Source organism: Equus przewalskii, chromosome X (assembly GCF_037783145.1).
Source record: "Equus przewalskii isolate Varuska chromosome X, EquPr2, whole genome shotgun sequence".
Taxonomy (NCBI): Eukaryota; Metazoa; Chordata; class Mammalia; order Perissodactyla; family Equidae; genus Equus; species Equus przewalskii.
In genome coordinates this window covers 70,474,571-70,618,749 of record NC_091863.1, presented here as the reverse complement: position 1 = coordinate 70,618,749, position 144,179 = coordinate 70,474,571, and the positions used below count along the sequence as shown (strand labels likewise).

The window sequence follows — 144,179 nt, the reverse complement described above, 5'->3', positions numbered from 1 at the left end:
GCTGTATCCTTTTGTTTTTTAGAACTTGTTTGAATTTTTATATTTCACAAGAAAAGAATGCTAAAAAAGACAATAAGTTCTATGTGTTGAGTGGCATTAATCAACAGCCCACAGACATGACACAGAATCAAAAGACAAAGTTCTTTACACAATCGCTTTGCAGTCCTCCACAGATGAGTCACAAGGACTATGAGAGGGTTAAAATAAGAAGATACAGAGATGAAAAAGAGGGTAATGTCATCTTGGTGAGATACTAGCTTAATCATCACCACCATCAGTCATGGATTGACTAGGATGACGTCTCTGATTCTTGCTGATCTCTCAACACATTGCATTTTTATACTGATTTGTCTTTGTACCCATACATATGTGCACACATACATGCATGCATGCACAAACACACACATGCATACACCTAACCATCTCATTCCAAAACAGGTTTTGTGGGTCAATAAGTTAGGAACATAACATCAGGATCAAAAGAGAGAATTCAAATATACTATTTCTAGGAGGGTGATATAATTCCTGTGATTAAGCTTTAAAGGTGATATTTTAGCTTCCTGGAAACCATACCAAAAGGAAAAATACTAGCTGGCATGGTTTTGTGTATTTCCTGTGCACAAAGGCCACTAAGTGATTTATTAATCTCACAAATATTAATTGTATGTCTACTGTGTGTCAAGTCTTAGACTAGGTGCTGGAGATCATACAAATACTAGAAGCTCAACAAACTTGAGGTGGGATAAACCCAAAGGGACTCTCACTGAGACACACTATAATCAAACTGTGGAAAGTCAAAGACAAAGAGAGAATCTTCAAAGCAGCAAGAGAAAACTAACATCATGTACAAGAGGTCCTGTGTAAGAATATAAGCAGATTTCTCACCAGAAACCTTGCACACAAGAAGGCACTGTGATGATATATTTAAAGTGTTGAAAGAAAAACCTGTTAAATAAGACTCCTATATCCAGAAAAGTATCCTTCAAAAATGAGGGAGAAATTAAGACATTTCCAGATAAACAAAAGCTGAGGGAAGGGGCAGTCCTGTAGGCTAGTGGTTAAGTTTGGTGCACTCCACTTTGGTGGCCTAGGTTCTGGCACAAATTCAAGGACAAAACTCAGAGTGTCTTAATGAAGGTTGGATAACCAAAAAAATGACTAATCAAGATTCTACTGTACATGTGATATTGATGACAGAATCCCACAAAGTTTAGTTCTCACCAAGAACCCTACAAGACTAGAAGAAAATCTCTGTGGTCTTATCAAAGGAGGAGCTGCCAAATTTCAGATACTAACAGACTTTTATATGATACTATGTAGATTTTCCTTAGGAAAAAGATGCTCAACATGACACAATATCATTGACAACTGTAAGCTGGTTACAAATGAATGTCAAAAAATGTTACTGAAGCTAAATAAAAAAACATTATGCTATTAAAATTGATCTTAATCTAACTTTAGAAGGGAAGTACCCTTGTATGATAGAAGGGTATACTAAATCACATGATTTTCTTTTTGAAAAGACTTTACCAAAATCTAAGCTTAAAGAAATGACAGCAGAATCTGACATTATGCTCAAAGAAAGATGTGAAATTTTCTTTGATAAGTTCTAAGAAAACAGTATCCCTATATTTATATTTTCAGCTGGTATTGGTGATATGTTATAGATGGTATCCATCAAGGTGGTATTTATCATCCAGATGTCAAAGTAGCCTCAACTTCATGGATTTTTATGAAAATGGGATTCTCAAAGGATTTAAAGAACTATTTCATATAATTAACAAAATGATGATGGTGCCATGAAAAAATAGGATATTTCAATCAAATAAAAGATAATACTAACATAATTCTGCTGGGAGACTCCCAAGGAAACTTAAGATTGGCAGATAGTGTTCCATCTAGACACTCCAGAATAAACACATACTGAAGTTTGGATATCTAAATGATAGAGTGGATGAGCTTTTAGAAGAGTACATGGATTGTTATGGTTTTAGTAAAACATGAGTCATTGGAGGTAGCCAACTCTATCTCACAGAATAGTATATAAACAAGCATTCTCCAAGAAGACCACTGTCCTGTGGGTCCAACTGATGCAAGAACTGCTCATTTATTTATCTTGCTGAAAGACTCTTATTTACAACATACTCTTGCTCTTTAAGTTTTTCCTTTACATTCTGGAAGTATTTTCAGACATGTCGTATCCATCAAATGCAAGCTCCTTTTTCTCCACCTCTCTCAACACACTTTTTATCATATTTTTAACAGATGAAAAAAAAGCTTAAAAGCAAAATTGGAGAAATAATTCCCTACTTTACAAAGTGAATTTTGTAATTTAATGTCATCAAGAAGTTTTTTAGGACTCTTTTTACATTGACAAATTTGTAGAAGTTTAAAAAAGAAGTGTTACGAAGCAGCAAAATAATGTGCATGATTTTAAGTATTGTCATTTTTGCAATTTGGATGAATCATGCTGATGGTATCACTATCTCCTGAAATTGTTTGCCTGTTTTGTTTTTGTTTAGGGAAAATCTATATTTACAAGAAGATATTGACACTGGATATTTTAAAAAGTTGTTGGTATTCACCTGTCACAAATCATTACAGAATGTTATATATTGAAGCATTGATAACAGACATGAAAATGAAAAGACTTAAAAAAGAACCAAGAAGATGAAGGCTGGCCCAGTGGTGTAGTGGTTAAGTTCACGTGCTCCACTTTGGTGACCTGGGGTTTGCAGGTTTGGATCCCAGATGCAGATCTGCACAACACTCATCAAGCCATGCTGTGGCAGCATCCTATATATAAAAAGTAGACGAAGACTGGCATAGATGTTAGCTCAGCAACAATCTTATTCAAGCAAAAAGGGGAAGATTGGCAACAGAAGTCAGCTCAGGGCCAATCTTCTTCACTTAAAAAAAAAAGTAATACTCAACTAAACTGAAATCTATGAAAGCTAGAAGAATTAAGAAAAAAAAAGATTAGAACAGAGATAAACAAAATAGATAATAGAATAACAGAGAAAATCAACAAATCTAAGACATGGTTATTTGGAAAGATCAAGAAAATTGATAAACCTTTAGCTAGAGTGACTAAGAAACAAAGAGAGAAAAACTCAAATAGCAACAACAAGAAAGTAGAAATACAAGATGGAACTTTACTACCAATTGTACAGATATAAAATTTTTACAAGAGAGTACTGTGATCAAATGTATGATAAATTTAATAACCTAGATGAAATGGACAACTTCCTAAAAACATATAACCTACCTAGACTTAATCATGAAGAATCAAAAATTGGTACAGAGATATAAAACTTATAAGGAGATTAAAATCAGTAATCAAAAATCTCCCAATAAAGGAAAACCCAGGAAAAGATGACATAACTGGTGAATTCTACCAAACATTTAAAGAAAAATTAACACCTCTCTTCCTCAAACTCTTCCAAAAATTTAAGAGAATGGAACACTTCCAAACTTATTCTATGTAGCCAGCATTATCTATATACCAAAGCCAGACAATAATAGTACAAGAAAAGGAAGCTACAGAAAAATATCCCTGATGAGTATTAGTGTAAAAGTCCTCAACAAAATACTAACAAACAGAATTCATCAGCAAATTAAAAGAATTAAAAAGCATGATCAAGTGGAACTAGTTTCTGAATGCTAGGATGGTTCAATATACAGAAATCAATCAATTGTAATACAACTGTAATACATGACATTAGCAGAATAAGGAAAACAAAACGTGTAATCATCCAATAGCTTCAGAAAAAGGATTTGGCAAAATTCAACATGCTTTCATGATGAAAAGCACTTAACAAACTAGGAAACTACATTGACATTAAAAAAGACCATATTAAAAGCCCACAGCTAACATCATAATCAACAGTGAAATACTAAAAGCTTTTCCTCTAAGATCAGAAACAAGCCAAGAATGGCCACTTTCACCATTTCTATTCAACATAGTACCAGAAATCCTAGGCAAAGAAATAAGGCAAGAAAAAGAAATAGAAGTCATCCATATTAAAAAGGAAGAAGCAAAATTATTTCTGTTCACAGATGATGATCTCATATGTATAACATCCTAGAGATTTCACCAAAATAAAAAAAAAAACCTGCCAGAATAAACAAATTCAGCAGAGTTACAGGATACAAAATCAACACGCAAAAACCATTTGCATTACTATACTCCAAAAGTGAATGATCAGAAAAAGGAAATTAAGAAAACAATTAAATTTACAATAAAATGAAAAAGAATAAAATATTTTGGAGACATTTAACCAAGGAGGTGAAAGACTATTGCACTGAAAACTATAAAACTTTGATGGAAGAAATTAAAGAAGACACCAATAAATTGAAAGACATTCTGTGTTCATGGATTGCAAGACTTAATATGATCTGCAGATTCAATGCAATTCCTATCAAAATCCCAACAACATTTCTGCAGAAGTCAAAAAATTCATCCTAAAATTCATATGGAAACTGAAGGGACCATAAATATCCAAAATGATCTTGTAAAAGAAAAACATAGAGATCTCACACTTCCTGGCTTCAAAGCTTACTACAAAGCTACAATAATCAAAGCAGTGTGGTACTGGCATAAAGACAGGCATATAGAACAATGAAATAGAATATAGAGCACAGCAATAAACCCTGTCACTTACGGTATTTTCAACTTAGGTGCCAAGACCATTCAAAGGGGAAATGAGGGTCTTTTCAACAAATGGGAAAACTAAATATCCACATGCAAAAGAATGAAGTTGGACCCTTTCTTATACTACATACAATTGTTAGCTCAAAGTGGATTAAAGACTTATTTAACATGGGATCTAAAACTATGAAACTCGGAAGGAAACATAGGGGAAAAACCTCATGACATTGGGTTAGGCAATGATTTCTTTGATATGACACCAAAAGCACAGGCAACAAAAGGAAAAAAAATAGGTAAATTGAACTATATCAAAATTTAAAAAAACAAAAAAAATTCTGTGCATGAAAGAAAATACTCAACAGAGTGAAAAGGCAATCCATCGAGTGGGAGAAAATTTTTTCAATTCATTTATCGGCTAAGAGAATAATAATTGGAAACCTTGTGCACTGTTGGTGGGAATGTAAAATGTGCAGCTGCTATGGAAAGCAGTTTGGCAGTTACTCAAAAAAATTAAGAATAGAATTACCATATGATCCAGCAATTTCCTTTCTTGGAATATACCCAAGAGAATTGAAAGCAAGGACTTAGAAATATTTGTACACCCATGTTCATAGCAGCACTATTCATAATGACCAAAAGGCAGAACCAATCCACGTGTCTATTGAGAGGTGAACTGCTAAACAAAATGTAGTATATACAAACAATGGAAGATTATTCAGCCTTGAAAATGAAGAGAATTCTGACTCCTACTACCTACTCCTACTACTTCAACACGGTTGAACTTTGAGAACAGTGTACTAAGTGAAGCAAGCCAGATAAAAGGAGAAATACTGTACGACTTGACTTATTTGAGGTACCTAGTATAGCTGAATGGGAAATTAATGGGTACGGAATTTCAGTTTTCAAAATGAAGAGAGTCTGGAGATGGATAGTGGTGATGATTGCTCATAAATGTGAAGGTACTTCATGCCACTGAACTGTATACTTAAAAACGGTTGACAGTAAAGTTTATGTTTATTTTGTCACAGCTGCAAAAGGGGGAAAAAGTAAAGATTAAGCAATATTGAAACTAAGTGAATTAAATGTTTAATTCCAAAAGCCAAAAAAAGAACACTTCTGCAAAACCAAGGAAAGTAGAAGGAAACAAATAATATAGATAAAAGGAGAAATTAATAAAAAGAGCTTTAGTCTTTCCACAGAGGTCACTGAGGCTGATTGTCACTGAGTACTCTTGTGTGTACACACATACATAAAAATAAAGTTTTTCTTTTTTCTGTTAATATTATTGTCAGTTAATTCACAGGCCCCCAACCATTTTGGACTTAAGTTGTTAGAGGAAAACTTCTTCTTTCCAACGATTTCATTATCCCATGTTGTTAACATTATAGCATGGTCTCAGCAGGATAATAGGAAATTAGAGCTGTTAAGAAAATATTGCCCCAAATCAGATCTGGAACAGAACATTTTTGTGTGATGTAACTAATAACCTCTCTCACGAAAAAAAAAGTTTCCTAATGAGATGCTTAAGTAATTTATTGATAGACTGTTGTGCTAGACATCGCTGATACCAGAGAGCTGACTGTTATCACCTCGTCTCAGTTCCGTATTCGGTGACTTTATGTTGGTAGCTTGAAATCAGCCATGGTGGGAGAATTTACATAACCAAAATCAGCAAACTCCACAAACCAGGGCTTCCCAGTAGCCACATCCCTTCTTTTTCAAAGATGGTTGTTAAAATTTACCAGTGTAGCACTGAAACTACATAATATTAAAAATTTCAGATAAGTTAGTTCTCTGTTCACCCGACTAATTGCCATCTTACTCTCCATGAAAAGTCTAACAGTGTTTTATCAGTTATTTTGTTCTTCCACTCTTTTTTTTCATCAAGGTCTCTAACAAAATAACAATCTTTGCATTGGGCTGGATTTGGCCTCTTCCTTTGCAGCAAGTTTGAAATAAAACCTTAATACGTGCTCATAACTAAATTTCATGACTTAAAAGAAAATTTAAATAAGTAGGCTTGTTTTACATTTTGGGAGAAATAGCCCAGTGATGAGTATTACTTCATACCTGAGAATAGATTGAGGTTATAGAGTAGAGATTATCAGCTCAAGACAGATGTACTCAGCCAAGCACCGAAACTCTGAGAGTCATTGACAGGGAACAAGTAGAATGGCAAGAAAGGAGAGACTGGAGGAGAATCATGAATCTATAATCTGAAAAAGTTTCAAAAATAACTGGGATCCCCAGTAAAAGATGGTGGTGGTGACTCATGACATTTCCTTTACATAAAAAAGTGTAATCTTATTCTGTAGTCATGGACTGATATAGGTAGCAAGAGTTAAGATACCTGGATATTTACCTCTTTTGAATTTGGTGCACTCATTGACTTTTTTTAAGTTAGTTTTATACAAATAATTAGGTTTAATTTTCAATTGTTTGATTTTAACTATCTGTTTATAACATTCTCAACTATACACTCAAATACATATGTGGACACATGCACATGTGTGTACACATGCATACACACAACATTTGTTTGTGTATATAAGCAATTTTTATGTGACTATCTCCATGACATCAAAACATTCTGAGGAAATTTTGAGAAATCAAGCTGAACAATGGCAATGCCATTCTGTTACAAAGGGTTGACAGAATTCTAGTACTAGCTTTAGTCAAATTGAATGTATATTTCATTTATTAATTTATACTCCATCTGAAACACAAAACTAAATCTGAGACAAAACTAACAATGGCTGTTTATTCATAAAGTTGTTGCAAGGGAACTTATCTGCCTTTACTTTTATTTAAGCAGAAGTTCAAGGATATTAGAAAGGGGGATACACTTTAAACAATAAAAAGAGAAAATACTGGGATCATCTCTGATTTATAAGCATTCTATTAAGGTGGAAATTTTTTAAGTGGGGAAGACTTTCTCAATGGTCTTCAGATACTTTTGACATTCCTTGATTGGCTGCAAGGGGGAAAGTGAGCAACGTGGGGACATTTCAAAAGAGGATGGATTGTTCAATTTTAGAGGTGTACGTTTTTGTGTGGCCAGCCATTCCCCAGAAAAAGCGGGGGTTGTTGAGGTGCCTTTTTGTCATCTAACTGTTCTCATGGTCTTTATAGGAGGAGGCATGTTTGCCGTGGGGGATTCTTTCCTCGTCTCTCTCCCTGTCTCCTTCCATGTGTACGCATTTATGTAGAAACAAACAAGGCAGCTACTTTTTATGTATATGGAGTTATCATTGACAGATTTATTTTTCCTATTTATGTCATTTATTTCTCCTTTCACAAGGAATGCTAAACATTCAGGTTTATTTTCTGTGAATCTTTACTATGGCTTTGCCTTCCAGGCAGAGGGAAAAGCACGTGTAAATGTCCTCAAGAGAAAAAAATAGAACAGAATTCACTGTGGGAAGAGTAGACTAAGGAAGGGAAAGGCAATATAAGAAGTAGGTTCCTTAGGCTAGATTATGTAGAGCCCTGTAGATCATGGTAAGAGTTTGTGTTTTCTTCTGAAGATAATATGAACCTTTTGGATAGGTTAGAACAGGAGATTTATGTTTTCAAATGATTAGCTTTTTTAGAAAATAAATGTAGAGAGGCAAATGTAGAAGTAAGGAGATCCATGAAACAAACATATATATATATATATATATATATATAAAATGTCATTTATTACATCAGATATATGATTTATTTAGAATTTAAGAAATATACATAAAATTGAAATAGAAATTTATTTTAAATGATTTTTATTGTGACCTGAAACAGTATTTTCAAAGGACCTACTCAACTATTTCTTTCCTGAGAAGATAAAATTGAAGTTCCTTGACTGAAGAATCAGATAGTCCCACTCCATCCATCCTCCCCTAAGAACTCCCCTTACACACACAAACCAACCAGAATCAAAAGTAGGGCTTGTTAAAATGCATATGGCTGGATCCCACACCCAGAATTTCTGAGATCTGGGTTGGAGCTCTATAATCAGCATTTCTGACAAGGTCCCAGATGATGTTGTGGCTACTAAAATTTGAGTTTTAAGCCACATCAGAGAGCATTACCCAACCCTTGGATACATCTGAATGGGAAGTGGCTATATGTTTGTGGTTTGAAAATGTTACCTCCTCTGATTCAATACCACTTGTCCAAGAGAATTACTGCTCCTGCCCTTAAATCATACCACTGAACTAAATTTACACAACTTCCTGACCTAGTAAAGAACAATTTGATCACCTTTTTTTTTCTGCTTTATCTCCCCAAACCCCCCCACACATAGTTGTGTATCTTAGTTGCAGGTCCTTGTAGTTGTGGCATGCTGGACGCCGCCTCCATGTGGTTTGATGAGCGGTGCCATGTCCGCACCCAGGATCCGAACCCGAGAAACCCTGGACTGTTGCAGCGGAGCGCGGGAACTTAACCACTTGGCCACAGGGCTGGCATCTGATCACCTTTTTTATGTCATGTCTTTCACAGAAAGAAAAATGGGAAATCTCATTTGTAGCTTGTCTTGGGTTTAACTGCTCAACATAAATTGACAACATGTTTGAAACAAACTCATCAAATTTTATGAAGTTCAAGTTTGAAACGAGAATTGTGTTAGTCCTTTTTTCAACAGACCATAAATATTTACAACTCCCCTGTTTTATTATTTACCCAAGTATTTGTTGGTTTACCTTTAGTCACTTTCCTTCTTTCACATATATCCTTTCTTTCTTTTTATTAGTATATGTATATATATAATGTTAGAATATTGGTTTCTCTGCTTTAACAGAGTCCAAATAATATCTTAACCATGTGCTTCTCAAACTTTACTGTGCATCTTAATATGCATATGAGTCACCTGGTGATCTGCAATAAATTGCAGATTTTAATTCAGTAGCTGTGTGAGGAGGCATCAGATTCTATGTTTCTAACTAGCTCTCATGTGATTCCTGTACTGCTACTGGTCCGTGGGCCAACAAGGGTATATATAACCTGGTTTATTTCTTTCTCATGTAAAAATCTAAGCTAGTAGAAGGTTTAGGGGATAGAACAACTCTGTCTCACAATGACGCAGAGATTCAGGTTCCAAATGCTCCATCTTTTTCCATGGGATAGCTCTCATCACCAAGGTTGTAACTGACTCATCACTATAAGAGCCAGGAAAATGTGAAAAGTACAATGGAGGAAACACTGCTTCTTTTTTAAAGGATATAACTAAAAACTCCAGTGTAACACTTGAGTTTACATTCCAATGGCCAAAATTTAGTTCTGGACAATCTCTAACTGCAAATCTAGGATATGTAGTCTCTACTTTGGGAAAATTGTGCCCAATTAAAATGTGAGAGATTCTACTACTAAAAATAAGAATGGGAGAACAGATGGTAGACAACATGCCACTGTAAATAAACACCACATTTTTTTCTCATATGGCTTTCCTTTCTACATGGATTTGCAAAAGTGAATATTTGGGACATTTTTGAAAAGACAAATTTATACTGATAGAGAATACATCAGTGGTTGCCAGGGGCTAGAGGTAGGGGGAGAGTGTTACTACAAATGGGGCGAAACAAGGGAGTTTCTGGGCCAATGGAGATCTTTTGGATCCTAACAGTGGTGATAGTTACGTGAATACAGTAGTCCTCCCTTATCCTGGTTTTGCTTTCCACAGTTTCAGTTCAATCATAGTCTGAAAATATTAAATGGAAAATTACAGAAATAAACAATTCATAAGTTTTAAATTGCATGTCCTTCCTATTAGTGTGTTGAAATCTCACACCATATCACCCTGTCCTGCCTGGGACATGAATCATCCCTTTGTCCAGGGGATCAGTACTGTATATGCTACCTGCCCATTAATCACTCAGTAGCCATCCCAGTTATCAGATCAACTGTCACAGTGCCACAGTGCTTGTGTTCCAGTAACTCTTATTTTACTTAATAATGGCTGCAAAGCCTAAGAGTAGTGATGCTGGGAATTTCAATATGCCAAAGAGAAGCTGTAAAGTGCTTCCTCTAGGTGAAAATGTGAGAGTTCTCAACTTAGTAAGAAAAAAATAAATCTTATGCTGAGGTTGCTAAGATCTGTGGTAACTTTTATTACAGTATGTTGTTATAATTGTTCTATTTTATTATTGGTTATTGTTGTTAACCTCTTACTATGCCTAATTTATAAATTAAACTTTATCGTATGCACATATGTATAGAAAAAAACACAATATATAGAGAGTTGGGTACTATCCATCATTCAGGCATCCACTGAAGGTCTTGGAATGTATCTCTAACAGATAAGAGAGGACTATTGTATATGCATGTGTTAAAATTAATAGGCCTGTACACACAAACGGTTAAGTTTACTCTTTAAATTTAAAAATTAAAAACTTTAATTGCAAAAAGGTAAAAAAGTTACTATTTAATTATCCAAAAATATAGTTGAGATTGAGATTCATAATGACTTATTTTGTTTCAGTTGTATTGCTAGGCTCTACATGCATCATCTCTCATAATCCCTCTAACAATCATAATGTAAAAAAAAACTGAGGCTTAGAGAACCTAAGTATCTTGCCGAAATCATGCATCATTAACCTGTTCTTCTCCTTGGTTTCCACAATTTAGTAAATGGCCTCACCATCCATTCAGCCAAACATTTTTGTTCTAGCCAAAAAGTCAGGAGTCATCCTTTATTCTCAAGTCCACCATTCAGTTCATCATTTAGTCTTATCAATTGAGTAAAATAGTGTTAGATAGGGAGAGGCAAGGAAGAGTGAGATAGGCTAAGCAAAGGAGGGAAGAAGTTGTAAGGTAGTTGTGACCAATAAAGAAAGCCATGTAGGAAAAGCATGGGAGGTCAGGACTGGGAACAGTGAGGATCTGATAGAAAAATGACTGACAGCAGGGTGGGAGCTGATTGGGGTCAGAATGGGCCTTGGTGAGATCAAGTGTATAAGCATAGAATGTGTATAAAATGTTGAGCTTTTCATGGGACAACAACACTTGGAAGCCTACAGAGTTGTTTCCTTAATGTGTATCATTTCAAAAGGATGCAAAGTTTCCTAATGCCACTATCATCACACCGAATAAAAAAGAAGAAAACAACATCCAAAGTCTTGGCTTTCTGCTCTCCTGTGCTTCCAAGATACTCACAAGTGTTCTCCATTGATAACTGCTCAGCAGCATCAACTCTTAACTCTCAAATTCACAAAGCCTTTAGATTTTCTTGTAATCTCTTTTTATATCAGATAAAAGTAGAAGGTGGAGAAAAAATAAGTATTAAAAGTGCTGCACTCTTTACATTGATTTCATGAACCTATTCATTAGTAAGCTTGGATTCTGTTCAGTAGTATATTCCATGTAGTCAACATTCACTCAACAAATATTTTTGAGTGCCTACTCTATACCTGCCACTGTCATTTTTCTAGGTATTAAAAATGATTTGGATATCATTTTGTGATTGACGAACAGCTATAAAAAACCTAATGAGATCACTGATGGTCTCGAGACAAAAAGTTATAAACAGACTCAGGTTTGTGAAGGGAAAAGGGGTGATATAAGCAAAGCTCTGGAATCCACCCATTTCCTCCTGCTGATATAGATGTGGAGGCCAGGGGGACGGAATGCCTTTCATTTAAAGAAAGGCTAGTAGAAAAGTGCCCAAATGGTCTTTATTAATGAGCTCAAGTACCCAGAAATAAAGGAATACGCAGGAAGTATTTGAAGGGTGAAATGAAGTTCTCCTTCCTAATTGAGAAACTTTTATAGAGCTCTCAAGATGTACCAGCTGCTGCAAAGGACACAAAAATAAACATATCATATTACCTGTCCTCAATAATCTCTCAGGCTAATGGGAGCAGACTCTTACATATATACCATATTCAATCTTCTGGTACAGTAGTTGAAGATAATTAGGAAAGAAGTCTGTGGCTGTCTATTGGGATTTGAGACTGTCAGAATTTTCTAGAAGTACTCCACTCATATTAGAAAGATACTTTGGTTCAGTAAAACCAAATTGTAGAAATTCAGAATTAATTATATCCAAAAAAAGGTACAAGATCCTGGAAAACTATGGTTTAGACACAAACCCTTAAGTTGTTCTTACTCAACCACCTAATTAACACAAATATAAAAGTATTATTTTAAAAAGTGCTTAATTCCTAGATATATTGAAGAGAGAGGATCTCACTGGAAAGTGAAATCTTTGGGTTTTTATGAACACTGTTCTGCTAAGAGACCAGTAGGGGCAGATCTGATCTGACCATATGCTCTATTGTCCATTACCTTTGCAGTGGAGGGAGATCAAGGCCCACGTGCTGGGAGGAGCACTAACTCTGTGGCATAACTTGGAGCAAAACCTGATGAAATAATGGCTGTTTAAGTAGCCAGGTGAGTCAACCGACTTAAAGTGCATCTCACAGGTCCAAGTTGGAAATGGTGCCAAACTTCCAAGTACTTGGTGAAACAGGGGAGCTGAGTACCCCTTACATCTACTCCTGAATAGAGAATTGCCAGTATTCTGGCCTATCATTTGCCTTATTATAAAGAGATTTATTCAAAAATACAGAAAAACCTTTTATAATCTCATTATCAAAAGCTGAGTAAAAGTCCATGAAAATTATCCTTTTAAGGAGAAAGAAAACCAAATTCTAGTTTTTGTACCAGCATTCTTTTGATATTAAAGCTCATGTACTTACATTGATTTCAATCTTAGCCAGCTTGACAATGCATAAAATTCTTTTCTAAAGGTTTCTTTTTCATAAACCTTATAGAATTTTGTTTTTACATTCAGAATTTGTCCCATGCCTTCTTTTTCTTCCCCTAGTAATTTAGGATAATTTTAACTTTATTATCAAAACAAAGAAAATTATTCCTGTTTTTTATATCTTCTTTACTAAAGACATACATCTTACTTTCCTTGAATACAAATATGTTTTCCTTATTAATTTTAGTAGCTTTAATCACATATATTAATGAGAACTCTTAACACTTACAACCTTATTTTTTAGAGGAAACTAAGAAGTAAGCAATTATAAACTGTCTTTTACATTAACATTCTGTGATTTTTATAAATTTCTAAAATTTATATATACTTTTTTATATATAAATACTTTCTTATAATTTCTAGAAATATGCTACTTCATAGTACAATCTTTTAATAAAACACAAGACATGATTCCTAATAGACCCAAATATCTTTTAGTTTCTCTATAATAATAAGCCAAAAGTAAATAAAGCTATATTTAATAATTGACATCTAATATTTTATCTTATTTAGAATTGATCTAAATATTCTATAAATGTTTATCATTTAACTTAATTTAACAAAACTCTAAGGTTTCAAGTCATCAAAATGTTTTGAAGTTATTCTTAGTACATATACCATAACATATAATTATTGTTCAAAAGTTCTCCTAAAAAATTTTATCTTACTGACATCTATTTAGTTTACTTCTTTCCAATAATTCGGTTCAAAAACTTCATGAGACATTAGATAAAATCAGCTATCATCCTAACCTATTCTTCTGCTGACAAATTTGTAATAGAGATAACACTAGCTTATTTGACTAGTAAATCCAGACTGCATGTCTGCATTATATCCAGCTGATGACTTTGAGGACATGCCTATTTCAATCAAAACAACAAACTCAAATAAGCTTTTATTTACCAAATATTATTTCATATCATGTTAACCTGAAAGACATTTGGGTTAATTTCTATTACATTTAGAAATATTTTATGTAAGCACTTATTTTAAGCCAATTAGAAGGTGCTCTTAATTTTGCCCATACCATATGGAAGTGGAAAAATATCTCACATTTATAACATACATATGGACACACACACACAGATGTATAGAAAAACACAAACGGAGATCTTTCGAATTTTAGTCATGACAGTCACAAAAGTCCAAAGAATGCTGGATCCAAATTGTTACCTGCTCAGGAGCTTAAAGATATTTTTTCTCATGCCAAAGATTCTTTTCTTTTTGCAGTAAGGATCCTTTTCATAGCTGTTTTTGAAGTAATTTCAGCCAATTTACCGTGTCCTTTACCATGCTTAATTAACATTGCCTGAATGGTGGACTTATATGTTCTCACAATATCAGGCAAGGGAAACATTTCCAAGTGAGACATGATATTTATTCCCACAATATAATTTAAAATACAATCAGTCACAAGAGATGTAATTACTTTGATACAAAACCCATCATTCCCAGCCAGTCCTCTTGGAAGAAGATTAGTGCAAAGACAAAAACAAAACAAAAATCCTGAACAGCTGTTCTTGCCTACTTCCATCACCACCTCAAAACTTCCTGCTGAGGCATGGTACCTGCAAGGGTCAGGCACCCAAAACTGTGACCTGGGATAATCAGGCATCCAAGATTCCTCATCCAGTCTGTCCCTCAAGGACTGGTACTGGTCCTTGGGAGAAGGGCTCCCTTAAGGGTCCTACAAAACCATTCCTGGGGAGAGATGGGACTGAGAGTCTCCCTCAGTCCATTCCTGGGAAAAGGCCTCTCCTTTTCCTCAGTCCCGCATGTTCACACATACTTGCTCTGATGATAAACTGAAGGTAGGCTTAATATTGACTCACAGGAGATCCTCCTTGACTTCAGCAGAGTGTTGGAAGACAAAAGTCTAAGTGTGGCCACAAGTGCTGGTTCAGTAAGAGTCAGTGGAGAGAGCCCAGTGGTCAAATGCTGGGCAAGACAGTCCTAGCTTCCCTCCCGTTTGCAAGCCTATGACAACATTGGTGAGTTAGCCTGGGATGTGCTGATGCAGCCCATTGTTTCACCTGTTGGGAGCTGAAAGGCAAGAATAAGGAGGAGAGCCAGTTACCATTCCATTCCCTTTGTGGTTGCCAAATTTTGTTATCAAGCCTTAAGGGACCAGTGACCTGCAAGTGGGTCCTTTTTCCCAGAGTTGCTCATGCCAATAAAACAAGACCAGGTTTGGAATAGCAGACCGGAAACTTCCTTCATTGACGAAGGAATGGAGAAGGGATATCTCATGTTCTAAAACACCTTCTCCCCAAAGAAAGGGAAACGGGGAAATTTTAAAGGGCAAGGGGTCATGGTGTCATCAAGGTTCTGGGAAAGAGGCAGAGATTTCAAGGAACAGGTGGTGCAGGCACAGTCCTCTGAATTCTTTTACACATGGCACCAAATGTGGTTAGCAAGGTATGCAGGGGAGTATATTTTTCTATGGTAATGAAGGAGAGGCAAATTAAGGTCACCTCTAAGTCCCTCTGCACAGATGCTGCCCCTGTGGTTGGGTTATAGCTAGTTTAGAACAGTTTGCAGTTGTGGTTTCTCTGAGGCAGAAGTCTAGCTCAGCTGAAAAACATCTCAAAGGAAGACAGACGTTGGCCAAAGCTAAGTTTTTCTGTTAGGAATACTCGTCGGTGCACCAGAGATGTATATGGGTGACAGTATAGACCCTTCCCGAGGACTCTAGTGGAACTAAACCTTTGACCTACAAAACTTAGAGTGGTGGAGATTAGAAGTACAAATTATACAATTAGGTCACTGGAAGTAATGGTTAGTCGAGTCACTCTTACTTCTATTCCTTTGTTCTCAGATTCCTATGTTCTACCTATTGTGGACAAGTACTACACAGTGGTCATTGCTTCAGTGTGTATTCTCCATCATGGAGGATGGTGCCCCATATTTTAAGGGTATTACTTTTTACTCTCACACTCTAGCTGTGCCTTCTAAAGATCATTCTGTTGTTCTATTAGGCCAGCATTTTCTGAGTGGTGCGATATATGATATGACCAGTGGATCCCATGATTGTGTGCCCTTTACCTCATATCCTTTCCTGAATAGGATCTCTGTTTCACATACAAGGCTATGTGGGATCCCATGCCAGCGGATAAGACTTTCTGTAAGCCCTCAAATAGTGGTGCTGCCTGAGACCCTGTGGGAGTGAAAAACAAACCTATACCTGAAATATGTGCTGATTTCAGTCAAGATTAATTTCAGTTCTTTGTAGAGTTCAATGTAAGAAATTTGCCATAAAGTGGCTGGTTGACAGAGCTGTATGGAAGCTCATCATTAGTCTTTAAGCATACAAGTGGGACTTTTGGCAGTGGCAATAACTAGATCAGTCTTGATAAGCGGTAGTCCATGCTCATGTCTATCCCTCTTTTCTGCCACCATGGCTACTCTGTTCATATGTCCACTGTATTGGCCCTGGAATTGATAATGACAGGGGCTGGCTTATATCAGTTGGCTGAGTCATTCTACCTACTTCGTTGTTTAGTGCCTTTTCCTTTGAGGATGCTCTCTGGCAGATGTTAATGTGTAATACAAAAATCATTATACTTTGTGCCAATTCCCATAGAAACATCCACATACCTCTTTCCTAGAATTCCTTGTTCGTGAACTTCTTCTGCTCTCTCCCCTTCAAGGCCATTGAGCAATGGTATACACTCCACAAACTATATATATAGTCATTCTTAACTAGGGACATTTACTCTCCACAAAAGTGGTGTGCTGCCAATTTCTCTTCACCAATGTCTTTCAGGCCTACCCTTGATTGGGGTTGTAGTGCATTGGCACTTCATTTTCCACTTGTGCCCACAAACTAGGCTGACCCATCTGTGAAGGAAACCTGGTCTTTTCCTCTTTGGTAAGATGGTCATAAAGGAAACTCATACATGATTGTAGACAGAAACTGAAGGAGAGTGACTGGTGCAACAGTGGTGGATGACTATGTTAGTCTGTGCCACCTGCTTTTACAGCTTACTTTTATCTTTATTCTGTTCATGCTGAGTCCTCATGTACCATTTCCATCTTAGGATGGTTTGCTGCCTGGCCTGCCTTATAGGAGTGAGTCTGATGGGACCCAGATCATGACGGGTTTTTCTGGTTGTGAGGTCACTTGATGTTCCAGGGTCAAGGATCCTGTTTGTAAACACAGCACAAAAAGAATTGTTTTTTTTAAATAAATTTTGTTTACCTATAATTTTCATACTATAAACTACACACATTGTTAGAATACAGTTTGATGAATTTTGACAAATGCATATACTTATCACCCAAAAAGTCAAGTTGTAAACATTTCTAGAACTTTAAAAATCTATTTGTGAATATTCCCAGTCAATCCCCACTTCCACTTCTATCTAGCTCAGGCAATCACTGATATGCTTCCTACCATTATAGTTTAGATTTGTCTTTTGAGTCTCATATAAATGCCTTTTGGGCTTGGCTTCTTTTGTTCAGCATTACATTCTTTAGGCAAATATACGTTATTGCATATATCAGTAGTTTTTTCTTCTCATTGCTAAGTAATATTTTATTATATGGCTATACCATCTGTGTAGTAAAGAATTAACCTTACCCAAAAAGATATGTGACCTTTGCCCTTAGCTACTGGGAGGTGATCTCTAAATCTGTGGAATGGCATTTCTGAATAGAAGCATCTTTGTTTGCTTGAGGGTCACGGCCACTGAAGAGTCTAACAATGTGATTTATGATGGAGGCTTTGGAGCACACAGTATTGATTCTACATCCATAGGGACTGGATAGTAAAGTTCAGCCATCTGGGGAGTATGTTATCTAGCCTCAAAAAAAACTCTGGGCACCAAGTTTCAGGTAAGCTTCTTTAGGTGGAAATACTATACACACATCTTCCTACATCAATGCTGGGAGTGTAACGCTGTCCATGATTCCACGGGGAGAGGAGAACAAGAAGCTCTATGTTTAGAACCTTCCTGGACTCTGCTCTATGAACTTACAATCGGTGTCAGGAGAGAGGGTGGATTTGTGTAGACTGTGTTCTCTATAACTTAACACTTGGCTAACTCTTTTACTAGCATTTTTTATCCATTTGTGTGTTGATGAACATTTGAGTTGTTTCTAGTTTAAAGTGATTATGAATGGAGCTACAATGAATCCTATTGTAAAAGATTTGTGTTCACATATATTTCCATTTCTCTTGGGAAAATTCCTAGTAGTAAAATTGTTGGATCATAGTGTAAGCACATGTTTAGCACCAGAAAAAAATATTTTCCAAATTAATTGTAGCATTTTACATTCCCATCAGCAATGAATGATAGTTCCAATTGTACGTCCTCACCAACATTTAGTAATATTAGTCTTGTTAAACTGTTTTAATAGGTGTATAGCAATATCCTTTCATCTTTAATTTGTATTTTCCTGATGACTAATGATGTCAATCACCTTTTCATGTCTTTGCTGGCCATTTGTATACCTTTTTATGGAGAAATGTCTGTTCAAATTCTTTGCCCATCATTGAGGTATAATTTATATACAGTAGGAATTAACCACTTTAAATACACAGTTCAATGAGTTTTCCAAATCTGTATAGTTATGTAGCCATGACTCCAAAACGCCCCTCATGCATCTTTGAAATGAATCCATTCCTGCTACCCCTGGTGCTAGGTACCTACTGATCTATTTCTGTCATTATGTAGCTTTGCCTTTTGTATGATTTCATATAATGAAAATCACACATAAATGAAATCACACAGATGGAAATTTTTGTGTCTGGCTTCTTTCATTTAGCATGATGTTTTTGAGATTCATTTTTGTTATTGCATGTATCAATAATGCATTCTTAATTTTTATTATGGACTAATACTCAATTGTATGGATGTAACATATTTTTTAAATCCATTCCTCAGTTAATGGAATCACTTAAAAAATATACTTAGTGTATTAGTTTCCTAGGGCTGCCATAAAAAATTACCACAAACTTGGTGGTTTAAATAAACAGAAATTTATTGCCTCACAGTTCTGGAGGCTAGAAGTATGAAATCAAGGTGTCAGCAAAATCAAGGGTTTAGTTGAGCTGAAGAGAACCAAGCTGCTAGATGCTGTCATAGCCAATTAAAACAACAAACCAAAATGAAAATAACAGTCAAGACATTAATCATTTATGTGACAGTACAAGCAAAAGGCTAAACTGGAGAAAACACCAACTCCCTCCATTCCAGTTTTTTCCTATAGAATAGTGCCAGTTGAAGATCAGAGGCATTAGCACTGACATAGTGGCTGTCTCACTACTGAGGTGACTTAGAACAAAAGGTTCCTACAGTTTTATGGACCCAAGAGCTAGAGGGAAGGAGAAAAGAATGTGCTAGGAGTGAAAAAGTACCGAGTACAGAATCAGAGTGAAGATACATGTCTTCAAGCTTCTCCTTTCTTCCTTCCAATATGGAAGTCTCTGCAGAGGCACCTGAGGAAGTCCTCAGCTGAGGCCCCAGATAAAGGTGCCTCTGAATGGAGATGCCAAGGCTGGGAATGCAGATATGTGTAAGGGCATAGCTGGAGAGAGGGACCTGAGTCCGTTATTGCATCCCCCTTTAGAGATGGCAATGTATTGACTTTGTGCCAACTCTGCTGTGGGAAGGGTAGCTTCCCCCTATGAGACCTTCCAGTTAAAGCCTTTGTAATTGCCCATGGTCAGGCCCTAAAAATCATACATAGGTTTTTAGCCAGGGGCTAGACTCCTCAGGCAGGGCCATGTTCTCTCTGAAGAATATAGGGGAAGATCCTTCCTTGCTTTTCTTAGCTTCTGGTGGTTGCTGGCATTCCTTGGCATGCTTTAGCTTGTAGATACATTACTCCGATCTTTGGCTCTGTAGTCATATTATGTTCTTACTTCTGTGTCCTGTGTCCAAATTTTCCTCTTCTTACAAGGACATCAGACATTGGATTAGAGCCCACTCTAATCTAGCGTGGCCTCATCTTAACTTGACTACATATGCAAAGAACTTATTTTTAAATAATGTCACATTCATAGTTTCTAGGTGAACATGAATTTTAGGATGACATTATTCAACCCAGTATGCTTAGTGGCCCCAGTCTGAAATTATTTTTGATTTATCATCTTGGTCTGGGGGCTAAGGGCAATTGCAGAGGTTTCCATTTACCTTTTTCCAGTAAAATAATGTTGCAATCACCTCTTATTCATCCCATTGCCCTAGGATAATGAGGTTGGCCATACACTCAACACTGGACGGATGAGATCAACAGCAGTTTGTTAGTCACATACAACTTCTCAACATTGTCTTTGTAGTCCAGAAGTAGTTATAGAAAATATGTAAACAAATGGAAATGGTTATGTTCAAATAAAATTCTATTTACAAAAGCAGACTATGAGACCACGGGCTGAATTTGGCCTATGTGTCCATTTTCTGACCCATGCTATGGAAAACGGTCGCCCCCTGAGCCTATGAAAAGTTCTAGTGTTTCACTTGCAAGCTTATTTCTTTATATTTTTGGTACACAGAGCATAATTCAAGCCCTCCCACAGAATATAGCCAGCCTTGAGTCAACTGTTCCAGTTGAGTTCTCAATCAACAGTCAGCTTTAAGAGAGCACCCATGTGAGCCATCTTGAAGTGAATTCTCTAGTCCCATTCAAGGCACCTCAGCTCATTCCATATCAACAGAGACAAGCCATCCCCTCCAAACTATAGTAAAATATTACATTAATTGGCAACATAAATGATTATGCTGTTTTAAACCAATTTGGAGTGGGTTTTTTGCTCAACAATTGATAACCAGAACTGAAAGTGAAAGTGAGGTTTCACCATAACAAATTCTAAAACATGTGGAATTAGTTTGTTTTGAGACCACATAGTGAGATGGAACAAGACCTTGAGAACACTCTTAGTGAAATCAGGAAAAGCTTCAAGTTGACTGTTGATGAAAGCTTAAAGAATACGATGAAATTATTATTTGATGCTTGTAAAAAGACAACCCTTATTATTTAGTGGCAGAAATTTTGGCCTTAGTGTTGCTTGTGTTTACATGGAAATCTAAACTATACCTAATGATTTGGTGAGTTGGGCTAAAAAAAAATTCCAGGCTGAATGTGGGAGGGAAGTATTAACTGGTTTCTCTTAGCTGCTTATGACAAATTATGGGTAGAAACAAATAAACTACAAAAAGAACAATTCTGTTTTTAGGTAAAGTTGAGAGAAAATATAAATAAGCCATGTTCTAAAATAACCCATTTCTCCCACCAGCAGTGAACAAGGGTTCCCATCTCTCCACATCCTCTTCAACATTTGTTGTTTCCTGTCTTGTTAATTATAGCCATTCTGACGGGAGTGAGGTGATACCTCATTGTAGTTTTGATTTGCATTTGCCTGATAGCTAATGATGTCATTATGGAAAGCAGTATGGAGTATCCTCAGAAAATTAAGAATAGATCTACCATATGATCCAGCTATCCCACTGCTGAGTATTTATCCAAAGAACTTGATAACACAAAGGCATAAAGATACCTGCACTCTTATGTTGATTGCAGCATTATACACAATAACCAAGACTTGGAAGCAACCTGGGTGCCCATCAAGGGATGAATGGATAAAGAAGATGTGGTATTTATAGAAGAGGGACTACTACTCAGCCATAAGAAATGACGAAATCTGGCCATTTGTGACAACATGGATGGACCTTGAGGGTATTATGCTGAGTGAAATAAGTCAGAGGGAGAAAGTCAAATACTGTATGATCTCACTCATAAGTAGAAGATAAAAACAACAACAAACAAACACATAGCAATGGAGATAGGATTGGTGGTTACCATGGAGGAAGGGGGGAGGGCAAGAGGGGTGATTAGGTTCACATGTGAGGGGATGGACTATAATTAGTTTTGGGTGGTGAACATGATGTAATCTACACAGAATTCGAAATATATTACGATGTACATCCAAAAACTATATAATGTTATAATCCAATGTTACTGCAATTAAAAAAATTAAATTAAATTTGAAAAAATATAATAAAATAAACCATTTCTCAACCCCATTCACTTTAGAAAGCAAAAGAACTCCAAGTAAACAGTGGCTTCATGACAAAGATCAAATCTAGAGTGTGACTATCAGATACTTTGTTATGACTGAAAAAGATTTATGGTAGAGACACATCGAATTGAGGGAAAGAGGCAGGTTCTTTGTATCAGTCATTGGAAGCTGACCTCCTCAGGGTAGGTACATAAATTGAAGTGAATCTGCTTTCCTCCACTGAGAGCAACGCCTATAGTGGAGTTCAGCTATGAGCAACCAGCATACAGTATACCTGGCACAGATTGAGGGTGAGGGTGGTTAAGTGCCTTATTTCTGAATGGGGGATCTGCATGAGACAAAACAGTATCTACAATACTGGGCTGTTAGAACAGGTCAGCAGGACATGATTAGCATAAGTAGGTTCTAAGCCACTCTAGAGAAGCAGTGATAAGGACTGACATGTTCCAGAATACTGGATTTGACACTCCTAAATAAATACAGAAGATAACTGTTACTTCTATCTGAGGGCAGTGTCGTAAAATGGAACTCACCCAGATCAATAGGTAGTTGATATTTCTGGTTGATTGGTTTATGCCTAACAAGGGGCAGTGCTGTCAATTGTGACAGTGGGCGATAGCAAGTGCTATGTTTCTGAAGCCAGAGGCTTTGGGCTCTCCTCAACCTTGGGTTGTAGCAGAGAAATTAACCAGCCAGGGGTGCAAGAAGAAACGTATTTGGAATAATATATTCAGATAATTTAAAATGTTTATACATTTCAGTATTCTGTGTACTGCATCTTGAATTGGTTTCCTTTTTCTGAGTAAAAATAAACATCCTAAAATAACATGTTTGTCTAAGAGAAAAATCTAGGAAACCAACCAAACTTCAGGGAAAGGATCATTATTATTGTTGTTGTTACTATAGCAATTACTATAGGGTACTTTTCTAAATACTATACACACATAAACTTATTTAATTGTGGCAACCACCCTCTGTAGCAAGTTAGTACTGAAAAGATAGAGTAATCATTATCTTACAGTAGCTCACATAGCCACGTAAAAGAGTGTGGACTGAATCATTCTGGATGCTGAAAACTAATATGCCAAAATAAAACAAAGTCATACAGTAATCCTTAACAATTGGAAGAAAAAGATAAAATGCAAAGCATGCTGTGGATTTTATACTCTTGACAGCACTTGTTTTCACAGACAGCAGATAAAGCACTGTGTGAACTCTGGCAAGCATGAAGATGGGCATAAATATGATGAGCAGAAAAAGTATAGATAGCTGCAGAGGTTCCTTTAAAATTTATGTGATTATACCAGAAAAACTTTCTATCTTTCTTTTCTGATCATTCATATATAAAATAATTATAATTGGATATCTAGCATCACAGAACGCCAAGATAGACACTTTTTCCCGTTCTCTAGTTCAACTAGTTCCCATTATTCAGGCTTCCTTTGAACTGTCCAAATATTGGAGACTCTTTCAAATGTTTCTATAAATTATATTATAACAGATTTTTTTTAGCCTCAAAGAAATTTTCTAACCAAAAAGAAGGATAATGTTGAGAAACATCACTAAAAATGCTTAACTGCTACAATAGACAGTGAAGAAAATTGGTCAAAACTAATGATTTAGGTAAATCCACAAAAGGAAAAATAAAAGAGAGATTACTTTTAGTCCATCATTGATTCATCTTGCCTTTTTCAATTCAAAATATGTTCGTATATGAATAGAGTGAGTACATATAACAGTAAACACACACATATCACTCTTCTCTAAAAGATTTTTGAAGTATTTGGCAATAATTATATGAGAGAAATGACATGAAAGCTGTAAGTTTTTATGAATCTAATTAGACATATCACAGTATTGAAAAGTGAGATTCACTTGTAAACAGCACTGTAAAATAATGAGTCTACACAAAAATAAATGTATTTTAAAATTGCTTTATATGCATGCCTACATTGTAAACTTAAGTTTTAATGTTTAGGGTGGAAATCAAAATATATTCTTAATAAATCTAACATAGCACACTAGTTTCCAAGAAGCTAAATGTCAACTAATTTGACATTTGACATTTGAAAAGGTAATTTTGAAATGGAAACAAATGTGAAATCTCAGAAAGCTTGATGAATTATATTCAATATAGGGCTATTGAATGATAAGCTGAGGGCTTGTCAGGAAAGAATCATTTATTTCAAAATTGCATTAGAACTCAAAAACGGATGTTGAAAATAAATATTAGAATGTATTTTAGTTTAGATTAGAAATAAAAGTAACATTCAATATTGAAAAATAATTATCTCTTGTCTACTGTCACAAAATAATATGTCTTTAAGATGAGATTTCCAGAATGTTGGAGTATGGAGCTCTGAAAATTCACTCTTCCATAAAGCAGTGAGAACACTGGCCAACATTGTCAAAATCAACTTTTACAGAACTCTGGAATTTGCCAAAAGTTGGCAGCAATCTGAGAAGAATTTATTCAAGAAAAATGGCAGAATCTTGTAAAGAACAACAAGCTATGTTGCAATGGAACTTGTCCTACTCTCATGTCCTTTTCCCCAGTTCTTCCACAGCCTGGCAAACCAGCAGCCTCAGTACTGCTGTTAAAACAACAAACTAGTTGCCAGTGGAGGGGAAAGAATGGGTTTGGAGCTCATCAGAAGGCCTTATCCTCAAAGAATTGTCACTATCTGATCTGTTTGGCAGAACCCTGAAAAAGTCCCATAAACAGAGATCATTGTATTTAACCTAACTCAGAGCTCACTCCGTGGGAAAAGCCTCATCTCCAGGATATTTTTCAGAAAAAACAATTAGTGGCATGTGTTTAACATTTCAGCTGCCTTACATGGTGAAGCCACTTGAAGCAAACAAGAGCTTGGCCAAAAATTAAAAGAAAGATCTGAGGAGTGATATGTATGGGGGACTTTGAAAAGCTCTGACATGTTTGTGGGCAAGCCTGTGCACATGCCCAGTAAAGATCTGAGAAGGCCCTAATCTCTTAATTATATATGACCTTGAGGCTTGGTGCAACCAGAAAGGGAGTGAAAAGGTAGAATTATAAACTACCTGAGCATTGAAGGCATGTCTCAACACATCTACAGAGCCCCCTGGCCAGAGGTGGGAGATACATCAGTCCATGGCACTTTAGCAAATCTCTGCCCAGTCACCAACAGACCACCAAGCTAACTGAACAGAGATTTTAGTGGCCACACATAATAGGGAATATAGACTTTATAGAAACAAGCCAGGTAAGTCACCATACAAACTAACAGGAACAACAAACTCTAGACAGGAGGAGAACCTAATTTCCCAAGTTTCTACATTTTATTAAGTAAAATGCCCCATTTTCAAAAAATATTAGAAGAGACACAGGGAAACAGGGAAGTATGGCTCACACATAGGCCAAACAAACAAAAAAGTCAATAGGAACTGTCCTTTAGGAAGTGTTTATATTGGATTTACTAGACAAAGACTTTAAATCTGCTGTTATAAATGTGTTCAAAATACTAAAAAAAAAACGGTCTAAAGAATTAAAGGAATAAGTATATGAAAAGATTCTCAACACCATTAGTCACTAGGGAAATACAAATCAAAACCACAATGAGATATCAGTTCACGACCAATAGGAAGCCTTTAAAAAGAAGACAGATAGTAAGAAGTATTGGTGAGGATGTGGAGAAATTGGAACCCTCATATACTGCTGGTGGGAATGTAAGATGTTGCAGACACTTTAGAAAACAGTTTGGTGGTTTCTAAAAATGTTAAATCTGGAATTTTCTTATGGCCAAGTAATTCTACTTCTTTTCATGTACTTGTAGGGGAGGAAGAACTATTCTTCTACTCTCTCGGCTCTTCTGGCTAGTGTAAGAATTAAATTGACATGAAACAGAATAAGAGGAGAAAATCAAACAAAGGTCAATAACATGTATACATAGGAGAAACCCAGGAAAACTGAGTAACTCCAAAAATGACTGAAGCCACCACCTTAAATACTATCTTCATCTACAGACAAAGGATCACGTTGGGGATAATGGTTTGGGACTTCAAAGTAGAGGAAAGCAATTTACACAGAGATGGAAAAGCAAATTTTTGGTAAAAAAAATTTTTGCTGGACCATCTGTAGTCAATGTGACCTGAGAGAAAACTTTGATAAGAATGGGCTTAGCAAGGGTCCTCCCAGTCTACCAAACCTAGAGTTGTCTATGGTGATAGCTCCTTCCTCAGACAGGTCTTCTATCTTAAGTTCTTTTAGGCAGTTAGGGGGAAGGTCAAAATTTCTTTCCAAGTATTTTGTTCTTAAAAATAATCATGCCAGAGAGATGCATTTCTAGGTGGCAAATTCTTATCCCTCATGTACTCAAAAGAAATAAAAGCTTGGTCCCCAGAAAAACTTTACATGAATGTTCATAGCAGCATTATTTATTTATTTATTTAGGTGAGGAAGATTGGCTCTGAGCTAACATCTATTGGCAATCTTCCCCCTTTTGCTTGAGGAAGATTGTTCCTGAGCCAACATCTCTGTCAATCTTCCTCTATTTGGTATGTGGGGTGCCACCCAGCATAGCTGGATGAGTGGTGTGTAGGTTCATGCCTGGAATCTGAACCCATGAACCTTGAGCCACCAAAGAGGAGCATGTGAACTACTTAACCACTAGACCGCTGGGCCAGCCCCTAGCAGCACTATTCTTGAGAGAATGGGGAGTGCCTGCTAATGAATATGAGCTTTCTCTTGGGGTGATGAAAATTATGGGGAATTAATGGTTTGCTGCCCAGTTTTGTGAATATATTAAAAACTAAAAGTGACTGGTACACATTAGAAGGGTGAATTTTATAAGTTATATTTCAAAAGAGCTGATAATAATAGTAATATGACGTTTAAGAGTATTTGCAATGCTAACAAATGATGGATTTCTACTTCTGGATCTATTTTACTTGGATCATCTAGGGCCATTTGTATGGCTAAGTGCAAAGGAAATGATAAAGGGAGAAAGAGTTGGTGAAAATAGTCGGTGAGGAAAAAAGCCGAGGGAATGACAACATATATTTTAGCAAATTATTGCAGACAAATGTTAAAATTATTCTACATTTTAATGCATGTAAGCCATACAAATATAACTATTTTTTCATAGACATTTGTAAACAAAGCACAAGGAATCTTACAATGTCAGGCCTTTAAAATGAAACATATTCATTCAAGTGTTTAACAATTTTTCCTGATTTCACAATTTTATTTTCTCTGGTAATGGAAGAGAATGAAGGGACATATAAAACCGTTTCAGGGACACATTAAAGTCCCCAATGACATTTGTTTATTTCTGAATAATGTTCACACTTGCCTCAATTTTATTGCCACTTCCAACTTGAAGACAACCAATACAGAAAAAAATATTTATGTCAAAAATGTGACATTTCTCTATTGAAGACCTAGTGCTAAGTGCTCTCTCTAACTATCTTTCAACATGCTGCATACTTTATGCAATTTATTTGGTTGTTTAAGTTAAAAAACACACGGGAATAATTAAAATGTGCGATCATTGGGAGGATTTAGATAGCATGGTTTGTTTTCCTTTGTTTTCTGTGTGAAGTTCTTCTTTTTTTTTTTTTTTTTTTTAAATCAAGTGACATTGTAGTGTGGTGAAAAGACCAGCCTTTGGTATCAGACAGTCCTAGGTTCAAATCTTAGCTCTACCACTCATAAACTATGTCACTTTGGGAAAACTGAGTAATCTTTCTGAGACTTAGTTTTCTCCTCTGTAAAATTTAGAGATTAATACATGATAATAATGCCATAGTAACCAAGATTTATTAAGTATCCACGATGTTCCTAGTTCTGCATTGGATTCTCTACATATATATACAGTTTAACATTCAAAATATTTATCAGTAGAGGATGAGCAAATATTAATCAGGAATGAGGCTGGCTACAGTGTTATAGCATGGTCCTGGGGGCTCTCTGCCCCGGCAGACATGACTCCATTTGATGCTTAATTGTGAGGAGGTAGAGGGAAGAGGAAAAGGGTACATTTGTGGAAGGATGAGGGGCCTAAAAGCACGTATTCATCAACCATTAAGTTTTTGTTTGTTTTTTTCTTTTGGTGCAAACCTATTGAATATTATCCCTGAATGTAATATTTCATTTAATCTTCACAAAAACCATAGAGAGAGGTTCTTATAGGCATTTGATATATAGCAAAACTAAAGTTCAGAGAAATAATTTGTTACACAGCCAATAAAATGTGAAAGCCAGGATTTGAATCTACTTGGGATGTATCAGTCCTTAAATAAACTTTTGGCTTTCAAAATAGTGCAAGTTTGGGGGCCAACCGCATGGCATAGTGGTTAAGTTTGTGCATTCCACTTAGGTGGCCCAGGGTTCGCAGGTTTGGATCCTGGGCACAGACCTAGCACCACTCATCAAGCTACACTGTGGTAACATCCCATATAAAATACAGGAAGATTGGCACAGATGTTAGCTCAGAGATAATCTTCCTCAAGCAAAAAGAGGAAGATTGGCAACAGATGTGAGCTCAGGGCCAAGCTTCCTCAAAAAAAAAAGCAAAACAAAAATAGTTCAATTTTCTGACATTCAACTTACTATTTCAACCACCTCTTTATGATTTTCTAAATATAGCTGCCAAGTGGGGTTTTTGAGGCAATGCATCAAACTGAGTTATGACAGGTTCTGTATCCAAACATTGGATTAGAATCTTGGTTCACTACTATGATCTGTACAATTTTGAAGCAGTTGCTCACCCTTTCTGATCCTCTGTTTTCCCATCAGTAAAATGCAGATAATTAACTTACCTGCCTCATATAATTGTTAGATTTAAATAAAATATATGCAAACCACTTAGCCTAGTGCTTGCCATTTAATTACAGTTCAATAACTGTAAACATTGTTATGCCTCTCTGTACCTGGGATCTTGTCTTTACTGCATAACCAAATAGACCTTTACAAGTTTTTGAAGTTTTGAAGTTTCATTATAATGGTTGACAAGTGAATGGGACCACGTACACTCCATATGACCTAAGCTACTTGATGTCAATTTATTTGTTTATTTAATTTATTTCTGAATTAAAAGATATAATGCAGGGTGTAGTATTTTAGATACTACAACTTGAATAATAAGTGAGTGAAAGAATAATGAAATAATAAGACCCAGTTGTTCAAGGATGCCACTTGCCAGCAGATAGCTTCGACAGCCTGTGTGAGTTTTTGAAAAAACAGAAAATAACATTTAAAAGTTCTGTGAGTAGCTCTCCAGCTTTGTCAAAAATCAAATCAAAACAAATCAGAATAAATAGGAAAATGAACCAGTCACAGGTGCCTAAAAATGATTATCTCCTTTGCTGTGATCATTGTAGCTTACCGTCTGCTTACATTTATTTTAAAAAAAAGAACAAACATTTACTGTTGAACCTAAAATTCAGGAAGTTTAAATGTTATCAAATCAAATGCCAATGTATGTTTGAAAATATATCACTTTTATTTTCTGTCTTCTTATTCATGAATGCTCAGCTTCTGGAGAGAGAATAGTCTAAGGTAGTATGATATGGCTTCTTTAAGGAGAAAACAACAAAACAGTCTCTATAGGGGTCTAAGGAAAAAAGTAAAAATTAGAATCTCCTCTGGGTAGAAACTATTTTATATTTATAACAGATGAAGTCTGGTTGTGGGGAGAAAGAACAAACAAATATATATATATATGTGTGTGTGTATCTATATAAAAAGTTTATCAGTCTTAATACAATGATAATAAGACTATTAAAACCATTGATAATGATTAGTTAATATTCTAAGCATAGTTTATTTTAATGAATCTCTGCTTTTTATTTTTTTTACTTCTGTGATGTCATTGCGATGCTTTCTAAAATTGCCTTTCTGTAGATGGGGAGCCTGATGGTTTCCGCATGTCATTACTCTTGTTCATGTTTTCTAAATTGGAAAAGCGATTTTTAACTTGGATTGCTTAAATTTGTTTTATTTAATTTTCATGGCTTCATTGATGACCTTTGGTCTTATTGTTTTGAAGGTAAAATTAATAATCCTGGTTATTTGTCTTTATTAACATTAACATAGGCTAGCTTTACATGCTATTTTCTAAACTTCAATCTGAATTCTAGGTGCCTCAATGTGTTGGCTCAATCAAAATGACAAAAGAACGTAAAAATATAACTCTGTTTATACTTATAGTGATTAAAAATGAAAGACACATTCTTGTAATTTTTAAACAGGAAAATTCAAACCATGCTCTTTAGGAATATACAGATAGGTGATAAAACTATAAAGAAAAGAAAAAAACATTATTCCGAAAATCAAGGTAGTGGTGATGGGAAGTTGGAGTTGTGATTGGTGAGAAGCACAAGGAATGGTTGTGAGGTGCTGACATTATTCAATTTTTTTTTTATCTAGATGGTAGCTACATAGGTGCTAATTTTTTAATTAATCATATAACTATATATAAAATTATTTAATAAATAATAAATTAATAAAATTTTCTGTGTGAGCTCTGTTTCATAATTCTTAAGTGAAACAAGATCGTATTAACAGTAAATCATCTAAATATTAAGTGCTCCAAATAGTCACTTTAGAAAAGCGCATATGTGATGCAATAATTGTGATATTTTGAAATCAGAAAGTAGCGAGAACAGTCTAATGGAACTCTATATACCCATTACTTAGCTTCAAAAATTTTCAACTCATGACTAGTCTTCCTTCATTTGTAAACTACTCACTTCACTCCTTTCCTTGTTATTTTGAAGCAAGTTCGAAATATTGTAAATATTAAGTATGTAGCTTTAAGAGATTAGGACTCTTTTATATAACATAGTCACAGTATTATTTTTACACCTTAAAAGTAAAATTAACAATTCCTTCATATTATCAAATATACAGTCGGGATAAAATTTCCAATTGCTTCATAAATATCATTTTTTCCTACTAATTATTGATTTGGTTGAATCTGTTTCCAACAAAGTTCCATACATTGCAGTTGGTCAATGTCGTTTAATTCTCTTTTAAAGTTTAGATTTCCCTCTTTGCAGTTTATTTCTAGAGACTTAGTTATTTGTCCAAAGACACATTTTTAAAAATTAGTTTTATTGAGACATAATTGACATATAAAAGAATTAATGAATTTTAGGTGGATAATTCAAAGAATTTCGACAAATGTGCTGTCATGTAACCAGGGCGATGATCACGACATATGGAATATTTCCACCACTCGCAGAAGCTCCCTTGTTCTCTTTTGTCATCAATCCCCTCCTCCTAATGCTGGCTCTTGGCATCTACTGATGCGCTTCCCATCAGTATAGTTTTGTCCTTTCTAGGATTTCATACAAGTGGAACTTTATAGTATGTTGCCTTTTGTGTCCAGCTTTTTCAACTTAGCAAGGCTTTTGCGATTCATCCACGTTACTGCATGTTTCAGTAGTCATTCTTATTCTTGAGAAGTATTCCACTGTACAGACCTACTAAAAAGGCACATTTTTTAAACGATAAAAGTGAGCTAAGCAAAAATAGTATTTTTTGCCAGTATTTTGTCCTTTTCCATGTTTACAGATTATAGTAACCACTAAGTTAAAGGAAAGAAATGTCACCACCTATTCATAGAATTATATTGATATTTCTTTCTAGTTTTCAAGAAGACTCTAATTCTTCTCAGTATGGCATTTTAATTACAGCTATAACTAAGGTGCACGGAAGTATTATTTCAAAGACACTCTCAAGCACAATTTTAAGATACTCTTTATGATTGTGGAAATCTGAGAATAAAAGTATTGTAATCAAATGGATAATTCTTCCCAAGCAACAATATTGAAGGAAGTAAATTGTGGAAAGAGATTCACAAACAGCCTGGGTCTGCTCAAAACAGCCTAACTTGCAAACTAGTTATCATTCCTTATTATAAGTATGTGCAAATACATTCTGAGCATAAGAAGCTGACTTTTCACTTACTGATGTCCTTTTATGAAATGTAGATTAAAAAATTATGATAGAATGGATTAATCTGCCAAAAGCTTCTTGGGATACTAAAGTTTAAAAAAATCCTATACAGAAGATCAAAGATTTATCTTTCAGGTAACTCACATTTAAAATACTGATTCAAATAGAACTTTTGTTCAATATTCACTATAAAATTAAATCATACATTTCTAACAAATATGTTGTATATATATGTTTTATACATAAATAATTTTATGTTCCTCAATATATAACTTTTTTGTGTGCACTATTTCACAAATTAAGATGCCCTATTTCCAGATTATAGTAATGTTCCAAGTTTAAGCTATTTAATGCAGCATTAAAGGAGGAGATAATTATAATGAATCAAATATAATATGAAGACAACTTAACTTCACATAATTCTTAGAGAAATGATTCAATTGGTGACCAAAAGGAGATTAATAAAAAAATAGGAAATAGTTTACTGATTTTCTGTTTTCTTTGTTTAGATTTCTAAACACAAATTTATTTATTTATTTTTTTTATTAATATATCTATATATTTTTTTTTGAGGAAGATCAGCCCTGAGCTAACATCTGCTGCCAATCCTCCTCTTTTTGCTGTGGAAGACCGGCCCTGAGCTAACATTCATGCCCATCTTCCTCTACTTTATATGTGAGACACCTACCACAGCGTGGCTTGCCAAGTGGTGCCATGTCTGCACCCAGGATCCGAACCGGCGAACCCCAGGCCCCGAAGCGGAATGTGTGCACTTAACCACTGCGTGACCGGGCCGGTCCCTGAACACAAAATTTATGAACTTAAAAGAAGTGCCCAATTTTTGAAGACAAAAAAAATAGTGATTTAAAAGGAAACACGAGGGAGGATAGGATAAAACCCTAGTGAATGAAGCGGAATATTAAGAATGCTTTCTTACTCTTTCAGGAGCTGGTGTTCAATGTCTTTCATTTCTTGAGGAAAGAAAACAAGAAACAGTCTTTTTTGGCCCAATACAGATAAAAACAAGTAACACTCCTAATACTTTACTTCTTTGTTTACTTCTCTGGGTGAATATAAGAATAGTTTGGTGAGGAAGGGATATAATAGTGAGAAACTGAAGCTACAGTAGGTTACCTAATTTTATCATAAGAGGTAGTTTAAAAGACAGATTCAGACTTTTTACTATTGTTATCATTATCCTTCACACTTTTGGTGAGTCAGAAATTTGTGAGCAGCTTAGCTGGTTTGGGGTCTCTTAGGAGGCTGTGGGATGTTGGCTGGAGTTGCAGTCATCTGAAGGCTGCAATGGGGCAAGAGGATCTGTTTCCAAGGGGTTCACCCCCATGACTGGCAAATTGCTGCTAGTTGTTGGCAGGAGGACTTAGTTCTTTTCCATATGGATGGTTTCGATGTCCTCAAAACATGGCGCTGGTTTTTCCCAGAGAAAACAATCCAAGATCTAGTTTTATCCTTTTACTTGTAGAAACTGCCAAAAATCTCCACTTAGATTTACAGTTGTGACTACCTAGCAATTAAAATCTATTTTGAATGAAATTTTCTATTTTTCATATTTCCTGAGAGTTTCCATTTTCACCTCTAAATTTGTAGCTAAAATGACAGTCTCCCTTTTTGAAGATTCCCAATGTTTAATGAACACTAAGATTATCATACATTTGATCCTACTTGTAAATTCCTAAGTTACTCATTTAGGTTTCCTTATGTCAATATCCAATAGTGGTGATACTAACATAGCGTGTAGCTGATATTTCCTGATTACAATTTTTTGCTTTTGTCCTCTGTTGTCTAGTTTTTCTTCTAAGCTTGTAATTCTTTCAAAGCTATCACTCTCCAAACCCTTAAATACTTTGAGCACGAATGCCTCTTATTTCATAGAGAAAGTATATGTAATAGAAAGTAGTGGAAATTCATTCAAAATATTGGACTTCTACAAGTAAAGATGTCTTTATACAAATCCATTCTTACATTTTCCCATGACCTTACAGTAAATTAAATATCCTTCCTCTAGACTAAGGCTAATCTTTTCATTTTTGCAGAATCTGATCTTCTCTCTCATTCTCATGGACCTGACTCCATCAACTACCCATTTTCTCTTTTATATTTTAAATTTCTCTCCCTCCAATAAAGTATTCAGCATCTTATATCTCAAAAAAAAGCCAAGTAGAAGAAAAATCAAAGGAAAAATAATGTAGTGAATCTGTTGTCTATACCATTACGTTAGGTATCTTTCCATTTATAGCCAAGTTTAAAGACAAAAATAGTCTACTTTTACAGTCTTTATATCACTCCCTCTTGTTTTCTATCCAATTTACCACAATCTGTATTCCACATCCATCATTCTAATTAATTATTTCAACCAATATTTACTGAGTGTTTCTATGTGCCAGGGAATGTTCTCCGTACTGGGGATGCATCAGGGGATAAAACAGGCGATGATCCCAACGTTGTAGAGTTTGCACTCCAGTGGGGTTTGGGGTGGGGGAAGACAGACATATAACTATATATAAATAAATAAAAAAATAAGTAAATAAGTAATGTAGCACATTAGAGGGTGGTTAAGTATTATGGAAATAAAAGTAGAATAGGAGAAGGGAGTTTGAGAGGCCCAAGACAAGGGGCAGTTTGCAGTATGAAATTGGGTGACCTGGGTGGGCCTCGCTGAGAAGATGAGACTTAAGCAATGACTGAAGATTAGAGAGTGAGGCAGATGGACAACTGCAGAGAACTCTAGGCATAGGGAACAAGTAGAGTATATCTCTAAGGGAAGCATGTGCCTGATATACTAGGAGAACAATGAGGCCATGGTAGTCGGAGCAAAGAGAATGAAGGATGATGAATGTAAAAGAATGTCAGAACGATAATGGGCAACACGATCATAGAGTCTTGCAAGCTTTAATAAAAATTTTATGTTTCGCTCTGAGTAAAATGGAGGGACACTGAAGGGTTTTGAGTAAAAGAGCAACATGATTTGACATGTTTTTTAGAAGGTACACCGATGGCTCTGTTGAGATTAGTCCTTTTGAAGAAAGGGAAGAAACAGGGAAATCTATTGGGAGACTAGTGCGGTAATCCAGGTAAGAGACGAAGTGGTGATAAGTTGTTAGATTGTGGATGCGTTTTAAAAATAGAGTCAGGGGTGCCGGCCTGGTGGCACAGCGGTTAAGTGCACACGTTCCACTTCAGCAGCCCGGGGTTCACCGGTTCAGATCCTGGGTGTGGACATGGCACCTCCTGGCAAGCCACGCTGTGCCAGGCATCCCACATATAAAATAGAGGATATGGGCACGGATGTTAGCTTAGGGCCAGTCTTCCTCAGCAAAAAGAGGAAGATTGGCAGCAGATGTTAGCTCAGGGATAATCTTCCTCAAAACAAAAACAAACAAACAAAAATATTTAAAAAGTAGAGTCAAAAGGATCTTCTGACAAATTGGATGTTGGATCTGAGAGGGAAAAAATGAGTTAAAAATGATTCAAAATTTTTTAGCTTGAGTAAACTTAAGAATGGAATTGACATCAATTGAAATGTAAAAGGCTTCCTGTGGATCAGTTTTTAGGGGAAAATCAGAAATTCAGTTTTAGATATGAGTACACTGGTCAGAGTTCTCCAGAGAAACAGGACCAGCTGAAAGTTGACCCTTAGAATCTACAATAAAGAGATCACTGGTGATCTTGACTATAGCAGTTTTGGTGGAGTGCTAAAGGCAAATGCCTGATAGGATCAGATTTAAGGCAGAATGGGAAGAGAGGAAAAAAGACTGCAATTGATTTTTCTATTTTGATCAATTTTGCTAGGCAATTTTCTATTTAATCATTATTTTTTTTTCTTTTCAAAGAACTGGCTTTTGGTTTTGTTGTCCTTATAATCTGCCATTATCTTCTTCAATTTATTACTTCTTTCTGTCTTCTTCTTTTGGTTCCACTCTATTTTTTTCTAACTCTTTCAATTAAGTGCTTACATTTCCATTAAAAAATAGATATATTTGAAGCAATAAATTTGTCTCTAAGTACCACTTTAGCTACATCCCATAAGTTTGATATATAGCTCTTTCATTGACATCCGTTTCTAAATGCTTTGTAATTTTCTGTGTGGTTTCTGATTTAATGCACACTTTACATTTTGGAATGTATTTTTAGTCCTTAATAATATGCACATACATGTGTGTCTGTGTGCACATGTTGGAACTTTCAAATTTGCATTGTGGTAAGAACATGTAATCTACATTGTATTGAATCTTTCAAATTTGCTCTAATTTTTAAAGGAAACTAGCTGAATATTGATTTCTATTTTGACAATTATCTACCTTCAGAACTTCTAAGATATTTATCCACTGTCATCTGGAACCTATTTTTATTGATTTAAAAGTATGCTGTCAAAAGTCTTGCAGGTAGACTTTTTGTGCAGGAGCAGTGAAAACTTTTTTCTCCTTGTTAAGGTTGCAGTTTCATGATGATATTTCTAGGTGTGGAACTTATTTATTTATTTTTCTTTATTATTTGTATTCTTTTTGCTCCACACTCTTTAAATTTGAGGATTTATAAAGTTCTTCAATTATAAAATTCTCAACTATTATCTCTTCACCCATTGCTCCTCCAATGTTCCTTCTAATGTCTTTTTTGCAATTTCTACTAGACATATGTTGGAACCTCCCAACTACTCTCTTTGTCAATTGCTCTTAGTTCCATCTTTTTGTGCAACATTCTTGCCAAATCCCTAAAAGATAAATTCTTATTTTCTAATTCTGTTCATGACTTTTCAGTCTACAGTCTATTTCTTCTTTTGAGTATATGTATATGTGTGTACATATATACATATATTTTTTAATGGCTTGCTGTTTTAAGATTTTTGATTTTTTAAAGAATAAATTTTAGGTGTGTCCATTTATTTTCATAAAATAATAAAATATTGAGATTGAACAATGTCTTAGACAGCATCTAGGCCAACAACATCATTGTACAGATGAGCTATCAGGGGCAAAATAACATTATCAAGATTGTAGTATTGGTGGCAGAACTGAGGCCAGAAGATCTAGGGATGTTTTTTTCCTCTCTACTGATTTAGTTCAGAACATTTAACACATATATACAGTAAAACTGAAGCCACAGAAACTAAAACACATACATATGAAAGATCCTTTACACAAAACCAAAAAATCGGTTGCTTTAAGTCTTTGGGATTACAGGCAATTTTTCTGGGAAAAATATCCTTTTAATTCATTATATTATATTTTCCAAAAAACTGTAGAGTATATGTTGAAAACTTTAATGTTTTTATCTTACAAACATTGTTTCTTGCTATTTTACTAGGTATAAAGAGATATATATTTAATATACCTATACATATGATTTCATAAAATGTATTTGAAAGCTCTGTTTTCAATATATTAGAATCTTCCTTTAAAGAAATTATCTTGTCCTTTCAGATTTTAATTATGGCTGCATAACTGCTTAAAAAGAAAGCTATTTACCAAGTCACTATTGACACCTATTTACTGAGCACCTCCTATGTTTTATATATATTATATATGGTGCTTTAAAAATTCAGAGCTATAAAGAAACAATAAGTGACAACTGAAATTAAATAGAATACTCTTCCCTCAAATGTAAAATACAGTAAATAAAAAAGGGCAATTATTTTCTGACTAGTGAGAAATTCTTACATGAAGCATACAACATGATAATTAAATTCTCTGTTTTAGATATACAAGTGTAAGTTTGACACTGATGTTACAAATTCAAGTTAACTACCATCAAGTTTTATGACATTATTTTTTGTTTCTTCTAAAAAGATTATGATTAAAATCGTGGAGTAGTAAAATTTTATCTTTGAAGACTTTTGTTTTTCCCCATCCAAGCTTAATTTATGTATTTTATTACACACACTTCCTAACAAAATTCAACATTACTTTTCCTAAAATTAAAGACATGCTGGCAGCCAAGCACTATAAAACAAAGCAGAGAACAGAGACAGAGAAGGGTGTGTTTATAAAAGCAAGTTAAATATTTTTAAAAGGATAGAACTATCTTAACTGCATCATTCTAAATAAGCGTAAGTTAGGGCCTGTGAATTTCAATGCTCTTGTCGGTCTTACTGACAACTGAAATTCTAAATATACAGTAACAAAGTGCAAGACCTAATGGAAATATTAGTTACATGGATATTTTAATTACATCTATGTCATAGTCTCATAAGAGTAAGACTGTATAACCTCCATAGATCTCTGGGGAAGCTATGAGAGCAGCTGCAGAAATACTCACCCAGGTAGTAGCCGGTTATCATATGGAACAACACAGACTGGGTACTTTACAAAGGAACTAACAACTGTCTAGCAAACCCCAATCCAAAATTAATCTTGTCAAGCTTGCATACATTTCTTTTTATAAAGCATCAGTTTATAAAGCACTGAGACAATTAATGGAAAGACTGCATTGAGCGTGACTGAAAGAAAAACATGATTTGCCTAACCTAGGCAATTCTTTCTTCTTTTCTCAATAGCAAGGGTTTTAATCTGTAAAATAAATTAATCTTTCAGAGTGACTCATTTAAAAGTCTTTATAGTTAGGGCCTCTCTCTATTCATTAAAGATCCTAGAAATACTGGATTTCATCTCTTATTTATTGTCAATATATAAAAGTTTATAATGCTGTTTTCTTACTTGAAAGGACTTTAATATTAAAACCCATTTATTGGCAAACATCCTTAGAAAATGGTTAATCAGTTTCCATTGGAAAATCTTGTCCCTGAGTGATAATTTAAGTCATCTTTCTCTTTGAAATGCTCTACCACGTGTCTGGAGATCCTTGGATTTGATAGGATGAGATTGTCTCTTCGCCACAGTCTATTTTTGTCCCAAGAAGGGTTGTCAGGTTTAGCAAGTGAACCGTAGTCTCAAGCTTCCCCTTTACTGTGATTTATCTGTCTGTTAGTGTTTCCCATATTTGTTTACATAGTGAGAAATTCCTGGCATCTCCACAGGGAGAAGTAACTATATGCAGATGAATCTGGACATTGTCCTTCAGTTTAAACTGTCCTCATCCTGATTTATGGAAGATGGATCCATTTTAATTATCTTTGCTATTTAAAATAAAGTTGTATATTCAGAAATCTAAGCAAGAATTTTTGAGATATTATTTCTCCATTCATTATACATTCATTTAATTCATGACCATCTATACATCCTCCATTAATGTATTTTTTTCTTCTATAAACATTTATCAGCTTGACAGCTTTAACATCTGTGCTTGGTGTCATGACAATTCTAGCAAGATCTTTTCTATGTGCATGAGAGAAAAGAAAATGTTAGTCAAATCATTGAATTTATCTAGAACCAAATGTGCAACAGCTTCCACTAAAATTCATATTTTCTTCATTTTCTATATCCATTGCAAAACTTTTAAGGGTTTCTTGACTGGAGGAAGTGGTTTCTGTGTGTTGAGTTCCTTATTTTTTTTTTTGATTTTGACACAAATCATAAGGAAAAATCTCATTTGCTGGGAGTACAGAAGTTAAATGATAGCACTTCTTCAAGTGTTTCTCTTCAGTAACTCCTTAGGCTCTCAATTCCAAGCCTGAAAGTCTCCGCTCTCATGGATCAGCTGTAGGATTAAATTAGATAATCCATGTAAATGACTTAATGCAGTTTGTGGCACAGTGTAATTACTCAAATCTTAGCTCTTAGTAAGATGATGTAAGTGATGATGACAGTAACATAATAATGATGATGATGATAGTGATGCCTTCAACTGTATCAATGATAACCAAATTGCTAAAGCTTTCGGTTTCCCAGACGTACTCCCTAGTTCTAGCCATGGAACAGAGATGATCCAGGATGCTTCTTCAGTTGTTTAGCCATTGATAGCATCTCCTGTTCCATCAATACCTTGTCAGCCTGCAGCTGGTTGCTGTGCTGTACCATGTGGTACAGCTGTGCCCTCATGCAGGCCCCAGTGACTCCTCACAACTGAGGCATAACGATTGCCTCCATTACCTGAATGGTTCTTTTTCATGGTTATCTGTGCTTGTTTTCTATTTGCTTTTTTGGGTCCTGTGAATGTTTGCCAGGATTGTTTGTCTCATGAAATATGCCAAATAAAATCAAATACATTTGAAAACAGAAGTGTCTTTCTGCTTATAAATGTAGTGGGAAAATAGATTGAAAGTTTCATTGATAAATTGCAAGAATTTTGTCATCAGTGAGTTAAGGTAGCAGATTTATTTGATTCAAGATGCAAAGTGCTAAATATGAATGATAAAATTGCTTCTGTATTTGTTTGTATTTCTCTATAAATAGCACACTGGAGAGTCATTGAAGAAAATGTGCACCATCTGTACGGCATCAGACAGAGGGAAGTTCAATCCTGGCTTTTGTACCTCTTGGGCAAGTGCTTCTTTAAGCCATAGCTGCTCATCTGTAAAATGTAGAGGAAAATATCTACCTCAAGAAGTTATATGAGAGGATTAAAGACAATGCAAAGTATTTTCTATCTTTTTAAATATTATAATTTTTTATTCTCATACTTATTACTTTGAGTGAATCCTAAAGATATTATTTTTAAATTTTCTTGATTTCATTATATTATTGTATTTGTCTGGTGCCACTTCATGTCCCCATAGTATACTTTGTTGTATACCTCTCCTAGTGTTAGATTTATTCACGCATTTTAAAATATTGGTGTGAAGGTTCAACTTGGCGAGAGAATTATTTACGTTTGTTTTGTTTTTTCTTTTTCTCTCTCACTCCACTCACTGTTCTAAGAGTTTTACGATTACATTCACCTGCCCCCAGAGAGGCTAGTCTAGAATTAGATGTGATATTAGTGTCCTGAGGCTCCCGCAGTTCAGTGGTATTAAGCTTTTCATATAACTGGTTGCTGTGTCATTGAGGAACTTGACTCAATCCTGGCCGTGATGATACATCTCTATGTTCCTGCCCTTTAAGCACCTAGTTCCAAATAAATTATAGTCTCAAAGAATTGTCAGTACCCTGTATCTTTCAACCTTAATTCATGAGTTTGGGAGGCTTAACCAGCCATTAGCTTTAGGCATTGAACACAGATCTAGTCTCATGCTTTCTCTGAAACACTTTTTAGTCCTCATTACTCAATAAAAACGTACTCCTTGCCTTCCTTTACTTTCTCCATATGTTAATCACAGAGGGCTTATTACTTCAAGATGGTACACATCACTTTATATTTCTGTTTGGCTTCTGATCCATAAATAAACTTGTCTATTTTATAAGCACTGATATAGCTGTTAAATTTTTTTCTATTAATATTTTATCTAAAAGTGCTCTACTTTTTAGAGCACAGTGGGGCTTAGAATAACTTATAAAGCATCTTAACTAGATTTCCTATTATGATTTTTTAATCATCTTTATAGTGAGTGTGAATAGGCCATCATTTTTACAATAAAGTCTTTGTTCTCAATGACAAATCCAGGCACTACTTAAGGTACTGACTCTGAGAATCTGACTTCAATTCTTTTCATTGAATTCTGCTCAATAGAAGTATGAACAGCTCATTTTTTTGTTTTATACCTTGTTTTCCCTAGTGGTAATCTCTGCAATTCAAGAATATTTTTTTAAACAAACAGCTTCCCTAATAGATACCATGGACTACAGTTTCTCAGCAGTTAATGTAGAAAATAATTGTAACACCATGAGGATGGAAGTATGTTTTATTCATTTCTGGTTCCCAAGCACTTAGCACTCTTAGCACTGGGCTCAGCAGATAGAAGGATTTCATAAATTGCTGTCATTCCAAGCAGGCAATTTCCTTCCAAATCCATTATAGATCACCACTGGGTCCAGTCTAACTGATCCAGAGACAGTGACTTGCACACTTTCTAGCTTAAATTACTAAGATTCTAGCAAGGGAACCAAAGTAGAACTGTTTTCACTGGTCTTATATGAGGAAGTAAAAAGAAGGATAGCAACGTTCCTGATTCTTCCTTCTTTGTATTCCCAACTTCTCGGTCAGGAAGTCACGTACTCAGAATGTCCAAAGAGGCTGCAATAGCACGGAAGTAAGGAGTTAGACTCAGTTTTGGAGGAAATAATATGGAGTAATGAAGACTATGGAAAACTAGTAGACAGCATACACTAAACCTAAAAAGTATAGTCATTCCTCAGGTCCAGTTGATTGTTGGTAATGAAATAATGCAGGTTCATAGTTTTCAGATATTCTGATTTTTGCCAGATAGTCAAGATTTTTATTTACAATAGACTACTTTTGAAATGTTGGCAGCTAATTTATCTTTAAAATACTAACCAGGCCAATACTGCAGGGGCCGGCCCGGTGGTGCAGCGGTTAAGTTCACACGTTCTGCTTCAGCGGCCCGGGGTTTGCTGGTTCAGATCCCGGGGGTGGACATGGCACCGCTTGGCATGCCATGCTGTGGTAGACAGCCCACATATAAAATAGAGGAAGATGGACTTGGATGTTAGCTCAGGGCCAGTCTTCCTTGGCAAAAAGAGGAGGATTGGCAACAGTTAGCTCAGGGCTAACCTTCCTTAAAAAAAAAAAAACCTGCATAGGCCAAACAAAATGAACTTGTTGGCAGTTATTTTTATAAAGAAATCTCAACCTTTATTCTTGAAAATACTCTGAAATAGAAAATTAAAATCAAAAGATCACTCCTTGATGATGTTTTAGGTGGAGTTTGTCCTTCATTTTCAAGGTTTAGATGTACTATGAAATAATCTGATAGAACAACATGCAAAACATATTTTTAAATAATGCATCTTTCAGATTAAAAATTAAAGCCTCTTTGTTCTCTTATATTGTATTCAAACTTTACACGTAGCCACCATTAGCCCATCAACAGCTATCTCTAATCATGGGCATGCCACTTATATTTGAAATCTGATTTTCCTCAAAAATGAGAGACTGGTTGAGCTCTCTACTCTATAGTGTTGTTATGGTGAAACAAGAGTAGAAAACTGAAAGTAGTCTTAAAGGATTCATGCTATATAAATGCTGTAGTATATAAGTTGGTGTCAATTTAAAAGATGATTATCCAGGAGCTGGCCCAGTGGCGCAGCAGTTAAGTTCACTGGTTTAGATCCCAGGCACGGACCTATGCATCACTTATCAAGCCATGCTGTGGCAGGCGTCCCACACATAAAATAGAGGAAGAAGGGCACGGATGTTAGCTCAGGGCTAATCTTCCTCAAAAACAAAAAAAGATGACTATCGAATTTAAGTTTTATTCCTCCTCTGTGTAGATAATAAGATAAATCTGGTTCTACCAATTACTGTGAGATCTAGTGCAAATTATATCAATGACACTGATGCTTTACTTTCCTTAGCTAAAGAAACGGTGCATTATACTAACTGGACAAAGTAATTGTGAACATAGCCAGAATGTGTGGAAAAAAAGAATTTGTAAACCAAAGGACTAATTAAGGAAGTCCAATTGTCCAAACTGATCAGCTCAGTGGAAAGGGTTGTCAGGTATTTGGAGATTTAGATAAAAACTTGGTCTTATTTCAAGGATATGGGTTCTCACCTCTGGTTGAAACATTCCCACTCACTTATGCAAAGACTTTGCTCATGAAGAATTTATTGCAACTAAAGAATATTGGAAAGTCAGCCACCAGTCAACAATAGCCAAGCACAGAATTCAATATGGCAGTGTAGATGAGCACGACCAGGATAAGCAGACATGCACACACTTCAGATAATGCAATCAGCAGACACATATTTTAAAACAACTATACCTACAACGTTTAAAGAGAGAATATTTACAGGAAATAGCAAAGTATTAAGAAATGAAAAAAAATCATACAATAAAAGAAGCAAATGAACTTTTTGAAATTAAAAACAACCTATCAATTTGGCAGCATTGAAGTATTTGACTAGAAATTGAACACAGCAGAAAAAAACTAGTGAACTGAATGGTAGATCTGAAACAATTTTATAGCATGCAGTATGGAAAAAGAAAAAGATAAAAAATACCAAAAAAGGGCACAAACTGTCAGAAACAAAAAAGAATAATGAGGCCGAAGTAATAAATGAAAAGATAATGACTGAGTTTTTTTTTCAGTTTTTAGAAATGATGAAGGAAAGAAGCTACATGCTAAAGATGCATAGAGAATACTAAGAATAAAAACAAAAATAAGTCTACACATAGCAAATCTTAGTGAAAATGGAAAAAAAAAAAAACACAAAGGCAAAGAGAAAATCTTAAAAGCAACCAGACAAAAAGGAAAGATTACTTTGAAAATAACAGCCCATACACCAACCAGTTTTTCAGCTGTGTCAATTATTGTCACAAATACCAGTGTATTAAAAGAAAATAAATGACAATCTATCTAAGATTCTAAGTAAATCCAATAAAAATACCCTTCATAATGAACATGAACTAAAGATATTTTCAGACAAACAGAAACTAGGAGAGTTTTCCATTAGCAGAAGGTCAATAAAGAAGTGTTAATGACATATATTAGACAGAAAGAAAATAGTCTCAGATGAAATGATTAAAGGGAAGAAATAAAGAGCAAATAAAGAGGTTGATATGTGGACAAATGTAAATGCATCTTGATTGTATAATTATGTCTATCAGGCTTAAAAGTCAAACAAAAAACATAGCTTAAACCACCAGACTAAAATTTAATTTAGGAAGAGTATAAAGCATTCTAAGGTCTTGCAATATCCAAGAAGATGTAAAAGCAAATTTTTATTAACTGTAAAGTTTGATAAGTTAATTATTGTAGTAGGCAGAATAATGGCATCCTTTAAGGGTGTTCATGTCCTAACCCCCAGACCCTGTAAATTTATTATCTTACTGGTAAAATTCTACAGGCAAGAAACAGGATGATAAAACTACTCAGCTGCAAACACATCCATGCCACCTTTCATGCAATGGAAAGAGTGACTCTGAGCCCAGAGAGTGGAGCTGTAAACCACAGAGGATTATTCCTAAGTCTTGAAACCTAATGGAGCTTAACAGGCTGGATTTTGAAATTGCTTGGGACCAGTGACTCCTTATTTCCTTTATTTTCTGTTTTTTGAACAGAAATGACTAAAACCGTTATTCTATGCCTGTCCCACTACTGTATTATGGGAGTAGACAACCTGTTTCTTTAGTTTCACAGTCCACAGATGGAGAAGAATTGTGCCCTAGAATAGATCATACACAGAGTCTCACCCACACCTAATCGAGATTATTTTAATGATATGACTCGGGACTTTTGAACTGATAACATTTTAGACTTTGAGTTGATGCTATTGGGGATTTGGGGGACCCCCCCTAAATTACGATGGAATGAGTATATTGTGCAAATGGAACAGGCATGAATCTTGGTGAGTCAGAGGACAGACTATGATAAACTGAATAACTCCCCTCCCCCCACAAAGATATCAACATTTGAGACCCCATAACCTATAAATGTTACCTTACATGGCAAAAGGGTCTTTGCAGATGTGATTAAGATTAAGAATCTTGAGATGGAGAGATTATCCTGGATTAGTCTATTGGACCCAACTTAATCACATGTATCTTTAAAATGGAGGGCATTTCCAGCTGTGATTAGAGGGAGAGATCTGAAGACTGAAGAAGTTCAGAGGAATGCAGCATGAAAACAACTCTGACTGCCCTTGCAGACTTTGAAGATGAAGGAAGGAAACCATGAGCTAAGGATCTCTATAAACTGGAAAAAATAACTAGATTCTCCCCTGGATCCTCCACAAAGGACTCCAGCCATTTTGACATCTTGGTTTCAGCCCTATGAGACCCAAGTTCAGTTTACGATCTACTGAATTGTAAGATGATAAGTTTGTGTTACTTTAAGCCACTAAATTTATGCTAGTTTGTTACAGAAGCAATAGAAAATTAAGGCAATTATGTATATTTTAATTTTGAGGGTAACATAAAATGATACGAACAATGTATAACAAAAAATAAAAGAAGGAAAACAATATTGGTAAAATAAATATAGCTAATAAATTTTTTAAAAAAAGATGAGTAAAAGAAATAGAATGTGTGAGACAAATACAAAGCAAAAATAATTTGTATTTCTTACTTTCAAATATTTTATCAATTGCATTAAATGAAAATGGACAAATTCTCAAATTAAATGATAAAGATTGTATGGCATGGTTAACAAATTACAGCATAAGAGTACAGAAAGATTGAAAGGATAAATAATAGAAAAGATATGCCACGAATATCTAGTGACATGAAAGTTGGTGTAGCTATACTAAGATCATACAAAATATTCTTTAGGACAAAAGTCATTGCTAGGATTAAGGAGAGTTTCTTAATAACATTGAAATGTTCAATTCACCAGGAACATATTAATTCAAAATTTGAATTCATCAATATAGTCTCAAAATAAAGAGAAAAATGGCAGAACTAATAGAGAAATTTTTCAAAATACAGGATATTTTAATGCACTTTTCTCAACAATTTATAGAACAAGTAGTAAAGATACAGAATACTTAAACAAGAGTTAGAGAACTTTACCTAAATAATGTACATCTAAGACTGAAATCAAGAATAATAGACTAATGGGGCTGGCCCCGTGGCCAAGTGGTTGGGTTCATGTGCTGTGCTTCAGTGGCCTAGGGTTTTGCCAGTTCGGATCCTGGATGTGGACATGGCACCGCTCATCAAGCCATACTGAGGTGGTGTCCCACATAGCACAACTAGAAGGATCGATGACCAGAATATACAACTATATACTGGGGAGGCTTTGGGGAGAAGAAAAAGAAAAAAAAAATATTGGTAACGAATGCTAGCTCAGGAGCCAATCTTTAAAAAAAAGCCAAAGAATGGTGGATTCACTATTTTTTAAAGGGCACAAAAATAGGTGAAGAGACTATAGATCTACCCATATATAGAACTTGATTTATGAGCAGATTTATATATCACTATAAAGTAGTGGGGAAAAGATTAGTCTCTTCAATGAATTGTGCTGAGAAATTTGGTTAAACATATGGAAGAAAATGAAATTGTATCTCAATATCACACCATACATAAATATTGATTCCAATTCAAATAAAAAGCAATAGTGAAAGTCAAAACAGTAAAGCTTTATGAGAGACTACAGGAGAATGTCAAAATGAAGAAAGAGTAGGGGAGATTTCCCAAACAAAACATGCAACACATTAACCATAAAAGAAAATATTGTTCACTCTGACTTCAGTAAAATGAAGAACTTCTGTTCATGAAAAGACATCAAAAAAGAGACTAAAGAAAAGCCACCGACTGAGAGAATATATTTGAAAAAGTTAGAACCAAAAAAAAGACTAGTATCAAAAATATATAAATAATTTTTCAAATATACCAGAGAGAGAGAACCTAATAAGAAAATGGACAAAAGATTTGATATAATTCACAAAAGAAGAAACCCAAATGATGAATAAAACAAAAATATAAAATGATTCTTAAACCCACTAGTACTCAGAGAAATGAAAATTAAAACAAAAATTCGATAGCTCTACACACCCATCAGATAAGTTAGCTAGCTAGATAAATAAAAGAAGAAGAAGAAAAATAAATAAAAGTAACACTGTGAAGTTTTGTTGAGGCTGTAGATCAACATAACTCCTTATAGACTGCTGGGAAAAATGGACATTTCTATGACCACTCTGGAAACCAATTGCATTTCCCAGTAAAGTTGAAATATGCATATCCTATTACCAATCAGTATCACTCCAAGTTACATACCTCAAAAAGCTCATGCACATTTATTTGAGGCTACATGTGCAAAGCTGGTTTATAAATATTATTCATAACTATCAGAAACTGTAAGTAAAATAAATGTTTATCATAGTGACACTCTAAATTTTGGTATATAATGAGTCAGAAGTATTATATAACAGTGAAAATGAATGCACTATGGCTTTGCAAACAACATGGATAATCTTACAAAAATAGTATCAAGTGAAAAATCAAGACACAAAAGAATGCATGCCATCTGATTCCATTTATTTAAAGTTAAACAACAGGAAAACCCAAAACTGCTATATAAGAACGCAAATATAGTTGGAAAAACTATAAAGAGAAATGAGGATAAACAGTATCATAAAAGCCAGGACTCTGGGAAAAAGCTGAGTTACCTCTGGGAAATTAACGGTATTGACAGATTTATATATATGTGCTATTCCAAAATTTATTTTTTCCACTTTTTTATGAAAGAGGAAGCAATGAACTGGGCCAAATGCTACTGAAAGAGTACAATGACAACGGAGAGCTGACAACCGGATTTGGTGATGTGGAAGTAACTCAATATATGTCAATTTAATCTGAATTACTTCAATTAGATTAAATATAATTTGAAGAAAGAGACCACCTTTTTTATTCCTTTTATAATATTTTTGCTACCTGCTCTGGAGCAAAAAAGAACTATTCCAAATTCCAATCTCTGCTTCTTACCCTCTGAATACTGTTGAATAAATTATTTTCCTCAGTGTCAGTTTATTTGCTTGTAAAGCGAAAGCATAATAGTTGTCTAACTGTGCTGTAAGAATTAAATAAACTGATGTAGTGAAATGATTAATAACTTCTGACATATAGTAGGCACTCGATGAATGTCTAACACTCTACAATCAGTTTAGTAAGTAGGTGATTAACAAATATATGTTGACTTTTCACCTCTACTTGGTTGAAACTAAAAATTAAACATAAAACTAATCTTGAAATTAAATTTCTACATGTGTTCTACAGACTGAGGTTAAGTGCAGCTTCAAAACCAGTCACTTTTAATCAGACATTTCAAAATCCTACCACTTATGTTAACAATATCTACAGGATGTAGATATTTTTCAGCTATTAAACATAAGCTATAAACACATGAAAGTAGATACAATGAGAACTGCTGAGCTCTCAGCACATAATGACTCAATCCAAACCTCTGCACTGAGAGAAAACCAAACTACAGCATGGCTTCTAGCAGCAGAAGGCTCTGTCCCTGTGATGACTTCAGCCCTCCCTTAAAATGCCTACCTAAGAAGCCAAATGCCACCAGGAGATCTTATTGTTTGCTCTAGCCAATGCGTCATGATAGGCCCCAATTTCCCCTTTCTTAGAGCATTTACTGCAAAGGGTTTACAATTATAAATGCTTTCTCCATCCCTTTAGATGTATACATATCTCCTACATGAAAATAACTAAAGGAAACCTCATTTAAAATAGTTAGCAAGACCTGAACGGGGAGCTCTCACACATTATTACTCATGGCCCTTTGGGGACCCCAGAGGAAGGAGGAAGGAAAATTTTCTCCTTGCCCAGCAACAGCCCAACCAATGAGAAACCATCACCCCAAACTCTTGCTTTCCTCCAATAAATTTTCATTTAAAGTTGCCCTTCCCAACTTCCTCCTTTCTTCTATAAAAGCAAGCCCCTATCCTTTGTTCTCCAGAGTTGCCTATGTTTTACCATAACTTGCTAATCCCATTTCTATTCTCCACTATTCTTGAATACACTCATTTTGCTAGTAAAATAACTGGCTATTATATTTTGAGGATGATATTACATGGTGATCAGAAGTGAGATCTGAAGGAGACAAACCTCTGAGGAACTAAGGACCCCCAGAATCTTGTGCAGTACCCACTTGGGACTTTTGTGCTCTCTACTTCAGTGAGTCATCTTTTTCCTCTCAGTTTAGTAAGTCTCCTCTTATGTTGCATTTGCTCCCTTTGGTTGAACTCTCTGATTTTCTTTGGGATGTGTTTAAAATCTTCATCTTTCTGTTTAAAGACGGTTCTTTCTGTTTAAAGGCTTTATCCATTTTATGAATACTTATTTGTTTTATTCCAAACCTCTGATTTTGTATAATGGGATTACAATATGCTAAATTCTCTTAGAATAGCAAGGAGGACCCTTGTGACAGTCCTTTCTCTGGGAATTCAGCTAGTTGTATATTTAAAAACTATGGTCCCTCTTTATGTATATTTTTAACCAAATAGAACAAATGAAATGTAGACTTTCAATGGCCACTATGAGGAACTTTTGATGTCCCCAAAATTGTTTTTCACAGAACCAAATTGAAAAAACACAGCTCTAAAGCTGAATAGACGTATGGGATGCCTATTTTGATTGGTACCTGGAAGCTTCCAAAGTTATTCAAAACCCTAAAATTGTCTCTTTGCAAAATATCATTCATAAATTAACTGAAGTGAACAAATAAGTTTTTAAAAATTCAAAATGGTTTCTGAGGCCTCTTCTTGCCTTCCCCCATTGTCTTTGTCTCTGGATACTCAACAGCCATCTTGTGCTCAGGCCTCACCCCCAATACTATCTTCCTCTCTCCCTTGTGCACCACCTCTTTTCTAGTGCTGAAACTTTACCAATTGAGCCTGTTAAAATTCTCCCTTTTAAAATTAGGTCTTTTGAGGGTACTCTGCCGTCTGGTATCAGATGAGTTCACTTTAAGAGACATCTTTAAAAAAGAGGATTCTAAACCTCTCAAAAACACCAGAATGCGTTCTTTTATTGGTATTCAGAAGCTTCTAAAAGACAAAATGACTCCAAAAGTAGCTCTAAAAGGATCCTTACAACATGCAAATAAAAACCTTGAGTAAAACACAAACAAACAAAAAACTTTGGCTGTCTGATCAGGTAACCCTAACTTAGTCCATCTGCCAGAAACACAATTTGGATCCAACTATTCTTTTCGTGTCATACCTGAGGCATGGCTAAAACTATTTCTTTTTAAATCTCTGTGTCTCTCTGTATGTACATGTATGTATGTTTATATACGTATGTGATATTTTTCTACCTCCAGATGGTATTGCCAAAATTAATTTGTAAAGAACTCTATTTAATTGGCTTAAAGAAAATTAAACATTTATATGAATTAAGTATTCCTAAAACTCTCAGAAATGTACAAACTAATCCAAATGTTTTTCAAGTTCACATGATCTGGGATAATCTTTGAGAAATAAAAGCTAATTTAAGTTTGTTGGTTTCATAAAATAGGCAATGTCATCAGAGTTATCAGTACTGAACGCAATGCAAGCATACAACTTTTTCTACCTATGTTTACTAGTCAAATAAGCTCATGCTTTTTCTGTTACAGAATTTGTCACCAAGAAATAAACAAGATGATGATTAGCTGTTTAATGTCTATTCCAAACATAATTGTTAAAAACAAGTGTTTTAAATAACTGTAAGTAAAAGTCTATACTAAGTTAACCTAAATGATTAATATTCATTGAATATCTAAATCATTTCCAAATAAGATAAACATTAAATACTAAACATAAATTTATCTACTGGCTACTTTTGGCTTTTTAGTTTTTATAGAGAGACAAAAGATATTTGAGTCTATTAATAAACATGTTTTGTGTCACATTAAAAAAGTTACAAACATTTAAGAAACAACTTCTAAAAATTATGAATTATATTTATAAATTGCTAATCTACTACAGGATGTTAATATGCAATAGGCAGTTCACAATTTCCTGCTTCCTAGTTTTCACTGGAAAGCAGAGATTACAACTATTTTTTAAAAACACTTGATAGAAGAGCTGAGAATAGAAAATGAACCAAAGAGAAAACATCAAAACACTTAGAGTAAAAAGCATAAATTAACACTGTGCAAACTGTGTGCATTGGGACTGAGAGAATTCCAGCAAAGCAGCAGATGCTCCTTTGGAAGGTAAGAAGCAATGAGCTCCCATGTGAGTTTTCTCCTTCTATGGAAGGATTTACTATTACTTCTTGTTTTTCAAACTATGGTCACAGACCATTGGTGAATTATGATTAACATTTATTTAAATAGAAATCATACATATTATCTATATGCATCTATATAGATAAATGGATAATATATATCTCCAATTTTATATATAATTTACTGATAGATTTATTTATTGTCTGTATATAAATAAAAAAGAATAGTTTCATAAAGTGCAAAATAGAGTGTATGCATGACATTTAGTGAAAAGAGGAAATACATGTGAGTTTATTAAACTTTTATTTCAGTTACTTATATGGTTATATGTATAGGTGTGTTCTGGGCTATAATATACACCACATTTCTTAGTGTAAAATGATCTAACATATTTGAAAGCCACTGCCCTTATACCACAGTAAATTGAGCTACAAAAGAGTCTGTGTGGCCAACTGGAAAGGCCAATGCAAGAACAACCACCCTTTTTGTCCTGTACTCACACAGTTAATTTCTCAAGGCCAGGCTGTAATTACTCTTTGATAGGCTCATATTTTGTTGCTTTGTCTTTTCAGATTTGCAGCCAGGCAAAAATCTTTACCAGAACTTCCCCCATTTCTAATCACTACTTCCAAGGTTAAGAATTCTTGTGGTGGCTTCCCAGATATTTATAACTCTGCCATAAATTTAAAAGTTGTTGTCCCATCTTTCAAATATTTATTTTACCTACTCAACTTAGAGTAACACTGTTCAGTAATGATGTGGAAATCCTGTCGTCCCTGGTTGTTCTATCATTCTGAGTCCAGAAGAGTAACATCAGGATGACCTACAGACATAGAGAGACTCTCATACTGTAATTTCCAAATATTTTAACAGTATTATGCAAAAGAAGTTTATATTCATTTAATGTAAGGCATAGGCGATTATACTATCATTTAAGAGTAAGTCTGTAATTATTCTATAACAAGTGCCTTGCATAATTTCTTTTCTACATAAGCTTTATAAGTTGTTGAAATTGAGAAAATAACATTTGAACTAATAAAGTTGAAATTGTTAGCAAAAAAAGAAGAAATATATACAAAAATAGGATGTATATTTTCAATAAGAAAGATATAAAAATGGATTTTTATGCATTTTTGTTGAAGAAAAAGAGAAAATAATTTTGCCCAAGAATAAAATGATTATTTCAACATAAGAAAGGAAAAGATAGGACAAAACCTAGTAGGGTATAAAAAATTTAGAAAAAAGTTATGGAAAAGGAATTTTGAGAAAAGAATTTTATGTGTGGTCAAGCTGACTAAGATTGGAGTGGGTTTATTTAACTTTTTAAAAATTTAAACAATAAAAAATTTTTAATATGAAAAGTACACTGATACAAAATTAGAATTTGGTTTCCCGTACATTAAAAGGACAAAACTTTCTTAGATTTTTAACCAACTCTTAATAAGAAATTGTAAAAAAAGGCTTTTCTTTACTTTGAATGTAACCTGCCTGAGAAAAAAAGATTCTGTGTTTTATGAGAATGTTTCTTGTCCTCCAGGTTGCTTTTATCAGGTCTTTGGTTACTTAGAAAAGTCTCTTCAATATTAAAGAACTAAAACATTTTAGAACTATGTAATTTTCTACATTTGCCTTTGAAGTCTTTTATTTGTCACTTTGGTTAAATGGATGGGTAAGTATTGCTTTACAATGGCCTGTGATTTTATTTAATCATATCTTTTAAAACCTTTTGATTTTTTTGACAAACTTCCCAAAATGAAATTCTAAATGAAGCCCTTTTGACCTCTGGCTAATTTTGGGGTTTTTTTCATAGGGCCCCTTAAACATCTCAATAGATTTGTTCTCCCTCCTTATAAAAACAGAAACATTACACTAATTAGGCTTATTGTTATATTAAATTACATGGAAAGCATTGCCAAATAAATGATGATAAACCTTCTTGTATGGATAAATGTTATTAATGTAAGTGTTCTAGAAATTATATAAATTCCTAAAATCTGATATCTCCTGATATAATGCTATCAATTGTCATTTTAGTTTCTGTTCTAAAATGTATGTCACAAAAATAACAAAATTTCCTTGTCAATTGCATTGTACTGAACTTTCATCAGACCTTTAACCATGGCTATTTTTAAGTCTTTTGTCATCCACAGACACTTATTGTTTTGTTCTGATGCTAGGGCAAGACTGTTCCTGCAGAGGATGGTGTCAAGATGGCAGCACAGATGGACTCTGAACTCAATCCTCCCATGGATACAATAAATTTACTCTTGGGACAATTACCGCTGAGACAGAACTGAAAACTGGATAAAAATAACCCCCACAACAAGGGACAGTGCTGACTGAGGTGAAAGAGGCAGAAATTCCTTTCTGGAGAGGAAAACACCACTTTCAAGCCACAGCGCTTCATGTCCAGCTGGGAGCAATTTTAAGGTATGAAACTTTCTCTGGAGGAGTGAGGGATCTGAGCATGGGAGTGTTACCACAATAAGCAGCTTTTGGAGTCAGCACAACCAAGACAAGTGTTATAACATCTGGCTTTTCTGGCTATTAACAACAATGGGGAATACCCCAAGAAAAGCTATCAGACATAAGGGCAAAAAAAGTCTGCTCTTAAAGGGGCCATGAACAAATTCACCTGTTTTGGAAAGTAACCTAAAATCACCAGAAAGAAAAGTGCACAGTCTTTTGGCAGAAAGAAACTCACTTGAGAGGCATTGGATGCATCTTAGTGAGAGGTGAGAACTCCCCAGGAACTGAGACATTGGTGGCAGCCATTATTGTGACCTAGTACAGGCTTACTGACAGTCACACTGGCAGATGCCATTGGGCTTCTTCTCCTGTTCTGTTAGTGCAAGAGTCTGCCCCACCAACTAGAGCACCAATTTAATCCAACTCAGTCAGGGCAGGGAGCCCACCCTAGGGACTTGCCCCACTCAACAACAAGCCCTCAGGCAACTTGTGGGGCTTTATAGCCTGGGTATCTGGAACCTCTGCAGCCAGGAAAGTGGGGACACCTCTGTAGGGCAGGGCATGGATGAGGAGCAGGCCTTCATTGGTGGAGTATGTGGGACCTCTGCAGTGGGGGGCCTTGGTCCACATCAGTGAGTCAGGGCACACACAAGGGCCAGGACTATGTTGACAAGGTGTGTGCCCCTGCAAGCAGGGGTACTTGTCAGCTGCAGCAGGCTTGTGCTTCTCAAACAGTCACAGAGGGGATCAGCCACACCTACCAAATCCTGAAACAAATAGGTGCTCCCATGCCTGCAGCAAGCCCCACTCAGCTGCACTCCTGACAAAAGCCTTGTAGAAAGGAGGCCCTCAGCCTAGCAACCAGCCATTCTGTGGGCTTATTCACTTAACAGAAAAACTGCAACAGGTATGTGCTATTAGACCTTTCAGCAAGCTGTGCTGGGGCTCCCCACACCTGACAAAGTGACTGAAGTGTGCATAGCTTACAGGAACCTGAGCATTACAATCAGTCAGCCAGGGAGACACAAAGGGGACAGCCTGGAACATTTGGAACCAGTGCTGAGAGGGAAGCACACTGCTGGGCCTCATAAGGCATCTCTTACATAAGCCTACCTCTCTAAGATCAGCAGATGTAGATGACCTACCTAAATATAAGCACAGAGAAAGAGGCAAAATGAGGAGAGAAAGGAATACATTCCAAGAATTGGAACAGGACAAAACCCCAGAAAAAGAACTAAACAAAACAGAGATAAACAATCTACCTGACAAAGAGTACAAACTAATAGTCATGAAGATGCTTACTGATCATGGGAGAAGAATGGATGAACTCAGTGAGAACTTCAACAAAGAATTGGAAAATATAAGAAATAACCAATCATAAAAGAGGAACACAATACTGGAAATGAAAAATTCACTAGAGGACTCAATAGCAGACTAGATTAAACAGAAGAATGGATCAGCTAAATGGGTGAAAGACTAAATGAAATCACCCAAGCTGAACAGAAAAAAGAAAAAAGAATTAAAAAGAGTGAGAACAATCTGAGACGTCTGGGACAATATCAAGCACACTAATGTCCATATTATAGGTGTTCCAGAAGGAGAAGAGGGTGACAAAGGGGCAGAGAATCTATTTGAAGAAATAATAGCTGGAAACTTTCCTAACCTAAGGAAGGAATCAGACATCTAGGTACAGAAAACACAGAGAGTACCAAACAAGATGAACCCAGAGAGGCCCACACCAAGGCACATTATAATTAAAATGTTGAGTTAAAGATAGAGAATCCTAAAAGGCGTAAGAGAAAGGCAACAAGTTACATACAAAGGAAACTCCATAAGGCTATCAGCTGGCTTCTCAGTAAAATCCTTACAGGCTAGAAGGGAATGGCATGATATATTTAAAGTGCTGAAAGGAAAAAACATACAGCTGAGAACCCTGTACCCAGCAAAGTTATCATTCAGAATGGAAAGTCAAAAGGCAAAAGTACTAAAATTATATATTTCCATGATAAGAGGGTAATGAATACACACACACAAAACACACAAAAAAAGAGATTAGATATGATATCAAAAGCATAAAATGTGAGAAGAAGGAAGTAAAAGAGTAGAGCTTTTAGTAAGAGGTCAAACTAAAGAGCTCATCAACTTAATATAGATTCCTATATTTATAGGTTGTTATCTATGAACCTCATGGTAATCATAAACCAGAAACCTATAATAAATACACAAAAAATTAAGAGAAAGGAACCCAAATATAATACCAAAGAAAGCCATGAAACCACAAGGGAAGAGAGCAAGAGAACAAAAAAGGAACCAAGGAACTACTAAAACACCCAGAATAAAAGTAACACAATGGAAATAAGTACATTCTTGTCAATATCTATTTTAAATATCAAAGGACTAAATGCTGCTATCAAAAGACATAGTGTAGCAAATTGGATTAAAAAAGAAGAGCTATATATGTGCTGCATACAAGAGACACACTTCAGACCTAAAGACACTCACAAACTGAAAGTGAAGGGATGGAAAAAGATACTCCATGCAAATGACAATGAAAAGAAAGCTGTGGTAGCAATACTTAGACAAAACAGACTTTAAAACAAAAACTGTAACAAGAGACAAACAAGGGCACTGCAAAATGCTAAAGAGAATAATCGAATAAGAGGATATAACACTTGTAAATACCTATGCAACAAACATGGGAGGACCTAAATATATGAAGCAATTGTAAATGGACATAAAAGGAGAAATAGACAGCAACACAATAATAGTAGGAGAATTTAACACTCCACTTACACCAATGGGTAGCTCATCAAAATAGAAGATCAATTGGGGGCTGGCCCCATGGCCGAGTGGTTAAGTTCGCGCACTCCGCAGCAGGCGGCCCAGTGTTTCGTTAGTTCGAATCCTGGGCGCGGGCATGGCACTGCTCATCAGACCACGCTGAGGCAGCGTCCCACATGCCACAACTAGAAGAACCCACAACGAAGAATACACAACTATGTACCGGGGGGCTTTGGGGAGAAAAAGGAACAAATAAAATCTTTAAAAAAAATTAAAAAAAATAAAATAAAATAAATAGAAGATCAATAAGGAAACATTGGCCTTAAATGAGACATTAGACCAGATGGACATAGAATTGTAGAGAACATTCCATCCAAAAACTGGAGAATACACATGTTCAACATATTTTTGGCATCCCTTATAACAGCCAAGGTCAAGCAATTGTTGAACACGCTAACAGAACTCTTCGTGAATATCTCCATAAGAAAGGGGAATATGAGTAGAGAGTACAGTGATAACCCCCGAAACCTTTTGCATCAGACTCTTTGAACTTTGAACTTTTTGAACATTTGGCCTACTAATAGTCAGCCTCCGGCAGTGACACATCTGGAATCTAGTGAATCCTGTGATATGACCCCCTCTCAGGGGTAACAAGCTTGGTACAAGGATCCAACACAAGGATGGATCCCGGTTAAATTGCGATATTTAGGACAAGGATTTGCTTTTATCTCTACAGAAAAGGATCTAACCCACTTAGAGTGGGAAAAGTGTCAGGATCATAAACCTGAACTTGTATATAATGTAACTGGTGCTTCCTCTTCAATTCCGAATATGGTAGTTGACTGGAGTCCAGATCATTCTCAATTTTTGGAGAAATGGTCTAAACATACCTTAAAGTGGCATCGCCACAATGGAACTTTGAATGGTTACAGAAATGAGACTGTGACTATGTAACATTTTGCTCTTGTTCCCCCACTTCTACAACATCCTCCTTATCCTCAAATTCAGGGGGATATATGGAAATTGTGGGCAGTTTCTGGACATTTGACTGTGTGGACTAGGAATTTTACCTTAAATATATCTCAAGATTCTGGACCTTTTCAGGTTCATCTGCATAGGAATAACACCTACACTGCAACTGCTTGTGTCAAATTTCCCTATTCCTTATTATCAGGGAAAATTATGTTAAATGTTACAAAGGGATATATAAATTGTACTGCTGATTGTGTCTTTACTCAATGTGTAAATAAGACTTGGTGGAAAGCAATTGAAGATTCCAACAAATATGTAATAATTGTAAAAGCTCGTTCCGAACTCTGGATGTCTGTTAATCTGACACACCCCCGGTCTGACTCAATTGCCACTTCACACATGTATGATGCCCTTCAAGTTGTCCTACATCAGTCCTGTCGGCTAGTAGGACTCATCATCACAACAACTGTCCTTGCGGTTGCGTCTGTTACGGCGACAGCCGCTGTGGCCAGCCTGGCGCTGCAACAAGAGATCCAAACTGCAGACTTCATCAGGGAATGGCATAAGGACTCCCATGCCTTATGGCAACAACAAAAGGACTTAGATGCTCAATTAGCTACTGATGTAATTAATTTACAACATACTGTATCTTGGCTGGGTGATCAATTGACGGTTCTTGCTACCCACAGCATATTGAAATGTGATTAAAATTAAAATTCAACCCAAATGTGTGTTACCCATTACGGTTCAACATGTCTGAGGGATGGAAAAAAATTAAACGTTCCTTGTGGGGTCATCAAAATCTAACTACAGAAATAATGCAGTTGGAACAATCTATTGCAGATACCTTCAGTAAAGAATTACCTAAATTGACAGGGGATGATATTCTAAGGGGGTTGCAGGAGGGGTTAAATCACTTAAACCCTTTAGGGCATGTAAATACGCTACTATCCGCCTCCTTGGGCAATTTGGTACCAATCTTGATTGTTTGTTTGATTCTCTATATAGTCCTCCGGAAATGGACTTCCGGAGACCTGAGCGTTAGTTAATTGGGTAATAATTTCTTGGGGCTCCAGGCCAGTTAGCTGGAGGATTCTTGTTCTTCCTTTAGCAATAAGAGCTATTTTGTCAATATATGTTTGTAGCTTCTTATTAGTTTGGTTAGAAAAGAAAAGCCATTCCAAGATGGCTGTATTTTGAGCTATCACTCCAGTAGGCGAATGAGATGTATGAAAGAGCACTAGTTGAATGAGTTTCTTAGGATCTATATAAGAAAGAAATCCATGTGAAATGCGCTGCTCTACATAGGAGAGCTCTTTCTCAGCTTGAGGAGACAATCGCCTAGGGCTATTTAGCGCCCTGTCTCCCTCTAGAGTGCCAAATAAATGACGCAGTTTACAAGTGGGGATACCAATGGAAGGTCTAAGCCAATTAATATCTCCGAGTAATATTTGGAAATTATTAAGGGTATTCAGATGATCTCTTTGGATTTGGATCTTTTGAGGTTTGATGCAGGTTGGCTCAAGGATTGATCCTAAATAAGAGTAGGGAAATTCTTCCTGTATTTTTTGAGGAGCAACTTGCAATCCGAAAGCCTTTAAGGCCTCCAAAACCTTTTGATAAAATGGAGCCTTTTGCTCCTTGTTAGGAGCGGCAAGAAGTAAATCATCCATGTAATGATATAAAATAAATTGAGGAAACAGTTGTCTCACCGGAGATAAGGCTCATGCTACAAACTCTTGACACAAGGTCGGGCTATTAATCATACCTTGAGGAAGAACAGTCCATTGATATCGCTTGACAGGCTGACAATGATTGTAAGTAGGTACAGTAAAAGCGAATTTAGCTTGGTCTTGCCACTGCAAGGGGATTGAGAAAAAACAATCTTTTAAATCGATCACAGTAATAGACCATCCACAGGGGATCAAGGCAGGAGAGGGTAATCCGAGTTGTAACCCTCCCATGGGTTCAATACATTTGTTAACCTCCCTCAGATCTATTAAGAGTCTCCATTTTCCTGATTTTTTCTTAATGACAAACACCGGAGAGTTCCATGGGGAGGTCGAAGCCTCGATGTGGCCAGCAGTAAGCTGCTCTTTAACTAATGACTCTAAGGCCTCGAGCTTTACTATGGGTAGAGGCCACTGCTCAATCCATTTTGGCGTATTGGTGAGCCATTTAAGAGAGAGCGCTCGAGGAGGCTGAGCAGTGGCTGTTAGTTTCCCGGAGGGAAAGACAAAGATACTCCTAGTTTAGTTAAAACATCTGTACCCCATATATTAATGGGTATGTTGACTACGTAAAATGTTATGAACATCTCTTTTCCTCCAGATGAACAGCACAATAGAGGTTGGGCACTTTGCCACACGGCAGAAGTGGCACCTATACCAGACAACATCAAAGAGTATTTCCGTTTCTCCCAAGTAGCTGGCCATTGGAGTAGGGAGATGACAGAGACATCGGCCCCAGTATCTATGAGGCCTTCAAAAGGCTGTTGATTGATTATTAAGGTCAGAGATGGGTGAGAATCATTGATGAACATTTCCCAGTATATGTCTTTACCTGTACTGCCAAAACCTCCAATTCTTTCTCTATTTATTGCAGGAAAAGGAACACAGTAACAAAAGCTGGGCTATATGTTCCCCAGCTAGTAACGAGATGACCTTAGAAACTTGGGCCACAATGCAAATTTCTCCCCGATAATCAGGGTCAATTACCCCCGGAAAAACAGTTATCCCTCGAAGGGCTGCACTGCTTCGTCCTAAGAGGAGGGCAAAGGTCCCCTGGGGCAGTGGGCCAAAGACATTAGTTCTTAGTTTGTAGGGACCGCCTCCTGGGGAGAGAGTGATAATCTCGGCGATGGGCAAATCAGCCGCAGCACTGCCATGAGTAGCGGCTTTTAGATTGGACACTAGTAAGGGGGGACCCTGAAAACTGGCTCCTAGGGAGCTGGATGGAAAAACGGGCCCGCCCGCGAATTGGTCCCCGGTATTGTTGTTGTAGGGCCCCAGGGACGAGGGCCCCACATCGAGTTTCCCGACGGATTAGGAAGTGGCATGTTATTAAAAAGGGGGTTTCCATTCTTGTCAGTTTTAGATCGACATTCATTGGTTCAGTGCTTTCCTTTACCGCACCGTCGACAATTCCCGGGGGGCTGAGATTTAAAAGAAGCCCTGGATTGTTGTTTGGAAGGAGAACCCCTTTTCTGATGACTGTTTCGCCGGCAATCCTTAACCGAGCTAGAAAATCAGTATACGGCTCTGTGGCACCCCGTAAAGTTTTAACAAAGGAGGGCTGGGACTGACCGGTGGGAACCACCTGTCGCCAGGCCCGCAAGAATACTTGACGGACCTGCTGAAGGTCTTGGTCAGTATATTGGGCTTGCTGCTGAAGAGCACTGTATAAGCCACTGCCAGTTAGCTTGTCCTCTGTAGGCCCTGGCGGATTCTGGGTTTGATTTTCGCGAGCTTGCTTTCGAGCCGCCTCCTCCCACCAGCTCCGCAATTGTAACCACTGGGAGCCCTCAAGTACTGCCTGTCCGATACTGGATCAATCAACAGGAACCAGGAGCTTAGCCGTGCCCACATTTTCCATCATAGCCATAACAAAAGGAGATTGAGGGCCATATTGAGACACAGCCAATTTAAGATCTTTAAAAAATTTATACTCCAAAGGACTATAATTCACCTGCATTCCTCCCCCTGCAAGCCTTTGCCGAGTAATCGGCAACATAAGCGGGGGTGTCTATAAACCCACCCGGTGGCGCAGGAAGGTCATCGTCATCATCTCCATTATAGGGTAGGCCAAGCGGAGGGGGAAAAAAGAAAGGGCGATTCTCAAGCCCTACATTAGGCTCCTCCTTTGCCATTGGATACAAAGAGGCATAAGGGGGAGCGGGAGGAGTACATGGCTGACTCTTTGCCCCTTGTTGCTTTGAAAAGAGCTTAACAAATGTCTCCGTCATCTTATCAATAATCCTATCCACTAAACGAGGATTATCGTCCTCCCCATCACTCTCGCTTTCGCTATTACTCGAATCATGATCTGGAGGCTCTGGAGGGGGAGGAGGAGGTAAATCTTTAGCCTCCCCCTCCTCAATGGGGACATCCTCATAATGAATTTCACTGTGAGGCTCACTACGGCGAGACTTGGTGTCGCTGTCGGTATCAAACAATTTTAAAGCTTGCGTAATAGCACTTCAGAGAGTCCACAGTTTAAGAGACATCACATTTTTTCGCTGATGTTGTTTTTGCAATTCCTTTTGAACTTGCTTTTATTCCCCCAAGTTTAGCTGCACTTTAGTTTGGTGTCTAAACCAATAACAATGGCATTCAATATAGCAAAAAAGTTCATTCAGGCGTCGAGAGGACGCCTTAACCCCTACGGACTCTGAAAGCCCTTTAATAAGGTCTAAATACTGTGAGCGAAGAGAATTAGAATTCCCCATTGCAACCAAGACTCCCGAAAGTCCCCCTTTATACCGCTCGGGGTGAAGTCCCTTTCGGTTTCGTCAGATCCTGAAAGTCCCCCTTTCGCAATGCCCGGGGTGCTTACCCTTTCAGTCTGGTCGAGCCCCACGTTGGGCGCCAGATGTTGCTGACGAAATGAAGAAAGTTGGGGCCCAAAAGAAGGAAACAGACACCGGTGTCGACAGTGGAGAAAAAAAGCCCCGCCTTCCACGGGCTGTTTATTTTTATATCCCCCTAGACAAAGCCAGCAACTAGCCAAAGGCAGTGACAGCATACATGCTTCTACGCAAGCGCCCTCACGTGCTTACACTGCTGCGTTTGCTTTTTATCCCTAGGCTGAATTCCAGGATCTGAGAACATTCCTGTTTGCAGGCAATGTTCTCCCTGGAAGGGCCATAAGAGGACTGGGCAGAACATCCTGTTTGCAAGCAAGCTCAGCCACAAGTCAGCTCCATGAAATGTCCTGTATGCAAGCACATTCATGTTCTTAGGCCAGATCTCCTTCACATAAAGATATATGTACCCCTATGTTCATTCACAACAACCAAGACTTCGAAGCAACCTAGATCCCCATCAAGGGATGAATGGATAATGAAGATGTGGTATATATACACAATGGAATACTATTTAGCTTTAAAAAGGTTAAATCTGGCCATTTGTGACAACATGGATGGATGCTGAAGGTATTATGCTAAGTAATATAAATCAGAGGGAGAAAGTCAAATACTGTATGATTTCAGTAGTAAATAGAAGATAAAAACAACAAGAAATGAACACATAGAGACAGAGATTGGATTGGTGGTTTCCAGAAGAGACGGGGGAAGGGAGGAGGGTGAAAGGGGTGACTAGGCACATGTGTATGGTGATGGATTGTAATTAGTCTTTGGGGGGTGACCACGATGTAATCTACAAAAAAATCAAAATACAATGAGGCACACCTAAAATTTATATAATATTTTAAACCAATGTTATCATGATAAAAGGAAAGAAATCTGTCACGTTAATAAAAAAGTTACTGCAATAGTGCTTCATCTTCAAAGAGATCTATGGAAAAGATTATGATAAGTACTCTAGAATGCGGTTTGTTGTTCACTTTAAGGTTATAACACTGAATTGGGTGGGAATTTCTAAAACTCCGATGAGAAACTAATTGCTTTGATGTTTTGTTTTCTAGGTTTAAAAGACCCCCTTTTCTCCTCTCTTTTAAGCTATAACTTACAGCAATTCGGGTCAAATGTATCATTACAACAAAGATTGAAGCATCTATCTTTTTTTCCCGTACCCAATCTCTCCAGAATTCTGAAACTCTTATTAAATATTCCTTTTTTATGACAATATATATATATGTATTTACATAAGTTCAATAAGAATCTGTTTTCCTTATAGGGCACCCAACGTACCTAGCCCCTTCTTCCATTAACCCACAGCTGATAAAAGGGGATACACTTCAGTTTTACAAAGGCCTAATCAAATCCACAGAGAATAATCATAGTTTGGTAGAACAATCTTTCCACAGCTCACTCCTGGGAGACAAAAATATTAGACATCATAATCTGCAACCTGGAGCTTTTATCTACTGGAAAAAATACCTTCAGAAAGACTCAGCCCAGCCTCACTGAAAGTGAGATTATCATGGACTGTTAACCAAGCCTTACATCACAAAACTGCAAGGAATAGACTCCTGGATTCATGTGTCACAGCTGAAGAAAACACCAAAACCTGACTGGACCTGCACACCCACTGGTGACCTGAAAGGAAAGATTTCCAGGAATTGAAGCAGGTGACAGCTGAAGGAGACAGCTTTCCAAAGATGACCAGACCAGGCCTGCATACCTTCTTTCCCTTGCTCATTCTCACTTTTTCTTCTTCCTGTCTTTCTTCAAAAGACAACGCTCTTAGATGCATTTCCCAATCTATTGCAAAAGGGGGAACCTTTCTGACTATTGAATCTGTCTCTAGAAACTTTGATATGTTCATGATGTTGGAGATCCCTTGGTCTTATCTGTAACCAATTTCTCTTTTGTCCCAAATGCCTCTGAAGAGATAGATATTTAATTACACAAGATCACAGGACATGTGCACTGGTTACAATAAATTTCTGCTGACACTTCATGGTTTTTAGATCTATTTAGCTGGCTACCTTCAGGTTTGGGTTCCTGGTTTAGAACCATCATGCAAACCAAATTTGCCATCTTACTTTTAACACTGCTTTACATAATCGTTTTTAAGCTCTGTACCTGTTGCCTGTCAAGTCTTTGTAGAAATGACATACCCAATAGGGTGATACTGACTCAGCACTTCAAGATGATCCCCTTGGCTTGTGCATTGCAGAAGATACAGACTTTAAATTAGAAGTACCTGAGAGTTCTCCCTTCCACCTCTCCTTGTTACTCAATTGTGGTGTCATTGGTTTCCAACTTGTGCACTTTCCCTCCAACGTGGGACTTGACAACAAGGAAAGGTCCTTCCTGGCACCAAGGGACAAAAATCGCTAAAATTTGACTCTTGATCAGTGATACTTTCAAAGAAAGATCTTGATTAAAAGGAGAAAATGTGAAGACAAACAAAGAAAACTTCATTTAAAATGGAGTCAAGAAAACCTGAAGGGGGAAGTCTCATACACTATCACTCACGGCCCTTTCAAGACTCTAGCAGGAGGAAGGAAAATTTTCTCCTTGCCCAGCAACAGACCAGTCAATGAGAAACCACAACTCTGAACTCTTGCTCTTCTCCAATATACTTTTGTTTAAAACAGCCCCTCCCAACTTCCTCCATTCCTCTATAAAAGCAGACCTCTCTCCTTCATTCTTCAGACTTGCCTCTGTTTCACCATAGCTTGCTTGTCCCAAATTTCAATTCTCTGCTATTTCGAAATAAACTTATTTTACTGGTAAAATGACTATTTTCGAGAATGATACCTACAACTTGTGAATGTCTTTCTCAAGGATCTGAAAGCCATTCCTTTGAAATGTAACCATCAGAAAGGATAGGGCCTCTGTCTCCCAGTTTCTGTAGCAGGATAGAATCTTACCCTCCATAATTGCCAACTGTTAGGCACAGCTGGCCTAATCACATTTAGAAGGAACAATCTTTTGTAATTCTTCACTTGAGCACCCACTTCTCCCTCCCCACTCTCCCTTTCTTCCTTTAAACCACCCAGTCATCTCAGCACAAATTGGAACTGAGCTCTGTTCTTTCTCTGCTGTCAGTAGTTACTGAATAAAACCTGTTTTCACTTCTTTAACTAAGGTCCAGTTTTGTTTATTTTTGATGACAGTCACCATGAAAAATTTCCAAATATCTATTATCTGAGGATAAAGAATCTCAATAGCAGCAAAAAAGCAAATGTTTGATTTAGTAGTGATGCCTACGAAAGGAAAGAAAACATCATTAAGTACTTGTCACTTATGATATGGATGCAGAGAAGATGAGGCAAGTACAAGTGATATCCTGCAGCAGAAGGGAAGTGAGAAGAGCCAAGGGGAAAAGTAAAAATCTTATCAAGTTATTTTGGACAAAGCAAAATAGCCAGCTAGACAGAGGAAAAGAAGTCCATGCTTTTGCTTGAAGCATGAGTGAAACACAAATGGAACTCCAAATGGAAGTGCTTCTCCAAAAGGAAAATGTAGCAGAAACCAAACCTGTAGTTGATAAAAACAATTCAACAAGAATAATCATGTGTATAGCAGGGCTTCATAGATAAAAAACTGAAAATACCAGTTGAAAAGAGAAAGTTTGAAGGTAGAGAAGAACAAAATCTATAGTCATATAGACATAGAATAGGCAAAATCTCTATATTGTCCTCAAAATAGCAGAGCAAATCTTGAAATTTAACACAAATGAGGAACAAATAAATGAAATTTTTATTTTGAAATCAGGGTAATAAACTTATGCAATTCATTACCACAAAATGAGAAGGGGAGCTATAACTATATTCAAGAAAGTTTTAGATGAATTAAGAGGTGATGTAATCATAACTTTATTTTAAAAAACTATTTTTTAATTTATTGAGGAATAATTTACAAATATAGTTGTATATGTTTAAAGTGTACAATGAGTGATTTGATATACATATAAATTGTGGAACCATTACCAAGATCAAGATAGTTAACCCATCCATCACCTCACATAGTTAACTCTTTTGTGTGTGTGTGTGGTGAGAACGCTTACTCTCATCATCTTTCAAGTCTACGATACCATGCTATTAGCTATAGTCACCATGCTGGACTTTAGATCTTCAGAACTTATTCTTCTTATAACTGAAAATTTGTACACTTTGACCTATATCACTCCATATTCCCTCCCCCTATGATAACTTTTCATAGGACTTTTTTTTTAGGTTGATGACCTTATTAATTCTCCAGTGACAGAATGGCTGTGGCTTGAAAGAACATTTGTTTGACTAGCACATCACTGCTTATATATACACACATACACTGCAATTATCTTTACCCTGTATTAGTCAGCTTGTGGGGCTGCCATAACAAAGTGCCACAGACTAGGCAGCATAAACAATAGAAATGGATTGTCTCACTGTTCTGGAGGCTAGAAATACAAAATCAAGATGTCTGCAGGGTTCATTCCTTCTTGGGTTCTGAGGGAAAGATCTGTTTCAGCCTCTCTCCTTGGCTCATAGCTGGCCATCTTCTCTTTGTGTCTCTTCATATCACCTTCCCTCTAACACATGCCTCAGTGTCCAAATTGCTCCTTTTTATGAGGACACCAGTCCTATTGGAATAGGTCTCACCCTAATGACCTCACTTAAACTTGATTACCTCTGTGAAGACCCTATCTCCAAATAAGGTCACATTCTCTACTGGGGTTTAGGACTTCAGCATAAAACATTTTGGGGAAACAAAATTAAATCCATAGCACCCACCTGTATAGTAATTGCCATAAATTCAAAAAATTCCTTTAAATAATTTTCCATTAAAATAAGAAAGTTGTTTTGTTACCTTTAAAAATGACAAGAATTAAAACAATGACACTGTCATTTCTTACTATTTTCAAAGCAGTACTTGTGTGTGTATGTGTGTGTGTGTGTGTGTGTGTGTGTAAGGGGTGCAGAGAATAAAATCACCTTATTGCACTGCACTCATGAGTGTCTTCAATATGTTTCTTATTACTGTTGCTGATAATAGCACTCCTGGTTGTTAGTATAACTTCTTGAATAGGAATCCTCATGTTTTCAGAACCAATAATATTTCTTTGAAATTTTCTTTACTCCTTTGCTGAAACTTATCATTGATACAAGATATTTTATCTTGATATTGTCATTTAGCAACCTGAATTTATTTGTCTTTCATTGTTGTGTTTCTATGTTGTGTAGATTTACAATTACAGAACAAATGGTGCTCCAGTAGACTCTCTGCAAGAAAATGATGAAATACAGAGAGGCTTTCAATAGTACTTAGTTTTTTCTGAACAATATCTGGCATGTATTTTACAGGAATGAATTTTATCTCCAAAAGCTATATTCTCCTGAAGAGATGTTAGTACAACAGACAGTTCATTATTCAAACAGTTCTTTTTGATATAGCAGTGTACTGAAAATAAAACCACTGCAAAAATAGTACAGTGCATCACAGACACAGATTTATTTCTTATAATTGACTTGAAGAAATAAACTAAAATTAAATTTATTTAATTATGCTATACATGTGTCAATTCAGCCTTCTGTTTAGAGAATGGGATAAATGCTGGTATTAATGGTTAAAATTAATTGGAAAGATTTTGCTAAAATCTGGCTTCCTAAAATTTGGGGGGGTAACATATGTACACACACAAAGATTATTGCAAGCCTGAAAAATGTGCCATTATAATATTAGAAGAGCAATTCCTGTAGAATTCTATCCATATTCAATTCAAGTCTGATACTCCATTTTTGCTTATAAGTTAAGATTAAAGGGCCTACGACTCCACAGGTGACCGATGCCATTTATTTCCATTGTATGGAAAGAGTTCTGATATTAGTATATGTCCCAATGTCTTTAAGGTCAGAAAGTTAACCCCTTACTGATAGTCTGATCTGCAGAATTTATTGCTGATTAAATTACATAATTGAATCCTAATTCATTTCCGTGTCATTTGAAATTAAAAGTGATGGTTGGTTGACCTAATAATGCTCTCTAATATCGGTATATGACTCTGTATGTGTGTTGCATGCATGTGTATCTGTGGGCTTTAGGAAGGACCAGACTAAGATTGCCTCATATCTGGGTGATTGTCAAACCCACAGGGGTGGGGCAGAAAAATAAAGGGTGGTTTCAGTCTTAGGCAAAAGTGAGAGGTCTGGGACAGTGGGAAAATAAGCAGGACTAGGAACACACTATTAAAATTATTGTAAATAGGACTTTAGGCCTTTGGAGGATTTGGGTGTAGATGGGTCTTCAAACCTGAATTATTTATTCACTTGAGAACAACTGCAAAATTGAATACTAAATCTGGCTTTTAAACTGAGTGCCTAGTCTTTGCTAAACAAGAAAAGGACAAAGAAACATTTACTCGTTCTTGTGCCAGATATTGTGTTAGGTACATTATATGGATTACCTCTTTAATACTCTAACTATTCCTGTGAAGCAAGTATTATCATCCCATTTTACAAAAAATAACTCTAAGTTTCAAGGACATTAAGTAATAAGTCCAACCCTTCATAATTAATGTGGTGGTAAGAATATTCAAATCTAGATATGAGTATATATTAACTAGGGTCCAAGTTCAGATACTATAACAAATACCAAAATAATCACAACTTCAAGCAATATGATAGTTTATATATAATGGTCTGAATGTAAACAGTACAGAGCTAAATATGGTTGCCCCAGTTTGTCATGGATGCTTCTAGGCTATGCTCTGCCATCCTCAAATGCAACCTAAATCCAATTGATGGGTTAATATTTCTCCTTTAGCTCCATCTTTTCTGTCTGTATTCCAGCCAGCAGGAAGGAGAAAACAGGAAATGGAGGGCAATCCCCTTCTCTTTAAGAACACTACTCAGAAGTTGCACATATCACTTCCATTTACTTGAACACATCTATCTACAATAGAAGTTCAAAAATGTAATTTTAGCTCGTGGGCAGGAGCCCAGTTAAAATTTGAAGATTGTATTACCAAAGGAAAAACAGGAGAATGGATACTGGGGGATTGCTAGCAGACTCCAAAGCCTGTGATCGTTTTTTGCGCGTGTGTGAAAAATGGCCTCTCCAGTATTGCATAGAGCACCTTTCCCTCTGTCAGTTAACATTATTGTCCTTCCCTTTACTCAGTAGCATCTGTATCATAACTGAAGAAGTAAGTCCCTTGCCTAGATACATTTTTTTTCTTGCTTATCATGAGACTATGTGAGCACTTCTAAAAGAAGTTAGATGTAACAGAGGAAAGTTCCCTGAAAACCTTTTGGCTGACAAACTTAGAACTCTATCACTCCTTTGTCAAGGCTGGTCCTCTTAAATCCAATTGGTTGGAGGTAGAAGGTGAATCTATTGACTTACTGACTCCAGAGTACCATGGAACTGTACCATGAAAAGCTTTCAGGTAGGGGAGAAGTAATCACATCTTATTTTGTACTTCTAATCCAGATGCTGGTTTCCCAAAAAGACACTGCATTATTTTGGAAGGAGAGGTACCAGCAAAAGGCTCTAAATCAGTTTTTGTCAACCTTTTTTTACATTATTGCCCCTTAAGGAGACTTTTTAGACTTTTTTTCCTAATTACCCCCTACCCTTATAAAATGTTAATGTCATAGATTTATTGTATATCTCTTTAAGATCTGTAGCCCTTCAGAGGACCACAAACCATTGTAACGTATACAATTTTTTCATCTCTGAAAGACTAATGTTCAAAATTGCCTCCTTTGCGAATGCATGCCATAAGGCAAACTGAACTACATATCCGATCCAAGTTTAAGCACTTTCCATCTCTCCTCAATTTCTTTAGAACTTACAGCTATTACTGCACTGGCTCTGCTGGAAGAACCATGTTTAATTGGATATGTTAAGTGATTAATACCCTAGTTTGTGACAAATTTTTTCTTCGTGTATTCCCTAGCTTTGGCAGTCATTATAGACAGGTACACTTCAAAAGGATTAAGACAACTAGGTTGGAACACTTGGGAGATTTAGCCACCAATAATGAGTTTTCCAGAGAAAGGAAAGGCCTCTCAGAAGTTAAAGAGTGGAATTTTAGAGTTACAACACAAATTTCCTCCTCAATGACTAGCACAGTTTCATTAGGTATTACTGCTCGACAGTAAATGAGTTAGCTGCATCTGCTCTAAGTTACAGGAGAAATTATGGCTTATACTCCAAGAGAATGCATTAGACAACTTCTTCACTTTGGTGGGGATCAGGCAGCTGAGCTTGAGAATTTTATTGAATTTCTCTGGGCTCTGATCTTTTGTTTTTAAATTTTCCTCTTTGTAGGATAGAGCTGTCGAGTTGCACAACTCCAAGAGGTGCCACTCACATAGTAGTCTATGAAAACAGTCCCCTTGAACTGTTCAGTGTATATTCTATGTAGCTGTGCACAGTAACCCAGGTGAGCAGGGTCTGTTTTTGTACCAAATTTTACCAAATTTATTACAGTGTAATGAAGATGTATTAGTATAACTCCAGGAGCCTAGGGAACTACTTGGGGCTGCAGCAGTCATCTTTGTGCGCTTGTAAAAGGTAGGGGCAGACGTGAGTAGACTGAAAGACAGTGATTGAAATTTCAATGTGTGTAATGTGTGTGTGTGTGTATATAGATACCCAATTTTGAAAGCTTGGCAAAATCAATGGTCTTCAAACCACTGCAGTAGTCTCTAAAAGAATTTTGTAAAACTGTTTCCCCCCACACATATTTATAAATTGACATCAAAAATTTTGAATCATTAGTTTATGTGATTGTAAAAACTGTAATTATTAGCATATTGTAAATATTACATTTTAAAATAAAATGTTACACTATTCTTTTAAATGGATCAAATGAAATAGAAAGGCTGCATTGATGTGATACACATCATTTTCCATTTGAAAAATATGGGATTTCATCTTTAACAGATGGGTATTCTATATATTTCATCGTTCTCCTAGAAAAGTATTTGCATTTCATTTCCCCCACAAAATTTTATTGTAATATAATATATTTTATGGCAAAGAGTCTTTTATAGATGACCCTATTATACTCTCTGGAACTAGAATTTGTATGTAAGCTGGACTAAAAAAAAATCCTGTAAACAATAAATCTCTAAGGATTAAAATATTTTACTTTAGATTAAGTTATCATTACCATTATTAGTAGTAAATAGTTTGTTAGATCAATGTAAATATGTTGTACACTGTGACATGTAGTATTAAATATCTAAGTAAGCCTTTATTGGAAATACACTTCTTAATGAAATGGGTAAACTTATTTTCAATTACTTCATGTGTCTGTCTGTGAATACTACTTATTGCTAGAATGCGACTGACTTAAACATCATCTTTATTTCTAATTTTTATTTTTATAGATCGAAGCACTGAGAAAAACTTTATATAAAAAAAGGAATAGCAATGTTTGGCTTTTCTTTGATAACCTTTTGACCTATATGTCAAAAATCTTATAGTGATATGTCATCAAAATTCATTTTTAAATATATATAAGCTGACAACTTATTTACTTATTCATTTATTAATTAATTTATTTATTTAGTAAAAGGAACTGAAAACAATCTGACCAACAAAACTTTGTTAACCCATTATTAGTGTCATTTACATTCTCAACATCACAGAGAGGGAATTTTTGATTTCCCTCTTTTTTGGCTTCCTAGAAATTTCTCCACTGAGGCAACAATGCACCATAGTAAGATATGGGTATGATAAGATATGGGGATGATGCTATCTTTTATAAAATGGAGGAAGGACAATTGTGAAATAAGACGTGGGGAGGGAGAAATTTCTCCTTCATTATGGGTCCGTTCTCAGGGAGATCAACATTAGGAAATATTACATTTTGAAGATGTGATTCTGGAAACTGATCCATTTAAAACTATCTGTGCATGTACACTTCTTGGAGAGCCTTCATGCACCCCCCGGGGTTCTGTATATGATAATTTATGGACCGTGAGACTAGGTCATGGAACTTAACTAAGTTAATATTTGGTGTTCCCACTGGACTATCCTCTTGATGGTGGTGGTTCCCAAAGGCTTATCTGAGTCTTAAAGACAAATTTTCCAGGGTCAAGGAAGGACATGGCCAGTGGAACAGTCTGTCTCTTTTTCAAGAGTGTCAAGAAAGGGCTTGATTGATGGTCTTGATTTGATTCCACTGAGGACTGCCAAATTGAGTTGAAATTAAATAACAATGGTGGATCTTATCAAAGCCCTTGGTTTAAGGGTTAATTTGAATACTTGCTCCACAAAGGAAAACACAGAGTCAGCATTCTTAATAGCCAATTGTATGTCCTAAGACTATGCTGAGGTGGGAATAAATGGAGGGTCTGTATTATAGGGATTAAACCCAGTTGACAGTAAGATAGACCAAAGTAATATATGGTCAGTATTCAGGCACTGGAGTACTACATAAGGTATTAATTGAAGGAAGACAGAAATTTAGTGGTTGAAAAAAAGTGGAACCAAAGCACAAATGAAATGATAAAGTGAATAAAACTGGGATACAAAATCGTAGCATTATCAAATGACTAGCTTGAGTTGGTGCTGAATTATTGACATAAGTATTATTAGGATTTGCTGGCTTAGAGACACTATTAAAATTCAAATTTATGTTTGTGGACTTAAAGGCTCAAACTGTGAATGTTAGAAGGGATATGGGAACAGGGAGACAAGCAAGTCATTTTCTTGTCTTAACCATCTTATAAATACTCATAAACATGTTTTTAAATAAAAGGCTAGGTTTTGAATTGGAACTCTTGTGCATTGTTGATGAGAATGTAAAACAGTTCAGCTGCTATGGAAAATGGCATGGCAGTTCCTCAAAAAATTAAAAGAGAATTACCATATGATCCAGCAATTCCGCTTCTTAGTATGCACCCAGAAGGTTTGAAAGCAGGGATTCAAACAGATCTCGATACGCCCATGTTAATAGCAGCACTATTCAAAATAGCCAAAAGGTAGAAGCAACCCAATCATCCACAGTTGGATGAATGGATAAACAAAATGGTATACACATACAATGGAATACTAGTGAACCTTAAAAAGAAAGGAAATTCTGACACGTGGCAACATGGATAATCCTTGATAACATTATCCTAAGTGAATAAGCCAGTCACAAAAGGACAAATATTGTATAATTCTACTTATTATGAGGTATGCAGAGTAGTCAAATTCATAGAGACAGAAAGTAGAGTGGTGGTTGCCAGGGACTAGAAGGAGGGGGAATGGCAAGCTACTGGTATAATGTAGAGAATTTCAATTTGAGAAGATGAAAAAGTTCTGGAGATGGATAGTGGTGGTGGTTACATAACAATGTAAGTATATTTCATGCTGCTGAACTCGATACTTAAAAATGGTTAAAAGAGTAAATTTTATGTTATGAATACATTGTCACAATAAAAAAAATAAAATAGCCATGTTTTAAAAATACTCGTCTTAGTACAGGATAGCTAGTTTAACAAGGAAAGAAACAATTCATTACAATTATATGAGGCATTTTGAATCTAAATATTGATCCTTAGTAAAGGCATTCCCTTATTAATGTCAAAATGTGTTCACTTTGGTCAAAGAGAAAACTGTATGGGCTAAATCTCGTATAATACCAATCCTAATGGGAAAAATTGTGACTGCCAACAGAATCCCCATCTGCTGCCTCAATCTGCCAACCCTGACATACATATCAACAGCTATTTACAGGGACTAAGAAGTCTAGTGATTGAGTGAATGCGCAATATATCCTGTTGTCCCATTTCCTTACAGTAAAGAGATCTGGCAGACTAAGGTGACACTGAAAGCAAAAGGTTGAGCACTATATGTGTATCAAGCAAAATCAGACTGTTACATTCCTAATTTGCATACTTTTACAGCTAAAATGCAAAATACCTTTTATGTGTAACTTAACACTGAGAATAAAAGTGTGAAATTTGATAAATTAACTTGGTAACCAGTTAACGGAGGTTTAGGCAATTGTGTTTAGTAAAGTGTAAGTGCATATAAAAATGCCATCAATTTGAAGCTAATCTTTCCTTCCAAGACTTCTTTTGGTCCCTAATAATAAGACTCTCAGGAATATTTGAAAAACAGTTCCTGATATATTTATATAATCTCTTGATATTAAAATAATGACACTGCTTTCATTGGCTTTATGGTTATGGTTGTCATGGATGCAAGTCTTTATGTACTAAAAATCAAAAGCTCTATTGAAAGAGAGTGATCATTACTTGAGTAAATAACACTGAAACATTAGAACACTGAATTTGAGCCTGTTTTCCAGGTTAGTTTTGTGTCTTCTCTTGAGTATTCCTCATTTCTTTTGGTCTCTTTGTTCTCTGATTTACACATTTTCCATTCATCTTTGACTTTGTTCTCATATTTTTCTTTTTCTTTTATTGATTTTCTTTACTTGGTGTTGGTTTGTAGGAAATGCTTGGAGTATCTCGGGTAGATTGAGTGGACTTCAACATCCTGACATACTTAGGATCCTCAGACATCACGATTTGTTGACCTAGGCAATCATTCCTAGAAACCTCAAACCCCTGAGAAGTTGTGTGGCTGCTTCCAATTGAATATATTAGTTTCAAAGTAAAATACATAAAAATTGAAATGTTAGTAAAATTTAGATTTATGTTTTTTGGGTTTTTTAAGATTGACACCTGAGCTAACATCTGTTGCCAATCTTCTTTTTTTTTTTCTCCTTCTTTTCCCCAAAGCCCCCCAGTACATAGTTGTATATTCTAGTTGTAGGTCCTTCTGGTCGTGCTATGTGGGACAATGCCATGTCTCCACCCAGCATCCGAACAGACAAAACCCTGGGCTGCCAAAGTGGAGCACACAAACTTAGCCACTTGGCTACAGGGCTGGCCCCTATGTTTTTTAATTATAAGTACATAATGACCATTTGTCATTACATTGTAGCAACTAACTTCTTATCTTTGATTTCTCTTAAGACAATGGACACAGATATGATATCAATAGGTCATTATTCTAATAAATAGGTCATGCATTTTGTATGCTCATATTTATTTAATTCCCCACAGTGATATAGAATTGAGATTGTTATGTAGGAAAACTAGAAAAAATTGTGAAGTGTAGGAGAATAAACTGAATACTTTTAAGGATAGCACTCCTGGGGTTTAAGAATGTATAAACTAGAAATGTAATGTCCATGCTTACTAAATAATGAGCCTATGAAAAGTGAATCCAATTTAATTATTGGTACGCTTGATGACATGGAGATAACAAATGTGAAAGCAATTGTTCAAACATAGAAACTCTACCTGAGTAAAGTTTCACATATGCCTAAGATATTTTAACTTTATGTTTTGTTTGTTTATTTATTAGAGGTTTGGATTTTTATTTTATAATGTATAAGATTATAACGTATCAGTAAACTATTCATTGTGAAAATAAGAATAGATCAAATATAATATAATCATTAACCTAAATGCATTATACAATGTTAAGCATGATAGATTTTTATATCTTAGATGATAACACGGCCTTGAATTTGCATAGTGTCTTTCTTGCAAAAATCACAAAGCATTTTCACATCAGTCACAGTTAGATGAGGTAGAGCAGTTAACTTTATTTTATGAAGTTTAGAACGGTTAAATGACTTGGTTGAAGTTACAAAACAAAGCCTAGTTAGGGCCCAGATATAAACCCTGGTGGGACTGATTTATTTTTCTTTTTTGTCCCCCTTTTTCTGGAATAATGATCATAACATAAAATTTACCATCTTAACCATTTTTGCGTGTACACTTTAGTGCTAATAGGATTGATTTTGCACATATATGATTGAAGAGACTAGTTGAGAATGTGAATGCTTTCTCACTTTAGCCTATCATGAAATCTAGGTACTATTTGCATTGCTCATGTTGTAATTCTGATATTTGGTTTTGTTTTGTGTTTCTTACAGTGATACATCTTAGGTCAATGGATTGTATACGGTTTAAAGATTTTATTTTTTTCTTTTTCTCCCCAAAGCCCCCCAGTACATAGTTGTATATTTCCAGTTGTAGGTCCTTCTAGTTGTGGCATGTGGGATGCCACCTCAGTGTGGCTCGATGAGCGGTGCCATGTCTGCGCCCAGGATTCGAACCGACGAAACACCAGGCCGCCTGCAGTGGAGCGCGTGAACTTAATCACTTGGCCACGGGGCCGGCCCAGATTGTAGATGGTTTAGAGCTATACAAGATTGTCATTTACCTATTTGTTTCATCATTATACCTTTCCACTAATAGCTAGTAGCTAAGCTGTTTTTCTTATTACCTTGCGTTAACTTACAAGTGGTTATCCTCTTTCTGTCAGGTTGTTGAGCTGTCTCCACTTCTTTCCATTATTTACTTCCGCTCCTTTCCTAATACTCAACTTAGATGTTGCCTCTTCCATGAAGCTTCCCTTCACAATCTGCCCACTTTCATCAGGATGAGTTACATGTATGACGCTCCATGTGCTTCTATAGCAATAGGTACAGTGCACTGTATTGCAATAGTTTCTTTACTTGTCTATACCACTTCTAGAGGAGAATATGAAGTTCTTAAGAAAAAGAACTGCATTTTATTAGTATTTGCATCCTAAGCACCAAATATAGTACATGTACATATAGATGCTCAGTAAGTGTTTAGTGAATGGATGTATAAGTGAATGGATGACAAATTCTCCTTCACAGTATCAGTAGCATTTCTACTTGCCCAATATTTTTCTTTGCTAAATTGTAAGCTCCAAAAGGCAGTTCAAATCAACTGTAGGTCATCTTATTCACCTCAGTAACTCATTTTTATATCAGTGTATCATAAACTCTCAATAAATGTTGAATAAATGCCGAATGGATGCATGTTCATCCCTCTCACCTGCTCACCACAGCAAATTGAAGCACAATGACAGCCGTTATAAGAGATTGTATTATCAGATATTATTATGAGTAAACTTGCCCCCAACACAAAGTAATTATGGCACGTCACTGATTTATTGGCACAAGATGTATTATTTAGGCAGCACCACAGTAATTATGTGACCTCAGACCTTTTCTGTAGATGCACTTCTTATCTGATTTTCAACATCAAGGATTAGAAAATATTGCCTGTTAGGTGATAGAAAATTCTAACTCATATTTATGGGCATAAAAGAAATTTAGAACTATTTTACAGAAATGAGACCCACGAAATTAGGATCACCCAGAAGCAACTCTTCTGTGATAACCTCTATCTCATCTCTAAGTGCTAATATTATGTTCTATTTCTAAAAAGTTTTGCTTTCAAATGCATGGTTTAGTAATTCATGCTACTGTGCAGGGCAATAAAGAATCAAAATATTTCTACTTCCGGGAACATTTTATTTTAGTTCAAAATGTGAAGAACCTACCACACAAAGGCATTCATTTTCCAAATATGCAGTATCAGGTGGTATAATAAGTGGTGAACACCTGAAGTTGACTTATTTATGAGTTGGCGGCAGCGATCTGTATATTGTTTCTAGAGTCTGTGGTAGGTTGTAACGTCCATAAATCTTGCGCTTAGTGTTTATTTCTGTTTCTTCTTTAATAACATGCTATCAGTTGCTATCCTAGAATGCTGTTTGGCATTCTGACCTCCCCAATTGAAACAAAAACATGTGAAAAATAAAACACATCAAAAAAAGTCAAAGGCAGAAAAAGCACAAGAGGAATACCAGGAGAGGAGAAATAACGGGGTTAGACAGCAGTAGAACCAAAACTGTAGTGAAAAAGCAGCTTAGAAGAGCAATACTATGTAGGCCAACATTTCTGACGTTCACTCCACAGGCAACTTGCATTAGATTTGACGTAAACTTCCTATATGGATTTAGTAAGAACAAAGGGGTGACCAACACTTGGAAACATTCTTTACAGCTAGAAATACCATCGACAACATTTTTATCAAAGTGTAATCTGCTTCTTTAATAAGCTGTTTCTGAGACCGAAAGCATCCCAGTGGATGTCTTAGTGCACACAGGTAGCTGATGCTCACTCTTCTCTGATGCCATGTCACCAGCGTTCTCAAGGGAATGAGGAAGAAATTGTTTTTTCCAAATTTAACTTTTGTAGAAAGCAAGCAGATACTCTCCTAACATGTATCATTGGCCAATAATAAAGATTGCCCCAGAACAGTTTCTCAAATTATAAAACTTTAAACAATAAAGTTCAGAGAAATCTAGGCACCTATCAGCTTCGTGCCGTGATATTACAATTGAAAAGATTCTGGGTCAGAGAAAGTATGTGAACTTTGGGTGATACACAGTCATAAAGTCTCAGTCAAACTCTAGTTTTCTGAATTCCTTTTCAGTATTGTCTTTACTATGCTACATGCACCAACTACGTATGGGGGTGTAATAGAGAGAGCTTAGGCAACCTCGTAAGGATACATGACAGTGTCATTAGAGAAATCCCCTTTTTTTAACCACATCAGTATGACGTATTTTTTAGAATATGTATATTGTGCAGTGGCAAATGTGAGCTGTCGTTGAGTCAAAATCATTTTTGTTAGGAGTTGGAACCTGATCACTATTGTGAGGACTGGAATCGGCCACCCCAAGATATGTCTCTTTGGCATGAGGATTATTTGAGGCTGGTTCCTTTGCAGACAGGAAAGCAACTGAAAAGTAGAATTTACCTACCCTTTGTAAGAAACATTTACATTGTAAAAGAAATCTCCATCTGTAAATATATCCCTCTCTGTACCAGGAAGAAGAAAGGAGATGACCTTGTCTCTAGAAACTCTTAATCAATGGGAAAGGCAAGCACTTAAATCTGCATTTGTTTATTGTGCTTATCTGGTAACTTCCTGTAACTGACTTCCCTCCCCCTCCCAACATTTGCATTTCCTTCAGGATTAAGCATCTTTCCTTAGGAAAGGAACTGATTGCTGCGCTCACCTGTGACCGCCCAGCTGGAGACAATAGACTTGCCTCCTGCTACTCCCACCGAGATAGCAGACCTACTACCTGCTGTGTCCATCAACTGCTGTGCCGACAGGGCAATTTTGTGACTATTGTGGGAGGGACATTTCAATCACATGTGAAACACCCTGTTTGGGGGTATATAACCACTATGTGCACCCCACTTCTTGGGTGCCAGAAGAAAGGCCCCGGGCCATGGTTCCTCATAAAGCTTTGTTTAATTTTCTCTTGCTATTCTGTCTCATGTGAATTTAATTCGTTCTCCGGCCAGACGAACCCACATTTGGGAAGAGGAAATGTCTTCCTCCCCTACAATAGTTTCATCTACATCAATCGTGCCACAGAACCCCTTGTATAACGTCTAACATGGAGACTGTTCCGAAAAGCCAAATTTCTATCAACCTGAAGATCCAGCCAGCCAAGGGAGAGAGCCACAGCCTGACTATTTTTGCTTTGTGTACTGGTACTCCAAACTTAGTTACTTTTCATGCTTTTGCCTTTTGAATCCTGTAGAAAACAAAAACTAGAGTTACAAACCCAGATTACAATAACACTGACTTTTATTTTTGCCCATGTATTTATCTTTACTGGAAATAGTTATAACTTCATGTATCTTTGAATTACTTATATTTCTTAAATTACGTATATCTTTGAACTACTTACTAGCAGCCTTTCATTTCACTTTGAAGGATTTACTTCAGCTTTTCTTTTAGGTCAGGTTTAATGATAATGAATTCCCTCTGCTTTTGTTTAGCTGGGAATTTCTTAATTTCACCTTCATTTTTAAGGACAGTTTTGCCAGGTAAAGAATTATCAGTTGATAGTTTTTCCTGTTTCAGCACTTCAAATATTTCATCACATTGCTTTCTGGCCTCTAAAGTTTCTGATGAGAAATCAGTTAATAATCTTATTGAGGATCCCTTATATCTGACAATTTTCTTCTCCTTTGCTGCTTTCAAGATTCTTTCTTTTGTCTTTGTTCTTCAACAGTTTGAACGTACTGTGTTTTGGTGTGGGTGTAGAATTCACTGACCTTCTGGGCTTTGTAATTTCATGCTTTTTCTCAAATTTGGAACATTTTTGGCCATTATTTCTTCAAGTAATGTTTCTGGCTCTTACCTCTCTCTTCTCCATTTGGAACTCACAGAATGTGTTTGTCAGCCTGCTTGAATGTGTCCCACAAGTTCCTCAGGCTCTATTCACTTTCCTTCATTCTTTTTCTTTCTGTTCCTCAGACTTAATAATTTCAATTATCGTGTAATCAAATTTATTTATTCTTTCTCCTCCACGTTTCAATTTTTGTTTCAATTTAGTTGTTGCAATTTTCAGCTCAAGAATTTCTTTTTGTCTTTTTTTATAATTTCTATCTCTTTTTGGATAGTCTCCTTTGGTTCATAAATCATGTTTCTTATTTCCTTTAATTTCTTTTTTGTATTTTTCCGTAGCATTCTGAGCATGTTTAGGACAGTACTTTTAATGTTTTTATCTAGTAATTCTGATGCCTGGCCTTCCTCAGGGATGGTTTCTAATTTTTTGTACCCTTGAGTAAGCTATATTTTCCTGTTTTTTTTTGTATTCCTTGTATTTTTGCTGCTGTTGAAAATTGGGCTATTGATTATTATAGTGTAGTAACTGGAAATCAGATTCTCCTCTTCCCCAGGGTTACTTTTTTTTATTGTTAAAAACTGTAGTAGTCCACGTGTTTAGAGACTGTCCCAAATTATTTTTGTAGACAACATTACTTGTCATAGGTTTTCACTGAAGTCTCTGTTTCTTTAGCTGGTCTTCAGCTGTTTTGACAGAGATTTCCTTGAATGGCAGGAGCTGAAACAAACAAAGAAAAAGCCCACAACAACAAAAAGAGAAAATAGCCACTTCTTCCAGTCTTTGCATACAGGCTCTGTGCTAAATCATTCCTTCAATGATTAGCTAGGTCTGGTCTAAGACTAGTGATCATTCCAAGGTGAAAGCGTAAGGTCTTTTCAGATCTTTTGTGAACATGCATCTTGTCTGGGCATGTGCATGGCTAAATTCCTCTGTATGCATGGCTCCTTTTGAATGTCCTAATTTTCCAGTCTTTCTCTCCAGCTATTCCTCCAGCTCTTAGATGGTCCAGGCCCTGAACTTTCTTCTCTCAGGAGTCTGTGGGTTTGTAGTACCCTTCTAGCTTTATAAGCAGTGTCCACACTTTTTCTGCCTGCACTGAAAGCTATGTAGGACAGAGATGAGTGAGTCAGTTCTTCAGGTATCTCACAGACAGGTTAGCACAGACTCACACAATAATTTGCAAATAATATCTGCTCTGTTATTTCTCGTGCAAGGAAATAACATAGGTATCAGACTGCTGCTGCTCAAGATCCAAACTACCAACACAGTGAGGAGGGGGTGGGTAAAGGACAAGTAAAAATGTCCGAACGCTTTCCTGCTCTTTTGAAGATATTTTTTCTTATGTGAGTCTTTCCTTGGTTGCTGTCAACCTTTGATTATTTTCCAGAGCTCCTACAAAATTGGTTCAAACAGTGGATGATTGTTTTCCTGAGGTTTCTATGGGGGAATGAGAGCTTTGAGTTTCCTAGTCTGCCATTTTGGTGACTTCTCTCCTCCAGATATGCTTTTTGAAATAAAAATTAGAAGATCATAAACTATATGAGGCACGAAAAACTTTAAAGATTAATTACATTGCCCAATTTCTTCATTTTATAGGAGAGGTTGTGGCTGAGCTGAAACTAATATTTTAAGCGATATTTGACTTCACAAACATATACTGCATGAGTGCATACACACACACCGGCACACACCTTTCTAAATATAAAATATTCTAATTTTGTTTATTCGTGTTGCAATTATTTTAAAAGATACTTCTAGGAATTATAAAAATAATGGAAATAGTTTTGGCAGATGGAAAAGTGAATTATGATTTAGGAGTAAAGGTTAGATGTCTCATGCTAGGAGTGATAAAATGTCTTCTAACCTAATAGTGGCTAAAATACCAAGGGGCTTCAGTATTTGTAAAGAATCAAAACATCAATAGCTCCAGGCAGGGGTTAGTGTTCATTTAGCCACAGGTGTATAGAGCCATATCAAAGAAGCTTTGACGTAGAGAAGTCATTCCCTAACTACAAGGAAGGCAAAGAGACTTGTCTCCCTATCAGTTTCCACTTTTTCATTTAACCTAAGAACTTTGTATTTCAAGAAAGGGACACACAAAAAGTACTGTCACAAATGGTTTGAGATAAAAATGTTCTTTTTGATTGTTTTTCCCTGTGGTGAATGACCAGTCTTCAGAGAATCAATTTCTGTACTTATGCTATTATTTATTTTTGTGATCAAACTTGATTCAAGATCTATTTCTTTTGATTACCTAGAAACAAGATTTTTCAGTTTATATCATAATTTTTTTATATGATCTCAGCATGAATTCCAATTTAACCACTTCATCATAAAAGATTTCATGAAAGAGATAAGGCCTGAGCTAGATAGAAAAGAAAGAGGTATCATTTGAAACAGGGGACAGTGTATAAGCAAAAACAGTGGTCAGTCTCTCTATAGAACTCCTTCTTGACTCACCTGGGCAGAATTGATCACCATCATTTATGTCCGCACTGAATCCTAAATAGAATCCTTTTATCATAGCACCTGTCACACTTAATTATACTTATTTATATACTTGTCAATCTTCCCCAAGTACAGATTAGGTTTGTTTTCATAACCCCTGAGTATTATACCTGAGTCAAAGGAGGTATATTAAGAAAGTTTAAACGTGATATCAGAGAGGAATTTTCTCAAATGAAAGGTAACTTTATGTTAGAAAAATAATGTTTGAGTACCTTAATATTCTTCAACCTTGCTTTTAAAATATTTCTTTTTTTCTTTGAAATTGCAATCAGAGAAATCTCTTGGTTCAGATATCCAGCAAAATAATTATTTTACAGCCATATGCATTATGTTATTTATCCCTTCTAGTAAAATCTTTACATTAGCTATTACGTGTCATTTTCAAGATCTGCAGTAGGGGCTGGCCGGGTGCTGCAGCAGCTAAGTTCACACGTTCCACTTTGGCAGCCCAGGGTTCTCCAGTTCAGATCCCAGGTGCAGACATGGCACCGCTTGGCAAGCCATGCTGTGATAGGCATCCCACATATAAAGTAGAGGAAGATGGGCACGGATGTTAGCTCAGGGCCAGTCTTCCTCAGCAAAAAGAGGAGGATTGGCAGCAGATGTTAGCTCAGGGCTAATCTTCCTCAAAATAAATAAATAAATAAATACTATAAATATATCTGGAGGAAATTTCTTTCTCTTTACTTTTTAGTGAAGTAAAACACATGTACAGTAAAATGTGCAAAGAAATACATCTTAACTGAACAGCTTGTTTAATATACATTAATAATACATTAATAATATATATAATATATACTTATATATTTAATATATAAAAATCTACTCACAACCTAGGTGAAGGAGTATAACATTTCCAGTAATCTAGAATTTTCCCTGATGCCCCTTCTTAATCAATAGTTATCTCCCTAAAAATACATGCTGCTATAAATTCTACCATGACTCACTTATCTCTGAAAATATTAGTAACATTTATTCTTAAAGTTTGATTGCATTTCCTTGAGTCTCTTGATTCTATATAAATTATTCTGGTCATCCTGTTTGTTGTGTCTGATGCCTGTCTTATACAATAGTCTGCTAATTGTTGAGTGTTTGCTCATCTTTGTGTCTGAGCATCCTTTTTGCCTGTCTTTGAAATCTTTGTTACTGTATTCTTTTGTAAAAAAGACATTATAAGCAGAAGCAAAGCCAGGACAAAAACAAATACTATATTTCTATATGTTACCTTTTCTTAAACTTTTGTTGACATTTTTCCTCAGGGAATCCAGAAAGTTGCACATTTGTTCTCAAAATGTTAATCATACACTAATGTTCACAAACAAATGATTTTTTTAAATTTAAGATTGAAAGGAATTACAGAAAGCCTCAGATAGAAATTTATACTTTAATCCAGAGAGAAAAAAGTCAAACAACATAATTTCACTTTTCAAATCTATACTATGTGCCTTTCTTTAGCCCTAAAATCTAGGGTAGGAAGGACCTTAGAAAAAGCGTTATCTGTTAGGGTAGGCTGGGTATGGGAAGAAGAAGAAAACTTTCATAGAATGCCCAACACATTTTATTAATTTCTTACTGCATGTAAAACATTATGGTGGGCAATGAGGAACAGATCCAGCTGACATCCTTGAAATCTAATAGAGATGTTGGAAATGTTCATGTTTCGAAAAAGAGCTATAGGTACAATAGTGATAACAAGTACTAGAGAAGTTCAGAGGAAGGAGAGATTGCATTGTTCTGAGGAATAGGCACCTAGATTTGAGTGGATCATAAAAAATATTGAGTATAATGTTGATTATTTGAAGACTAGGCAAAATGTTATAAGTAGGAGAGAAATGAAATGTTTTCTAACTGTGTAAAGTAATCATTATTATTGCAGAAACCTGATATTAATTTAGTTGAATCTGAGCTCATTAAAGAAGCATAAAACACACTTGTAAATTATAAAAGACATATGTAAAGCTAAATAAATTTGAGTAGGTAGGTTTCAGCAAGATACTGGAGGATCTTGAATACCAAACCAGGGCATTTTAGCTATATTCTATAGCAACAATGAGGAGTCTTTGAGCAGAGGCATAAAATGAAAAGAAGTCTTAGGAAAAGCACTTTGGCAGTAGTTTTCAGAAGTAATTGGATGAAGGTAAGACGACACAGAAAGAAACCAGTTAGGCTACTACAATAGACTAGGAATGAGGTCAATATGACAAACTAAATTAGTAGCAGTAGGAATTAAATAAAGGAACAAGTACAAAGAATGGACAAGATGGATCTATACGAAAGATAATTTTTTGCTATTTCCTGAGCCTGTAAGGTAGAGGCTCTGTGCCAGCTAGAGGCTCTATTAACTACTAATTATATTCAACATATAGCAGGAAGTAGAAAGACATTTTTAAGGTCCCTGAACCCTATTATTAGGAAGAATATGGAGGTCCCCAGGTGAAATGGTCTTTCTAAGTGTAAACACATTTTGACTGCTACTCAGCCCCCCCAAAGCATTGGCACTGCTGTCCGTTCAGAAACCCTAGAGCTGATAGAAGTATGAAGACAAAGGCCTAATCTACAGCCTCAGAATCTGCACTCACTGACTTTTTTCCAGGTTCCTTGTGGTGTGCATATTAGAGAGAATGTTTTACCACTATATTTTGAAAGGCAAATCCCAGGTCTGTCAAAACATGAACAACATCTTTTCACTTAAGTTCATTCTGCACTCATAAATTAAATGATTTGACTGTTTAAGTTTAATCTTTAGTGTTAGTAAATGTTATTAAACTACATCAAACAACTTCTATTGGCTTCAGCAGGCTGTAGTGAAGACTCCTTGATGTATACTAAACTAGAGAATGAACCACCTCTAACAGCTCTAAATTTCCGATTGAAACTGTTGGCAGAACTTTAAGAAAAGGGTTTTGCCCAGGTTTTTACTTGGCTTGTGAATCCTTGGGTTCAATGTTCGGTTTTTACCATAGCTTTCAAGTACATCAATAAGGATGATGTGTGGTGACTTTATTTTTGCAGTTACTGAGAATCACTGCAGGTGATTTTGACAATTGAAATTACAGCAAAACTACAGGAGTATCATCTAAGTCTGGAGCATCATCACTCTTCTAAAAAATGTAGAATTATAGTCTACCCTGTCTTTTAGCTAGCTTCTTGTCTTTCCTTGTGTCTGCTGGAGTCAGAAAATGTGGGAGCCCTTCCATGAGAAATGTGTTTTTAATTACAACTCTAGTTATCTATTTTGGTGCAGCAAAATATCCCAAAACTTAGTGGCTTAAAACAACCACCAATTTGTGGTTTTGCGTGATTCTGTGGGTGGAAACAGCAGTTCTTCTGCTTCACGAGGTGTCAACTGGGTTGGTGGTAGAGCTGGGCATTCCAAAATGTCCACAGTCGCATGGCTGCCAGGTAGGTCTGTCAGTCAGGGGCCTTGGTTCCCCTCCAAGTGGGCCTTTCTGTGTAGTGACTTGGGCTTTCTCATAGCACGTCAGACAATTTTCAAGGAGTATTCCAGGAGGCAGTGGTGGAAGCTGAAGAACTCTTAACGTACACCTCAGAAGTTAAACAGAGTCAATTCAGAGGCATTTCTATTGCTCAAAACAGGTTAAAGGGCCATCTCCAATCCAAGGACAGGGGAAATGGCAATGTTACATCGCAAAAGAACATACAAATGGAGATATTGTTGTCGGCATCTTTGGAAAAACATCTAAAACAAATCCACTCAGGGTTACCAGAATTCAATTGCAAAATTATTAGAAATTGATGAGTTTTGAATATTGATTAACTTTCTTTTAAATAAATTTATGTAATTTTATTAATGCCTCTGTTTAGCAACTGGCTTGTAAAATTCCTGAAAATTTGATAATTCACTTTTAGGAACTGGTATGAACTAGATCTAACACACAACTGTTTCTAATGCATTTGCCACTTTTTGATTATCTAGTCTGATTAGTATGATATTGTCAATATATTGGACCAATATGATCTTCGGCAGAATGTCCATATCATCAGAGCGCTTTTGGATTATATTATTCCAAAGATATTCAGCTGGTCCAGATCTTTTCAGATTGCATTATGACAAGGCAAAAGAGTTAACATAGCCATGGGGCAAGATTACAAATATATACTTTAATCTGTTCCAAGTGAATACAGAATATTTTTGATCCTCTTTTCTCACAAGAATGGAAAAAAAACATATTCACTAGATTAATGACCACATACCATGTACCCAAGTGCAAACCCATCCACTCTAACAAAATTATCATATGTGGCATCATAGCTGCAATTAGTACTACTACGTGGTCAAGTGTGTAATAGTCTTATCACCACTCTCTAGTGTCTGTCTGCCTTTTGTAGGGCAGAAGTCATGAATCAAATTGGCATATGATAGGGACCACTAACCTTGCCCCTACACCCTGTAGGCTTCTAAGGGTAGAACTAATCTGTGCCAGTCTCACTGGAATGGGAACATTGTTTTGATTTAATATCTTAGCCAAGAAGGGGAAGTGTGTAGTTTCAGAGGTTTCTACTTGGCTTCCCTGTTATGTTAGCTCCAATCCTACAGGCGAAGGAATATGGGAAAAAAGTGAGCCAATTCTGAAATTCCAGAGCCCAGGGCCATGTGGGAAGTCATGATTTTCAAGTGCAGTGGGCCAGATGCCACTTATCATCTGTTAACGTTCCATTCTTCTCCAGTTAGAATCCTGGTCTTTTGTTTAGTAGATTTCCCTCTGTTAAGAGTTTAACCTTCTGTTAAGATCTCCTAATCTTGTAACTAAATTCTGTATTTGATCCTCAGTGGTTTCTACTCTCCAGCTGTGGGAGGTGAGAGCATCTTTATAGGTATCAAATGTGTATTCCGGCTTTCACTCCTAGCTTTCAATTATTTATAAATTACTATTAACCTTTCACTGTTTATGATATTAAACCATTTTTAATTGTGCAATTCACTGTCGTTAAGTGCATTCACATTGTTCTCTAGCCATCCTCACTATCCATTGCAGAACATTTTCATCAGCCCATACTGAAACCCTGTACTCATTAAACAGTAACTCCCCATTTCCCCTCCTCCTTCCCCCATTAACCACTATTTTCCTCTCTGCCTCTATGAATTTGCCCATTCTAGTTACCTCATGTAAGTGGAATAATACAATATTTGTCCTTTTATGTCTGATTTATTTCACTTAGTATGATACTTTCAAGATTCATCCATGTTGCAGCACGTATCAGTACATCATTCCCTTTTTAAGGCTGAAAAATATTCCTGTAGGTATGTACCACATTTTGTTTATTCACTCACCCATCAATGGAAATTTGGGTATTGTCACCTTTCGCCCATTGTGAATAAAGTGGCTATGGACACTGGTGTACAAATATCACTGTGAGTCTTTGTTTTCAGTATTTTGTGCGTGTACCTAAAAGTGGAATTGCTAGATCATATGGTAATTTTATGTTTAAAATTCGAGGAATCACTGTACTGTTCTCCACAGCAGCTACAGCATTTATATTCCCACCAGCAATGGACCAGTGTTTGAACTGCTCTACATCCTTACCAACACTTGCTATTTTATACTTTTATTTTATTTATAAAATGTGAACACAACCACTAAGCCACCGGGCTGGCCCTAAGAATTTTATTCTGTTTGATGCTATTGTAAATGAAATCATTTTATTTCTTAATTTCCTTTTCATATTCTTCATCGTTAGTGTATAGAAACACAACTAACTTTTGCATGTTGATTTTGTATCCTACAACTGTGATGAATTTGTATATTAGTTCAAACAGGGTGTTTTGTGTGAATTGTCTAGGGTTTTTACACATAAGATCATGTTATGTGTGAATAGAGACAATTTTATTTCTTTCTTTCCATTTTGGGTACTTTTAATTTCTTTTTCTTGCATAATTTCTCTGGCTATAGCTTCCGATATTATGTTGAATTGTCTCTTTGGGTATATCCTACTTGGAGTTTGTTGAGCTTCTTGAAAATGTAGATTAGTATGTCTTTCATTAAATTTGGAAAGCTTTTTGCCATTATTTCTTCAAATAATCTTTCTGTCCGTTTCTTTCTCTTTTCTTCTGGGACTCCCAGGATACATATATTTGTCTGCATGATCATGTTCCATAAGTCTCAAAAGCACTGTTCATTTTTTTCTGCTCCTCAGACTCAATAATTTCAAATACCTTGTCTTCAAATTCACTTACTTCTTCTTTTGTCTGCTCAAATTTGATGCTCAGACCCTCTAGTGAATTTATCAATTCATTTATTGTGTTTTTAGCTCTAGAATTTCTGTTTTGTTTCTTTTTATAATGTCTGTCTCTGTTTATAGTATAATTTTCTTCAGGTTTTATTTTCTTGATTAGCTACTTGTCTGTTTTTCTTTAGCTCTTTGAGCATGTTTAAGACACTTCTTTTAAAATCTTTTTCTAATAAGTGCAGTATCTGTGCTTCCTCAGGGACAGTTTTTGCCAGTTCATTTTCTTCCTTTGTATTGACCATGTTTTCCTGTTTCTTTGCACACCTTTTCATTTTTCTTTTAATTGGGCATTTGAAAAGACAGCTAGCTTTCCCAGTTTTTGCAGACTGGCTTTGGGCAGGAGTAGTCCTTCATTGATTAATTGGGATTTCTTTGAGCCTAGGGATTAGCCTGATGTGAAACCTTATGGTCTTCTCAGGTCTTTTCTCAGCATGCATCTTGCCTGGGCCCATGTGTGTCTTTCTCAATTCTCCTATATGTACAGCTATTTTGAATGCCCTTATTTCTCTAAGAGATTTATTTAACTTCTCCTTGTGGTCTTAGATGATTTCTTGTACATTACCACCCATAATATCTTTCCCTAGATGTCTGCAGGTCTGTAGTCTCACAAGCTCCCACTTTTGCCAGCTGTGGCCACCACTTTTCCCCACCTGAGGTCTGACTCAAGCAAGACAAAGACCAGTCCTTCAGGCAACCACTAGAAAGGTTAGACTGTTGCAAATAAGAATGGTTCTGCTTCTTCTGGTTGAAGGGAGGAAGTTGGGAACTGGGTTGCCACCTTCTGCAGACCAGGATCAAGCTGTGCCAGGGAAGCAGTGAGTCAAGGACGAGTAAACACACCATGACATTTCCTACCATTTGTAATGTGGCTTTTTCTTGACCATTTGTTTTGTTGCTGTAGACTTTGACTGTTTTGCAGAACTTTAGAAAGTTATTTCAGACAGTTTCTGATTATTTTTAAATGTTGCCATGGAGGGAACAAGGGCTTGGAGCTTCCCAGCATGCCATTTTACTCTCATTATCTCTTAAAAGGCACTAATTTTCTCTGGTAACAGTCATACAATTACATTGTCATTATACTTTTTATTTTCCCCATATTTCCCAAATGCCTGACACAATTTTTTTCATTTGCTATAGGTCCTTCCACTAGTATACTACCCACTTCAACCTGGTAAAAGTGTAACAATATCTTTGTTACCTTATATCAGTAGCTATCCATTCTCTACCTACAACTAGTGATTTGTTCCTCATTTCCATTTATCTCAGGGGCCAGCAAACTATGATCCATGAACTGGTTGCATGTTTTGATAAATACAATTTAATTAGAACATGGCCACTCCCATTCATTTATGCATCGTCTATGACTGCTTTCAAGCTACAATGGCATACTAAGTACTTATTCCAATGTCTATATGGCCTACAAAGCCATATTTACTATCTTTGCCTTTAAGAAAAAGTCTGTCTATCCCTGATCTAGCTGGTGAATGATCCAGTTCCAAGATCTCATCTTAGCATTTGCTTTTTCAGATCAATTCTGGTAGCATTTGTTGCTGGTTGGGTTCCTTGAGAAGCAGACTTTGAGATGAAGATTAATGTGCAGAAATGCATGAGGGAATGTTTTCAGATTTAGTACTTGAGAGGAAAGGGGAAGGAAATAGGATTAGGAAGAGGAAAAAGTTGGGCTATGATGGAATCACAACAAAGGTCTCAAATTATGCCGTAGGGAGCTCTGAAGCTGGAATGGCCCAGCAGAGTTGTGCAAAGTTGGAGTGAGGCAATCAGTTTTTTGTACATCCTTGTTGATTGTTGGATGCAGACTTCCCTGGGAAGTGAGCATGCTCTTGGGGAAGATAATTCTATAAGTCAAGAGTAGTTCCTGGAAGAGAGCTGGCAGTTGGCAGCATAGTCAGGACCTGGGAAAAGGTCTTTTAATCTTGGAGATGAGATCTGCTGACACATCACAAAATGCACTACAGGTAAGTTATTAATATTTTAATGTATTTCTTTTCAGTATTTTTGTTCTCTGTGTATATATAAACTTTATAAAGTAGACTTTTATGGGCTTTAATTCAAACTAAATCATACCTTTATTAGTTAGTGAATAATTTTGTTTTCTTTCAAGAACTTAAATAGCAGCAGAAAATTTCCTTGTGACAGTTCCATTATGTTTTGTGTGAAACGTGATATGCTACATTATTGAATTGTGTAACCGAAGAAAATAAAGAAAAATTAGTTGTATGCTTTGAGGCAAGAAATTATACATAACTATAAATATGATATGTCTATGTTCCTATTTCATATCTTCAATGTTTATATTGAGTTTTAAATTTATATCATTGATTTTAAAAAGTGTAACTTTTTTCTGATATTTTTCCACATTACAAAGAATAAAAGCATTACTTAAGTGGTTCTTTTGGAATTACATGCTTCAGCCTAAGCTTCTGAAAAAGAAAAGATATCTAACTGAATCAACATGAAGTTTTATTGCTGTTTGTTTTAGCATCTCATAATCTTGTTTCCCTAATGCAAGTCACACCTGAATTCCACTTGAATGAGAGATATGAATATTTTCTTCCATATGTTTTAATTCATTCCACCTTCCTGAAGATTTCTCATATGCTAAATATATAAGACTGGCTTTGCAAAAATCCTTAACATGATGTCATTCCACTTACCATTGCCTTTGTGTCAGATTTCTCTAGTCTTTGAGACTGTGATTTTAGAAAGGGAATTTCGACAGCACTTAAATGTATGTTTTTTCTTTACCTAAAGAATGTCTTCAGCAAGTTGGCAGATTTAAAGGTACTCTAGCAAGTTCTCCAGTTCTTCTCTCTGCATCTGCAGTTCAAAGCAGCTGTGCCGAAACTGTTTCCTTTTAATTCATTATGATACCTTAGGCGCTAAAACAAATAAAGATGGTATTATGAACTCCAATCTTCCACACCAGATTTTTCTCTAGGCTGTTTAAAGCCATCATATGCTAAACATATGTGAATTCTGCTAAGCAATTTGGAGGGAAAATAAAGTACAGAATTTGTTGGTACATTAAAATAGATAGACGGGCAGCTATAGAATGAGATTAGTATGTAAAAACAACTAAAGAATGTTCATCAGAAACCTTTTACACCTCCATGACTTCTATTTTTTTAAGTTTAAACAAAGCTCTGGCTTTTCATAAAGAGGTTTTTTTCACTTAAGACCAAAGTTTGCACATGGACTTTTTGGTTTCACAGAAGCAAGAACATCTGTCTTATAAAATCAGTCATCAGGTATATGAGTCAAGTGCCATTGGTGATATAAGATGATGACTTCTTCGAGCAACATAAGTTAAACGTTACGATTGCTGTGATGTTCTAGCATATGGTTTAATAATAAATGGTAGCCCCGTCTTAGTACTTTTATTCTATACTTCTTCTAAGAGATCATTTATTATTACCACTGGATAATACCTATTATCCAAAGAATCACTACCACAGGAAATACCCACTTTAAGGTATTTTACAATAAACAGTAATAATACAATAATTCCGAAAGATTAGCTATGTGCCGTTTGCAGGTGATTACAAATGTATATCTCTGGTGACTATATTTCTCCTCTCTGTTGGCAACCACTATTTTTAAAATGGTATCCACACAGAATTAAGATTCACCTACAGAAGTTCCTGTTATCTATTTCTTCCAATAAATTCTTATTTATACATAAATACACAGAAGATTTCAGAAGCTATCAGACAAGCCTGGATAAAAATAGAGACAATAAGCAAAGGAGAAAAAAACATACAACTGCTATAGAGAAGTGCTATGTTTGGATAGATGTGTAAACATATAAAAGAATTCAGACAAAAATTATATTATGTTATGTAATCTTGGAAAATTGGGGGGAGAGATAAAAATACTTCCTTTGTATACCCTGTGTATTAGGAATTTCCCTTGAAAACATTAATATCCTTTCTCATTACAGAAATGTAAGGTAAAAATCTTAGTGACCATGGTTAATATTTGGTTAGTGATCATTTTTTGACTCACAATATACCAGGAATCAAAGATAAATTTGTACCAATTATAGAGAGCAGAAGAAAGGCTTGATTACTAAATTTCTCTCTCAAAGTAAGATAAAGCAGTTGAACTGATAGTAATTAAACTACCACTTCTCTGACACTTTCTAAGAAAAAAATAAATTAGCTGATTTATTCATTCATGTAAACATATTTATTATTGTTGATTGTGTTCTAAATTCTGTAAGCACAGTTATGAACATAACAAAGTCGTTACTTTCATGAAGTTAAATTATAGTGAAGGGTAAGGGTATTAAACATATAGTATAATCACAAGTAGTGATTAGTGCTATGAAGACAAATAAGTCAGTAAAATTGTGCAGATGCTTGAAGGCCATGGTATGCCTTTAGGCCATTATAAGGATTTGGGATTTTGTTCTAATTCTACAGAGAATCCCTTCCCTGAATTTGAACAGAGAATTGAATTTCTCTCATTTATATTTTAAAAACATAAATGAAAGCACTTCAGGTTCTGCGAAGATGGAATAACCCAATTCATCCATGGTCTTCCGTATTTCAATGAAAACCATAGAAAAAACACAATAAACAAGCACAAGAAGTCTCTGAAAAGTGGAAAAAAGATGAACAACCTAGGGACCTCAGGATTTGAGGAATGACATGGTGTTGAGTTCCAATGGATTTCTTATTTCTGGCAATATATCTCAACAGGGCACTTCAGAAGCATCCAACCCAGAACTGCCAAGAAGGCAGACAAGAGAAGCTCTAAGAAAAGCCTGTCCCCACAGCCGTAAGACGTGGAACAAGCTGGTATAACAACAGAAAACCTAGTTTTCACAGTACACATCCTACTCCATATAAACATCAAAGTAAAAACTGCAACCAAACCCCAGGATTTCAGCAGGTCTCAGCAAGGAGTGTCTATATTAATATCAGAAGATTAGTCCCCAGACCAAAGAAAACTTCTAGAGTGAGACAAATGTATTATATAATGATAAACCAGTCAATCCACTAGAAAGAACAAAACCTTAAATGTGTATGCACCAAAAGCAGAGCCTGAAAATACATGAAGCAAAAACGGATACAGCAACAAAAGTAAAAATAGATAACTTGGACTATATCAAAATTTAAAACTTCTGTGCTTCAAAAGAGACAAGCTACAGAGTGAAAAGGCAAACTTATAGAATGGGTTAAAATATTTCCAAATCATATAACTAATAAGAGTTAATATTAAGCATATATAAAGAATTCCCACAACTCAACAACAAAAAATCAAACAACCTCATTTTAAAAATGGGCAAAGGACTTGAATAAACATTTCCCAAAAAGATATACAAATGGCCAATAAGCACATGAAAAGATGTTCAACATCACTAATTGTTAGGGAAATGGAAATCAAAACCACAATGACAAACCACAACACACACATTATGATGGCTACAATAAAAAATTAAGAAAGTAATGAAAGTTATTGAAAATGTAGCAAAGTTAGAATCCTTGTACACTGCTGGCAATAACATAAAATGATATAGGTGCTATGAAAAACTCTCTAGAAGTTTCAAAAAAATTAAAAATATAATTAATTAGTGATCCAGGCATTCTACTTTGGGGTATAAACTCAAAATATTTGAAAACAGAGACTCAAAGAGATGTTTGTATATCCATGTTCATAGCAGCATTATTTACAATAGTCAAAATGTGGAAGCAACCTAAGTGTCCATTGACAATGAATGGGTAAAGAAAATGTGGTCTATACAGACAATGCAATATTATTCATCCTTAAAATGGAAGGAAATTCTGACACATTCTACAACATGAATGAAACCTAAAGACATTATGTGTAGTGAAATAAGTCATTCAAAAAAGCTCAAATACTACATAATTCAACTTATACGAGGTACCTAGAGTAGCCAAATTCTTCAAAACAGAAAGTAAAATAGTACTTACCAGGGCTTAGGTTGATGGGAAATTGGAGAGTTATTATTCAAATGGTACAGAGTTTCAGTTTGGAAAGATGAAAAAAGTTCTGGAGACGGATGAGGGTTTTAGTTGCAAACAAGGTATCTGTATTTAATGCCACTGAATCATACACTTAAAAATGGTTAAAATGGTAAATTTTATTTTAAGTATATTTTACTACAATAGAAATAAATTTATAAAAATAAAACTGGAGAAAATCTTTGGGATCTAGGGCTAGAGAAAAAATTCTTAGACGTTACACAAAAAATATGATCCATAAAAAGAAAAGTGCATAAATTGAACCTCATTAAAATTGAAAACTTTTTGTGAAAGACTCTGTAAAAAGAATGAAAACACAAGCTATAGGCAGGTAGAAAATGACCGTAAAGACATATCTGAAAAAGGACTGCAGTCTAGAATATATAAATAACTCTCAAAATACAATAGCAAAAAATTATCTAATTGGAAAATGGGCAATCTGAACAAATATTTTACTAAAGAGATGGCAAATAATCACATGAAAAGATGTTCAACATCATTATACTCAGGGAAGTGCTAATTAAAATCAAAATGAGCTATCATTAGAAACCTATCAGAATGGCTATAATAAAAAATAGTGGTAATACTAGACACCAATGAGATGCAAAGATATGGATTCAGTCCTACATTGATGTTGAACATCTTTTATATGCCTCTTGGCCATCTGTATATCTTCCTTAGAAAAATTTTTGTTCTGATCCTCTGTCCATTTTTTAATCAGGTTGTTTGATTTTTGTCACTGACTTGTAAGAGTTCTTCACATATTTTGTACACAAACCCATTTATCAGATGTATGATTTACAAGTATCTTCTCCTGGTTGTTAGGTTGTCTTTTTGTTTTTTTGATAGTTTCCTTTGCTGTACACAAGCTGTTTAGTTTGATGTAGTCCCACTTGTTTACGTTTTCTTTTGTTTCCCTTGCCTGATGAGACATATTGAAAAAGGTATTGCTAAGACTGATGCCCAAAAGGATACTACTTGAAGTCAGCCCAGTGGTGTGGTGGTGAAGTCCATGTGCTCCCCTTTGGCAGCCTGGGGTTCACAGGTTCGGATCCCAGGTGTGGACCTACACATCACTCATCAAGCCACATTGTGGTGGCATCTCATATACAAAATAGAGCAAGATTGGCACAGATGTTAGCTCAGGGACAATCTTCCTCACCAAAAAAAAAAAAAAAAAGCTTACTGTCTATGTTTTATTCTAGGAGTTTTATGGTTTCATGTCTTATATTCAATCCTTAATCATTGTTTAGTTAATTTTTGCATGTAGTGTAAGATAGTGGTCCACTTTTATTCTTTTCATGTGACTGTCCAGTTTTCCCAACACCATTTATGGAAGGGACTTTCTTTTCTCCATTGTATTTTCTTGGCCCTTTTGTCAAACATAGCTGTCTGTATATGTGTGGGTTTATTTCTGGGCTCTTAGTTCTTTTCCATTGATCCGTGCGTCTGTTTTTTTGCCAATACCATGCTGCTTTGCTTACTGTAGTTTTGTAGTATGCTTTGAAATTAGGGCATGTGATACTTCCAGCTCTGTTCCTTTTTTGTCAGGATAACTTTGGCTGTTCAGGTATTTTTTGTTCCATATAAATTTTAGTATTCTTTGTTCTATTTCCATAAAATTGTCATTGTGATTTTGACAGGGATTGCATTAAATCTGCAGATTGCCTTAGGAAGTGAGGACATTTTAGCTATGTTAATTCTTCCAATTCATGAGCAAGGGATATCTTCTCATTTCTTTGTGTCTTCTTCAATTTCTTTCAAGAATGTCTTATAGTTTTTAGTGTACAGGCTTTTCACCTCCTTGGTTAAATTTATTTCATATATTTTATTCTTTTTATCATGATTATAAATAGGATTGTTTTCTTGATTTCTCTTACTGCTAGTTTGTTGTGTATAGAAATGCAATTGATTTTTGTATGTTGATTTTATACCCTGAACTTTATTGTATTTATTTATTATTTCTGATAGTTTTTTGGTAGATTCTTTAGGGTTTTTCTATATAAAATCATGTCATCTGCAAACAGTGACAGTGACACTTTTTCCTTCCCAATTTAGATACATTTATTTCTTTTTCTTCCTGATTTTTCTGGTTAGGACTTCTAATACTATGTTAAATAACAGTGCTGAGAGTGGGCATCTTTGTCTGGCTCCTGTTCTCAGAAAAATAGCTTTCCAGGGGCTGGCCCTGTAGCTGAGTGGCTAGGTTCGTGTGCTCCATCCAGGGTTTCACTTGTTCAGATCCTGGGCATGGACCTAGCACTGCTCATCAAGCCATGCTGAGGTGGCATCCCACATAGAAGAACTAGTAGGACCTATAACTAGAATATACAGCTGTGTACTGGGGGGTTTTGGGGAGAAGAAGAAGAAAAAAGAGAAAGATTGGCAACAGATGTTAGCTCAGGGTCAATCTTTAAAAAAAAAGGAAAAAAAAATAGCTTTCCATTTTTTACCACTGAGCATGATGTTGACTGTGTTTGTCATTTATGGACTTTATTATGTTGATGTACTTCTCTTCTATATCCATTTTATTGGGAGGTTTTATCATAAATAAATGTTAAATCTTTTCAAATACTTTCTCTGCACCTATTGCGATGATCATGTTTTTTCTTTTTAAAGATCAAATTGGGAGACATCTTAACTATATTGAGTTTTTGATGCATGAACATATGTAGCTCTCTTTTTTGTGTGTGAGAAAGCTTTGCCCTGAGCTAACATCTGTTGCCAATCTTCCTCCTTTTTCTTGAGGAAGATGGTGCCTTAGCTGACATCCATGCCAATCTTCCTCTACTTTGTATATGGCATGCCGCCACAGCAAGTCTTGATGAGCAATGTGCAGGTCTGCACCTGGGATGTGAACCTGAGAACCCTGGGCTGCCAAAGCAGAGCACATGAACTTATCCACTATGCCACAGGACCAGTCATGATCATATGGTTTTAATTCTTTGTTAAACCGTATGTTAATGTGGTATACTTCATTGATTTTCAGATGTTGAGCCATACTTGCATCCCTGGAATAAATCCCACTTGATCATGATGTATGATCTTTTTAATGTATTGTTGTATTCAGTTTGCTAATATTTTTTTGAGGATTTTTGTATCTATATTCATCACTGATATTGGCCTGTAATTTTCTTTTTTGTGTGTTGTCCTTGTCTGGATTTGGTATTAGAGTAATGTTGTCCTCATGAAATGAGTTAGGAAGTGTCCCATCCTCTTCAATTTTTTGGAAGAGTTTGAGAATAGTAGGTATTAAATATTCTTTGAATGTTTGGTAGAAGTCACCAGAGGAGTCACCTGGTCCTTGACATTTGGTTTGGGGGAATTTTTTTATTACTATTTCAATCTCTTTACTTGTGATTGGTCTATTCAGATTCTCTATTTTTTTTTTTTTGACTCACTTTTGGAAGATTGTATGGTTCTAAGAATTTATTCATTTCTTATAAGTCATACAATTGTTGGCATATAGCTTTGCATAGTATTCTCTTACAATTCTTTGTATTAATGTGTTATCCATTGTAATTTATCCTCATTTATTTCTGATTTTATTTGAGCCTTCTCTTTTGTCTTAGTGAGTCTAGATAAAGGTTTGTCAATTTTATCTCTTCAAAGAACCAGCTCTTATTTTCATTGATTTTTCTCTATTGTCATTTTAGCCTCTATTTCATTTATTTACATTCTGACTTTTTATTATTTCTTTTTTTCTGCTAACTTTGGCCTTTTTTTGTTCTTCTTTTTCTAGTTCATTTAGATGTAATGTTAGATTTTTTGTTTGAGATTTTTCTTGTTTCTTGAGGTAGGCCTGTATTACTATATACTTCTCTCTTGGTACTGCTTTTGCTGCATTCATAGATTTTGATATGTCATGTTTTCATTTTCATTATTCTCTAGGTATTTTTTGATTTTTCCTTTGACTTATTTGTTGATCGAGTAGTTGTTCACTAGCATGTTGTTTAGTCTCCACATATTTGTTACTTTTCCAGCTTTCTTCTTATAGTTGACTTCTAGTTTCATAATGTTGTGATTGGAAAAAATGCTTTATATAATTTCAATATTCTTAAATTTATTGAAACTTGTTTTATTTCCCAATATATGGTATATTCTTGAGACTTCTACATGTGCACTTGAGAAAAATGTGTGTTCTGCTGCTTTTGGATGAAAGGTATGTAAATATCTATTATGCTTATTTGGTCTAATGTTTCATTTAAGGCAGATGTTTTCTTGTTGACTTTCTATCTGGATGATCTACTCATTCATTGATATACACGAGAATTAAAGTCCCCTATTATTACTGTGTTATCAATTTCTCCCTTGAGGTTGGTTAATAATTGCTTAAAATATTTTGGTGTTCTTATGTTAGGTGCATATATATTAATAGATGTTATGTCTTCTTGATGAATTATATAATGTCCTTCTTTATCTCTTGTTATCTTTTTTGGCTTGAAGTCTATTTTGTCTGCTATAAGTATGGTTACATCCACTTTCTTTTGTTTGCCACTTGCTTGAACTTTCATCCTCCAACCCTTCACTTTGTGTCTTTCCTTAAAGTTGAGATGGGTCTCCTGGAGGCAGCATTCTGTTGAGTCTTGTTTTTTAATCCATTCAGCCTCTCTGTGTCTTTTGATTGGTGAATTCAACCTATTTACATTTAGGGTATTTATATATGAGGACTTAATACTGTCATTTTATCTTTTTTTTTCTGGTTGTTCTATATTTCCATTGTTTCTTTTTCCTTGTTTTTCTGCTGGCCATTTCAATTTGCTTGTTTTCTGTGATGTTTTTCTTAGTTTCCCTTTTTCATGTTTCATGTTTCTGCCCTACATTTTTGTTTTTCAGTTACCATGAGTTTTGTCTAAGATGTCTCATAGACAACATAATCCTTTTTCTTCTGATAGAATCTTATTTTAATTTCCCTTTGCAAGTTGTATCCTTTTCCTCGTTCCTTCCTATGTTTTCACAGACACAAATTATCCCATTTTTTATAGTTAGTTTGTTATCAAATTGAAGTGGTTTTACTTATTTTTTAATGCTTCCTTTACCTTTAACCTTTTGTAATAGTAAAGTGTTTACTAACTTATTCTGATAAGGAGTTTCAATTTTCTGATTCTGTCTATTTGTCATCTTGCTCAAAGTATTATATTGTATACATTTGCTTTTTGTTTCAGGTAAGAGAGCTCCTTTCAATATATCTTGTAAGGAAGGTCTAGTGGCAATAACTCCTTCAGCTTTTGTTTGTCTGGGAAAGCTTTTATTTCTCCTTTGTATATGAAGGATAACACTGATGAATAGAGAATTCTTGGCTGGCAGTTTTTATCATTCAGTATTTTGAATCTATCCTTCTTACTTTCTCCTGGCCTATAGAGTTTCTGTCAAGAAATTTGTTGATAGTTTAATGGAGGTTCCTTTGTAGGTTATTTTTTCCCCCTGGCTGCCTTTACTATTCTTTCTTTGTCATTGGCTTTTGTCAGTTTTATTATCAGATGTTTTGGAGAAGGTCTTTTTGCATTGAAATAATTGGGTGTTCTATTAGCTTCATGGATTTGTATATTCAGTTTCTTCTCAAGATGTAAAAAGTTTCCAGCTCTATTTTTTAAGATAAGCTCTCTGCCCCTTTTCTCTCCCTTCTCCATCTGGGATGCTTATTATCCTTGTGTTACCCTTTCTAAGGGAGTTGGATAATTCTTGTAGAATTTCTACATTTTAAGAAAATCTTGGGTCTCTTTCCTCTTTTACCTGCACCATTGCTAGATTTCTGTCTTCAAGCTCACTAATTCCCTCTTCTATATACTCTGATCTATTTCCAGTGCTTTCTAATGCATTCCTCATCTCATCTATTGAGTTCTTCAGCTCCAAAATTTCTGTTTGGTTCTTTTTAAAAGTTTCAATCTCTTTGGTAAAGTATTCCTTCTGTTTATTGATTTTACTTCTGAGTAGTTTTCTTGTAGCTTATTGAGTTTTTCATGGCAGCCATTTTGAATTCTTTATCAGTTAGATCACACTCTTCTGTGACTTTATGTTTGGTTTCCAGATAATTGTTATTTTATTTTTGTGATGGCTTGTTAGTGTAGCTTTTCATGGTGCATGCTGAGTAATTCTTCTACCAGCACATGTGTCATAAGGAACACTTTTCTCATTTAGGTATAGCTTTGTTTGTTTTGACTCTAACTATTCAACTGTTTAGAAATTAAAGGCTTTTCTTTTGCTTTTCAGTAGGTGCTACTATAGCACACATTGTTGGTTTCTCTTGCCTCAGTTGCCACTGGCTATATTTGAGGATCAGCACATTCCACCCTCCGCCACCTCTATTAGGGGTATCGCTGGTACTTTTGTTGTCACTGCCTGTGCCTCCATAAGTCACTGATGCCTTGCTGTTTCTGGTGTCACTACAGTTACTGGCTTCATCACCAGGGGTACAGGGATGGCTGACACCTCTGCTGTATCCAGAATCACCTGGGTCAGAAGCTCTGTTGCTACAGTAGGGGGAGGGGGAGAGTAAGGAAGATGTTGAATTCATGGGGCTCTGATTTTACTATTGGCTGTTTCCTTGTGGCCGGCCCTGGCACTGCTGCAGATAGGAGGTTGGAGACATGTGCACAACTTCATTGCTGCTATCAGGCTCTAAGCCACAACTGAGAGCCTGGAATTGAGGGGCTCTACGTTTCCTGCTCTCCACTCCCTATGATTACAGGTGCCACTGCAACTGCTAGGCCAGAATCACAAACATAAACCTCTGCAGCTTCCCACTTGGTTCTCTGGGGCTGAGTGTGGCTGCTGTAGCAGCCATGGTCAGAGGGCCAGGATCCTGTGCACTGCCTCTGCTGTTCCCCCAGTTGGCTTCCTCTATGTTTTCCAGTCCATCTACCTTTGTGGATGTGTGGCATTCTGGTATGTCGGGCAATGTACTTTGTTGTGCTATGGATGTTTTACTCACTGTAGATTGAAGAAGAGGGTCAAAGGGATCCTCTCATGCTGCCATACTGATGACGTCTCCTAATAATAAATATGTTTATAAAAATCTACTGTGATTGTTACATGGATACAGACTGTGGAGGACAAGAATATAAGCAAACGGTTCAGTTAGGAGACAATTGTTAGAGTGGCTCATCCTGAAGTCATGTCTACAAATGTTTGAGAAGAGGTCATACTTTGGATATATTTGAAGGCAAGACTAATAAGATTTGTTATAGGCTCATATGAAGTATGAGAAAAAGAGAGGAATTAAAGATGACTCCCAACGCAACTGGATGCTATTTATTGAGATGGGGAAACTTAGGAAGAAGCAAGTTTCACAGGTGGTGGTAATCTGGAGTTTATTTTTTCATGTATTAGAATAGAGATGACTGTTAGAAATCCTAGTGGAGATGAGAATTAAACAGATACGTGGATCTGTTCAGAATTGAGGCTTGAACTGGAGATATCAGTTTAAGGGTCTTTAGCATATAATTGATATTCACAGACATGAGAGTAGATATAGCCACTTAAAGATTTAGGAAGACTGAGCCCTGGGGATTTCCTACAATTAGACTTTTGGGAGAAAAAATTTAAAAAAAAATAAATAAATAATGTTAGCCTGAAAAACTATTTCACGTTGTTACAACAATATGATAGAAGAAAAAATAGGTAAGCATGATGTGAAGAAAGGGTTTCTAAGAGGCAGAGAGTGATCAAATTCAGCACTTTTGAGACACCTTGTAAGATGAAGACTAAGATTTAGCCATTTGATTTGGCAGCATTGGAGATCCTTATTAAGAGAAGTGCTAGCAAGTTCAGTGTCAGAAGAAAGAGCAGACAAAAGTCTGATTGAAGTGGTTCCAGGAAAAATTGTGATATGAAGATGACAGCAAGTTGAGCAATTTATCTGAGTATCTTTTTACCCTAAAGAGGAACAGAGAAATGGAATTGTAGAGAGTGGCAGAGTGGTTGTGTGAAGATTTTATATTTTATGTGGATATACATAGCAACTCTGCATTTGGAAATGAGCCAAAATAGTGGAGAAATTAATGATGCAAAAGAGAGAGAAGTAATTACAGAAGCAGAGTCCTTGAGTAGGAAAGAGGAGATGGATGCAATGGAGGTAATAAAATAGAAGCAAGGATAATTCTTTCCTTACAGCAAGAAGGAGAATAGAGTGTTTTTTATAATTGTTTGTAAGTTGTTAGTTTTCATGGTGGAAAATAAGTTTCTTTCTGAGAATTGTTTTTCTCAGTGAAATAAAAAGCAATTTCATCAGCTGAAACTGAGGATATGGAAGCAAATTGGAAGTTTCAAGATAGAGGATAAGATATGAAGCTATTTCAGATATTGAGAGTGTAAATTGAATAGCAGGATTAGTAAAGTTATCAGGAACTGCTGAAGACTTACTGAATATTTGCAGTCAAATATTTAAAGTAAGACAAATTAACAAGTTTTTGTGTTTTTTCCAGCCTTGTTCAGCAGCTTGGGTACAAATGTGCAGTAGATGGTATATTGGATATAATCAGGGTTGTTTTTTCAGGAATGTTTTCAGAGATAAAGAGAGGGACCAGAAGATTGAGAAGGACAAAAGAGTTACTATAACAATGAGCCATGGAGCAATGCTGGGTAAAGAGGGGTATAAAGAAATGATGGGATTGAGAGAGAGTGAAGAGGCGGTAAGGGCAGTAGATTAAAGGTCCCAGCAGGGCTGGATAATTATAGGAGTGAAATAATAGAGAGAGATTGAGCTGAAAAAATAGCAGTTATGTGTCAGAGAGTGGAAGATTTGAACTTGAGACTTTAGAGGTGGTAATTATTGGTAAGGACAAGGCTATGACACATGAGACTGAAATGGATGGAGGAAACAGCAATTGAAGTGGGGGAAGGAAAGAAATTCACAATTCATAATGTTGGATCGATCATTTCTATGAATGCTAAAATCACTAAGAATCGTGACATGAGTAGTGGTGCCAAGAGAGATGATGGCAAGCCAGATGTTGAAATACTCAATGAGTGAAGGAGAGTTGCTATGAAGATGGTGGATAACTATAGCAAGGAGAGATAGCAGGGCTCATCCCATAGCATGTACTTTAAGGGGGGGGGGGGGTTAAGCTAATGAGAAATAATCTCCAAATTCTGATTTAATAGTTTTTTGAAAGTAGGACGAGTGAAAGGCTGACCCTGTAAAAGTAGAACTGTAAGTGTCTGGGGCTCTAGTATTAGCCTGGGCCTTCTTTGGTAGTATTAAGTGAATTATATTTTGTTCATTCTGAAATTCATGCCTATATCTTTAGCATTCCCCAAAACAGGACATACAGATACTCTTGCAGATAAAGTGAAGCATAATTTGATGACTACACCCCTTGCAAGCCACATTCTTCCCAAGAGGGAAAATACATATCTATATGATAGGGAGAAAAGACAGGAGGGTGGTCAGTATAATTTTTTCTCCCTTCAAAACTTCTCAGCAGAACATATCTTAACAGTCCTGCAATTTAAATCATCATCTTGTCTTCTCAAATAGCAGCTAATATTTGTGGAAAATTTACTATGTAAGGTATTGCTCTAATTGTTCAACATGTGTTAGCTCATTTAATTATTACCAACAATCCTTTGAAGTAGAAACTATTATTATCCTCATTTTAGAGATAATAAGACTCAAGTACTGAAAGAACAAGTAACTTATAGCTTCACAGCATGTAAGGAGTGAACTCAGGACTTCAATTCAAGCTATATGACTCCAGAACTCAAAGTGTTAATTGCTATCATTGCTATCTCACATGGGAGAGATTTCATAAGTCTCATTAATAAAATAACTTTCTGTTAAATATAGTAATCTGGTTTAGGATGATCAAGTTTTGTTCATTTTTCTTACCATTGGAGAAGTTGTGCCTTTGAAAAAATATTATAGTTAGAAACATTATCTCAAGAAAAAGACTACATGAATGAAATAATAGAAACTATATATTTTTGGTCTTTGACCCCAGTTCCTGGCACAGGACTCCATAAACCCTTGTAATTTCCTAAGTGATAAGTATACTACAAGCACTTTTTACTCTAATATGTGGTCTTTGACTCTCTGGTTCCTGACACAGAGTTCCTAAATCCCTTGGGATTTCCTGGGTCATAGGAGTGCCTTTCGTTGTAGTAAAGTGACTCCTGGTGGGCTCCTGGAAAGCTTCAGGATGCAAGCCATGGTTAGAAACTTGGAACTTCCAGCCCTACTCCACATTCTCCATGAAGGGGAGAGGAGCTGGAGACTGAGTTAATGATCAATCATGCCTACATGAGGAAGCCTCCATAAAATTCCCAAGAGTGTGAAGTTTGGAGAGCTTCTGGGTTAGTAAACACATCCATGTGAAAGAAGGGTGGCACACGCCAACTCCATAGAGACAGAACTCTCTGCACTTAGGACCCTTCCAGATCTTGCCCTATATATCTCTTCATATGGCTATTCATATGTATCCTCTATCATATCTTTTATTATATAATAAACTGGGAAAAATAAGTGAGTGTTTCCCTGAGTTCTGTGAGCTGTTCTAGCAAATGATCAAATCTGAGGAGGGGGCCATGGTAGGCTTTGATTTATAGCTGGTCAGTCAAAAGCACAGGTGATAACCTGGACTCCCTACTGGTGTCTGAGGTTGGTGGGGCACTGAGCCCTTAACCTGCTGGGTTTTACTAACTCCAGTTAGTGTCAGAATTGAATTGAGTTGTAGGACACCCAGTTAGTATGTCCTACAGAGAATTTTTCAGCATGAGGAAAAAATCCACACATCTGCTATCAGAAGTGAAGTGAAGTATTGTGAATGTGAGTAAAGGAAAATAGTGAATTTTTCCTGGACAATATGCTAATTATTTTAACCCTAAGATGGCAAAGCCATCATGTCAAGATTTTGTCTGTTGAACACTTTCCAAGTCAAATATGAATCAGGATTTGGTATTAACTGTTCCAGCTTGCCACTCAGAGCACACGTGATGGAAAGGGAATGACATTGCCCCTGACTGAGTAGGTTATCACTTTACTTGTCCTATAGCAATGAGAAGAATACTCTAACAAAGATTCAGGCTGTGTCATTAATCTAAGGATATTATGTTAGTAATTTATGCCTTATTACCGGAAAATAATCTTTTAAGATGAAGACATTAAAAAAGTTCCATCTCTCTGGCTTGACCCTAGCCCATTCAACATTTAATAATGATAATGATAATGACGCTGCTAGCACTGAACAACTAAAAAATATTAAGATGTGTTAGGTGTTGTGCTCAATCCTTTACACTTCTTATCTCATTTTATCTTTACAACACACCTGTTTTACAGATAAGGACATTAAGACTTAGGTTAAATTACTTTTTCCAGTCACACAGATACTAACGCTTAGCTGTCTAATCACAAAGCTGTTGCCTTTAACGGTTAGGCTTCATAAAATATCAGATGGCATAAAACAAGAAGATTTAACTAATAAGGCAGATGACAGAATGCAGATTCGAAATTATTTTGGCATAGCAGAACATTAGCTCACACTGATCCAACTGATAAAATGAAATTTAACTTGTAGAAATTAAAATGTAATTTTAAGATTTTAATGAAAGTTAAAGAATGAAGGATATCTTACCATGCTGTAGTTAATGTGAAAAATCTCTCAGGGGAAATGGTGGTGAACAAGGTTTCACTTGCCTATAAATAATATACAAACAAAACAAAAGTAATAGAACTACGAAGATAGAAATGAAGTCTATGACTACGTCACTAGAAGTGATTTTTATGTTGTGGTTTCTGGTAAGCTGCTAGATTGTATTCAATTCCAGGTGCTGAAATAGCAAAGAGAATGGTCAAATTAGACTATTATGTAGAGTAGAGCTTGGCAATCTATGGCCTAAAGGTCAAATTTGGCACAGGATCTATTTTTGCAAATAAAGTTTTATTGGAATGCAGCCACAAGCATTTTTGTGTTGCCTACAGCTGCTTTTGCATAATAATGGCCGAGTTAAATAGTGGAGACAAAGACCATATGGCCCACAAAACCCAAAATGTTTGCGATCTAGCCCTTTACAGAAAATATTTGCCAACCACTACGTTAGAGGAATGTGACCAAGATGGTGAGATTATTTGGAAAACTGTGCCAAACGTCAACTAGTTAAAGCAATTAAGGATGAGTAGCCTTTAGAGAAGGAAAATAAGGGGATGGGGAGAAACATAACAGATGCCTCTAAATATTTAGACTATTTTTATAAGCAAGAGTACATAGACATGTTCTACAGCTCCAGAAGACACATGAGATGAATGGGTAGAAGTTTTAGTGAGACAAATTTGGCTGCATTAATAAAGAAAATTTTTCTTCCAGTTAAAGCTGTATAGCAAAGAAAACAAGTTGCTTAATAAAATAGTATACCCTCTGTCACTAGAAATATTTAAGTAGAGGCTGATTACGTATATCGAGGACGCTAGAGAGAAGTAGTTTTCAATACGCTGTTCACTGAAAAAACAAACAAACAAATCCTGGGCTATACACTGTACTTTCCTTATTAACATTTGAGATCAAGATAGGAAGATGTATCAGAATATTTAGCAGAGATCGTGGAAATTTTGAGAAATAAAGACAATGGAAGATGTTTGGCAATGATAATCAGAAACTAGAAATTCTAAGGTTATAAATGAGACACGGGGAAAGAGTGTTGGCTAAGAGATAATCATTAGTGCTATTTATTGAAGAACTAAATTCCAACCAGCAGAGATCTCTGCTACTAAGGTAACCCTGTATAGCCTATATAAGTGGCACTCCCTGCAATTGGTCAGTGAATAATATGCACAGATTTGCTCGCCACACCATACAAATGGGGTAGCTAGAAGCAATGATTTTGCCTTCCAACTAAACGTAAAGAACTGTTTTTTAAAGAAAACTCTTATTAAGGGTTTGAGGCCTGAAAAAAGTAGATACTGACCTACTTCCAGACCTCTACAATAAACTTGAGAACATAATAAAAAATTAAAAAATAAAACAGGAATAGCAACTGTGTCCGGAAGTGAAATATTCAAAGTGCTCTACTCCAGAGTAAAAACACTTCTTACTTTAAGAATTGTGAAAACTCCTCTTCTGCTTGCCTGCTCTCTATTCATGCACCCATTTAAATGCTCTGCCCACTCACAGATATAACCCACAGGCAGAGGACTGTAGAAGAAAAAGACTTATACAATCCTAGGCTAACAACTTATTCTAAATGACGTAACAGTATCGATGAATATGGACTCTTAGCAACATTTGATAGAAGTCAATAGCATAAAAAAGGAACAAAGTACAGTTTCAATTGATTTTAGCTTATTGTGCTCAGACTTGGAAAATAAGTCATAAAAATAAAATGTGTGCAGATTTCTGGGAAAAAATGATATTCAGAAAACAAGAAAGAGTAATTTAAAATTCAAATTGTGATTGTTTAAAAGGAAAAAATTCATGGCCTGGAAAAAAGAAATATAATTGACTGAATTGCAAGCTGTTGATCTGAATGATAAATTCAAAGAAATATTCCAGGAGATATAAAACATTAAAAGTCATGAAAAACATAGGTATAGAAGGCTATCATCCATTTTATGAGTTCCAAAAGTAAGAGAGACAGAGTAGAAAGGAGAAAATATTTAGGGGAAAAGTAGATCAAATGTCAAGCATTGACAGGAAATAGGTCTTCCAATTGAAAGTATCCACTTAGAAACAAAATTATTTATGAGAAAGATACCTACATAATGGAGAAATTTCAAAGCATCAAAGGTAAAGAGAAAATTATAAAAGCTTCTCTGAGAGAAAAATTAAAAAAGCAATATCCCAAAGTTATTAGGAATAGACTTGTCTCTAGAATCCTCATCAACAGCAAACAATAGGCAATATGTATTATGGCAAAGTTCTGAGGGGAAATATTTTCACCTAGAATTCTATACCCAGTCAAATTAACAGTCAAGAATGAGGTCAGAATAAAGACATTTTTCAAACATTCCAGTACTCAGACATTTTATACTTGTCTTATCATAGCAAAAACCAATTATTCAAGAGGTTATTGTAACAAAATATAAAAGTATTATAAGAAAGAGGATGATGTCTAATGTAAGAAATAGCAGCTAAATATAAACTAGAAAGAAGTAATAGAAACTAGATTTCAACTTTAAAATAATGCGTCTGGGAATAATAGTCAATGGTTGCTTAAATTAAGTGAAAAGCTGATGAAAAACATCATAATGGGTGGATCAACTTGGTAATAAACTCACTGATGAATTAAACATCACAAAATTAGAAGAAATCAGACACTGTATGCCTCCTGATGGGATCGAATAGGAAGTTCATTACATGATGTGTGAAGCAGTCTTGCCAAAATCTGAACTAGAATCTGATTAAGCCTCATGATCAGATTACTGTTTTACAAGAATCTGGGTATGGAGCAAAGTGTTAAATGACGCTAAAAGGAAGCAATCATCAAAATCTACAAATGTAGAGGCTGGCCCCATGGCACAGCAGTTAAGTTTGTTAAGTTTAGCAGTTAAGTTAAGCACGCTCCGCTTCTGCGGCCCGAGGTGGTGAGATTCGGATCCTGGGCATGGACCTGTGCACTGCTCATTAAGCCATGCTTTGGTGGCATCCCACATACAAAATAGAAGAAGATGGGCCCAGATGTTAGCTCAGGGACAATCTTCCTAAAGCAAAAAGAGGAAGATTGGCAACAGATGTTAGCTCAGAGCTAATCTTCCTCACACACACACACACACACACACACACAAAATCTACAAATGTAGAGAAAAACTATAGGACAAGCTATGTGCTTTCTTCAGAAAATAAACCTCAAAAAACAAAATAAGGAGAGGAAACTCACTGAGTTCAGAGACACATCAACAAAATGCAGTGTGTGGACTTTGGATTATGGCAAAAAAATAAACCATAAAAAGAAAATGAGACAAGTAAAAAAATGTAAATATTGTTTCGAGTTGACTTGCATACTCAGAAAAGATGTTAAAGTACTAACTGCCAGGACCTGCGGATGTGACTTTATTTGGAAATAGGGTCTTTGCAGATGATCAAATTAAGATGAGGTCATTAATGTAGTCCCTAATCCAGTATGACTGCATTCTTATAAAAAAGGGAAATTTGGGCACAGAGACATTCATACAGGAGGAACGCCATGTGAAGGTTGGAGTTATGGTGCCACAAGTGAAGAAACAACCAGAAGCTAGGAAAGAGGCCAGGAACAGATGTTTCCCTAATACCCTTAGAGGGAGTTTTGCCCTGTCAAAACCTTGAATTTTTACTTTTGCTGTGAGACAATACATTTCTGTTGTTAAAGCCACATAGTTTGTGTTACTTTGTTACCACAGTCCTGAGAAACTAACAGAAACTCTGCCTGGGTATTTGCTGATTAATATTAAGAAATGATTGTTATTAACTTTGCTTTTTATAATGGATTTGTGGTTAGATAAACAAATCAAGAGTCTATCTTTTAGAGCTACATTCTGAATTATGTGTGAATGAAGGGCTATATTGACTAGGATTTATTTGAAAATAATTCAGCAGGGTGGGGGGATGGGTCATGTAGTGATTACTTAGACCCTAACTAAGCGATGGGCACATGGAATTCATTACACTACCATCTCCACTGTTTTTATATTTTAACATTTTCATAAAAATAATTAAACAATATAAATTAGATTTTGATAGCTCAAAGATTCTACTTCAAGTAACAATGCTTAAATATATAATACTAAATATTTATTTCTGGTGGACTGTCCATCTCATTACTTGTTTCTATAGTATATGATATCTATATAATCATAGAGTACATATTAATAATAGTTTTTTTATTTTTAAAATCAATCTATTACATAAAGTATGTGAAACAATTATAATTATAGAGCAGAATATAAACATGACTAATGAAAATGAAGATGGGAACATGAACAGATGGGAAGAAGTGTATGTGTGCTTATATCCTAAATTTTCATAGCATGGAGTCAATTGGCACTGTGTGAAAGAAAATGAGTCAAGACATAGAGTTACAATAGACATTACTAACGCTCAGCAACATTTCTGGCTCTCCTCCTATTCTTCATCACACAGTCAACTCTGTGTCCCTGACTCCTTGCAGTTATACATAGCAAATTGTAGATGAATAGGAGTGACATATGTCAATGCTGGATAGGTGCATTTAAGAGCCAATGAGCAATTCTCCATGTTCTCTTTCCCTTCAACTAAAAACCCTGAGGCTTTGTATCAAAGTAGCGGAATCATAAACTTGTAGAGTCTATGACAGGAGAGGTCCCTGAGTAACTGTGATGAGCATAGCCTTTCTGCTGACCTTGAGTGGACATGTAGTTTAGTGAGAAATAAACACGTTATTTTAAGTCACTGAGATTCTGGGGTTATTTGTTACTGTAGTGTAACCTAGCCTATACTGGTTTGATAAAAGATATACAGGTATTTATTTACTATTAGAATCAAGCCCACCAGTAGAACTAATTATGGAAATTGTTAATGGTGGTCAACTTTACAGAGTGGAACTGTTGGTAAAGGTGGGGTTGCAAAGTAAGTATTTTACTTTTCATGTTAGGCTTTTCTATATTGTTTATAATTTTAATGTTTACATGCCTTTCTTGTATAATGAATAAATCTAGTTTATCAGATATATGATATATAGATATTTATACAAATATTCAGTGAAATAATGTACAGACATAAAATAAAAGAGGTAGACATCTATACTGAGATGGAAATAACTTAAATACGTATTGTTGAATGAAAACATTGCAAAATAAAACACATAATATGATACCACTTGTGTAAAAAGCATATAGATACATTAATAAAAATATATATACATATATTGAAATATATGCATGCATTTAGACCTGGTTATCTTTCTATTCATTTCTTTATGTATTAAAAATAAGTGCAAAGATACAAATCAGACTTTATTATTGGTTACTTCTGGGGAAGGGAGTTGGAGGGGTAAATGGAAGTCTTTTACTTAAGTTATCTGCCTCTCTTCTATATGAATTTTTTTTACAACCTATATTGCATATATAAATCACAACACTTGTAACTATTTAAAATAGTGTAATACATTATGAAACATTTGCATTAGAGTATTACACATATGAGTGTGGACACAGCACTAAAAGAAGTATGTTATTATATCAGATACTTTTTGTTGCTCTCAGAAAATTAAAGAACATTATGAAGATGTTTTGTCTCCTGTACTTTCTCACTTTTGTCTCTCTTTTTTAGTCCTATACTAGAACAACAGTAATTATTCCTTTTTAACATGATTGATAGATTTATAGTAGTCCTTTGTCATCACATCCTTAATGAAAATGTGTTCATATTCAAAGGAACAGTACTTTGGAGAGATTGTGAATGTACCTAACAGAGGTTAGAAATATTGTACAATGTGTTGTCCAGAAGAGAGATATTAAGAAAAACATCATAGTTCCATTTTACCTTCCTCTATCTTCATTGTATTTGTCTCAAATTCTTAAATTTCTTCCAGTTTTCAGTCACTTATTTCATCTAAGAAGATGGAAAGCTGTAATAACAATTGGAAGGCCATGATTTCAGTTGTGGATTTACCATTTACTTTGACAAGTCATTTAAACTCTCTGAACTAGTTTTCTTCAAGTTTAAAGTGATTATTATACTATCATTGTGAGGACCAAGAGAATATGGTCCATTAAAATCTCTTGTAATCTTTAAAATGAGATGCTATAACCAATGTGGAAAACCTGAAAGCTTTTTCTCCAATATCAGGAAGAAGGCAAGGATGCCTACTCTTGCCACTTCTATTCAACACAGAAACGAAAGTGCTAGCTGAGCAGTTAGAAAAGAAAAATGAATAAAAGGTACCCAAATTGTAAAAAGAAGAGAAATTCTTCCTTTTGCAGATGTCATGATTCTACATGTACAAAACCTTGAAGACTTTACAAAAATAGTTAGAACTAATAAACAAATTCAGTAAAGTTTTAGGATTCAAAAGTCAAAAAAAAAAATTAGTACTGTTTCTATATGCCAACAACAAACTATCATAAAGAGAAATTAAGAAAATAATACCATTTACAGTGACATCAAAAATAATAAAATACTTAGGAAAAGACTAAGAAAATGAAAGACTCATATACTGAAAACTAGAAAACATTAATGAGAACTCCTGCACAGCAAAGGAAATAACCAACACAGTGAAAAGGTAACCTATAGAATGAGAGAAAATACTTACACCATATGTCTGATAAGGGGTTAATCGCCAAAATATATCTAAGGAATTTCTAAAATTCAATAGCAAAAAATTAAAAATTTGATTAAAAAACGGGCAAAGGACATTTCTCCAAAGAAGACATACAAATAGCCAAAAGGTATATAAAAATGTTTTCAACATCACAATCATCAAAGAAATGCACATCAAAATCACAATATCACCTCACACCTGTTAGAAATCTATTATTAAAAAACAGTGACAAAAAGTATTGGTGAGGATGTGAAGAAACTGGAACTGTTCCACATCGTCGGTGGGAGTGCAAAATGGTGCAGCCACTAGGTAAAACAGTATGGAGGTTCCTCAAAAAGTTAAAAATAGATCGACCACATGATTCAGCGTCCATCTTAGTTCTTGATATTTATCCAAAAGAATTGAAATCAGGATCTCAAAGACATATTAGCACTCCCATGTTAATTGCAGCACAAAGTCACATTAGCCAAGATATGGAAACAATCTAAATGTCCATCAAGAGATGAATTGATATAGAAAATGTGATATACACATACAGTGGAATACTATACAGCCTTAAAAAAGAAGGATATTCTGCAATATGCAACAACATGGATGAACCTTGAGGACGTCATGTTACAGAAGGACAAATACTGAATGATTTCACTTATATGATGTATCTAAAATAGTCAAACTCATAGAAGCAGAGAGTATAATGGTGGTTTCCAAGGGAGAGGTGGAGGGGAAAATGGGGAGTTGTTAATCAATGGCTATAAAGTTTCAATTATATTATGTAAGTTGAATAAGTTCTCAAGATCTGCTGTAGAACACTGTGCCTGTATGTAATAGTCTTGTATAGTACACCTAAAAATCTGTTTAAAAGGTAAATCTCATGTTAAATGTTCTTATGACAATAAATTTAAAAAAATGGTAATGTAAATGCAAACTGCTATAAATATTATCAATGATATATTTTTATGAAGCAAGACAGACATCTGCCCAATGTTCTGAATCAGAGAATATCTCAGAACTTAAAAAAAGGCTAATTTCCAGCTATATCACCAATATTATCCTTCCACAGGACTTGAATGTCCCACCAGTAGTGAATTTTCCTCTTGGGTTTAGTGTTGTGTCTGCTGAAAATAAATATCAACTATGTACATTTGCATCATCACATTAAGATGGATAATCATCTCAGTAGTGCCAGAATAGCATGTTTTTAATGGTGAGAGAAAAAATATAATATAGGCATGTGCGTGCTAGGAAACAAAGTATCCAAATTGTTCTTAGACTATGGTCACCAGATAAAATACAGGATGACCAGTTAAAGTTGAATTTCAGATAAACAAATACAATTCAAATTTAACAGGGCATCCTGTATATTTATTTGTTAAATCTGGCAACCCAAAGTTAGATCAGTCTTCTTGGTCATATTTTCTATCTATAAGAAAATTGAGTCCTTGCTCTGCTTTTTCCAACAATAAATAATGCATTACTTTTGAAATTATGCCCATCCCCCATCTCAAAACATACCCGTATACACTCACCTCTACAAGGCCATCACAATAAAGCAAAGTGAGCATAAGTTGGGAAGAAACAATGTACAAATTTACCTCTAGGTCTTAAGCCTGAGTGAACTTTTTTATTTAAATTTAAATTTTAAACACCCATGGGACTAATTTACCTTTTGTGCAGTCAGTCTACAGTGACACCCATTTGTTTTGTACCTCTCTGGCAAAGATTTCACTTTGATATGCAACGTTTGGGGGCTCTTGATATAGGTGAATCAGGTTGACAAGTCCTTTATTGTGGAATGACACAGATAATGAATGTGTAGGAAGAAGTAGCAAATTTAGGTTGTCTTACTAGGGTCAAGGATGTAGGCAATGCCTGATAATTGCAGCTGATCAGTTTTCTGGCTCTTTCGGGCACCAACTGTAGTGGATACTAGTATAATCACAAATTTGTATAATTTATGCAACTGCTACTTCTAATGAATCAGCTATTTCCCACATTATAATGCTGCGTCCCCAAAGTAGAAGCCAGAACTTGCTTTCCCAGCCTGCCTTGCAACTATGCCAGAGGTATGGAACCTAAACTCTCATAATTAAAGAAACCTGCGAGACACTCTGATTTGGAAGTTTGTGACATTAAGAAGCAGGCATTCATTCTGGTAAAGGTGGTAGCAGAGGTATTCAGTTCTCAGAGACCTTGGTGACAGAGTTCTAGTGCCCACCATCACCTGTACAAGCTGTAGTGTCTGACTCAGAAGTGGTAGCAGGACAGTCCTCCGAAGGAGCAGTCCTGTGAAGTAAGCTGGGTTTGTCCCTAACCATGCTACTTCCAACCCTTGTTTTTTAGCCCTCTCACAGACTCAGAGAGCTACCTAATGTTTTTAACTATATTATTTTGGTGCTTACCTTGTTAGAGAGGTTTTTATGCAGCTAAGAAGCTTGATTTATTTTTATACCATACAATAGTAAAATGATAATATCTGCCAGTACTAAGCATCTACAATGTCCCAGAAAGTATGCTAGAACTTTTACATACATTAACTTGAATCTCTACAATAAACCTGCAAGGTGATTATTATTATCTTCATTTTGCAGGTAATGAAAATGAAAGTCATAAAAATCAATTCAACTTCCATTGTCACAAATTCAATTTGGCCTATTCAAAAGCTCCAGTAATTTTACTATACCATGATACCTTCATGGTACCTTCATGGTACCTTGAAAGACTAAATGAAGATTTCAAAATAAGTGTCAAACTCACACCTAGTTACTGATCTAGAATAGTCAAATATTGAGCAATCTGGTGTAAGTCTCTTAGTTTCTCTGGCTTCAGTTTCCACATCCACAACACTTATGCTAACAGGTCATTTGGAGCATCAATTTAGCATCAATCACAGGCTGAGTACCATCTAGTGCAAAGTATAGAGGTAAATATGTAACACCATCAATTTGAATGGGAATACAGATCTTCTTTGACTTAATGATGGAGTTATGTCTGGATAAACTCGTTGTAAGTTGAATATATCATATCAAAATGGGTTTAATACACCTAACCTACCAAATGTTATAGCTTAGCCTAACCTACCTTAAATCTACTCAGAACACTTACAATCACTTACAGTTCAGCAAAATCATCTAACACAAAGCGTATTTTATAATAAAGTGTTGAATACCATGTAATTTATTGAATACTCTACTAAAAGTAAAAACCAGAATAGTTGTATGGGTACAGAATTGTTGTAAGTGTATCAGTTGTTTGCCCTCATGATCGCAGGGCTGGCTGGGGGCTGCAGCTCACTGCCATTGACCAGCATCACAAGAGGGTGTTGTACTGTATATCGCTAGCCTGGGGAAAAGACCAAAATTTAAAATTTGAAGTACAATTTCTACTGAATGCGCGTCATTTTTACACCATTGTAAAGTCACAAAATCATTAAGTTGAACCATTGTCAGTCAGGAACTGTCTGTAGTGTATATGCAGAAGATGTCTATCTCTGATGGAAAGAGGCACGGTACCAAATATGGTAAATTTGCCTCAAGTTCCTAAAGGGCTGAAGTTTTAGAAAAGATAGAGATCATACGGTTCAGAAATACCACAGAATGACAAAGACACAAGGTTTATTGGTCATTTCTACCAGAAAAGACTTTGCAAGCCTATCTCTAAAGGACCAAGGAAAGAATAGCTTATACTCAGAAAATCCGTCCTTGTTTATAGAACTTACTCTTTTTTTTTTTTTTTTTTAAGATTTTACTTTTTTCTTTTTCTCCCCAAAGCCCCCTGGTACATAGTTGCGTATTTTGAGTTGTGGGTCCTTCTAGTTGTGGCATGTGGGATGCCCCTCAGCATGGCTTGATGAGTGGTGCCATGTCCGTGCCCAGGATCCGGGCCGGCAAAAACCTGGGCCACTGAAGCAGAGCGCAAGAACTTAACCACTCGGCCACGGGGCCAGCCCCAGAATTTACTTTTTTTAAAGAGTGTTTTAGCACAGTTTTAGATTCCCAACAAATCTGAGAAGAAGGCATAGAGATTTTCTATATATCCACTGCCCCCAAACATGCATAGCTTCCCCCACTATCAACATCACTAAGCAGAATGGTACATCTGCTACCTTGGACGAACCTACACTGTCACGCCATCATCACCTAAAATCCATAATTTATCATAGAGTTCACTCTTGGTGCTGTACATTCTATGAGTTTGAACAATTGTATAATGACATATATCAATCATTATAATCTCAGACTATTTTCACAGCCCTAAAAATGCTCTGTGCTATTTGTTCCTCTTCCACATCCCACCCCATTAACATCACTGATCTTTTTACTCTCTCCATAGTTTTGCCTTTTCCAGAATGTCATATAGATGAAATCATACATTATGTAGACTTTTCAGATCAGCATTTAAAGTTCCTCTCTGTCTTTTCCCAGCTTGATATCTCATTTCTTTTTAGCAGTAAGTAATGTTCCATTGTCTGGATGTACCAGTTTACCCCTTCACCTACGGAAGGACATCTTGGTTGCTTCCAAGCTTTGACAATTATGAATAAAGCTGCTATAAACGTCTATGTGCAGAGTTTTGTATGCACATAAGTTTCCAACTCATTTGAGTAAATACCAAGAAGCACAATTGCTAGATTATGTGCTAAGAGTATGTTTAGTCTTGTAAGAAACTGTGAAACTATCTTCCAAACTGGCTGCACAATTTTGCTTTCCCACCAGCAATGTTCGAGAGTTTCTTTTGCTCCACATCATTGTAAGTCAGCATTTGGCTTTGTCTGTGTTCTGGATTTTGGCCATTCTAATAGCTGTGAAGTGATATCTCATTATTGTTTTAGTTTATATTTCCCTAGTAACATATGATGTGGAGGATCTTTTCATATGTCTTTTTGTTATTGGTCTATCCTTTTTGGTGAGGTGTCTATTCAGATCTGTGGCCCATTTTTAAATCAGGTTGTTTGTTTTCTTATTGTTGAATTCTAAGAGTTCTTTGTGTATCTAATAGCTCTCTATCAGATATGTCTTTTTCAAATACTTTCTCTCAGTCTGTGGCTTATGTTCTAGTTCTCCTGACATTGTCTTTTGCAGAGCAGAAGTTTTTAATTTTAATGAAATCTAGCTTATTATGTTTTTCATGGATTATTCCTTAGTGTTATATCTAAAAAGGCATCACCATACCCAACATGTAGGTTTTCTCCTGTGTTATCTCCTAGTGTTTTATATTTTTTTATTTTACATTTAGGTCTATGATTGATTTTGAGTTAATTTTTATGAACAGTGTAAAGTCTGTCTAGATTTATTTTTTTGCATATGAATACCGTGTTGTTTCAGCATCATTTGTTGAAGAAACATTTTTTGTTCCATTGTATTGCCTTTGCATTTTTATCAAAGTTAAGTTGACTATATTTATGTGGGTCTATTTCATGGTTCTCCATTCTGTATCATTGATCTATTTGTCTATTCTTTGACCAATACCACACTGTATCTTAAGTCTTGAAGTTGAGTGATGTCAATCCTCCAACTTTGTTCTTCTTCAATATTGTATTGGTTATTCTGGGTCTTTTGCTTCTCCACATAAACTTTAGAGTCATTTTGTTGATGTCCATAAAATAATTTGCTAGACTTTTGATGGGGATAGCATTGAAACTATAGATCAGATTGGGAAGAATTGTCATCTTGACAATATTGAGTCTTTGTATCCATGAGCATGGAATAACTCCCCATTTATTTAGTTCTTTGATTTCATTCATTAGAATTTTATCGTTTCCTTCATATTGATATTGTACATATTTTACTAGATTTATACCTAAATATTTCATTTTTGGGGGTGTGCCAATATAAATGGTATTGTGTTTTTAATTTCAAATTCCACTTGCTCGTTGTTGGTATGTAGGAAGACAATTGACTTTTGTGTATTAACTTTGTGTCCTGCAACCTTGGTATAATCACTTATTAGTTCAAGAAATTTTCTCTCAATTATTTCAAATTTTCTACGTAGTTCATTATGTCATCTGCAAACAAGGGCAGTATTTTATTTTTCTTCCCAGTCTGCATAACTTTTATTTCCTTTCTTGCCTTATTGCATTAGCAAGAACTTCCAGCATGATGTTGAGAGGAGTGATGAGAGGGGACATCCTTGCCTTGTACCTGATCTTAGTGGGAAAGCTTCAACTTACTTGCAATTATGTATGATGTCACCTGTAGGCTTTTTGCAGATAGTTTTTACCAAGCTAAGAAAACTCCTTTTTCTTCCTAGCATACTGAGAATTCTTATCATGAATGGGTGTTAGACCTTGTCAAACTGTTCTCAACATCTATTGATATGATCATGTGATTTTGCTTTATTGTTCTGTTGATGTGTATCGAGCCCTCATTTTGGAAACAAGTGTCCACCTCTTGAGGCTTGAATGTTACTTCATTCTGTCTTAGCTCCTTTCGTCTGTGAATGGACGAGTGTGTGTGCGTTTGCCTTTTTATCTTTCAAGTTCACTCAGTGCCCCAGAATATCCTTCTTGGACCTTGCTCAAGAAGGTGATCTGTAAATTTTTTGTCAAGATCTCATTCTGTAAATGATAAAATCCCATACAAGAAAGACTGCAAATATAATCTAGCCAGAAAGTGCTATACCAGTCTGGACTAATATCATCTAGTAAGACAATAATTATGAAAAATTATGGTTATAGCTATCTATAATAAAAATCCATTTCTATAATTCTAACAATATTAACTGCCAATCAAGTAGCATAAGCAAGCACTTAAAAAATATATAATACAAAGTCATAATAATAATACTGAATGAATCATATTTTTAAAAGGTAATAAAATAACCTCCATATAAAATTGAGTGATATCAAAAAGAACTTGGGTGGAGTCACAGAGTGATAGCCAGTGGAAAATGTTCAGGAATGAGATATGACTTGCTTCCTTTCATATCCCTGCAAAATAAATCTCAGGGTTTTCTAGTTGGCCCACAGGCAATTGGAGCCTTGCTTGCCAGCCCATGACATAGTCCAACCAAGAATTTCTCTGTGATTTTCTTAAATTCTGTGAATTAATTATGGATAAAATTTTCCAATGACACAAAACAGATATCAATATGTATCAACATCCTCAAGCTACTTTTTGGAAATAAATGGGAATATCAGAGGAAATTTTTATGGGTTTTAAAGCTTATTTGCAATTCATTATGAGCTTTTTGGAGGACTCATTATTTTATGAGTGAGAACAACTGTCAAATAAATCTATTTGTAATGTCAGGAGTTTCATTACCACATAACTGGAGGCTAAAATCTAGGTGTTAAACTGCTTCTGGGTTTATATCTCTCAGACAGATTTTAAAATATGGGGTATGTCCCTTGCAACTTTCATTACTTTTTCTTTACCTTTTTAAATTAGTAATTTAACTTACATTTCTAATGATCTCGTTATCACTCATCTATTTCATTAAGGAATCATTGCAGCATTGGTGTTTATAGCTTTACAGGCAAGGAAAATAGAAGTATTAACTGATGCGGGGTCGGTGAGCCGAGGAGTCGAAAGAAAGATTTCTTAGACTCTCAAGATCTCGCAGTAGTGCTCTTTTATTTAGAGAATAGTATAGAATAGCATGGGGACAGGACCCATGGGCAGTCAGAGCTTCTGCTGCTGCTTCTGCTGCCCCCGCTGGCATGGGGACAGGAGCCACGGGCAGGCAGAGCCGCTGCTGCTGCCCCCGCTGGCATGGGGACAAGACCCACGGGCAGTCAGAGCTCCTGCTGCTGCCCTGAGTTGAGGGTTAAGGCTAAATTTAAGGCATGGGTATGTGAGTCATCTCTTTACAAGACAAAGGAAAAAAAGTTAAAATGGTACCAGTGCCGGTAGGGTCCGGCCATTGGGCAGTCCCACAACTTTTAGATAAGAATCAAACCGGATTGAGTAAATGGCAGAAGTCACCGCTCAAATATTATCTTCAACTAAAGACAAAGGAGGATTTTGGGGTGGGGGGTCAGTTCCATGAGGTTGCCAGACAGTAAAGAACTTAAGTTCTTGCCTTCCCCATTAAGAGTTTCCAGAGATAAGGCCATCCCCCCTTCCTCCTGGTGCAGAGAGGGAGGCATGGAGATTTCCTTCACAAATGCAACTGTCTCTGATCAAAGGGCAAGCAAATTCCACTCCTCGGGGCCTGCTTCTTATCTGTAGTTTTAAAAGTAACCAGCCTAAAAATCCTCATCATTAACCAGTAGCTTTGAGTTACACAGGAATGGTTGTGGTTTGCAAACTGAGCCTGAAGTAAGGTAGATTTTTATGTGTCGTTAGAGATCTTTTCATCGTTTTGTATTTAAAACAGAAGATTTTAATCCTTTCTCAGGATAATTCATATCCTGTGGACTTTTCCCTGTTAGCCAATGAAGCGCTAATATTACAACTGAATGTATAACTAATTCTCCTAATTCTATCAATAGAAGAGGAATATAACTACCTGAGAACATTTTACTATGAATAGGATTCTGTCATAGAGTTTAAAAAGGTACATTAATACAAATTAAAGTCTTGTAAACATATTCTTTAAATACTTAATCCTGTATTTTGTATAAATTGGACCAGTCTAACGTTGTTTTTACCTAAAATATATTATTTCATTGGAAAAAAAACCCTAAATATAGGATGCACAGTTTCCTTTCTGATATTCTTGAATATTTATTTTTTTGAAGTTACTGATCTTTGTAAGTTTTAGAATTTATGATTCCATTATCTAAATTATAGGGCATTTCTGTTTGTTTTTAATACATTATAATTCACCAAAATATTTTATAAATTCACTTTCACATTGGATTGTTTTAGATAGCAAAACTTGAGTGTTCTACATAGTTATCATTAAGAGATGTCATTAGAAGCATTTGAAGTGCATTTTATTATTCATTAACCAAATTATATTAATTTTATAGATCATTGGTATTTATAAATTCCAATTTCTTGCTCTACCTCCATCCACACGCAAACACAAATTTCTTATATCTCTGATTTCTGATGTTACTGTTTTAATTAATACCATTAATTCTGGCAAAAATGAGACATGGATTTCTTTGCATACATTCAAAAGCAGAAAGCTACTTAAGAACACAAACTACTAACTCTTGATAAACTCCACTATGTCAAAATAAATTGACAAATTGTATATCAGGCTACATGCATCAAAACAACATAATACTTCATCATTAAATGCCATAATTTTATGGGTTCATGCTTATACCTGGTTGTATCTATGTTATGTTATGACGTCAAATTTAAAAATAACAAATGTAGTCCAAGCTTTTCTGTCACAGTAGTTCATAACAACTTGTTTTGTCTTTTTCCATAAATTGAATTATTGTATTTGAGTTCTATAGAGCACTCCATGCAAAAAAAAATTGTAATATTGAGATAATATTTAATGTGTTCCTAAATATGGATCTAGTCTCCATCTTAATGTGAATAAACCTTATCCTTTTGTTTATATTCCAGATTAAATTTTTTTTTAATTTTTATTGTTTTCGGATGTACATCATATTTCGAGTTCTGTATACATTATATCATGTTCACCACTCGAACACTAATTACAGTGCATCCCCTCACATGTTAGCCTAATCAACCCTTTTGCCCTTCCCCCACCCCCCTTCCCCAATGGTAACCACCAGTCCAATCTCCAATGCTATGTGTTTTTTTCTTTTTTGTCATTTTTATCTTCTACTTATGAGTGCGATCATATGGTATTTGACTTTCTCCCTCTGACTTATTTCACTCAGCATAATACCCTCAAGGTCCATCCATGATGTCACAAATGACTGGATTTCGTCATTCTTTATGGCTGAGTAGTAGTCCATCGTGTATAAATACCACATCTTCTTTATCCATTTGTCCCTTGATGGGCACCTAGGTTGCTTCCATGTCTTGGCTATTGTGTGTAATGCTGCAGTGAACATAGGGGTGCAAGTATCTTTATGCCTTTGTGTTTTCAAGTTCATTGGATAAATACCCAGCATTGGAATAGCTGGATCCTATGGTAGATTTATCCTTAGTTTTCTGAGGATACTCCATACTGCTTTCCATAGTGGCTGCACCAGTTTGCACTGCCACCAGCAGTGAACAAGGGTTCCCTTCTCTCCACACCCTCTCCAACACTTGTTGTTTCATGTCTTGTTAATTATAGCCACTCTGACCAGAATGAGGTGATACCTCATTGTAGTTTTGATTTGCATTTCCCTGATAGCTAATGATGTTGAGCATCTTTTCGTATGCCTGTTGGCCATTTGTATCTCTTCTTTGGAGAAATCTCTGTTCAGATCTTTTGCCCATTTTCTAATTGGGTTGTTGGTTTTTTTGTTGTTGAGCTGTATGAGTTCTTTGTACATTTTGGATATTAACCCCTTATCTGATATATGGTTTGCAAATCTCTTCTCCCAGTTGTTAGGCTGTCTTTTCATTTTGTTGATGGTTTCCTTTGCTGTGCAGAAACTTTTTAGTTTGATGTAGTCCAATTTGTTCATTTTTTCTTTTGTTTCCCTTACCGGGTCAGACATGGGACTTGAAAATATGCTGCTCAGACCAATGTCATAGAGTGTACTGCCTATGTTTTCTTCTAGAAGTCTCATGGTTTTGGGTCTTACATTCAAGTCTTTAATCCATTTTGAGTTGATTTTTGTGTATGGTGTAAGGGAATGGTCTACTTTCATTCTTTTGCATGTGGCTGTCCAGTTTTCCCAACACCATTTATCGAAGAGACTCTCCTTTCTCCATCGTATGCTCTTGGCTCCCTTGTCGAATATTAGCTGTCCATAAACGTGGGGGTTTACTTCTGGGCTCTCAATTTTGTTCCATTGATCTGTGTGTCTGTTTTTGTGCCAGTACCATGCTGTTTTGGTTACTATGGCTTTGTAGTATAATTTGAAATCAGGGAGTGTGATACCTCCAGCTTTGTTCTTTTTTCTCAGGAATCCTTTGGCTATTCAGGGTCTTTGTTGTTCCATATAAATTTTAGGATTCTTTGTTCTATTTCTGTAAAAATGTTGTTGGAACTTTGATAGGGATTGTGTTGAATCTATAGATTGCTTTAGGAAGTATGGACATTTTAACGATGTTAATTCTTCCAATCCAAGAGCATGGAATATCTTTCCATTTCTTTGTGTCTTCTTCAATTTCTTTCAACAGTGTTTTACAGTTTTCGGTGTACAGATCTTTCACCTCTTTGGTTAAGCTTATTCCTAGGTATTTTATTCTTTTTGTTGCAATTGTAAGTGGGATTGTATTCTTAATTTCTCTTTCTACTACTTTGTTGTTAGTGTATAGAAATGCAACCAATTTTTGTACATTGATTTTGTATCCCGCAATTTGACTGTATTCCTTTATTATTTCTAAAAGTTTTTTAGTGGACTCTTTAGGGTTTTCTAGATATAAAATCATGTCATCTGCATATAGTGACAGTTTCACTTCTTCTTATCCAATGTGGATCCCTTTTATTTCTTTTTCTTGCCTGATTGCTCTGGCTAAGACTCCCAATACTATGTTAAATAAGAGTGGTGACAGTGGGCATCCTTGTCTGGTTCCTGTTCTTAGAGGGATAGCTTTCAGTTTTTCTCCATTGAGAATGATCTTTGCTGTTGGTTTGTCATATATGGCCTTTATTATGTTGAGGTATTTTCCTTCTATACCCATTTTATTTAGAGTTTTTATCATAAATGCATGCTGTCTATTATCAAATGCTTTCTCTGCATCTATTGAGATGATCATGTGATTTTTATTCTTCATTTTGTTAATGTGGTATATCATGTTGATAGATTTGCAGATGTTGAACCATCCCTGAATCCCCGGAATGAAACCCACTTGATCATGATGTATGATCTTTTTAATATATTGTTGTATTTGATTTGCTAGTATTTTGTTGAGGATTTTTGCATTGATATTCATCAGTGATATTGGCCTGTAATTTTCTTTTTTGTGTTGTCCTTGTCTGGTTTTGGTATCAGGATAATGTTTGCTTCATAGAATGAGTTAGGAAACCTCCCCTCCTCTTCAATTTTTTGGAAGAGTTTGACAAGGATAGGTATTAAGTCTTCTTTGAATGTTTGGTAGAATTCACCAGGGAAGCCATCTGGTCCTGGACTTTTATTTTTGGGGAGGTTTTTGATTGCTGTTTTGATCTCCTTACTGTTGATTGTTCTATTCAAATTTTCTACATCTTCTTGGTCCGGTTTTGGAAGGTTGTATGTTTCTAAGAATTTATCCATTTCATCTAGATTATCCAATTTGTTGGCATATAGCTTTTCATAGTATTCTCTTATTATCTTTTGTATTTCTGAAGTGTCCATTGTAATCTCTCCTCTTTCATTTCTGATTTTATTTATTTGAGGCTTCTCTCTTTTTTTCTTGGTGAGTCTAGCTAGGCATTTGTCAATTTTGTTTATCTTTTTGAGGAACCAGCTCTTGGTTTCATTAATTTTTTCTATTGTTTTTTTAGTCTCAATTTCATTTATTTCTGTTCTGATTTTTATTATTTCCTTCCTTCTGCTGATTTTAGGCTGTGTTTGTTGTTCTTTTTCCAATACCTTTAGGTGCACTTTTAGATTGTCTATTTGGGATTGTTCTTCTTTGTTGAGGTAGGCCTGATTTGCTATAAACTTCCCTCGTAGAACTGCTTTTGCTGTATCCCACAGATTTTGGCATGTCGTGTTTTCATTTTCATTTGTCTCCAGGAATTTTTTTATTTCTTCTTTGATTTCTTCATTGACCCAATCATTGTTCAGTAGCATTTTGTTCAATCTCCACATTTCTGTGGCTTTTCTGGTTTTCTTTCTGTAGTTGATTTCCAGTTTCATACCTTTGTGGTCAGAACAGATGCATGGTATTATTTCAATCTTCTTAAATTTATTGAGACTTGTTTTGTGGCCTAGTATGTGATCAATCCTGGAGAATGTTCCATGGGCATTTGAAAAGAATGTGTATTCTGTGGATTTTGGATGGAATGTTCTGTATATATCTACTAAGTCCATCTGGTCTAATGTGTCCTTTAAGGCAAGTGTTTTCTTATTGATCTTCTGTTTGGATGATCTATCCATTGGTGTAAGTGGAGTGTTAAAGTCCCCTACTATTATTGTTTTACTGTCTATTTCTCCTCTTATGTCTGTTAGTAATTGCTTTATATATTTAGGTGCTCCTATGTTGGGTGCATAGATATTTAAAGTGTTATATTTTCTTGTTGGATTGTTCCCTTTATCATTATGTAGTGCCCGTCTTTGTCTCTTATTACAGTTTTTGATTTGAAGTCTATTTTGTCTGAGATAAGTATTCCTACCCCCACTTTCTTTTCTTTGCCATTTGCATGGAGTGTCTTTTTCCATCCTTTCACTTTCAGTTTGTGAGTGTCCGTAGCTCTGAAGTGTATCTCTTGTATGCAGAATATACATGGATCTTGTTTTTTTATCCAGTTGGCTACCCTATGGCATTTGATTGGACCATTTAGTCCATTGACATTTAAAGTAGCTATTGATAAATATGTATTTATTGCCATTTTGTCACATTTTCTTTTTTGGGGGGTCTTTTAGTAGCTCTTCTCAGTTCCTTTCTTTTTCTCTTGCTCTCTTCCCTTGTGGTTTGACGTCTATCTTTAGTAATACGCTTGATTTCTTTTGTCTTACTTTTTTTCCTGCTTGTTATAGGTTTCTGGTTTGTGGTTACCAAGAGGATCCTATTTAATATACTATGCATATAACAGTCTATATTGAGTAGATAGACTCTAGCTTGACCTCTTTCTAAAACCTCCTCTTTTTCACTCCCCTCCACCCACATTATATGTTTTTCCCATCATGTATAGTCTTTTGCTTTGTGTGTGTCTATCTATTACCCTCTTATCATTGAAATAGGTGTTTTAGTACATTTGTCTTTTAATCTTCATATTAGCTTCACAGGTAGTTGATCTGCTGCCTTTACTATACTTTTACCTTACAAGTGATTTTATTGCCTGTTTTTTTGTTGTTGTTGTTGTTTTGGGGTTTTTTGATAATTTTTTTATCTCTATTTGTGGTCATTGCTTTCCCACTTAAATAAGTCCCTTCAGCATTTCTTGCAGAACTGGTTTCTTGGTGATAAACTCCTTTAATTATTGCTTGCCTGGGAAGCTCTTTATCTTTCCTTCCATTCTGAATGACACCCTTGATGGATACAGTATTCTTGGTTGTAGTTTTTTTCCTTTTAGCACTTTAAATATGTCATGCCATTCTCTTCTCGCCTGTAGGGCTCAACTGAGAAATCCGCTGATAGCCTGATGGGCTTCCCTTTATATGTCACTTGTGGCCTTTCTCTTGTCTCTTTTAGGATTCTCTCTTTGTCTTTAATTTTAGACATTTTGATTATAATATGTCTTGGTGTGAGCCTCTTTGGGCTTCTCTTGTTTGGAGCTCTCTGTGCTTCCTGAACTTGGATGTCTGTTTCCTTCCTCAGGTTAGGAAAATATTCCTCTATTATTTTGACAAATAAATTTTCTGCCCCGTTGTCTCTCTCTTCTCCTTCTGGGACCCCTATAATCCGAATGTTAGCACGCTTGTTATTGTCCCAGATTTCCCTTACACTGTTCTCATTCTGTCTAATTCTTTTTTCTCTTTTCTGTTCTGCTTGGGTGATTTCCTCTAATCTTTCATCTAGCTTGCTGATCCGTTCTTCTGCTTCCTCTACTCTGCTATTGAGTCCCTCTAGTGAATTTCTAATTTCGAGTATTGTATTCTTCATTTCTGATTTTTTTTTTATATCTTCCAGTTTTTTGCTGATGTGCTCACTGTGTTCATCCATTCTTCTCTGCATATCTGTGAGCATCCGCGTTATATTTTGTTTGAATTCTTTGTTGAGTAGGTTGCTAGTTTCTGTTTCCCTTAGCTCTTTTTCTGGGGTTTTGTACTGTTCCCTTGCTTGGAAAGTATTCCTTTGCCTCATCAGTATGCCTCTTTCTCTGTGCTATTTTCTTTGTACTAGGTGAGTTGGCTATGTCTCCTGATCTTGGAGAAGTGGCCTTATATATGACATGCCTTATGAGGCCCAGCAGTGTGCTTCCCTCTTGTCACCAGTCCATAAGAACCAGGAGTGACCACTTTGTGGGCTACTCGTGTTCTTCTGCTGTGGCAGGGTTGGTCCCACTGAAGGTACCCAGGGAGTCTGATCTTTCCTTCCCTGGCCAGCTGTTTGTAAATCCAGTTTGGGGGAGCCTCAGCACTGTTGGCTACAAAGTTTATCAGCACACACTTATTGCAATTGTCCTCTTAATTGGGTTGGTACCCAGTGTAGCTGGTTGCATGCTGAGGGGCATACAGTTGTGATAGGCCTCAGGACAACAAGGCTGTTGTCACTTCTATTAGAAGTGCAACTGAATGGGGCTAGCCCTTGGCATGGGGGTACTCAAATGTTTCAGGCTTTGGAAGGTGGAGCTGATCCTTTTTATGGCTATTTGTGAAGCACAAGTCTTCTGCTGCTGATAAGCCTCACCCCCCACCAGACCACATACACTGTCAACACAGTCCTGGTCCATGCACACTTCTCAACCCCCTGGAGCATACTCCAATGCCACACTGCAGAGGCCCCTGCCTCTCCCCCAATGCCCCCACAGTTCACCTGGTCCTCACACAGGCGCTGCCCCATAGGGGCAGACACCCTTGCTTGCCTGTAGAGGATCAAGGCACTCAGTCAATGTAGGCTAAAAAGTAGCCTGAGGGCTTGCTGTTAGGTGGGGCCAGTCCCTAGGGTGGGTTGCCTGCCCTGGCTGAACTGGATTAAATCTGTGTTCTAGTGGGTGTGGCAGACCCCTGGGCTAACAGCCCAAGGGATGCACCTCAATGGCCCCCACTGGTGTCCGGATCAGCATGCCTGGACCAGCTCAGAACAATGGCCCACACCAAAGTCTCAGTCTGTGGAGAGGACCCTCCTCTCACCAAGATGCCCCCAGAGCCCACCAGGTGAGTCTCGTTTCACCAAAGGACAGTCAGCCTTCTCTCTGGTGATTTTAGGTTGCTGCAATGAGTGAGTTTGTGTGTGTGGGCCCTTTAAGACCCAGATCTTTTCGGCTTTCGGCCCATAGCTTTTCTGGGGTGTCCTAGCTGCAGTTAATAGCCAGCAAAGCCAGACAGTGAGACCCCCCCTCTCAGTTGGGCTGAGTCTGAAGGATGGTTATAGCAGTATCACCCCCGCTCCGGACTTCACTCCTCCAGGGAGGGCTCATACCTTAGGGTGGCTCCTGCCTGGCCAGCTGAAAAGCTCCGCTGCTCCCAAAGATGGCTTTTTTCCTCTCTGGCTGGAGTTACTGCCTCTTCTGCGTTCGTCAGGACTGTCCCTTGTCATGAGGGTTCTTTTTATCCAGTTTTCAGTTTTCAATCCAGGATGAGTCTTCCCAAAATTGTTGTAACGTGGTTGTCTTCGTGGGAGGAGGCGAGTTCAACATCTGCTCACAGTGCCATCTTGACAAGATCTGAATAAACCTTATCCCTAAGATAAGCAATAAACTTAAGAGGAAAATGTGAAAACTATCTTTTTATAATGGGTGACTATTGATAAAGATTTTATAGCAAAGTAAACCAAGGGAGATACACACAAACATTATATATATACATATATACACACACACATTTTTATTTATATAAATTATAGTGTGACTAATAAATAATGAGAGACATAAAAGGGATATTATATATATATATATATAATCATTTGGGTTGACAGTATTTTTTCAGTAGGGATATCTATTTTAGTCTTTTGATGATTTTTTTTCCATCTGCTTTATTGTTGACTGGGAGATTGTTAAGAAATAACAGAAAGCCTAATATTTCAATTCAAAACAAAATTATATTCAAACAAATGGTCCAGTCTCTAGTTCATATGATTAGAATACCGAAATTATAATCACCTTAATACTAGGTGTAAATTGAGTCATTAACATACTAATTGACAATGATCGAGCCAGAGCTTTACCTAGATTCTTTGTCATTGTCACCTAAAGAAAGTAAGCAGCACTTTAAAAATAAAGTCATGTTTCTTCCCTTCCCACCTTCTTAATTTTCTCCTACTTTGTGCTACTATTTGGATGTTGCCTTAAGGTTACATCACTGCTGAAGACTGGGGAAGACTTATCTAGAAGACTGTCAATCTTATTCCTAATTGTCTATAGCAGTTACTGAATCAGGCCTTCCTCACCTCAGGGTTTAACACACCCCTTTTGCAGAATATGTAGCCCCCTATATTCAGAAAGTTGGACAGCAGGTTTGGTAATCTGTATTCATTATTTGCTTTTTAAATAGAAGTACCTTGAGGATTTCTAAAATTTGGAGGAGAGAGAGAGAAGGCTGTCCAATATATGTATTTAAAATGTTCATAACTCAAAATTTAGAAGCATGTTTCTGATTAAAATATTGCCTTTATTCAAAAATATATATAATTTGGAAAAAGAAGTATTGGTGGACATCATGTTGTATAGTACCTATAGTAGAAGTGTGTTTTCAACCTGTACCCTCAGTTTGTCTAGTTTGCAACATATGAGTAATCACAAATCAGCCCAGAACGTAAGTTAAACAAAGGGGCAGGAAGTAATTGCACGTGTGGGGTAAAATTATCTGGGAAATGTCTAACTCATCAATACATTTATCAGCGTTAGAATTCAAAAGTCTTTTAGAAAGCCCCTGAGATTGATTTGAAATAAGCAATCTTAATGGTTTTGATCTTCTCCTCAGTGAACTTATCTCCTGACACAGTGGCAGAGAAGGGGCAAGTTGATTGCCTTTTCTAATGAAAAGAAAATAAGATTTAGTAAAAAGGTAGAGAAAGTGAAAGTGTCTATGTCTTCTGTTCCCAGAAAATTTTGGAATGGAGAAGGGAAATAGAGATGGGGGAAGTAGATGGTTAATTATATATGCATATTCAAGCTTCCCTTCTCTGGACCAAAAAAACAAACAGGAGAGATGTGCTAGATAGGTTGAATATAAAGCCAAAATTAAAGGACATTTTAGGTATTATGCCTTATTTAAGCCTCAAAGAGGAATATACACAGTACTTTTGAGACTGAATAGATAGTTGTCCAGAAGGATTGGTGCAATAGGACTACTTAGGTCAAAGACTGAATGGGATAAAAGCCTGATCATAGGGGTGCTAAAGTACCAGGTGGATCCAATCAGAAGGAGAAAATGGAGATGCTTGAATTTCCCAGGAGCACTGACGATGCTAAGAGATCTGAGCATAAGTTGAAAAAGCAGCAGTGCCAGTCAGCTGCCCAGAGATGGATCCAGATCAACAATATGCCATTCACACCAAGACTCCAACTAGCTACTCTGAAGAGTAGAGCAGCATAGGAATCAGGACCAGAACATGGATACCCTCATCTACAATGATATGAGGATTCGCTAAGCTTTTATATTCACCCAGACACCAATGTAAGAAAGAAGGGGAAGAGAAAAACAATCGTGATAGGAAATCAGAATCTTAATTAACTGAATTGTTTACCAAATAGCAAACTATATAAATAAAATGGAGAGGGAGCTCAATTGCTCAGCCTGAATATTCAGCTTCCCAAATCTGTCTCAGTTCTTTCAATAGGAGATAAGACCAGAGTCAGATTTACAGTGACAATAATGAAGCTTAGGTTCTAAGGTCCTTCACTTGCACGGAGCCAGTCTATTACATTTCCAAGGAGAAAGTATCAGAAAACGGTGGGGAACAGTTGCCTCTCTCGCCTCTCTCTCATGTTATACCAGAAACCTCATGTTGATATTCAGAATAATTTTAATAAATGTGTACACATAAAACAATAATTTTAATTATTTTATTTTTCTTAAAAAAGGGATCCCCAAATTGCATAAATTTTAGACCAAACAAAACCTGTTCAAGAGGGAACGCTAGGAAATGACATTAAAAATACATCTCCTAGGGCTATTTTCTGAGAATGGGACTAAAGTGGAGCCTGTTGGTACAAATAAGATGCAGATTCCCCAATGTACTCCACCAACAGGGGTCAAGAGGAAATGGTTCTCACTTGAAGAAAGATCTGACCTCTTATGACCTTCTTGCTTCCATCAACAGAAGTCAAGAGAGAATTACCCATGCTTGAGGCAAGTCTCAATACTCTCCAGAATGGGCCAGTGGTGAGTTCTTTAGTTATGGGATACTGTGTCTCACTGGGAAGTGTAGGCTACCAGCATTTCTCATCCTATAAAGCTTCAAGTTACAGAGGCTACATTCCAGGTAAGTTTGATGTACAGGTCAGGGGCTCCTTTGCTCCACCCAACCACCACTCAGGGGACAAAGGCACAATCCCAGATGAAAACAGGCTAACAATACTGGAGTCTTGATTTTTCTTGCCCCAGCTCACTCATAGAGAACAGGTTCAACAATAGAAAAGGCAGCTGAGAAGAGCAGTCTGGTCTCAAACTGCTGTCCCAGTTAATCGTCCTGCTCATAAAGCAGAGGAAGTGATCAATTTGGGATAATTGGCCCATTGCCTTTAACCTAACTCTAGTGCAGTGGTATAGAGATTTTTGCAAGGAGAGATATAGGCCATAAGAACACAAAGCCTCATGTTCTCCATGAATGAACTGACTTTATTTGAAACAAAGTGTGAGGAAATTCAAGATAAAGGATTCTCTCAAAAACAATGAAGATTTTGGTGGTAAGCAATTAAGAGAGGACTGCTATCTACATTAGAGCAACAAGATAAATCACAGCCCAGACAGTTTAGCACAGAGAGAGAGCCAGAGAAATGAGATAGCTAAGAAAAGCCCTCTTGGGGTTAGAGCAAGCTTTGATAACTTACCTCAAAAACTACTCTGAAAAGGAGTAGGAATTTATTTGCATTTGATTTTGGAGCAGTTTGTGCCCCAGTAAATTTTCAAAATCAATAGAGCTATCAGGTGGTAATTAATAGAACCTTAAAGCTGAGTGTAATAAGGGCAGAGGAAAGAAGCTTAAGAGAGAGATCAAACGAGGAAATTTCTGCTAAAACCACTATCATCCAAGGATGATTGTGTGCATGCCCAAGGCTGAACCCTCTTAAGGGTAACATTAGAACCTTCACATGAAGGAAAACTAGAATTCACTAAAATAGTCCAGCCAAATCATTAAACAAATAAAAAATCAAACATCAACTAAAACAAGCCTGGGAGTGAGGGGATCAGAATCCAGAGTCAGTACAATATATTGCACAAAATGTCAATTTTTCCATAAAATATCACGAGGCATGAAAAAAACCCAGGAAAGTGTGACACATACCTGGGGGAAAAAAATAGACAGCAGAAACTGCCTGTGAGAAGGTTCATATTTCAAATTTAGCTAACAAAAACCTCAAAGTAATCATTATAAATATGTTAAAAGAACTAAATAAAACCATTTTTAAAGAAGGAAAGGAAGATATCATGTATCATCAAATAAATAATATAAATAAAAAGATAGAAATTATTCAAAAGATGGAAGCTCTAGAGTTGAAAAGTATGTTAAGTGAAATAAAAAATTTATAGAGAGGCTTAACAGTAGATTTGAACTAGCAAGAGAGAGTCAGCAAACTTAAACAGAGATTGACAGAGATTATGCAATCCTGAGAACAGAGGGGAAAAAAAGAATGAAGAGAGCCTCACAGAAATGTGGGACTCCATTAAGAATACTAAGATACATATAATGACAGTATCAGAAGGAGAGGAGAGAGAGAGAAAGGGATAGAAAAATAATTAAATTAATAATTAGTAAAAATTCCAAAATTTAATCAAAAACATTAATATACATATCCAAGAAGTTCAATGAAGTCAAAGGTGGATATAAGCAAGGAAATCTATACCCAGACACATCATAATAAAAATACTGAAAGACAAAGACAGAAGGAAAATTTTGAATACAGCAAGAGAAAATGATTCAGGTAGAAGGAACTCCAATAAAATTAACAAGAGACTTCTCATCAGAAATAATGGAAGCCAGAAGGCATTAGGATGACATGTTAAAATGGTTTCTCTTGCAGCCCTTTAAAATAGCAGTTGTTTTGTCACCCTTAGCCTTTATACACTAGAACCGAAGTTGAGGTAGGAATTATTTTTGTTTTTCATTGCTGCTTCTAAACTTTTCTCCTTCTCTCCTCCCTAGATTCTGCTAGCTTTGAATCCCATGTTATCAGGATGCATCAGCTATTTATCCTCCTTTTTTTGAGCCGCATGCTGCCCTTATTTTATGCTCCCTCATTTTTTCACATTTTTTTTCTCCTAATTTATGTGTCACTTTCTGTGATAACACTCAGGTCTTAATTCTTTGTAATTTTTGTATTTAATTTGATGATCCTTCCAACAGCCTGGCTTCTCAATTCCTTGATTTCTTCCCCTCCAATAACCTTTTGCACCACTTACTTCAGCTGCCTACACCCATGATCATAACTTAGACTTTATCATTACTAATAATCTCACTTTGTTGCATCCCACTTTCTGGTGACAACATCTTGTTTTCCCATCTCACTTCTGCTGGCACTCTGATTCCAGCATTAAATTAACCATATCAGGGCCTATAATCTATTGAAGGCAGTACTTTGTCAGCTTTATTTACCTACTTCTGATGTCCTCTTTTCCCTTCTTAATCAGTTTAAATTACATGGTCTTTTACAATCATCACTACGTTTTTAGACAGATCAACTGTTTTTCATTCTTTTCACTTTCTGTCATACTGCGTGAGCAAGAACTATAGTTAAATAAAATTCAGGGCTTATTTTATGGCGGCATTGTGCAGGTGAACATAGCTGAAGAAAAAAACAGTCATGCACTTTACATTCATGAATAAGCAACTCAGTTGAGTTCTTAATGCTGCCTGGCAACTGCACTATTTTTCCCCGATGCATTCACTCTCCTACTCTCTCTGTTGACAACTTTATGCCTTTTCTTCTCATCTGAAATCTCAGGCACTTCCTCCCCCTCCTCATTCTCAGACTGAGAAAATTGAAATAAGCTGGAGAAAACATCCACAAACTTCCACAACCTAGATTTTCACTAATATATTCTTCCTTTCATTCAACTGCTAGAAATAAACTTTTCTGTGCTCCTGCTTAAAGGTAATCCCTCTACTTGTACACTAGATCCCATCTCTAGTCACCTGCTTAGAACAACAGTCTGCAAATTCTTTCATCTCTTCTCCCTATAATAACATTACCCTCTTTATTAGATCATTTCTACCAACACACAGATATACTTCCCATCTTAAAACAAAAACAAACAAATTAAACTTCTTTAGACCTTATCTCCTCATCCTCTACCACCTATTTCTCTGTTCTTCATTTTAGTAAGACTCCTCTGAATAGTTGACTATCCTATGTTCATTTTTTCTTTTCCTATGCTCTCGTAAACCGAGTCTAATCAGCTTTTACTTCCATTTCTCCACTCAAACGCCTCTTGACAGTGTCATTTCTGGCATTCACATTGCTGAACACCATGTTAATTCTCAATCCCTGACTTACTTGACCTCTTAGCAGAAATCTTGAAATACTTTCTTCACTTGACTTCCACAACATGAAATACTCGTGATATTCTTCCTACTCAACTCTCTGCAGGCTCTTTTCCCTTAATGTTCATTTTCTACTGGACTCATTTATTTTACCTCTTCTATTCTCTGGCCATTCTCATTTCCATGGTGATTTCATATAGTCTCCTGGCTTCAAAAAGTGTTTAGATGGTGATAACTCTAAAATTTATATGTCTAATCTGATCTTAACCCTAAAGTTCAGACTCCAATATTTGACTGCCTAGTGAACATCTGTATTTAAATAGAAAAAGGCATCTCAAACTTAACATGCCTTAATCTGAACCCATGAGGTTCTCCTGATCTAAAACTATGGAGACTCACATTTTTCCTTAACTCATTTAAGCATTCCAGGTTATGAGATCGAAAATGTTGGAGCGTTTCTTGACTCCTCTCTTTGTTTCATAACTCATATCCTAGCCATCAGGACATCCTATTAACTTTCCTTTCAAGATATATCCGGCATATGACTATTCCTCACCATTTCCACTGCCTCCACCCAGTCTAGACACCGCCATGTCTCACTTGGATTATTGCAGTAACCTTCTATCTGGTTTTCCTGCTTCCTTCCTTGTCTCCTATTATCTAATTTTGTTTCAACAGCCAGAGGAAGCCTTTAAAAAAAAAATAAAGACATATTATGTCACTACTCTGCTCAAAAACCTTCACTGTCTCTTCGTATCTCAGAGTATAAGTCAAAATCTTTACTGTGGCGTCCAAGACTACACGATCTGCCCCTTCTTTTACCTTTCCTCTCTGACCTCAGCTCCTACTACTTTGCCATTTACTGTCTTTCTTGACTCACAGTGGCTTCCTATGTGTTCCTCGCACCTGCCACATATATTCTCTTCTCAAGGCCAAGCCCCAGCTGTTTCCCCCTTTGTAACATTCTTCTTCCAATATCTGATTGCTCACTGCTCATCTACTTCAAATTTTTGCTCCAATCTAATCTTGTGACTAGAATCTACCCAGACTTCTCTAGTTAAAATGTACTCCTATTCTCCTTTATCTCTTGGATTTTTCCCATAGTATTCACTGCATTTTAACATATTATATAATTGTTTACTATATACACTGTTAATTGGTTCCTCCCCATACCAGAATATGAGCTTCGTGAGCTCAGTGTTTTTGCTTGTTTTATTTACTGATGTGTCTGTATCACTTAGAATAGTGTCTGTCATACATGAAATTCTCAGTAATTCTTTATGTAATTCAAAAAATATTTAAACAGAATCAGATTGAGATGCTTTTGTTTGGTAAGTGCCCTCCCAAGTACTTCATCACAACCTAATAGATGGAATTCAGGAGGAAGACTAGATTGGCTATAGAAACACAGCAACCAATAAAGTCATATTTTATTTTCATATCAGAATCGGTTGTGTATGTGTGTGAGTGTGTAAATGTTGACTATATAAAATTCAGGTGGCTGTCTAGCCTTCTCAGGAACACATTTGCAAAGTACAACTTCATTATGTGCTGATTATATACCCTCAGCTAGAGAACAAAGTCACCTTGAGGCCAGAATTTGCAAGAGAAATGTTTGCAGAGATTGATTCATTATAATCAATGTAAGGAAATAGAAGGACATGGAAGTTACCTAACAGGTCTACTTGCATGGACATTGAATTTTTCAGAGGAGAGAATCTAATTCTAGGAAAGTAGTAACTCAGGCACTATGTGTAATGGACCAGGACAAATCTAGAGAGAATTTATTTTGGGGAAAAAACTAGTTGCCTCAATGAAGCATGAAAGAGAACTCAGTAATGTAGAAACTAAAGTTATTTTGGCAAATGGGAAGACAGAGAATGTAGACACACTGGTTTCAGGAGAGAAAACTGAGTCCACATAGTTTTCCTTTTTAATCTACAAAGACAGAACAACGATTATTTCAAAAAGGAGAGAGATTGGAGTTCATGCCTAATCTACTTTCTGTTGACTTTGTTCACTTTACTTGGAGACATTTTCCCATATCATAATGATGTCAAATCACCTACACAGAATTTTAAGGCAATTTTAGTTTTGCCTGATGATATGGTTCAACTATTTGGAGGATCAGTACTGCTGTTAGAAGGAAGTTAAGCCTACAAGAAATATAAAACTCCAAAGCTAAGTGTTAAGATTTTGAGTCAGTACCCTGGATGCCTGGTGAAACTTAGAGAACAAGCAAATAGATACAGAAATAGATTCTTGGGAAAAGGGGAACCAAGATGAGCTTGAATTCCCTTTATGGAAGCACAAATGCTTATCTGGGGAGTAAATGTCACTGATGATAATTTTGGATCTTATCTTATTATGTAGCTGGTTTCTGTCTTTGCTCTCTTTGCACCATTATGTTCTCCAGAGAAGGAGATTGGGAAAACGTCACCTCTGAATGGTGGAAGATAGTATATGTGAGAAGTATCTGCTAGATGGAGGAAGAGAAAATCCAGCTTTAACTGACCATTTGGAGTTGTGGGCAGATAGGAGAAACAGCTCATCAAGTAAATGTGTCCTGACTTCTCCTCTCTTGACCAAACTCCCAGAGAAGCAGAAACATTAAAGTGAGGAAAACATCAAAAGCAGAAGGGCTCTGTTGCTCTGATCCTTGGTTTGATCCCTGGCGTGAGAGACATTACCATGTAAGATGGCCTTGTGCCAAAATGGGAAGTGGGGTAATAAATCTGAAGAAGCATAACTAGATACATGATTGTGTATATATTTAGACAAACTTTCTCTAATTTTCCCACCTTTTACCAACAACAAATATCTGAGGCTCAGAAATAAGTAATTTGTTCAAGGTCATATGGTTATTTAAGGGCAAGACTGGTAACCAACCCCAGAATCCTGACCTAGTCCATGATCCTCCAACTCCTCTAGAATTCTTCTATACTATATCCTTCCAAACTCAGACATTTTTTCCATACAACCTTAGTAAGTATGTATCTTTAAGTCTTGCTAAAGTACAATCTCAGCCCTTCTCACATGACCACTAAACACATACTTATCTAAATACACATATTAGGTATTTTTGAAGATAATTAATTTGCATCTATAGTACAAAGATTATAAAATCTCCTCTCCAAAACGTCATCTCCAAAGGCAATCACTTTTAAATACCAATCAGAAATTACCTCTTTGTGAAAGCGAGTGTCAGGACAATTCTCAAAGCAACAAAATGTTTGGTTTCTTCCACATGGAGGGTAATCAATAAATGTTGATTTAAAATAAGAAGAAAAAATAAGTCTACTATTTGTTTTTCAGGTAAGCAAAGTAAAGAGATTATTGTAATAAATAGATATCCCTTCCATTAAAAAGGATCATTTTCATCAATGTGTAAAAACAGAACTCTTTAATTGACAGATTGGAACTCTGCCTTCTGTATAAGGTTTATCTCCTAAAATACAGGCATTACTTCTGCTTCCAGACAGGATGGAATAAAAGGGACTGAATTACTCTCCTGCTTCAAATAAAAACAAAACAAAACAAAAAAATCCATACATAACATATGAGAAATGGTTAAGACACTGGACATCAGGCAATGAAGGAGAGTGATCCTTGAGAGATGTGAAACAAATGATGTGAGCCTTATGATTGCTCCAGCTTACTGCCTTGGGAGAATTTCAAGGCCACAGTGCATGGAGGGAAAACGCAAGTGAGCTTGAAAGACTCCCTGATTTGAGGAGACAGAACTGAAAGTTTGGAAAGACCCAAGTGGCTAGAATTCATAGGACAGAGTACTAGAAAGGAGAGAGCTGCATGGAGAGATAAGTCCAGTGATTTATAGAGAGCTCTCCTTGAATATTCAGCAGAGTACTGATCAGCATGTCCATGTTGAGGAAATTACCAGGGGCTGGAAAAAGAATCACCAGAGTATTAGAGGGCAAAGAGCCAAGTGCTCACTCAGGGCTGATAATAATGCCTGTTCACTCTAGTCAGACTAGAAAACATCACGATTCATGGGACATTGGGTAGAGTACACAAAGTGATCTTTCATTATTAGTGGGAAATAATTAGTACAAGATTCAATGCTGCTGTGATACTGCCTAGCAAATTGTAAAAGCAGACCCAAAAGGATTGAACTGTGTCCAAGTAACTTAAGTGCGTCCCAGAACAAAGCTTAAGAATATTTATAGGGATGCAAAAATATCCAGCATGTAATGGCAAAATTTACAATGTCTGATATCTTATCAATGATTACTATGCATGCAAAGAAGAGGGAATATTTCACCCATATCAGGAGGAAAAACCAAGCAATCAAAACTGACACAGAACTAATACATATGTTAGAATTAGTAGACAAGGACATTAAAAAAGTTATTTTAATTCTATTCTAGGTTTTTGAAAGTTAAGTAGAGACATGGAAGATATTTTAAAAAGACTTAAGGTTGGCCCCATGGCCTAGTGGTTAAGTTTGGCATGCTCTGCTTGGGCAGTCCAGATTCCATTCCCAGGCACAGCCCTACACCACTTGTTTGTCAGTGGCCATGCTGCTGTGGTGGCCCATATAGAAAATAGAGGAAGATTGGCACACATGTTAGCTCAGGGTAAATCTTCCTCAGCAAGAAAAAAAAAATGACTCAAATTGATCCTCAAGAGATTAAAATTATAATGCCTGTGATGAAAAATACAGTGGATGGAATTAACAGCAGATTAGACCTTGCAGAGGAAAATATTTATGAATTTGAAGATCTAACAATATAAACCATGCTAAGTGAAGTTCAAAGAGAAAAAAGAATTTAAAAGTAGAAGAATATCACTGAGCTGTGGGGCAACTTCAAGCAGCATAATATATGTGCAATTGGAATCCCTGAAGAAGAGGGGGAACACAAACAGATTTAAAGAAAAAGTGACAAAATTTTTTCTAAATTTCATGAAAATTATAAACCCACAGATTTAAGATGTTCAATAAAACCCAAACACAAAATCATGGTGAAAACCAAACAAGACACATCATAATCAATAGCTCAAAACCAGTGAAAAAAAGAAAATCTTAAAAGCAGTCATAGGAAAAAAAAGAAACATTATGTACAGAGGAACAAAGTTAAAGAAGACAGATTTTTTAAATCAGAAACCATACAAACGAGAAAAGAGTGGAGCAACATATTTAAAGGATTGAAAGAAAAAAATGTAAACCTAGAATTTTGTATCCAGGGACAATATTTTTCAAAAACATAGGTAAAGACTTTCTCGGACATACCAAAGTTGAAAGAATTCATCAACAGCAGACTTGCACTGTAAAAAAAAAAAAGTTATAGAAAGTCCTTCCAGTAGAAGGAAAATGCAATCAGACTAAAATATAGACCTATACAAAAGAATAAAAAATACTAGACATGGCAGCTACATGGGTTAATATGAGATTTTTTTCTTATTATTTATGTTTCTTTAAAGGAAAGTTAACTGTTTAAAGGGAAAATTAGTTGTTTAAAAATTAATTGTTTTGGCGCTGGCCCCGTGGCCGAGCGGTTAAGTTCGCGCGCTCCGCTGCAGGCGGCCCAGTGTTTCGTTGGTTCGAATCCTGCGTGCGGACATGGCACTGCTCATCAAACCACGCTGAGGCAGCGTCCCACATGCCACAACTAGAAGGACCCACAACGAAGAATATACAACTATGTACCGGGGGGCTTTGGGGAGAAAAAGGAAAAAAAATAAAATAAAATCTTTAAAAAAAAAAATTAATTGTTTAAACGATAGTAATATATAATGTAGGGTTTGTTATATAAGTATGAGCAAAGCGTATGACAACGTTAGCATGGTATCCGCAATAAGAGAAATAGATGCATATAATTTTAAGTTTCTTATACTATAAGAGAAGTGATGTATCACGTGAAGGTAAGCTATGGTAAGTTAAAAAATGTGTATTGTCAAACTATAAACCCTAAAGCAACCCCTAAAATAACCAGAGTTATAGCTAACACACCAATGAAGGAGATAAAATGAAATCATAAAAAGTACTCAATCCAAAAGAAAGCAGAAAAAGAAAACGAGGGATAAAAACAACATATTGGAGAAATAGAAAACAAAGAGAAAAGAAAAGATAGACTTTAGCCTGACTAACTCTCAAAACTCAATATTAAGGAAACAACCCAATTACAAAAATGGGCAAAATATTTAAACAAATACCTCACTAAAATATAGCCCTTATATCTCAAGTTGAAGAGCAAGGAGTTTCATATTCTAGGTAAAGAATATGAGAATAACTGAAATTGGACAAATGAACAAATCTGAAAATTGTGACAGAAGAATATAAGAATATGCTTTCCACACCAAGGTCAAGGCCAGGCTAAATTTGTGTTTGGACAAGGTTAACTTGGTCGTCGTCTTGTGTTAGTAAGGGTTCTCCAGAGAAACAGAACCAACAGGATATGATTGCATCTATATCTAGCTATATCTATCTATCTATCTATCTATCTATTTCAAGAGAACAAGAGTGAGAGTAAGATGGAGAAAAACTGATCAGAGATTTAGGTTTAAATTTATTTATTTATTTAAATTTAAATTTATTAACAACTGTTGCCCATCTGCTTTTTTTTGTTTTTCTGCTTTGTCTCCCCAAATCCCCCGGTACATAGTTGTACATCTTAGTTGCAGGTCCTTCTAGTTGTGGCATGTAGGTTTAAATTTATTTTAAAGGAACTGTCACATGTGACTGTGGGGGCTGGCAAGCCTGAAATTCGTAGGGCAGAATGGCAAGATGGAAATTTCTGAAAGAGCTGATGTTGTAGTCTTGAAGCTGAATTCAACAGGGCAGCAGGTTGGACATTCAGGCAGAGTTTCTGTGTTGTAGTTTTAACAATAGTACTTCCTTAAGCCTTAAGGGTAAGATTCCTTCTTGTTTGAGAAAGCTCAGTCTTTGCTCTTAAGGCCTTTTGATGAGGCCCACATATGTTATGAGGGTGATCTGCTTTACTCAATGTCTACTGATTCAAATGTTAATACCATCTAAAAAGTACCTTCACAGAAATATCTACAATAATGTTTGACCAAATATCTGGGTACTATGATCTAGCCAAGCTGACACATAAAATTAACCCTGTCAACTTGGCATCCATACATATCTCTTTAAACCATATTTAGTCTTCAAATAAACATGATAACAAAGTCACACTCTTGGATAACATGATGTTATTACCTCCTACATACAATAAAAAATGTGCTCTTTCCCCAGAAGAGGATGGAAAGTCCTTGGATGATGTTCATGCTTCTACTTCATATCTTGTGACTTCCACACTATAATGTAAAGAAAATACATCTTTAAAAAGATAATAAAGCTTATAGAAGGGGGTAATAAAGGGAAGAAAACAAAAATCATACACACAAACATACACATACTGCACACACACAAACATGTTTATAAAAAATAAGAAACAAAATTCATAAAAATTACAGCACTCATTTCCACAAATGGTCATGTGGTCAGGGCTAGTATTTATAACTACTTTTATTATCCATGACTTACTCCCTTTGCCTTCAGCAAGCACCTCAGCTCAATTGTGGTTCTTTACCTGGTGGAGTGAGCCAAATATTTATTCCTGAAGGTCTAAACCAATTAGTAGTTCTGCCTGGATTGGGTTGTTAGAGTTTTCCATTGCCTTTAATTACAGGGCATGGTAGTACTGAGAGATGCCCTAAGGGATCTCCTGTATTCTAGACATACCCTTCATTACCTTCATTGTGTAATTCCAGTCCAATTTCCCCTTTTCATTTGTGTCAATCACATAGAAAGTACAGTAATTACATTATTTTCCTGTTGATTCAGAGGCCTGAGTAGCCAAAAGAGGCTGGGCGGCAGTATTAACTTCCAATTCAAAAAAATCTCTGTTGTGTCTCCTGGTGGAAGCATTCCTCCCTTTGGAACTAATGCCTCTAGACTAGAAGAGCATACTGTTATAGAGCCAGGAA

The 144,179-nt window shown here is 36.0% G+C and overlaps 1 pseudogene; it reads left to right on the top strand.

The window, feature by feature from the left end:
• Window positions 1–1,154: 1,154 nt before the first annotated feature.
• LOC103540523 (cytosolic 5'-nucleotidase 3A pseudogene) lies at window positions 1,155–2,047 on the top strand (annotated as a pseudogene).
• Window positions 2,048–144,179: the final 142,132 nt, after the last annotated feature.